General features: G+C 41.2%; 5 protein-coding genes and 1 pseudogene across 9 annotated transcripts; 3 read left to right on the top strand and 3 right to left on the bottom strand.

Moving 5' to 3' along the window:
* The first annotated feature begins 13,655 nt into the window (after nucleotides 1-13,655).
* LOC310956572 (up-regulator of cell proliferation-like) lies at nucleotides 13,656-14,930 on the top strand (annotated as a pseudogene). Its single transcript has 2 exons — nucleotides 13,656-14,666; nucleotides 14,808-14,930. The product of its transcript is annotated as an up-regulator of cell proliferation-like (transcript).
* Nucleotides 14,931-17,085: 2,155 nt separating this feature from the next.
* Nucleotides 17,086-41,364, bottom strand: cabp2a (calcium binding protein 2a; the record flags this gene model as incomplete). Of its 2 annotated transcripts, XM_083929925.1 has the most annotated exons (8): nucleotides 17,086-17,111; nucleotides 17,339-17,486; nucleotides 18,059-18,168; nucleotides 18,324-18,458; nucleotides 19,156-19,186; nucleotides 22,752-22,973; nucleotides 38,951-39,133; nucleotides 41,305-41,364. In XM_083929925.1, the coding sequence occupies 8 exons, from the start codon at nucleotides 41,362-41,364 to the stop codon at nucleotides 17,086-17,088; spliced, it is 915 nt and encodes a 304-aa protein (XP_083786051.1). The 2 variants fall into 2 exon arrangements, with proteins under 2 accessions (XP_083786051.1, XP_083786052.1); XM_083929926.1 differs by lacking the exons at nucleotides 38,951-39,133; nucleotides 41,305-41,364 and adding an exon at nucleotides 23,341-23,388.
* Nucleotides 41,365-48,072: 6,708 nt separating this feature from the next.
* Nucleotides 48,073-79,962, top strand: vwa11 (von Willebrand factor A domain containing 11). 2 transcript variants are annotated; one of them, XM_083928553.1, is made up of 18 exons: nucleotides 48,073-48,472; nucleotides 66,307-66,496; nucleotides 67,239-67,375; nucleotides 67,509-67,653; nucleotides 67,803-67,896; nucleotides 68,242-68,370; nucleotides 69,754-69,940; nucleotides 70,086-70,255; nucleotides 70,552-70,664; nucleotides 71,259-71,375; nucleotides 71,482-71,652; nucleotides 71,780-71,912; nucleotides 72,038-72,190; nucleotides 73,557-73,649; nucleotides 75,372-75,643; nucleotides 75,765-75,898; nucleotides 77,494-77,653; nucleotides 77,810-79,961. In XM_083928553.1, exons 2-18 carry the CDS (start codon nucleotides 66,314-66,316, stop codon nucleotides 78,182-78,184), a joined length of 2,766 nt encoding a protein of 921 aa, XP_083784679.1. In that variant the 5' UTR covers nucleotides 48,073-48,472; nucleotides 66,307-66,313; the 3' UTR covers nucleotides 78,185-79,961. The 2 variants fall into 2 exon arrangements, with proteins under 2 accessions (XP_083784679.1, XP_083784680.1); XM_083928554.1 differs by lacking the exon at nucleotides 48,073-48,472 and adding an exon at nucleotides 65,328-65,346 and having other exon boundaries at nucleotides 77,810-79,962.
* On the bottom strand, nucleotides 55,129-61,597 carry LOC310962657 (prostaglandin D2 receptor 2). 2 transcript variants are annotated; one of them, XM_083935171.1, is made up of 2 exons: nucleotides 61,474-61,597; nucleotides 55,129-56,777 (listed from the first exon to the last, which is right to left on the bottom strand). In XM_083935171.1, the coding sequence occupies exon 2, from the start codon at nucleotides 56,768-56,770 to the stop codon at nucleotides 55,400-55,402; it is 1,371 nt and encodes a 456-aa protein (XP_083791297.1). In that variant the 5' UTR covers nucleotides 56,771-56,777; nucleotides 61,474-61,597; the 3' UTR covers nucleotides 55,129-55,399. The 2 variants fall into 2 exon arrangements, with proteins under 2 accessions (XP_083791297.1, XP_083791296.1); XM_083935170.1 differs by having other exon boundaries at nucleotides 61,478-61,572.
* A 902-nt stretch (nucleotides 79,963-80,864) lies between the features above and the next one.
* On the bottom strand, nucleotides 80,865-94,128 carry LOC310957808 (uncharacterized protein). Its single transcript, XM_083928541.1, has 5 exons — nucleotides 93,734-94,128; nucleotides 87,027-87,190; nucleotides 86,689-86,779; nucleotides 84,117-86,554; nucleotides 80,865-83,422 (listed from the first exon to the last, which is right to left on the bottom strand). The coding sequence occupies exons 1-5, from the start codon at nucleotides 93,999-94,001 to the stop codon at nucleotides 81,338-81,340; spliced, it is 5,046 nt and encodes a 1,681-aa protein (XP_083784667.1). The 5' UTR covers nucleotides 94,002-94,128; the 3' UTR covers nucleotides 80,865-81,337.
* Nucleotides 94,129-94,449: 321 nt separating this feature from the next.
* Nucleotides 94,450-105,578, top strand: LOC310956561 (uncharacterized protein). Its single transcript, XM_083926835.1, has 8 exons — nucleotides 94,450-95,157; nucleotides 95,784-95,914; nucleotides 96,073-96,181; nucleotides 97,249-98,412; nucleotides 100,290-100,685; nucleotides 101,548-101,690; nucleotides 101,857-101,986; nucleotides 103,586-105,578. Exons 1-8 carry the CDS (start codon nucleotides 94,893-94,895, stop codon nucleotides 104,776-104,778), a joined length of 3,531 nt encoding a protein of 1,176 aa, XP_083782961.1. The 5' UTR covers nucleotides 94,450-94,892; the 3' UTR covers nucleotides 104,779-105,578.
* Nucleotides 105,579-118,574: the final 12,996 nt, after the last annotated feature.

Genomic DNA, 118,574 nt, shown 5'->3' with positions numbered 1-118,574 from the left:
TCAAGTAATCCATAATCCAGGAAACCAGGGGAGGGTCCACCTGCATCGCCGTCAGCTTCCGTCCCAGCAGGCCGGATGGTGTTGAACGCACTTGAGAAGTCCATGAACAAGATTCTCACTGTGGTCCCCGCTCTGTCCAGGTGGGCGCAGGCACGGTTGAGCAGGAAGATGATAGCATCCTCCACTCCTAGTCTCGGCTGGTAGGCAAACTGTAGAGGGTCCAGTGATGAGCTGACCAGGGGCCGAAGAAGTGAAAGAACCAGCCTCTCCAGGGACTTCATCAGGTGCGATGTCAGCGCCACCGGTCTGTAGTCTTCTGAGGTGCTGGGACGCACCTTCTTTGGTAATGGTACCAGGCAGGATGTCTTCCACAGCACAGGGACCTTCTCGAGACTCAGGCTGAGGTTGTAGATGTACTGCAGGACTCCACACAGCTGGATCGCACATGTTTTGACGACCCTCGGGCTGACACCGTCGGGACCCGCTGCCTTGCCTGGGCGGAGTCTGCACAGCTCCTTCCTCACCTGCTCTGCAGTGAAGGTCTGTCTGCTGTGTGTGTTGGTGGAGGTGGAGAGAGGTGATGGCGGGGGGGAGGGGACAGGTAGTGCAAAATCAGGAAGGAATTGAGGGGGAGGTGTCAGCAGGGTTGGAGGTTTGGAGGTTGGTGGTTGTAGAGGAGCCGTGGGAAGGTGGTCCAGAGCCCTTTCATCAAATCTGTTGAAGAACAGATTTAGCTCATTGGCACGTTCAGTACCACCTCCTACCGTCTAGCTACCAGATGGTTTGTAGCCAGTGATGCTCCTCATGCCCCTCCACACGTCCTTTAAGTTGTTCTGCTGGAGTTTGTGCTCCAGCTTCCTCCTGTAGGTGTCTTTGCCCTGTTGGATCCTCTCCTTCAGCTCCCTCTGAACCTGCCTCATCTGCTCTCTGTCCCCCTCTCTGAAGGCCCTCTTCTTCGCATTCAGCAGGACCTTGATGTCTCTGGTGACCCACGGCTTGTTATTTGGGAAACAGAGTACAGTCTCGTTAGGAACAACGCTGTCCACACAGAAATTGATGTACCCTGTTATGCAGTCCGTGAGATCATCAAGGTCCTCCCCATGTGAATTACAGAGCAAATCCCAGTCTGTGAGTTCAAAGCAACCCTGTAAAGCTTCGTCAGTCTCCTGTGACCATCTCCTCACAGTCCTGGTGGTCACAGGAAGCCGCTGGACTTGGGGCTTATACAGGGGCTGCAGATGGATGAGGTTGTGATCTGATCTTCCAAGAGGAGGAAGGGCAGTGGAGCTGTAAGCCTCCTTAACATTAGCATACAGCAGGTCCAGTGTCTTGTTTTCCCTTGTGGGACAGTCCACAAACTGCTTGAAAGTGGGCAGTGTTGCAGCCAGAGTGATGTGGTTGAAGACCCCAGATATTGCAATGAATGCGTCTGGGTGCCATGTCTGAAGTCCCGCGATGACGGTGTGGATGACGTCACTCGCGCGCGCCGCGTTTGCAGTCGGAGGAATGTAAACAACCAGAACGATCACGTGTGAAAACTCCCTCGGCAGGTAGTATGGCCGCAGACTCACGGCAAGCAGCTCAATGTCCGGGCTACACACACACTCCTTTACAGTAACGTGTCCAGGATGACACCACTTGTTGTTAATAAGAATAGCAAGTCCCCCACCTTTCCTCTTGCCACTCTCACGGTGACTCCTGTCCGCCCGAACAGTCTGAAAGCCGTCCACAGTTACGTTCGAGTCCGGGATGTCCTCGTGGAGCCACGTCTCCGTGAAACACAGCACGCTGCTCACACGATACATCCACTGAGTCTTCACCAGGCCCGCCAGCTCGTCCATCTTATTAGCCAGCGACCTCACGTTCCCCATGGTGATGGAAGGGAGAGATGGTTTATATCTCCTCTTCTTTTCCCGTTGTTTACGTCCAGCCTTACATCCCCTGTACTTTCTCCTCAGTTCTTTGGGGATTTCAGGCCTCTCCCGCATTAGCGCCGTTGTTGTTAGCAACAACAGCTGTTCACGGGTGTAAACAATGGAGCCGCTGCATTGTTGCGTCCAGACGGAGACGCGGTCGGAAAAAATAGTCCCAAGAATGAGACAAACGGACAAAAAACACGTAAGAAAGTTCACAAACATAGTTGGCTAAGGTTAGCACTACGACTTACAGGAAAAAGTACTAATAAAAAGACAGTAAAATAAGATAAAATAGCAAAAAAGTGCGGAAAGGAGAAGGAGCAACTGTTGCTGGCTGCCGCTTTACACAGCGCCGGAACCGGAAGGGGACTAAACAAGTATGACAGCATCCCTGCACACTCCAGCAACGCCATCCATCATCAAGTTTGCTGATGATACCACAGTTGTGGGGCTCATCACTGGGGGAGATGAGTCGGCTTACCGGGACGAGGTGGAGCAGCTGTCTATGTGGTGTTCAGACAATAACCTTGTCCTGAACACTTTCAAGACCAAGGAGCTGGTCAAAGACTTCAGGAGGAAAGCCAAAACAGACACTCAACCCCTATTCATCGGGGGGAAACAGGTGGAAAGGGTAACGGATTTCCGGTTTCTCGGTGTGCACATACAGGAGAACTTAACTTGGAACATTAACACCACAACCACCATCAAGAAAGCACAACAGAAACTGTACTTCCTGAGAGTTCTCAGGAATAACAATATGACTCAGAAACTTTTTAGTTTTTAGCCCTACTGTACAGCTCTCGCTGGATTCGTCCCACCCAGGCCACCAACACTTTGAATTATTGCCTTCGGACAGACGTTTCAGGTCTCTAAATGCTCAGACTAATAGACTTAAGAACAGTTGTGATCCAAAAGCTATAACAGTGCTTAACACCGCAAATACCTTTACCTATAAACCTCCATATGTGCTATTTTTTAACATATTATGGACCTGCAATGTACATGCACTCAATACCACCTTTATCTTATAATCCTCAAATGTGCACTACTGTTTCTCTCTCTGATGTTCAATGTCTGCAATATGAGCCTATCTTTGCTCAGGGTCTCTGCAATCTACTGTTTTTTGTTTTCTCTCCTTAAACTGCTACGTGTGTGTGTGTGTGTGTGAGTGTTGGTGTGTAAGCTTGTTGTCTTAAATGTGTCTTTTAAAGGTCTAGCCTATTCTTTTTTATGCTTTTAATGTTAAATTATTTCTGCACTTTAAGGGATTGTACTGTAAATTCCGTTGTACTGGTACAATGACAATAAAGACAATTGTAATTCTTCTTTCTTCTATTCTTATTGTAATGGACACTGTAGGCGAGAGGAGTAACGTTGTGGGAGAGACAAAAAGTGAGTAATAAACACCCTAAATATGTTTAGAACTACAAATTAGCTTTCTTCTGAATTATTTTTGTGGACAGTTTTTTGCAATTGTAAGTGTGCGTTAGTCTAGTGCATTACTGCTAGTGCATCTGCCCAATGCTGTCTTCTAAGAACGATGTTTAAGTGCTACTAATGGGAGCATATTTGTTCCATTTTTGCATACATATTCATTAAAACGTCCTTGTTACACTTCTTTCAAAACTTATTTTTTCTTTGCACCAAACATTTTTAAAATTGGTTATTTCCCCTGCATTGCAAACCTTATCTCTGCTAAATTCACTGTTGACCTGGGGAGGCAATGTGTCGTCTCACACATGCTCACATTTTCCGGTGCATTGAAGGGCTGCATATAACAATTACATGTAGACCTTGAAAGTATTAGTGTATATGTATAAAACATGGTAATGGTAATTTAGTTGGTCATTTTTAGGGATGAGCGAGTACAGCATTATCTGTATCTGTATTAGCCTTAGCCGTACTCGAACGTGGGCGGGCTTTAACCCGGAAGTGGGCCGGGTTGTCTTGTAATGTGCGGGGCTTTAACCAGTATGTTATTTTAAACATTCAATTGATATGCGTTGATCAGAATTGTTATATTTATTGCTGATTAGAAAATTATTTCCAGGACAGCATCAGCATTGAGCTTTAGATCAATGGTTTTTATCACGACAGCAAACAAATTATTTAAACAAGAAGTTTACAACAATGAATATAGTAAAATGTAATGAACAACGTGTGTGGCGCTTAATATGTAATATTATTTATTTATACCACTACTTCTTTAATTTTTTTAATGAAATACAGGAAGAAAGTGTCAGGCACATGAAGTAAAAAAGATGGTTAGAGCCAGCTGATGGTTACAAAAGAAAAAGAAACAAATCTCCGTCCGAAGTCTAACATCACATTGTTTGTCTGCTTTTCTTAATGTTTAATTATTCAACAAAAATGTTTCGACTTTTAATATTATTTCTTTATGTGTTTAAAGAAAGCTTTATGTTTTGTCAGTGTGAAGCAACCAACATCTACATACTCTGTTTGTGAGACAGAGAGGTCATCAAAGGACATCCCTCTTCATTTAAAAAAAGAACAGTGAATATATTCCTCATCCACGTGCATTCTGGTGTAATTCTTCTATTTTATGATAAAAAAGACAAACATTGTCGGTGCTTTGGTGACTTGTGTTCACTATTTTGATAAAATCAGTAGAAGTTATTTAATTCTAACAGCCCTGTTTGCACTGATAATCTGACACAATGGGCCTCATTTATCAATCTTGCGTGAAAACGCGCGCAGATCTGAGCGCAGAGTTGGTCGTACTACAGGACCCATGTGTGATTCATGAAACATTCGTATCTGACCAATGCCAGCATACGAATGAGCGGGCCTTGATAAATACGGCGGCTGAATTCGATCGTCTTTAACATGTTACGCCCTTAAATATTCCTGGTTCGGAGGCCTCGCCCACTGAGGTCAAACATGTAGAGCCGAAACACTTGTAAGAAAAGAAACTTTTCCGACACAGAGATCGGCATCCTGACATCCGAGATGGAGCAAAATAAAGACGCTGTATGGAAAAAAATAACGGAGGCAGTCAACCCGAAGCAGCGCTCCACTGTGACCCGAGTGTGTGTGTGCGCACTGCTGAACCTGCGCTCCTGCTCTGTAGCGGGGTTATTAGGTATTCCGTTAGAGGATAACCTTTGTCCCCTAGAAGAACCATACCAAGATGTTAATCATCTGATACCTTGTTTGATATAATGCAATTTATCGAGGGTAGCCACTAACCAAGGAGATGACTTTGGCTCTGCAGTGCGCTTTCCTTTTTATTCATTCATCTTCAACCGCTTGTCTCTGTCGGGGTCGCGGGGGGCTGGAGCCGAGCTGTTTTGAAATATAAAAGAATCGTGTGTCCCCACCTGGCCACCACGTTAAAAAGCGATAGCTTGGCATCCAAATCACCTGTACATTTATCGAGTGGTAGTTTTTGCGATTGATGAATGCGTAATCATTCATGGATGGTGCCTTCAGATGCACATGAGTACAATCAATTGCTCCAACCACAATTTTTATTTTTTTTATTCGTTTTAAGAATCCGTTTTGATCTGTTCTTAATATGTGACTGCTTATGCTTAATGACAGTTGAGGTTTGTTAATTATTTTAATTATTGCTGTGCTGCACCGCAAATCCACAGGCTGAAATTTGCGTACACGATCTCAGACCTGACGTGAGATTTGATCGTAGCTCACGTCCAAATTGATAAATGCCGAAGTTTGTGTTGAAATGGTCGTACGCACGTTTTTCTGCCGTACGTTTGTTTGATAAATGAGGGCCAATGTGTTTTCAACTCAAATGTGTTCATTTTAAATGTTACAAGAAAAACATTTTTAGATAGAGAACTAACGATGTATTTGGCAAAGCTAATACTATCTTAGTAAATGTCCAATGCTATAGACAGAGCTGCTAACACTTCTCTAACAGGACTGACTCCCCCGCAGTGGCTAAATACTACACTTTGGTCGTGCTAGTCGTGAACAGTGCTTTTTTTTTTAACATAACCTGTAACTCCACAAACAATTTAAGTCGCAGCTCCATGCACCGCTTGGAGGTGTCTAAACTAGTGATAGACCGATACATCTGCCTACCGATATAATCAGCTGATATTTGTGTTATTCAGGTGTATTGGTATCGGCTTGTGTGGGCTGCTGCGTTCGCCGAAAGTTTTTTCCCACCATTATGTACAGACAGGCGTCCGCAGCTCTGTGTTGCCTTTTTTATGTTCAATAAACGTTCCTTCTTTTAAAATTGAGACTCGCAACATTTGTTATCATCATTGTGTACATTTTAGGATGTAAGTTGAGGGAGCAAAAGTAGTATTGGCTCGAGAAAATCTTCAGTCCGTATCTGCAAAAAAATGGTATCGGCATCAGCCCTAAAAAAATCCATATTGGTCAATCCCTAGTCTAATCCAAAACTGAACAGGCCTGTCAACCCATGCCTAGTTATGGTTACAGAGGTTAAGACAGTTGCTGCTAGGTCGAGGGGTTTAGCGAAGAGTCAATTGACGTTGTTATTCTTTCAGATTGGAGAGAGCAAATTGTGACTATTTTTCCTATGCGACAGACGTGTCTTCAGAGGACAACCCTCCTCATTTTGACAACAAAGGTAAGACAGACTTCTGACTTTAATACATTGGTTTTAATTATACTCGCTCTGGGAATTTTTCTGGGAAATTTGACAAACAAAACAAACAACAACCTGAAAATGTGAACTGATGGAATACTCCTTTAATGACTATGTCATCTTTGTCCAATTACATTTTAGAAATGATTCTAAGTATAAGTGCTTTTTTTCTTTTCCATTCCTTTTAGAGAAGCAACATATGGGATCCCCCAACATTTCATTTGTCCTACAGGCCCATCCAGGTATGTTACTGCATTTAACTGGCTGATAATATGCTGTGCAGTACAGAAGCTAAGGAAGGCCATCCTTGAAATATATATTTGTTTAAAATACTGGAAGCCCAATTCCCAGTTAATTATTTGACTATCCTGAGAAAACAAGCTTTGTTATCTTGAGATAATTAATTTGTCATAATGAGAAAACAAAAGATTGTTCCTTTTATTACAGAGATCAGAAGTAAATGACTCACATGAACATGAAATTAGTGTAAGGAAACATGTTTTTTTTAAATGTGTATAGCCTATATGGAAATTAGATGATTTTTACATTTTTTTTTTACAAAAAGTATAAAATACTTTAAAAAGAAAATACAACTAAATTGTGAGGGAAATGTCTTCACTCTTAAATTTTTGGGGTTGCTGAAAAAAAAAAGAATACTTCCTGCCAATGACTGATTTTGAGTGATTCTTAGGGCGTCTCTTACTGCATACACAAAATCAAGCATTTCTACAGTTTCAATTAAGAGATATTGCAAAATAAAAGTCCCGGTACACTTTGAAATAGCTCAGAATATTCTGAATACTTGAGGTCCTTAAAAAACACTTACTTTGGAAAATCTCTTAACTGAAGCAGTAACACAGTAAATTACTCCTTGTTTCTGTCCTAACAACAGACAACCCTGGCAACCCTGCAATGCCGGCCGCTATTGGCTGGTACAATGTAAACAGAACATGACAGAATGTCATTTTCACACCTGTCAAATAATGTTTAAATATTAATTCAAATATATATTTTTTATTGGAAAGCAATACTTTCACTCTGTACCCCTCAAAATGCCCCGTGGGTGTATTAATGTTTTAAAAAATATAGCTTTTAATAAAGATCCTACATATTCAAACTTTAATGAAGACGGACTGTCACCATCGGCTCAATTTGGGTCTTTTGAAGGCATTTAACATGAACGTCAGTATATATATATTTTTTTATATATGGCCGCATTACAGTTGTAGTGTCGGCTGATTTGACCAGGGGGATGCGAGTGACGGTTGGCTTGAGTGCATGATGGCATTGCACTCCTGATCTCTGATTAACTTTATAACATTATAACGTTAACTAATAAGAGGATAACAAATGATAACAAATTTAATACTGTGTTATGTGTGTAACAATTTTCAGGTAAAAAAGTTCAATGCCCTCCATCTGCTGTGTATCCAGTACTAAGAACTGATCACAGAGCTCCTGATGACTCTATTCACAGCAGGTAACTTGTGTCATACCATTACTGTCATGCTGTTATTGAAAGAGCAGTGGATGAATCAGAGAAATATTCTGAACGTTTATTTTCTTTGTACATTTAAGCAACTATGGGGACATTTCCAAGTGCTGAGAATTGATAAGATGCCAGTTATTAAAAGTAGTGTTTTCATACAGTATAAACAATTTGTTCTCACACTTTGACAAAATACGTCACATACTGTCAGTCCACCTGGTGTTCTGGCAAACAGCACAGAGCTGAAAGAAAATTTAAAGAGTGAACAGAGGAACTTTATCAACGTATAACTCCTGTAAAAGGGAATGCAAAAATACACTTAATCAAATAAGAAACGCACATTATTTTCCTTTGAAAAGAATTAGACAATTGGATGGAATAATTAAGAGATGCATGAATTGAGTGAAATATTATATTCTATAATTATAATAATTATATAACAGTAGTATAACAGTAATATTTGTAACAAAACAAATGCTTCATTAGATTTTCAGGATGAAGCTCAAACCCTTTCCACCCCCTGGATATGTGACAGACATCTCTGTCAATTCAATGGATGCCATATACAATTCAAAAAAAGACAAACCCTAAGAAATCAGTCTATGTGTTATATTGTTAGAAATAGGTTAATTGTTTAATCTTCACGTTGTATTTTTTTACTGTTACATTCTGAATATGATTATATCCAGAGACAGAACAGAATCCACAATTTAGACACATCAGATCATACATCGGTCAAGACTTCTGGATCAAGGGATTCCCAATATGACGACGAGACAATTTTGTTTGCTGATATGGGAGATACTTTTTAAACTCATTACATTAATATACAGTTGAATGTGTACTCCAGTAATGAAGCACTGCACTTCCATAAAGACTGATCAAAGTGGAGGCAGGAGAGGTTGAGATATGTATGTATAGCACAAGCCGTTGTGGGGCATGTGTTGACAGCTGTATTGATTCAAACAGAAGTATCTGCTCTGAAATGGCTCCTCTGTAGACATTCCGTAATCACTTGTATGGGTCAAGGTCCAAAATGCACAATGGGACAATGCAACTATTATTTTTCTTTGTTGGATTGGCTGCTGAACACCCGTAACTTTTAAACTCCACCAAGTTTGTAATCACCAGGGTTATTTTCTCTGACTTTTCAAAGCTCTTCCAGAGAAACTTTCCCAGCTGTTTTACACACTGACCCATTTTCTCACAACAAAAACAAAGCTTGTATATTTTAAGAAGCCTCAGTAAAATTCAGTATACAGCCTTCTTCAGCCAATAGAAACTACTGGACCTTATTTCTCTGAAAAAGAGAGGAGGCGGTGATCTGTGACATTTGCAGCCAGGCTACAGCTGTGAAGACCGGCCTGACCTGCAACACTTCCTACTGCGAGTATGATGACCGGCAGCACTACACAGAAGAAGCCTTGTAGAGACACACACTCACAGATGTGTCTAACGAAGTGGAGGGAAAACGCTGCCTGCACTATCAAAAGTCTCTAGATTTCCTGTGCAGGACTGATCAGATGCAGCTCTGCAGCATTCGTGAAAAAGGAAATCACAGAGACCATGACATCATCTCGCAGAAGGCACATCATACCCTAAATCAGGTGAACATCAAATGTGTTAATAATGAGGGAGATACCTTATATTTTAATAGTTACATGCTGCATTTTGCTTAGAAATACTATTTTATTTCAGATTCCTGGTGGTGGAGAGCGCCAGGACCCTGGACTACCTGCGACAGGTGAGGAAATACTTCTTGGTTACAGAAAAGTGGTCCCTAGTTACAGACACAGTGATACATTTTGAAGTCTGTTTATGTCCTCTAAAATGACCTTAACTATAGTGACTTGCATCTGTGTATAATTTGTCACCCGAGAGGCATTTTTACATTCCTTTCCTGAAGGAGAAGATGTCTGTGCACTTCTGAAATTTGAGATTCAAACATATCCCAGGCAAGCTTGAGTTGTTATGTCACTAATCCGCAAACCAATCGCTGTCAGAAAACACACTGTTATCATAACTGTCAGACACTGACACTCACAAGCAGGCGCGTCACTAGCTAATGAAAGTAGCCCAGAAGTTAAGAGTTCTTTTGAGATGGGGGTTTGGGGGTTTCTCCCCAGAGAAATTTTTGGGCTGCTGAACATGCAATTGTGACGTAGTTTGGGAGGGAAAGGAAAGAACAATGGTCATGTTTGACTCCCGTCGGGGCAGGCCTACTGAGTAAACTGTTTAACGTTATGTTAGAAAAGGTTAGCACGGACACCAGCAGCCAGAATGAGACATTAGAACAGCTTATAGCCTCAGAAACACTGACATGCACCGACCCGATGTCAACTGGACCGGGTTGAATCCACTGCAGGACTCCTGAGACTGTACAAACTAGTAGCCATCACTGCTCCAATGGACATTTTCTCTCCCGACCAGGGTTTGGGTTTAACTAGTGACCCGTTTACTGGACACTTTCCACTTCAGAGTCTGCGGTTGCCATAGTGACGGCAGATGCGTAGCTGTCCTCGTGAATGCTTCTATGTTTAGTTTTTTATTATAATGTTGAACATAATGTTACCTTCCTGATCTGTCTTTATAGTTTCGTTTGAGTAAATATGTCTGTCTCGTTTAGTTGCTTGTTATTACAGTAAACAGGAAGAGAGCGAGTTCTTCCAAATAAGTTCTATCTCTAATTATTTTTATAAATTAATCATTTGTCTTTGAAACCTGCTTGTGTAAACACCTGTGTTTTAAAAAAAACATTTTTATTAAAAAAACAAATGCTAAATGCACTTAACATTGTGACACATGTGCTAGATGCTAAATGTTTGTGCACAACAGACTCCTCATCTGAGTTTCGGTTGGAACCATTAAAGCGAAAAAGAAATTAAAATATACCGTAACAAAGCAGACGAGTAAGGACATAAGGAACTGGGTGTAATATCTTTTATGAAAGACTAACTTACAGGGTTGGGCAAAGGTAAAAAACATAAAATGTGCTATGTGATGTGCTAAACCTGTTTTCAGTTGTTAACGATTCATTTTTTCTGTAAATGCATGCTAAAAACAATCAATTCCGAAATTGCTTTCATTGTGAATTATTACTAATAACACTGAAAGGTGCACAGCTTCACATCATAACTGTGTAATTGGGTCTGAAATGACTGTAAAAGTGTCAGAAAGGATTTCTTGTGCTGTCTTATGTTTGCCAGTAGTGCCCCCTCCTGGTAACATAGCGTTCTTGTCAGTGAAGCCCAATTTTGTGGTCCTGAGCTGGGGATGCCCGAAGGGACTGGAGGGGTCCAAGAGCTTCAGGGTGAAGTGGGGCACCCGTACCAATGTTGTACGTTCCCTCGTCGTCAGAGATTTACAGAAAATTGAAAATGAACAACCTTCATCTTGGACAAAAGTATTTCTTGAGGATGGCAATTTAAGTAAATGGTTCACAGCATCTGTTTTCACAGGTAATATTACAAATGCCAAGACAGTATTTACTGCAGTGTGTTCTTAGTAAAATTGTATTAATCATTTTTATTTTAAATGACTGCTCTTTTACAGCTGAGCCAGTCCCTCGACACTTAACAAAAGGACATTCAGAGGCCACGGCTTTGTCCTTGAAGTGGACCAAAGGGGACAACATGGAAAAAATTCCACATCAGTTCCTTGTAATTGTCAAAAGTCCAGGGAAAGAGCCACTAGCGATATACACCGAAGACTGCTACAAGATATTCCGTGATTTAAAGCCAGACACAGAGTATGATATCTCTGTCTCAACTGTTCTGAACTACTCCACTGTAGTTACAGGCAAACTGAAATATTAGCCGAAACACATCATAATATATGAAAAATATATTAATATGTCTCATATTATTAATTAAATAAATATTTTATATGATAACCAGGGAGAGAGAGAGAGAGAGAGAGAGAGAGAGAGAGAGAGAGAGAAAGAGAGCGAGAGAGAGACTCTTAAATGGGAATTGTGGCCACCATGAAGATTGATACATGTTATTCCTAAAACAGTTAACAAATATTAGTAAACATGAAAAACTGTCCAAATGAGTGTATATGTGAAGTATAAAGTGCATAACTGATCCATTGAACTTGGAAAGCCTGTCCATTGCAGGCTGCTGCGCCTTCAGTAAAGCCACAACGGTGGCAAACAATTCATTGTCTATGGAGCAGCTCCACACTTAATACTTGATGACATCAAAAGTTTGAGACTTCTCTGGTTTCTGTTTTTTTAAGAGAGAGATTAGGTCATGGTGACAAATATGGAATGAACTTCTTAATTTAGGTGGTGTTCCTCTTTTAAGGTGTAGATCAGTGATTCAGCTTTTAACTTCTATAAAGTCAAGCTTCAAAAATCCTGGCTCCTACCATGGCCTAGTTATGAGACAAGGGGCCCCTCAGAACAAACACCTGGAGGGGTCCCGTCCTTGCCACCAGAACACATTGTTTTGAAAAAAATTCTGCTGTCAGCTAAAACTGAAATGTATAACAAGGTTTTCTAGATCTTTGCAATGTGCAGCAGTATAAGGAAACAAAATGAATGGCCAAAGATCCTTAGAGCCACAGACAACATATTGTATAAGACATTTTACATTTTGACAGGCTGATTGTACTCTCTGTGATGTGTGAACTGCCATTTTAACTAATAGATAGAAAAGTAATATCCTGTTTTGATTCACAGAGCCATGTCTCAGGGAGGTACTGTCAAAGATTGGACTTGAAGACCAATATGACAACAAGCTCACACTCAGCACTGTTCTGGAGATTAATCAAAACGATACATCGAAGAACCAACTTGAAACTGCAGAGTCACTTCCAGAGGCCTTTTTGAAGGAACTTGGGGGTGTTGAACACAAACGCTAGAAACATCAACTGTGTGTCCAGCAATGTGGACACAAACAAGAGCAACGCCATGAATCCGTTGGATCTCTGTTCGGATGTCTTTCTTCTTCTTTCAGCAGGACATGGTTGGGAAATGGCTCTCTGCCAATTTGCTGTCCCACTCCACTCCCACTGCCCAACTATGAAACAGGAGAAATCACAATGGTGTTGTGGTCCATGCGTGAAATCGTTCAAACCGTTAGACCCTCCATCCAGGCATTCCGAAAGTTAAGCTGTAAGGAAAGAGTTGTGCTCTCTAAAATTCCCCTTGTGTCGTTTGTCAGACTGGGGAGGACCAACTCGTCCAAGTCTCAGACACTGAAAAAAATGCTCAGCAACATTCAGGAGTACCATGACATTTTTTATCATCATAACATGGTGTGTGGTGATGTCCCCGGGAGGATTTGAACGGGCTAGTCGAAATCAGCTGGTACCTACCATGTGGGAACAGGAACAAAGACAAATTCACTGAGCCACTGGCTTTTGCCAATCTCATAGGAGACTTCAGGGCGTTTGAGAGCAATTCTCATTCCTTTGCCAGGCGTCTGCAGCTGTTTACATCTTCTGTGATGAATCTGAAACTGAATTTAAGAATCTGGAAGGAAAATATGAGAACGCAAAGGTCATTTTGATTAGCAGCAAACAGGGGAAAACCTTTACGCTCAAAATGATGCCAATGAAACCAAATTTAAAGACGACCAGTCAGAAGAAAAACACTGACGCAGAGCTGATAAAAGCCCTCCAGGAATCAATCTCTATGATGTTAGAAAACTGCCCAGAAAATGTGTCATTGGCAAATTTGGCTGAGAGAGCTTGCTGGTGTGGGATCGTGGTTGATGAGGATGGTGATGAATGCCAGAGTGCGTGGAAGAATTCCAGTAAAATCACTGAACGCGTCACTAACACCTCTGAATTCAAAGGCAAACAATTGCCTCCCCAAGGATACATCTGGAAAGAGCTTTCTTACCTGGAGTGCTGGAGACTGCGAAAAGTTGGCAACCAGAACACTGAAGACTACCACAAGTCTTTGAAAACAAAAGAAACTACTCTTAGAAGGAAACAGCAAAGACTTGAGATGACTGCTACGATGTCACACTTCCTTCACGAGCTGCTCACCTCAGAAGTGCAATGCTACTATTTCCTCAAATGGCTGGAAATTGACTTGGACAATCTGTCCCAACAGCAACTGTCAGCTGTGCAGGATCAATAAAAAAAGGATCAATTTCCCCAAGAAACAGAAAAGATTGCAGGGATTGACAAGCAAATATCTGATCGTTCTTTATGCCGGAAGCACTTTTTCCGAGAATGTGGGCAGCTGTATGAATGTGCCCTTCACCTCCCAGCCGTCAGAGAAAAAACATGGAACAACTCCCTGCACTTTGTGCTCAGATGCTTCTGGATGGTTTCCCCCTTGAGCTTGTTGATGGAGATGCAGCAAACATCCCGGAGAAATGGATCACTGAGGTGCTTACTGAGCTTCACTATGCATTCCAACAGTAATCACAATAATCGGAGCTGAAAACTCAACTGGACTCTTCTCAGCAGCATGTTTGGCGTCAGGTTTGCCGTCAGCAAAGGAACATGTACCAGAGAGGCGTTCATCCAACTGATCAATGTCAACAGGGACGTCAGGAATGAACTGGGGTGTGACGGCATCATGATCATCGACACAGAGGGACTGAAACCACATCAGATGGTCCAGGATGAGCACAGCCATGAACGTGATAAGGACGTAGCTGCCCTCGCTGTGGCACTTAGTGACATCACAATCGTCAGTGTTTCCAGGGACAACTCCAGAGAGAAAGACAATTTACAGGTGGTGCTTCATGCTTTTGCAAAGTCGAAGGATGTGGGCAAGAAGCCACTCTGCCATGTTGTGCATACCCACATGTCTGACATGCTTGCTGTATAGAGGAAGAAGAGAAGTAACGAGTTGGTAGATAAACTCAATGAAATGATCTGGGAAGACACCCGGATGAAGAAGGCCAACATCACTAAGATCTCCGATGTGATGAAGTTTGATCCAGACACTTGAAGCTGGTACATTCCTCCAGTTTGGCACCGGACTCTACCAATGGCACTTTCAGTGTTGACTACAGCGAGACTGTGCATGCTTTGAAAAAGAGACTGATAGGGGACCTCAAAAAGTGCCAAAAAAGAGGAGATCTGATGAATTTTATTAGCAGTGTAGATAACTTCTGGAAGGGTGTATAATTCAAGAAATGTGAACACAGAGAAGTGGAAGCAGGATCATTTCAGAAGAGCAGGTTTCAATTTAAAGGTATCTGGTCAATAAAAACTAGTTTATTGTCACTCTTATCAACTTTTTATTTACAATGCATTTTCTTAAAGATCTGACTTGTTGAACACTGTACAAATAAAACATTAAATATGTATATAAGATTGCATAAAGAAAATGTGCTTTGAGACAGTCTGTCAATTAATTTCCAGCTGAATAGGGAAACAGGGACATGGACATAATGTGCACAGATGTGTAGTAGACTCCAGAAATCATCCTGTTAGTCAATCCAATTGATGTCAAAAAATATTTGCCACTGAAAATAACAGTGTCTGTTAATATTTGCCTGCATTGATTGAATTATATCAAAAGTGCTAAATATTATCTTATCTCATTTCACTTTTGCTATCTACAATACAATAATTTCACACAGTCACAGTCATAACAGTTGAATTCAAGTTTGAATTGAAGATGTGGTATTGAAATTATCATAATACATCCTTGTAATAATGCTACATAGAAATTCAGATTTAAGTCAGGTACTGTAAACTGCATATTTAAAGTTCAGTTCAACGGCGTTCAAAATTACACACAAAAAAAGATCTTGGAAATCTCAATGGGGCAACTGAACACCTAAATTAGGGTAAGGGTTAATCCCATAAAAATCGAATGAGAGACATTACCAATTATATTAACACAGCAGGATGGTCAGAGCGGTAACTTTTTTATGTGTACCGTTGCGTTGCGCAGTGCTGAGTGCCATTTTCTTTTGAACTACTCCAAGCAGTTCAATGTTCATTCTACTCTCATTCTATGTATGTGGTTAATCCTAATCACGGAATCCAACAGCTCACGATCTGATGTTGATTTGGTCTCTGGGGGCAAAGGACAGTATCTCAGGATTTCCTGTGTAGCCAACGGATATTGGCCATGACTTCCTATTCTGTGAGGCAAGTCCGAATAGTAACTTAAAGTGTTATTCCGGCGCAAAATCATCCCATGGTCTTTTTCGGCATTTACATACATCAAATAAGCCTGTGTACGTGTTTAAACTATTAACGGATAAATCCGGGAGAGTCGCTAACAGCTGGACATTGCTAAGACTGATTAGCTCAGGGCTTCATGGTGAAGGCATTAAAATGTCATTTTTAACCACTAACACTGCTCAAAATAACACCAAACCTCTCCAGTAGCATGAGAAGATCATTACACATAAAACAAAGCACCAACAACGTAGTTAGTGAGTTTATTAAAAGAGTGTTTTAAAAGACTTACCAACTGGCCCCGGTACCAGCTCCTTTCATAGTAAAGTCCATTCAAGTCAATTACCAAAGTCAATCCAAAAGGACGGAGCCCATTGATGCTTCCTGTTATGTGTAAGGAGTCTTATCATGCTACTGCAGAGGTTTGGGGTTTAAAAAAAGGTAAAAAGGCCGTTTTAATGTCTTCACCATAATCCCCTGAGCTAATGAGTGTTACCCACGTCCGGCTGTTGGCGACTGGATTTCACCTTTACTAGTTGTTACACGAAAGAAACTGTCTCGATGGCTTATTTGATGGATGTAAGTGCCGAAAAAGACCACGGAATTACACTTTAAGACACACAAAATGGTAGTTGGATTTGAGAGACAACGTCTCTGTAAACGGGTATCTGCATATTAATTATATATATCATGGTTACTGGACTGGGATTCTCAGTTCATATATATTCAAATTTCAATTCAATCCACTTCTTAAGAGAAGTTTTGGTTAAACCATCAATTGCTTGTTACATGTAAAATACATATTACATTTCATACAACAGTAACACACTAAAGGGATTCTCTTATACTTGAGAGATGATATAAGTAACTGAAAACTACAGACACCAATAAGTCTTTGTACATCAAGAAGAATTACGAGAAAATGAACAGTGTGTAGCCTGGTCCATGTTGTGTTTGGTGCAGTCAGGTCAGCGAGACATCATTCGCACAAACTCTGTGGACAGAAAATACATGCTGTTATTTTTGTTAAAAAAACGATAGTATCACCACTAACTTTATTTGTTTCCAACATTCTCCTCTCGCTTAATTTTTTTGACTGAAAATCCACCAATTAGCTTGACTGAAAATCACGATGCAGTTTCTGGTGCAGACACTTTCACTTCTTTGTTTCCTATTCCCCCCCCCCCCTCAGTTTCCTTACCTAATGTATCAACCACTCACCTTCAAAGTCCACCTGTCCATCCCCATTGAGGTCAACATCTCGCAGGATCTCGTCTATCTCGCGGTGGTTGAGCTGCTCCCCCATTAGCTTCTTCATGGCTTCTTTCAGCTCCCCAAGGCTGATCTGACCATCACCATCGGAGTCAAACTGGGAAACAAAAGGGATGGGGTAGAGAAAATTTTTTGAAAGCATATACAAAGTACTGATATTGAGGTATAAGTAGGGGAAAGGGGATGAACTATTCAGGGGACCCCATAGACAAAATTGGCATTTGGCTATATGCACAGACTGTATAAAAGAAAAGGATGTAGCTTCTGGTACATTTAAATAGCTGTGGACTAATGACAGTTAATTGTAACATTTTGGTCGTCTAAAAATGTGTTGTTCAGTCGTACTAAAAGACACTCTAAGGAGTCGGCTGTTCATTATCTAAAGCTTGTGTTTTGCTAGCCAAAATTAGCAACCCAATTAATATCACAGTAAACGTGAATGACAGATGCACCTAGCTGAACAAGATAGCTAGCTAGCTCTAGCATTAGCTGGTAACATACTGTTTGGTTCTCAGTAAGATCCACCCCTCACTCCTAATACAGTTACTTCTGGCTCTGGAAAAACAATATGGCGACAGTCAAAACCCCCAAACTTTAGACTTCAAAACAGTAGTTCACAGTAGTTACGGTAGTTGCAGTCTGTGGCTATAATAAAAACTGTGTTCTGACCTCTTTGAAGGCATCCCTCAACTCCTTGACTCCAATCATGTCTGCAGTCTCAGCAAGCATTTTGGGACCCATCAGTTCCACAAAGTCCTCAAAGTCCACTCTACCACCACCTAAAGAGGGAAGATAAGTATGCACAAGCAAGACATTGTTAACGGTGCGGATTTTGCCTTTAACAAGCAAGCAAATAAATAACCAGATCAATCAGTTAGTGACCAAAGTGGGCAAATGTTTATACACATGCAGGCTATATACATTCAGGACTCACAGATCTGCTGGCTAAGTTCTATCAGTTCCATCTCTGTCGGCATGTATCCCATAGTCCTCATGCACTCGCCCAGGTCCTTACAGCTGATGAAGCCATCCTTGTCTTTGTCAAACTCCCTAAATGCCTCACGCAGCTCTGTGGGAACACGTGTGAAGAACAGGGTGAATGAGTGAGAGAAAGATTACATTTCAGTTACAGTTACACAAGTGTATTCTAAGTGCCTTATGGTAGAGCCATCTTTGTGTAGAATTTTTATGTTATATCGGATATCTTTCAAATGAATCTGATAGTTAGGTTTTAAACGAAAATTAGACAATTCTGGTGATTTTTCTGTGTTTTTTAAAACTGATCTTGAGTCTGACAGTGTTGTAGGAATACAATGCTAAAATACTCTTGTACGTTTTAACTGCATTATCACCAAACAGAAAGCATAAACACTTGCCAATAGGTATTTCCACAACCTGGCAACCCTCTTAGTAAGTTCTTTATTTCATTTTTTTAATTGTATTGAGTTTCTTCATGAAAAAAAACACATTTCAGTAACTATTTATTTCAGTGTGTGAGGTAGAACTGAGGAATATGGGTGACGGGAGAGTTGAACTGTGCTTAAATTGTGAAAAATAATCTTTCTGTTTGAATAATCATCCTTCACCTTGATCTTTCGCAGTTTCACAAGTCTTCTTAAGTTGTGCTTTCAAAAGGAAAGCACAATATTTAACAGTTAAACAGAAGGTTTTGAGGTTCGAAAGGAAGGTGGCTCAGGAGGAAGAAAGGGGAACGACTGAGGGAGCGAGGATTGAGGATTTGGATGAAGCCTTTTATATCTCTGTACCTTCCATTTCTTCTGGTCGTAGATCTCTGTCCTGTGGTGGTGCGGATGGAAGATACAGAGAATGGACAGCCAGTCAGGTTAAACACACAATTTCAATCTCATTCTGTCTTATTCCTTTTCACACACACATTCATAGTGACAAAACATGTAGGACATTTTAGTACTGCAGCTTCTAGTGTTTCACTCTCTGTCAAGCATTTTTGTTCCATGTTCAATCGCCTGAGCAGATTTTATTGCTGCATTATTTTGGTTTTGATCCGACTGACCCTAATAACCTTTTGAGTCAATCTGCTACTCAAGCTTGTGTCCAATCTCATTGGACTGGTGGAGAAGCTTTGAAAGTCTGTCGTGCATATGCTCCACAACAAGCATTCAAAAAGACAAACACGCCTTATGCACACGCATGCAACAAAGCTGATGAAATGGTTTGTATGTTGATAGAATTCTGAGAAAACCCAAAAAATCCCATCCAACCTTCATTCAAAATGTCTTAGAAATCTGAAACACTTTGTAGTTTCTTTTGCTTTAGCTTGTGGTGACATGGACAAAGGAGATGCCAGGATAAGTTTGTTCACGACACGTTATGACATCAGCAGCAGGAATAATACAGGCCTGGATTAGAGGATTCAGGGGAGAGAAAACAGTGGCAGGGAGATTACAGCTGTAAATTGTATTACAAATCACCAAGGCTTATCTGTTTTTCATTTCGATGTCTGCCGCTGTCTACGGGTTTTTATCTGTATCTGTGGTTCGGCCGGGACTTGATTAACGAACATTAACACACCTGAACAGGCTAAACATGCAGCAAACAACACAGCAATTTGTCTTTTTTGATCAAATTTGTGTCAATACGTGTCAGGTTGAGCCAAGTTCAGGCACAGAGGCAGGGAAGCAAATGTTTTCCTTGTTGTTCCCATATTTTGTCATCATATAGCAAATATTTGATGCCTTTAACACAGAAGGAAAAGGATGTAAACGCAGAACAAAGGAGTTCAGTTTGGCATGTTAGAGAACAAAGGGGATTATGGGGGATTAATAACCTGAAAAGGCTATCAGTCTCACCCTATCCGTTGACTAATCTGTGTACTCTGTCAAAGAATCCCATCTCTTTCTTCTGTCCATGACTTCAACGTAGGAACGATTGATTGATTCATACCATGTCCAAGTAAGATTGGACGCACACACATACACCCATCCCTCAGCTTTCACATTAGTAACGTTGTTCTGTACACGCGTACACAGCATCATCTGCGTGACATTTGTGTATATGTCACTACAGTATGGACCTTTTCAAATATGGAAACATTCCAAAACAGTCCTAGTTTATTTCCTGTCACAGTGAATGTGAATGACATCAACAACAACAGGAAGTTAACAAAGGACCTAAGCTGTTGCCTAGATTTGTGCAAAAAAGTGCACAAATCACAAGATCCCAAGCCCATACAATAGAGTTGACCTTTGTATTATGCCTGTTTATATTTTGGAGACAATATCAAGAGCAACCCTACCGCCTGGCTTCCTTCTTTATCACCATCAAATAAGCCACCGAGACAGTTTTTTTTCGTGTAACAACTATTAACGGCAAAATCCAGTAGTTGCTAACAGCCGGACATGGCTAACACTGATTAGCTCAGGGCCTTATGGTGAAGGCATTAAAACGACTTTTTTAACCACTATGCAGATTTTGTAGGAGACCATCAGCTTTAAAGAAATGCCTTTGCAGCTCTTTGCACCTACTGCTACTCATTTAAAATAGCACTTCTGTTTCAGTACAGTTGTTTTTTTTACACCTTGTGAACCGTATCTGAGAAAACATGACCCGTACTCAAGAACACTTTTATCAAGTGGACCTGGACAAGCCTCCTAAAGCCATATCAGCTTTGTGCTGCCAATTACCACTAAACACAAAGTACAGCTGGCTGATGGGAATTCCATTATGTTTTGTATTTGATCATAAAAAGTATAATGGTAATATATTTACTCTCCTTCTGGCTCTGTTTTTTTCATATACACTAAGTCCTGAGTAAAATACCCGGCCATTTAGCTGCTACATGCTCCAATGTGTTCAAAAGCTAGATGTTAACTTCGTTAGTCTGCCCTTTAGGTTTATCAGAGCAGTTGACTTAACCAAAACAACAAAAAACAGTCAGAAAAGTTTATAAAGCCCAGTTCAGACCAAAGATTCATGATTAGATGATGATGAACTTTCAACTTTTGCAATGCGCAGGTCTGCAATGTTCTGAAACCTGTTTACACCAGTGTGATGATATGATGTATAATCTCAATAGCAACGACTCTGGTCTTCCATTCTAACTTCTGACTTTTTAGGATTTTTTTGTAGCTGGATTCAATTTGTAGCATCTTAAAAAGTAAAAATAACGTTTTATTTCTCTGTTTATGGCTTTGTTCTCATAAACTGCGCTCCCACTCCTCATTAAATCTACCTCGCTCGACTCTCTTCCTCTCTTGACCAACTGACGGTTTATAACTGACTCGACCAGCAGGCTTTGCTACAAGCTGATTGCCTTATATTCTAGAACCAGCAGCTGGCGACTTGACAAGCTGAGGAGACACCATCAGCCGGTTTGAGTCAAGATGCGATGAGCCGGTTCACACCACTCTTACTTTTCCCTGCAATGTTATAAAAATGTGTCTTCTCATCACAAATCATTGGTCTGAAGTGGGCTACGGCTTTAACTTTTTCCATTGGAATTACTTTTATCCATTCACCAAAAACACACTGAGGTCAACTACAAAATACAGTAAAATAATATAGTCTATGTAAATGAGGTGATCACTCGGTATTGCTACATTTCTCCTCTAGACTCAACCAAAGGTCGTCCAATACCTCCGAAGCCTAAAGCTCAGCACATTGTGACCAGTGACTTCACCACCATTCTAATGGCTCTTTTCAATTAGCGCTGCTAGCTGCACAGTCAGGAAATTACTGTCATTGATCTCTGCCATATCCCCAGTTTCTACATAAGACGTTAATCTGAAATAACAGGCACACATGATATCTACAGCACTGTCAGAAAGTGGATTTATGATCTAAATTACAATCTAGATAAATTGGGAGGCCAGTGACACTGTCCTTTAAGTGTAATCTGTTATATTACTTCTCTTTATGTAGCTCATGACTTCTACAGGACATCCAGTTCTCTATGTGTAAGAGATCCTTTCTCTTTTCCTTTCTATGTTTGTTCTAAGATGACATGTATTTTCATAATTGGACAAACATAATGTAAAATATGAATTTTGTTGTTATATTATATAAATATTTAATTTTACCGTTGTTAACACTGAACCATTCCAAGGTTTATTATATAGGATTATTATAAAAAAATGTTTTTTTTCAAAATAAGTCATATTCTGCAACACAGGTCCTCTTGCACAATCACAAACTATCAGTAAATATGGTGATATGGTGGAATAGTATATCAGATTGATGGGAGGTATATATCTGTGTATATCTATATTTTCACAGTGACAACACTGTAAAAATGGATGTATGAACACATTTATGATGGATTTTTGCTATGATAATTCTGTACCGTGTGTGTGTGTGTGTGTGTGTGTGTGAATGTTATACATACAAGCTGGCTCTGAGCGAAGCCCTGTCTGAGGAAGATACAAGCGGGCCCCACTAAGTTGTGCAGCATGTTGCAGTTCTGAACCAGAGCACACAGGGGCTCATCGAAGTCCCGCTCGCTCCCTCCTTCTTCCTCTTCATCTGTGTCCACCTCGCCTGCACCACCCAGGCCCCCCAGCATGGCGTCAGCCAATGGGGCGCTGCTTCGTTCTACGGCCGACTCCCCCTTAGACGAGGGGAACCAACCGAATTAGGACCCAGAATAGGTTACGATTTAAATTCCACTGAATTAAAGCCACTTAACTGGCTATTTTACACATACTTTTTTGTACCGTTACGCCAGTCATAAGTAAGTCATAATTTCAAATATACTGTTTATGTAGGCTATTGTATATTATTAACAAAACCCATGTGAATGGCTGCTGTGTCCCATAGGAAGTTGTCTACAGCTGAAATGTGCTAGGGTATTGTCACATATATGACTGTCATAAATATGGACATCCACAAAGCATTATCTCATATATCTTAATCAGATCTAACGCCTTTTGATAAATGTGTTTCTCTCAGTTGAAAGAAATTAAATCAATCCTTACCTTCTTCCTTTTACTGTTCTTTTTAGAAGACTTGTTTATGTTTCCCATCTCCCTGCCCTCTTTTTCCTGTCTTCACCTCCTCCTGTCCCCACACTTCTCCCCTGTTCCTCTTCCTCTTTTCCTCTCTGTCTCTGCTCAATGGTCACATTAAAGTCGTAAATCCAGTGCATTCCATGGGGCAACGTCTTTCACAGCCAGTGAGGCGAAAGGCAAATGTTTCCACTTGCACCAAAAACTACTGAAAGCGTCAGTGCACGTGCTACAATCCTAGATCCAATTGGTCAAGTCAGAGGCAAGGTAGGCATATGATGTCACATTAAATCCTATAGGTTATTGGAGGCTGTCATGATGAGCTTTGAGACGTGTAGTGTAATATTATGGAATAGCAGCAGGGTGCTGGAGATTGACGGGGTGGGGTAGGGTGGGGTGGGAGAGCCGGGTCATATCTGGGCTGAAACAACCTGCTCCTGCCAGATTCTGCCTCTGATTACATGACTCGACCATTTCTCCCTCTTTCAATCTCCCCCTCTCCCTAACACAAAACACACACTCCCCCCCGCATTCATCTGCCCCCCCCTCTCGCAACGAGTGATCCCTTGAATTTGGACCAATTTAATCTTAACCATCCCACCCACCTTCCTCTCTCTGCCTCCCAAACATCATGCTTATGGTCTCAAAATGACTAGTCTGGTGGAATTCGGTGTATTTTGTGTGTTTGTGTTTGTGTGTGTGTGTGTGTGTGTGTGTGTGTGTGGATGAGAAAGAGAGCAAGAGAGAGAGAGAGGGGGGGGGGGGGGTGGAATTATGGATGAAGAGCTGGCTGCCTGTTTAATCCCTGGCATTTCAGATTAGAGGGGAACAGTTATGTTGAAAGACCACAGGAGTACGGGTTTGAAGTGGGAGAATAACAAGATGAATACTTATATTACTTTAAAGTACAAAGACAGGGAGAAACAGTGGGGCAGATGCAAGTGGGAAGAGAGGAATATGGAACCTCAGGAAAGTAGGCCTACTGTAAATATTAGACATGGTTTGCAAATCGAGGGGAACACAGAAAATTACAGTGAAAGTGAAAAACATCAGATATACCGGGTTTTAGAGACACTGAAGTCATAATTTCACATTCTCAAGCATAAGCCTATCCCTACCTAAGACATTTTTTTTAATTGAATTTTTATTTATATCTAAAAAAAGAAATTCACATTTTATTTATTAGGCTCTTTAATAGCATTATATATATATATACTGTATATGATGTCAGATTTTTCAGATGGAAAATATTAAATTCTTTCATTTTACACAATTCATTTAAATGTAGCTGTTGCATTTCATTTGAATTTCTGTCCCAACCAGACTTTTTTAGTTATATCTCCTGTGTAAACATTACCTTCCTGGTCTGGTCAGGTATGTGATTATGGTAGAGAATAATGATTCATATTCATTATTTTGATTCAAATTTAATACAGTTCAGTTCTTTGTTTTAAACTATTATGTTTACTATTTAAACATAATAAAATTGGCAAAACTTCCACAGCCAATAACCTTGATGTCCTCTCTGGTCGCTACAGCGCTGGTTATTTGGCATATTTTGGGGAATCTCAGTTAGACTGGGATGCAACTGTTGTTTGAGTGGTCGGACAGTCTACCACAGTGTCAGTATTCATAATGGCACCACAGAAGGGACATTTACAAACAACACACAGGTTTCCTCTCATAAAAGTCATATCAGAAAATCTCTACTTTTTAGGAACTTTTAAAAATATATTTAGTCTTAATTTCACTCACTTTCTTTGTTCTTTATTCATTTATTCTCTACTTCATCCTTCCTCCATTATGCTTTCACCTTTGCTTTTTGCATCCTGAAATAATTTCGAAAGCATGGACATCCTTAAATTGCTACTTTTTGACACCCGAGTAGTAATAGTAATAAGAAATAGTTATGTTTTACATACTTTTACCTTTTTAAAAGCAATACTTTCTTCTTTTTAATGCAGCGTTTTTGTATTACTGTTAAGCTGCGTTGCGATCACTGCTACAAGGATAAATTAAAATTGCAGTTAGGACCAGGCTTTGGTACACATGATTATATGAACTTCTTTATATCTTCATACTTCCCTCTTATAGACATTCTGGTGCCAGTCGCGCGGTGCTGCATGTGTACCAGATATTAGCGCAGTATATTCAAGACCAACACTTAGCGTCTGCAGCCCTTATCCTCCATGGTCAATTTAGGAGAACTAACACGTTTTTGGTGTCTCTCTTTTTCTCCATATCTGTCTATAATACCTCTCATCTGTTTCCTGATTTTCACCCCTCTTTATTTGCTCTGCATATTATTTTCTACTGCAGCTTACTTTTTGATGCAGATCTCTCCTCACTCATTCTGAATCATTTGTTCTCACCTCATAAATAACTGGGCAGTTAAACTAAACTTGTAACATGACAATACATAAGGCAAATGTCTGGACACTTTTTAATACACTAGGCCCTTTTGCAGGAAACAAACATTCGTCCTTGAGTTGCTTTCGGATACTTTACACTGTCAGTGTATCACCAGAGGAGTGCAGCAAAGCTCTGCTTGTTGGTTGGGCAAACATGAGCTCAGCTCAACTGTAACACTTATGCACCACCATCAGATGTCAGTCTCATGTCTGGCTATTAAAGAATTCCATCCATTTTAGTTACAGAAACATTTGCGTGTGTGTGTGTGTGTGTGTGTGCTTTTGGGTTTTGGACAGCACACAATAATCACAAAGAGAGATGAGCAGGGTGGAGTCGGGAGATTGAGAATGGGAAAACAGGACTGATGGCACAATCAGTGAATCTTTAGCAGCTTCACAGACATGATTCTCCCCATGACTCTGCAGTCTGACCTGTCCATGGACATGGAGGAGGGAGTTAAAAAAAATTCCACGAGAACCTATTAAGTAGAGAGGACAGAGAGTGATGAGATGACTTGTGACAAAGGATTGGAAAGCAGTGTCTCGGTTATATAATAGTATGTGCCTTAGCCCACTGATCCAGCTGGACACACACCAGATTAGCAAACGAAAGCCTCAGTCGTGTAATGTTTTTTTTTGCATTGTTTCCCATTATATATTTCACAGACATAAAAAAATGCTTCACATTCATTTCATCATAGTAAAGAAATACATCAAACTCAAAATGATCATTTGTATATCAACCATTTATCCTGTGTTATCTTGAATTCCTGTGATGGCTGCATGGTGAGGCATGTCAGAAAATCAGCACCCTTGGAGTCACGTGAGACACACACATTGTTCATTGTTCAAAAGAATTCAAGGCGAGGGTGAGTAATTGATACGCCAATGATCATTTTACATGTGAATTATTCTTTAAGTGCAACTTTGTGTAGACATACAAAGGGAAACGCATGAAAGAAGGAGGCACATGCTTCCAGGAAAGCTCACAGAAAGGAAAAAGCAAAACCTTTTTTTTTTATTATTCTTTAGTGGAATAAACAAAAGTACCAACACCCCACTTCAATCAACAGCCCGGTGTGAACACAAAGCTTTTCAGCCATTAAACCCAAAACAGGGCAGCTGGGTGAGAATTCATGCTCTATCTCTCGACAACAGCAAGCACACCAGATGCCTAAAGGCCAGGATAGAAGCTATGCCAACAGAAAATCTAGTAAACAACATGATGGGTACATTCCAAAAGGCAGGATTTAACATGCCATGCTATCCTAATAGCCTTGATAGTGGTCAGGTAAAAAGATGGGATGCGTTTTTGCATGTCTACACATGCAGGTTGACACACATACACATTTATTGCAAATGATACAAGTCAGTTTTTGTGAGGCAAACAGGGTGACTTACAGGTGAAACTATGCAGACACTCTCTTCAACCACACAACACCCAAAAACTTGCTCTTGGCAGTTGTCATCATCATATTGTTTTGATGTACTAGTTACAACCTGCACAAATAGAATCTGTGTCATCCAATTGTTATAACTTGCATTTGTCACAAAGCTGGCACCATAATCCCTGTGCTTTAAAGACAGGTAATAACGCTCTTATATGTAGTGATCTACTGTATACTGACATCAGAAATATAAAGTGCTCATCCCTTCATTGAGTCTATGTCCATAAACTCTGCACCATCCAAACAAATCAAACTGCCTTCTGACCTTGAATGCACGCAGATCTCTCTGGCAAATCAATGAACACATGACATCAGATGAGGCATCTGCGAGATGAGTTGCAGGGAGGGCGATCAAGCTGAGGTGAAGTGAACTGAGCCCAGCTCCAGAGTTAAAGGTCCCATATAATGTTCTTTTTCAGGTCAATACTTAATACTTCTATTCCATTGAAGTTGGGATGTTGTGTAAAACGGTGAGAAGCATTTCATTTTAAACAGGCTTATTCCTCCCAAGCTTCACTTCCGTCGATGACGATATTAAACTGACAGGGCGCCTGGTTTTCCAAAGCGGTTATAACTGATGCATTTAAAATCGGCCCTATATATCCGGCCCTTGGCCTCAAATGGGACTCTTAGTTTTATTTTGCTGTCCGCCTGACTAACGGGGTGTAGGAGCAGCCTGTACATTTTTAACCAAATCTCAGAGGTGCTCTGCTGGATCTTCCTAAACAACACCAAAGTGCAGTGCATCATTCATTTGCTTGATGACTTCCTCTCCGATAACTCATTCTTCCCTGAATAAACTCAAACAGTGTTTCGACTTTCTCCCTCTGAGGAGAACACTGCAGGCCCCTCGACACGCCTGGAGTTTCTGGGCATCACACTGGACTCCACCGAAATGAAAGCGCCCCTACCAGCTGATAAACTGCAGTGGATTCCCAAGATTTCTAAATCTTTCTATGCTTTGGCAACATTACCAAGCAGTTTCTCTCCCTCTTAAGGCATTTAAACTTTGCCATGCGCGTCATCCCGCAAGGACGCTCTTTCATATCTCGCCTTTTGGACATGTCCTCATCGGTGCCAAACCTCCTCAACGTTTTAAGCTCGGATGAAGGGTACCATTCTGACCTGCGCTTTTGGTCCCTGCTGCTTCACAAATGGAACCATGTCTCATTTTTATATAAAAACTCCATAAATCGACATTCCATGTCTAGGTACATGGAGTCTGTGGGAGCATACATGAGAAAGGGATTAGCTTCTTCCACACTGAGATCCTGTGATTTTGCCTGGTGCACTTTTGCTTTTCCTGTTCTCATTAACACTGTGCATTTATTTGCTACTGCATGGATGTTCACCATTTTAAACCTCACTATATTTGCAGCTTAATTGCAGGTATCCAATTTAATATCAAGTGTTCTGCCCTTCTTTCCTAGTTTATCTGCTAATCCAGCTGTTAAATGAATCTTTAAAGGCATCTCTCAATCTGTTCCTTCTGTCCCAGAGAGCAGACGGCCTATCATCTTCTCAGTCTTGCACAAAATGCTGGGTGCTTTAAGGGAAGGGTTTTTTTTCTCCTTACATTGACATCATGCTTGAGTCTGTATTTTGTGCATTCCTCAGTGCGGCAAATTTACTAATCCCTCAGCCTATTTTAATCCCGAAAGAGATATTACATTTTCTGATCTAACATTTCATCCTAGCCACTATAGCCTTCATCTCAAACATTCTAAATACAGAGGTGCCTGCTCCCTAACCGTTGCTCGTACAGAATCGCAATTTTGCCCTTTCAAATCCCTTATTCATTACATGAAACTCAAACCTTGAACCAGCTCTTTCGCTCCCTTATTTATTACATCGGATCACACTCATATGACCAAGCCTTGGTTCATTCGGCATCTTGCTATAGTACTTAATAAAATAGGCTTATCCTCCCAGGAATATTCAAGGCATTCCTTTAGGATAGGTGCAGCCACTTCGGCGGCTGATCAGGGTATTTCCTCTTCCTCACTTCAACAACTTGGTGAGTGGTCCTCCTCTGCCTTCACCTCCTACATTGGCCCGGACATCAACACCAGCCTCTCTCTTCAAAAATTGCTGAAACCCTAATATCCGTGTAAGTTTTGCATATAACTGATCGCATATGATTTGCAATTGATGCAACATGCAACATTGGCATTTTATCAGCTCCTTTTATTTACATGAATTTTACGCCTTTGCATTTTTCAGCACCTTTAAATTACATGCAATAAATGGCTTTGCATTTTTGAGGACTCTTTTAAGTTCATGCAATACGGTTTTGCATTTTGAGCACCTTTTTAAGTTACATACAATAAACGGCTTTGCATTTTTGAGCACTTTTAAGTTACATGCAATAATCAGCTTTGCACTTTTGAGCACCTTTCATTTACATGCCTAACAGCTGGTATTTTTATCAGCTCCTTACATTAAAATTCTTTCAGCACCATTCATTTACATGATTTACAGATGGCATCTCATCAGCACCTTTTACTTTCATGCATAACTTGTTTTCTGCTTTCAGCCTTATTATATACAGTATATGCAACTGTTTAGCATTTATCATTTCCGCTTCCATTCAACTGCTAACCGTTGCATCTATTTGTCACTGAGATTCATCTTTATAGTCTCCCCTTCACTTAGTCACACCTCTCCCTTGCATTTGTAATCCTCTGTCCACATGTTTGCTTCACATTTTAACTCTCTTTGTACTCATTCAGAATCCATGGTGTTGCTCTGGTAAGTATTATCTTCTTCTCCAGTCTCAGTCATCTCCTCCTCGCCACCACCAGTGTCTCGACTCCATCTGGGGGTAACCTCACCCTTGGCTTCACTACCCCCATTTACACGATATCTCAATGGAGTCTAATTTCCAAAGAATAATTTTAATAATAATAATAATGATAATAATAATAATAATAGATCAATTTTATATAACGCTTTACTCAGTACTCAAAGATGCTTTACACATAAAAAAATAGACAGTCAAACAGGAAGCACGTTAAACAACACTAGAACAAAAAAACAGCACATTAAAAGAAAAACAGAGGGTGAAAGATGATGGATTTTAGTTGTTGCGATCCTGAAGAGATGGGATTTAATGATTGGAGTGTTTCTGAATTTCGCATCGCAAGGGGCAGGGAGCTCCAGAGGGTAGGGGCAGCTATGGCAAAGGCTCGGCCCCCCAGAGTGTGATATGTGGTTTTGGTGATGGGGGTGAGAAGGTTGGCGTCAGTAGAGCAGAGGTGGCGAGTGGGGGTGGCAATGGAGGAGATCACTCAGGTGTGAGGGTGCGAGCCTGTTGAGGGCTTTGTAAGCATAAGGAGGATCTTGAAGTTATACGTTGTTGTATGGAAAGCCAGTGAAGTTCACAGAGGATGGGAGTGATGTGTGCTCTGGAGGTGGAGTGAGTGAGCAGTCAGGCAGTCGAGTTTTGTACATATTGCAGTTTTTGAAGTGCAGTGGAGGGGAGGCCATAAAGGATGCTGTTGCAGTGGTCCCAAGTCTGTCTGGAGGTGATGGCGTGGATGAGTGTTTCAGCAACTGAGGAGGAAAGAGTGGGGCGAAGGCGTGCAATGTTGTGGAGTCCTGGGGTTTGAGTTTATTTACAGTGGAAAACAGAGTGCTTGAGTTTGAGGATCCAGAATAAATTAGTAGTAGGAGTAGGAGTAGTAGACAGAGCGTTCGCTGAGTGCTGAATTGTAGAGTTGCATGTGTTCTTTATAGGCGAGATGTGTACTGTGAGACCGGTTCTCTTGTGCAGTCTTTCTAATTGTCTCCGTGGTTTTTTGAGTTTGTGAAGTTCCAGGGTGAACCAGGGTGCCGAGTGAGTGAAAGTGGCAGTTTCTGTTATCAGGGGGGCCAACTGATTGAGGAAGGTGGACAGTGTGTTGATATAGATGCTGACAAGGTCCATGGGGGCTGGCTTAACAGGGAGGGTGAGGCCGGAGAGAGTGTTTGATATACAGGTGGAGAGAGAGACTGGGCAGATGGACTTAAAGTTCCAGAAAGTTATTGTGCGGTCCTGTTTGGGTTGCGGTACGGGAATGTCAATTTCGAGTGTGATGGCCCGATGGTCCGAGATGAAGAGGTCGGTGCTGAAGATGTTGTGGATGTGGAGGCCAGTGGAGAAAACCGGGTCTAAGATGTGTCCACGGTTGTGGGTGGGAAGTTGAAGGTTGTGAAGCTAAAGCAGTTGAGTAGGCCCAGAAAGCAAATAAAGCAATTATTTCTGTGTTAGACCCAGAGTGGGACCAGGAGACAGAAATAAAAGATAAAAACCATACATGAAATATTAAACTGTATATTATATATTACTTCATGAAACCTCGTCAGACCTGAAGTTGGATTAAAATCCAAAACAAAAGTTCATATGAGGACAAAGTGCTGGTTCAGTAATCAGAGGATTTCAATTGAACCTGTCATCATTTTACAGACTGCAACCACATATGGCTGTGTGGATTGTCCTACATTCCCAAAAGGAGGATAATGCCTTTTGCATCTGTCCATATTCTATTTATGCATTTTCACGTGGCCTAAAACTTAGTTTTCTCTGAGGTCCTGGAGCTACCATGGATTAGAGAGTCTCTGTAAAAATACAATAAGGGGATAGAAAGTCGTAGAAATATTGGAACTGCATGTTCTTTCTCTCCATAGGACACAACTATTGCTGCTAAGAGTGGTAATGGACCATCAACTAACCCGGTGTACATCTGTCTAATAAAGCTGTCTAGGTTTTTGCTTTGTCTACAAATACATTCACCAGTAAACATTTTGTAACGACAAGGGCTGCAAAAATTGTAATAAAATAATTAAATTTTTTGATAAAAATCTACTTATGTAGTTATAATATATAATATATGCAATAAAATGGGTGTAATCAATGATTCATAAGAGATCATTCCACCCAATTCCACCAACTCTGTTTCATGTGAATTTTGTAGATAAAACATTTTTTTATTTCATCAGACTAAAATGCATTTTGTGCCACAATATCAATTCTGTGGAGGAATTTTACAGTGTAAAATGTGACACTACCACAGCCCTGTTCATGACTGGAAAATGAATAAAATAGGCTTATCCGGCTAATTGTGGGTGGTTCACTTCTCTCTAAGCTATCACGCATCTCCTTGATGTACTCAGCCAATCAAGCCATAGCCGTCAAAAGTTTAAATATGGTCTCTTTTTCAGGTTGTCATGCCGGCAAACACCCACTTCCACCCCATTCACCTTTAAGTCCCTGCAGGATCTTCATCATCAGGACTTCTTCTCCAGTCTAAACGCCAAAGACTCTCACTCTATAAAATGTGTCATGCATTCTTAATAAATTCTTATTATTCTTACTCACATCTAAATCAGAATCATTAAGTTTTCCTGATTTAACTAAAATTAATTAAAATTAAAATGGATTAAAATGACACATTTTGATCTGGTAAAAAAAAAAACAACAATTGGTGAATGATGCCAAATTAATCAATTTTAAAGCCACAGATAGACCACAAAAGATCCAATTCTTGGAGTTAATGGTCCGTATCTTAAACTGGATTGATTTTTAGGATTAAACATATTTGCAGCATTTGCGACAATTAAAAAAACTGCCACATGCCAGTGCCTGTAGTTTTAAGACACATACCTTCTTGGCTTTATATGTACATGCTCTACTTAAGGTCATATGGCCCTTTCTCGATCACACCAATTTTCAAACTCAGCCCTCATTTTGATCTCAACTACACACCTTTAATGTTTCGTTACTACCTCTGTAGTAGTTGCCGCTACAGTAGGTGTCTCCAGGACCACATTTCACCATTTCACTATGCATAGTGCAGCTACATCATGTATATTATTAACAAAAATACTTAACCCAACCAATTTTGCCTAAACCTAACCAAACGGCAACTGTTTAATGACGTTAACTGCATGTTTAAAACTGACCTTTAACGTTGTAACGTTGTGCTGTACTAAGATTTCCATCTATTTATTTGCCTTTTAAGTTAATATTAGGGCTGGGACTTTAACGCGGTAATTACGTTTAATTTATTACAGAAAAAATAACGTGACAAAAAAACCCTCACAAATAATCGCAATTCATTTTTGCACAGTGTGGAATGTTGCTCATTGCACGAGTTCCTGTAATACTGACACACAGGACACAAGACAAGAGAAATGAAAATGATGAGAAGCGGGATGATGAATTGTTGCTGGGTTCAATGGACGGAAATTGAGTTCTAAAAAATGTCCAAGTTGAAACATGGACAAGGGCACGATTGTGTGCAAATTGTGCAAGAAAGAATTCGTCTCCCCGGAGCTCTTCAGCCTCTGCTCCACCCCAGTGCCGAACATGTTGCAGCTAACGTTAGCACAGGGAGAAAAAGCACTCTATGCTTAACTGTTTATTTTATGCCATTGATATTATTCTAAATATTTTTGCACTTTTCTGGAATATTCCGTACTAAACACTGTTTTACACCGTTGCCGCACAGGAAGGGAGTTGCAGTTCAAATCTGGGCTGGGGCCCTTCTTTGTGGAGTTTGCATGTTCTCCTCGTGTCTCTGTGGGTTCTCCAGCTTCCTCCCACAGTCCAAAGACGTGCATGTGTTAGGTTAATTGATGGCTCTGTATTGCCCGTATGTGTGAATGTGAGTGGGAATGGTTTGTCTCTATGTGTCCTGCGATGTTGTCCTGTCCAGGGTGTACCCCGCCTCATGCCCGATGACAGCTGGGATAAGCTCCAGTCCCCTCCCCCCACCCCCCCAGATTTTTTGAATCTGTCTTCTGAAAAAAATCATTAGACATAGAAGCTAAGAGAGTTAATTTATCCGTAGTTATTTTATTCACAATATAATCTACTAGCACAGAATCATGCGGTTGAGCTTTTGCTCTCACACCTCTCTTGGAAGTGGACCAAACCCCTAGGCCTTTCCATTTAATGAAAACAAGTTTGAACACAGTAAAACATGCCAGATTTAATTTCAGTACTACAAAACAGATCTGGTGTGAAAGGCTCTGACTAAGGCAGCATCAGCAAATGAAAGTGAACAAGATTCAGGACAAGTTCATGAGATGCTTTGCATCTAAAAAGCAGTCAAATTTCCTTTGTTTTTCCAAGCAGCAAACACACATTCTACATATCTGCAAGAAAGACAACAAGATGCGTCTCAGTATAAAATCAATAAGGGTCTTCTGCCACTAAAGGACCAGCAAGGCCGCCATAGTTTCTAAATCCAACTTCAGACTATAACTAGTGATGAAGCACGCACACATATACATGCAGGCTGTCCTCATCACTGTTTTTACATATAACTACAAAAAGTTATGCACAGCAGCAGTCCCTATCTTTTCTCAATAGCGTCACACATTTTTTCACATTCTTTTTCAAAAGAGTTAACACAGATATCATAGAAAGACGCAAAAGAACAAATGAACTACAAATATATGTGACGTTCTTAATATTTCAATTCTTTATTTAGTTTTGTAGATATTTTTATCCATAAGTTTTCTTTGGTGTTATTTTTTATTTTATTTACGGTATTCAGCATTTCTAAATTTTGAAAGGATGGAGAGAAGATTCTAGGCTGAAACCTTATATATGACTGTAGTGGTCCAGAAAAAAAGAATGGCATCTGATGATAAAGTACAATAAAAAATAGAGAATACAGTACAAAAGCTGTACCATAATAAATGAATTTGTCTAGTCTAGCTGTTTACTGCAGGTATTACATGGAAACAGGGTTCATTATCTTGTATAAAATAATCTTTGCAGAGAAGAATACAGTTCTGCTTGCTTGCCTTTTTTTGCCATTTATCATAACTATGTAAAGTATCAACAAACACAGGCATATAGCTCAAACTAAGGTTGATCCAGTTAATATTATAGCTGTAATTTGTTGTCCATTGTGCCATGAATGATTACAAGAATATATCTATTGTTGTTTGATGGAAATATTTGCATTTTGCAAACAAAATGTGTCATTTTATACAGAGATTTCAGTTTAGGTCTGTGTGAACTGTTCTGAAAATATTACTTCTGAGTGGACAAACGTATAAAACCAAGTGACATTTTTTCAAGTTTAAGTTCTCTGGCAAATTATATATATATATATATATATATATATATATATATATATATATATATATATATATATATATATATATATATAATTTATATTTTTGTATTATTCAAAATCTCGGATCTGGATCATAGAATTTTTCCTCTATATGTTTGGGCGTCTTTAATTTTGCTACCCTTTTCTTGTATCTTCTAAACATGTTCAATCTTGTACAGAGATATTTTACATTATATATTTAATGTATAATTATATTTAATTTCCCTGCTCGTTAGTGACTAACTTGTGTCTGTGAATAAGCAGTAATTAAACTGGTGTAGCTGGATTAGCATGCTGGTAACTGCAAGTCTTTAAAACTGTTTAAATCTGATTCTGACTGGGGCGTTAATTTACATGTGCTACATTTGTCAAACCCATTTATGTTTGTCAGGGGAAATGCATCTGGTATCTCAAGTGTGAGTGATGTTGTGTAAGTAATGTGCGTCCAACAGACTGTCTTGTCCTCTCACTCATTTAAGCTATAATCTCCCTTTATGTAGCAATCAATCTCTTCCCTTGTTTTTTATGGCATCCATCCAATCTCTCATCCCAGCCCTCCCTTACGGGAGTTTCTCATCATTCACTCCATCTGTTGCTGAGTGTATGGATGACTCATCTGAACAATGAGAAGTAGAGATGGTATGAAGAGATAAACAGAGAAAAGGGAAAAACACAGCAGACCTCCTTTTCTTCACAGTGGATGCATTTCTTGTGACCATAAACAAATGACCTAAAGGGACGTTTTTAAAACGGAAATGATCGTTATGCTAATCCTTGTACCACATATGCAGTTTACAATGATAACAAATTTACGCGATTCTAAATCATTTTTGAAACAAGGGAGTCTTGATTTCAAACAGAAGTAGACAAAAGCAGGATTCTTGAACTTGAACTTGGAAGTTCCAGATTTCTGATTACAATGAAACGAAGCGTTATCAGTTGTTTTTATTACTACATTAAATATTAGGCGGTAGGGCCCTACTCTACCTTCTAGTTTCAGAAGGCTCTTACCATACATTGTAATTAGAAACTGGATCAGCCATCAACTCAGCTGTAAAGCTTAACCAAAGCGCTGTGTGATGATGTAGCCCATGAGGAAAAAATAAAGAATCAACTGGTTGGCCTTGGTGGTTGAGTCAGACACACAGGATTTTCACACGGGAGAGCCGAGTTTACTTCCAGTGTGAGATGATGTAGTATAGATAAGTCTTTCTATGGTGCTTTAGCAATTTAATCCAAATCACATATTTTATTTCCTAAACCTAACTACATATTTTTATCGGGTCGTCCCTATGTTCCCCAAGTCCTATGTTCCACAAAAGTGTCCTATGTTCCCCGGTCGCAAAAGCTACATAGGCCTTTGCCGTGATAGTGAAAAAAAATAACTGGGGATCTAGGGAACATCAGACCGCTTTTCTTATAAAAGGATGCTCCTTGGTCATATACAAAGTGGGGAACATAGGACCAAAAGAACATAGGTACGCTCCCATTTTTATTGGGAGCATTATTGGTCACAATGTGACCCTGGCTATTAAAAGGTGATGTAGAGGGGTCCTAACGGCGACTGTTACCATGTGAATAAATGATAATAGTCTTCTGGAGCTACTGGTAGGTGTAGGTAGCAGGAATCTTCTAACCCATAACTATGAGGCAGATAACCACTGATAATGGCCAATGAATGGAGTGATAACGTCTGAAGTGGGTGCTATGGATGAGATTTACGTCTTATTTTGAAAGAATAAATAAACAGGTTGAAATAAAAATACTTAAATTATGAGCTATATAGAAGAACGTGAAATCAATATATGTAGTACATGACTTTTTAATTTAATATACGTATGCGTATGGAAAAAGATTGCTGCACCCGAAGTGTCAGTGCAATTTTATTTTTTTTGTGTACGGTTCCTGCCTGAGATTGGAGCTGCTTGAGAGTGGAGGCTGCAGCCAGACGCTTGTGTTCAATTGTGTTAATCTCAATATGTCTCATAGTGTAGTGGTTTTAATATAACCTAAAGAATCTGCTTCTACATACCAAAATGGTAATAGATCTTACCTCCATAATTCATGTTGTTGCTAAGACTGAGGTCAGGCTGCGGTGAGATTGTGAGCAGCCCAAGTGAAACGGCTGGTTTGTTTACACTATCGGTGAACGCTAGCGCTGACGCTAATCTTCCTTGCACAAATAACATGGTGTTACAGAACTATAGTAACTGATAGCATCCTGATGCTACATTATAACATGTAATACTGCGTTCTAGGATAAGGCAAACTAAAGCACCTGTCCCACAGAAACTCTGCGACCATCTCTTTTAAGCTCTGGATGAAGCTTCATTAGCCTCCGCCATCACTGAAAAGCAGAGCCGATGTTTACTCGCGTCTTGCCTCTTGACGCATTAGTTCCGTGCTATCTCTCACAGACCAATCTACTCGGAGGCATTGACAGAGGTAGGCAACTGGAAGGGACGCTGCAGCGATGACAGAAAGGAAGCTCTCCAAATCATTCTTTTCAGACTGAATAAAAAGATTTGTCAGACTTTTGTCAAAAATATATATTAGAATCAAACATTGTTTCAACACCTGGTGGATATCTTTAACATTTCAGTGTGCCATACGCTTATTAGAAGCAATTTAAGATTACAGAAGAAAAGTGTAAAAATGCCAGAAAGGTAAGAATAGTTTTAACTAAATATATATACATATCCAAATAATATAAATATCTGAAAATATTTACGTGTGTAGGGAGACACTACGGTCTATGTGGCCATCAGTGTTAGGCCTCTACATAGACGATCTATGATCATGATATAAAGTGCCTTTTTTTTTTTTTTTTACTTTTTATTTATTCAGGAACACCCTGATCACATTAACACAGTCACACATTCACACTTGAAAGCTGAAGTGGCCCAATTGTTGAAAAACGTGTGCTAAAGTGCCCTCATTGCTGCCAAAACGCGTGCTAAAGTGCCAGAAGCGCGTGCTAAAGTGCCCTCTTGGAAGCCAAAATTCCTCTTCAGTGGCGTGGATGCACTATATGTACCCTTTATTTTCCTTTTCGCCCCTGCCCTTCAAAAAGTCTGTGCACGCCACTGCATGGGAGTATTTTGGGAGTTTCTCTGAAGACGCAAGCGAGTTTCAGCTGAAACAATGAGACTTAACATGACTGATGTAAAACGAATTACAATCATATTTAGACTAAATAGTTACAAATCACTCCATCAATCAAAACTAGAAGCAACCAACGGTAGATTCATGCCACACAGCAAAACCACAGCCAGCTGGCCAACCGTAGCTTAGGTGGGCTAACGTTAGCAAGCAAGCAAGCAAGCAAGCAAGCAAGCTAAATTTTGCAAGCAAACTAGTTGCTGCCGTTCTTGGACAGCCGACAACCTTTGGTCAGTCCCAGGGACGCCACTGCAAAACGAAAAAACAGAGCATGTGTGGACTCTGTTGTGGTGCTGGTCATCTGTTGATGTTTCAAAAGGGCATTTTTAACATAGTGTACGTCAGCAAAACACACGTTAACAATGCCCCACAGACATGTCATTTTTAGAAGTGCACTTACACAAAGACATCTGGGGTACATGTAATGCACACATCAGTGTCCTACCTGTCCAAAGACTGAGTCGACGATGGGTCGCAGCTTTCTCCTGTCTCCCTCTTGCAGCCAGACGTCATCAGGGTCTCCCACAGGAGAAGATAGACTCAAGGTCTTAGCTTTAGGCTTTGGAGGCCTCTTAATGCTAGCTGAACTCCATCGCCTTAATGATTCGATTTTCTTCTTGATGGAACCCTGAGAACAATGGACCAGCAAAGAGTACAAGATAGGGGTAAGCTATTTCACAATACAAACAAGAGAAAGATAATTGAGTGAGAGTGATGACTATTCATGCAGAAGAGATTACAAATGACTGAATCAATGATTTCACTGAAACTCAAACATTAAATTCCTGGAAAGGATCATATTGGAAATATGTTGGGGTAAAGAAGCTGCAGCAGCACCACAGGTAGACTAATAGCACACACGCACTCACACACCTACTGTAGGTGAACATTCACACAAGCCCCTTTCACTTTACATTTTCGCATTGCAAACCCTGACATTATCTAGTCATTACCCTGTGGCTTTACTCCACCAGCTCCCTAACACAAAGTCAGTGTAATGTCTACGGCTGCCCCCAAATAGTCAACCAAGCACTGACCAAAAAATCATTAGCAGACAAAAATTTCATTGGTCGATTGGTTGCAGGGAAAAAAATAAAACATTTGGAGCCATTTCTTGTCGAAATTATCTATGTGGCTAAAGGCTGGAGGGCTTTTAATTTGAAGGGCCAGATAAAGGAAGTCGTGACACTCATTCACTGTCAGTATTTTTAACAAGGCTGACAGGTCACTGCAGGACATCGTGGTTAGACCGTTAATAATTAATAGCCAATCATGTTGGGAAGACTATCATTCCCAACATGATAGCCAATCATGTTGGGAAGAACAAGGACGACCCCAAGAAGGTCACATGGAAACTTTGCAAGAAAAACTTCCCCTCACTCGCCCACGACGAACATGACCTTAAACATGTTAGAAACGGTAGCCTTGCTACCGGCCTATGGTCCAACAGTCTCAGAATTAGAATCTGAAATAATTTGCCGGTGTCATTAACAGGCAGCAGACTTATAGTGAGCATCTGTGTGCACTTGTAAAATAATGGTTATTAGTTATGTTGAAATATGTTATGAGTATGAGCGAGGCTATATTGTTTTTTTGTTGTTTTTTTTTGGGGGGGGGGGGGGGGGGTTTACATGTAGAGTAGTTGACTAATCGCTCTAAATGACGACCAATGGTCGATTAAGAAAATCCTTGTTTGGGAGCAGCCCTTGTAATGTCTGAATGAGCCCATGTGTGAATGGAGCAGCTCAGGCTGTTCTCATGCAGTTTTCATACATATAACAACAAAAAGTAATCCTAAAACACAAAACTTTAAGGGGAGCGAGGTTCAATTCCCCTCCGTACTAAACTAATCCACAGCCTTTTTTCTAATCCAAACCAAGGGTTTTTCATGCCAACCCTAACCGTCACCTTTTGTTGGCTAAAATCAGTCACGTAACATTGTTTTTTGTGTGTTTTGCGTCTTTTGACCTGCAGTCCAGTCCTACGGTTCATCAGCATGTTTTTTTCGTACAAATTTGTGTACATAACTTTATATAGGATTTGCTACGAACGTGTTCATGAGAACACAATGAGCAGCTCAGTGAATGAGTGGGTGTGTTGATGATGTTTCTATCATGCGACTCGCACAAGACCAGTAGAATACAAACATCTGAGGAAAGAAGAAAAAAGGGTGATTTAACCTTTATTTAACTAGGAAGTCGAATTGGGATTTAGAATCACGTCAGACCTAAAATTTTCCACAAAGATGCCAACAAAAAATGTCAAACTGGAGAGATAAAAACGTAAGGGCCAATATCAAAATCGTCAGACAACCTTGAGGAACGGCAATGGACTCAAGTTGTTTATGACCAAATTACAGACAGCTATGTGACCGCAGTGTAAACAGCATCATGTCTTGCCTCTCCTGTTGTATGCTACATGTGTGAAAGGGCAACAATTGGACTCGTAAAAACAGCATTTACCATTTAACATAACCTTTTTGATGTACCAGCTCAGAAAAAGCTTACCATCTCAGAAAAACAATGTAATTAATGGAATGGTCAGTTTTTCTTTCTTGCACACATAGTATTGTTCTAAAATGATATTGTGTTTAATTAAATAAAAATAGAAATGATAATAATTCAGTTCGTAAACAAAATAACCAAAGCATGGACACACTGAAGTAAATAGTGTGTCAATGGCAACCAGGCCGCTGAAGACAAACACTTGGTCACCACAGTATATGTTGAGTTTGTAAGAGCACAAATGGCAGGATTCAAGACATTGCAAAGTCTTATTTTGGCCTTTGCATCCACTGACCTTCTTTGTTAACTTCCCCTCTGGCACCTCCACGGATGATACGCCTTTTGCGTCAGTCATCTTTGCAGCCCAGCTTGCATGCACAGGGATGTCCTCTTTCTCTCAGTCTCTCCTCCTGTCACGCTCTTGTCCACTCCTCCTCTTTATCAGTCTCTAGAGCATCTGACACTGGTTGATAATCTGAGGCATATCTCCCACTGTTGTTGCTCCTCCTTCTCTCATCCATCTCTCTCCCTCTTTCATCCATCCACCTTGCTCTTTTCTAGTCTTTTTCAACTTGTGGTGTTAATTAATGTGTATGCACTTGCACTTGTGTAACTTGGGTAAACTCTAACTTTTTCACTGATTGAAAAAGAAATGTTAAAAATAAATAACATTATTTTTTGGAAATGTGTCAGTTACATACACATCTTGTTTTTTTGAGCCTGAAACTATTTTCTATCCGTGTATCTCCAATAATCCCATCTTTATTTCCTCTCCCTGATCTCGTCTGCTCCGATGCTGATGTAGGCTTGTCCTCAATCCTTTGCACTTTATAGTGTTTCCCATTGTACATTACATTCACCATATGGACCTGTGCACTGCATGTTCAAGCAAACACAACACACTTACAGCATGTACAGTATGATGGCCAACAGTGTATAATACCAAGGACACCAGTCTGAGAACTTTTTGCTAGATTTGATTTAGTATAAAAGCGCATTCACTCATTGTAAAATAGGTGGAGCACGGACAGTTAGAGTTTCAGTAAAGTGCTCTGATTTGTGACTGATGTCTTCTCCATAGCAACGCTGGCCAAGGCTCATGGGTATTGCAGTACTTTGCCATGCCAAAATGATGGACAAGGGAAGTAGAAGACTTCAAGCTAGCAAATATGGATGAAAAAAATGCAGGTTTTTAACTAGTTCTCTTCCTAAGTCATGTAAAAGGCCCTTTTGTCTCAACCTCTTGCCTGGGTAGCCCAGCAAGTCAAACTGTGAAGTGACACTACGGTCGCTGTTTTAAACATGGGGAACACGTGGTTAACGTTGATAATTCAGACAAAAATGGTAAGGTTTAGGTAAAAAATGGTAAGGTTAAGGCAACAAAGACACTTGGTTAGGGTTAGGAAAAAATCATGGGTGGGGTTAAGATAAGTGCATTCGTAATGTAACTAAATGTACACATTGGACACGAACGCCTCGTAATTAGCTGCTTGCACAAACAACCTATGGGGTCACTTTTGGGACTTTCAAATTAAATGATGAATTGACAATGTCATAATAAGTAGAAAAGCAAAACTCATTTCCACACAATGATGTTGATTCCCACACACACTTATCACTAATGATTCATCAAACAATGAGAACAAGGACCTTTCTCAAGACATAAACCGAGGCATAGTGTTTAAATACATGGTTATGTTGGAGGTGTGTCCATAATCACACAGAAAAAAAAACACTTAAAGTGCCAGCAACACCTTTTAAAATCTCCCCCTAACAAAAAACAACAACAAAACAAACAAAACAAAACATTTTTTTCCAAAAACTCAAATGTTAAATAAGACATAGCTCAAATATATGGTATACATCAGTCAGTCTCATGACTTTAGATTCCGCCCTATAAATACACACACACACACACACACACGCATTTTCTGTCATTTTTGGGCTTCCAATTATGGTCCATTGAAAGGGTTGTTTTGTAACACCAGGCGAGGTCTTTTTTCAACTTATACCAAACTTCACATAAATCATATCATAAATGCAGGCAGCCTGCACATTACTCCCATAGCCTGTGTAATCTCTGCTAGAGACACGGGACACCCACTCCCATTTATCTAGTAACGTGTTCTGTTAGCCTAGCTCCCGGGCGGTGGAGCTAATGTGAGCTAATGTGGCTAATTCTGTAAACGTCACCCAGATGGACATATCTCCCTCCCCCCAACCTCACATCAATGCCCTTTTTTGGTAAGAGGAAATGAGGAGGAGTCAAAGTCTAACAAGATGGCGGCTCCCAGAGGCGAGTATGATTGGATCAAGTTGAGAGAATGGGCCCCAACAGAGAGGCTAAGTCCAGTTTTTTATACAGCCTATGGTAATAGCTAGAGATGAACTGGATTGTGTTGCTGTGTCTCGCTCTCACTCACACACACATTTAGTTTTTTTTAAATGTCAGCTGGCTCTGACCATTTTTTTACTTTTACTTCAGGCACACTTTCTTGCTGTGTTCCATAAAAATAAAGGTAGTAGTAGTGGTATAAATATTACAAATTTAGTAACCTACACACACACAAACACACACATACACACACACACACACACACACACACACACACACACACACACACACACACACACACACACACACACACACACACACACACACACACACACACAAATAAAACAAAAAAAACACATCATGTACATTTCCTGCACCTGTCACAGATGTCCAAAAAATGTAACCAGTTCAAAGGTCAAATGTTGAATGTCAACATGATATCCAAGTTGGGTCATGGTTGGACATCCAAAAAGTGGACCTAGTTTGGATGTCGAATACATGTCCAGAATTGGTCATGGGCCGACGGATGTGCCAGTCCGCTTTATTTTTTTCATGGCTAAAGTAAGTTTGTCAGCTAACTTTACTGCAGTGTGAGGGACATTGTATTTTCATTTTATAATACACAGCGCTTAACTGCATCTCACATTCATTTTCAGGTTTCCAGCTTTTAGATATTGTACACAACTTCTATGTGGCATCTTCTGTTGACCTGCTTTTCCCCGCTGAAGATCCCCTGTCCCCCAGCCTCGACATTCAAACAAAGGGGTGGCCATGTCATAATCCTTAAGATTTGAGTTACCTTTTTTGTAGCGGCTTCTTTGGCGATAAGATGTAACTGCAGGTGAGCTTGTTCTGTCAGAGCCCTCCATCACGGTCACGATCACTATATGTGTTGATTTTTTTTGCTCTTTTTTAAACTTTATTGAAACACATTCACCGCTCTACTTCCGGTCCGTATGTTACCCTCTTAGATCCATACACACACATGTTCCTATTACACTTGTGCCCTTACTACAAGCCTGACTCAGAGGTGGGAAGTTCTCAATTTCCCATTACAAGTGAACGCAGCCAACTGGCCATGAGGAGCTTCACCGGCAGACCGACCGCTGTCAGCAGCGTCACTAACATGGCGGCTTGTTTACATTTAAAGAGGGAAAGTCGCCACAGACACATAGACTGGAATACTCTACTACTGCTTTCATTAGCGGGTCATATGATCAATCACCTTTGTTTTAACTCACTTTTGATAGATAGTAACTTAACAGACAATTAAGTTGATGAAAATCTTACAGATTATATATTTAAGCAAAAGTCAAATAGCCTCTGTTTTGCGGTGTCTTGTTCCAAGATGTGTGTATCTGAATACTGACCATTTTAAAGAATCGTTCCTGATTACCGGTCAGGTGCTGAATGACTCAGTCATTTTTCATTATGTACACACCAACATGCAACTGGGAATGAACCATGAATTCACGCAGGCAGCGCTGCTGTTCACCCCTGCGTATGGGTGAGTTGTTATTGTCAGAAATCTACCGTGGCCCTGAGGGGCAAATCACAATGACAAATCCAAAACGACAACGACAAATCCAAAACGGCAACGACAAATCCCAAACGACAACGACAAATCCAAAACGGCAACGACAAATCCAAAACGACAACGACAAATCCAAAACGATAACGACAAATCCAAAACGACAACGACAAATCCAAAACGGCAACGACAAATCCAAAACGACAACGACAAATCCAAAACGGCAACGACAAATCCCCAAAACACAACGACAAATCAAAAATCACAACAACATTAACTCAAACCGGAAAGGGTAGGTCTCTCTGATCAGAGGATGGACCCTCCTGATTGGACAGACGAACTGTCTGTCGTATAACAGGAAGAGAGAGGTGGAGAACCCACTGCAGCTGTACATGGCCGTGTAATGTTAGGGCGCTCTGAATTTCCCGGTGATATGACGGGTTTAAGAGTGAGGCAGACAGCTGCTGAACCTCCTTCACTGAACAGCTCCTCCGATGCTGTCGACGCCCCGGTGGGAGGGATGGCAATGGCCGTGAAGATTCAGCTGGACGAAAACATGAACTGTGCATCATAAGCTTAATTTCTTTATGTTTGTCAGCGTCCACATAAACCAGCATAAGTGCCCAGACAGCCAACAGACAGTTAAACGGAGCTATCAGGCACGTAACGTTAACAGCGATGTTGGTGTGTTAGCGTCAGTTTCTAAGTTTAATGGAGAGACTGTCGGTAACGTTCATGTAGGGACAGATGCACCTACAGTTACAGAGCTGTTAGTGTTGTAGATTCATGTGCATTTACTCTGCTATCAAGCTTGAACTGTTGACTGTACATGTTCTGTAGTAAACAGATATAGCCACTCCACTGACATGATGCTGTGTAAAATAACACCACTGAGTATAATGCAGTCAGACACAACTCTACTAGTCCCTCTGACCTCAATGATAATATTATATGATAATCTTAATGACATAATGTGATGACCTCATCTCAGTAAAGCTGGACTTCAGGACACCTCAAATACAATTCAACTGCAGACTCATAAAAAAACAATAAAGTTAAAGCATCTCTTTAACAGTTTGAACGAACACATTATAAACGTCATGCATATTGAATTCATTGCAGGGCCCTTGTGTTTGACTACATTATTTATTTATTGTCAGTGTTTAATACAACAGTTTTATCAGAGTGGTAGTGATCCCCTAATCAGAATCAGAAAACCTTTAATATCCCGCAGACGGGGGAATTCGTTTGTCACAGCAGCAACAGAATACTACAAGCAGAAACATAATACAAAATAAGATAAAAAATACCAAAAATAAGCAATAGTTAAATTTAAAAAGGGAAGAAATAGAAGTAGACATATTTACGTATCCACATTTTTTCCAGGCTTCTCTTGGCAGTCCTGCTTTTAAACCATGATGGCAGCTGAGAGGTTGATGGACCAGTAATGGTGACGTCTGATCGCCCTATCAATGAGAAGCTGAATCCCTGAATGTGATCTAAAAGCATGTGTTTGCTTCCTCAGCCTTCACGTCGACCCTAACAGTGTCACAGAGAAGTCTTCATCACATCATCACCTCATCAAAGACCGCTGTACCAGAGAGCCTTGCTGCCTGCCCTTTCCACATTCTGCCAGAACATCACCGGGGACAGTTGGACACCCTGTCTCTCACACAACATTTGCAGTTTAACACAGGACATCAGCTTAAGATTATTATTCGTCACGAAAAAGTAAGACCAAAGTGTAAAATTCATATGAATAAAAACAATGTTTACTAAAACATTGCAAGATGTTTGTTTTTACCTTTGTCACTATTCACGTTTGCATATTTTACTACGTTGAGAAAAAAATGTTCCATATAACTCATGATTGTCTATGTGTATTTTGATCAATTAAAACATTTTTCTAATAATAAAATAGTTAATTTAGGATCGTACAAATCTAATGAGTGCTTTCTAGTTTTGAATGGATACATCTTTTTTTTTTTTTTTTTTTTACTTTTTACCATTTGGCACATCCACATTCCTATTTTAAAAAGATCCAGTCTTGTGTTTTTTAAGTTTTGATGGTGCAGTTATACTTATTTTACATTTGTATTGCAGAATGTTTCTTATTGTTTTAACTGTAGTTCCTGAATATAAAAGTACATGAATAGTTTGTATATTTTGGGTTGTTGGTAAATAGTTTCACTTCTGTATGCAGGCCTAATATTAATGCTGTAGCGGATCTTAACTGCATAAAATGTTTTTATACAGTATGACAGTATTTTTGTAGACTGTCACCTAAACGGGACATTTCATAATCTAAAGTCCTTCTCCATTTGGAAACTGTCTCCTGATGATGGACCTAGTGAAGGTAAGGGCTTTCTGTGGCGGCCACAGGCCGAGCAGACGTCCTGCATCCTAGCTGTGTAATAATAGTGCGTTGTTATATGGACACAATATCTACAGTTAATGAGAGAAACGTTTCAAAGGTAGATATAGGTAATGATGATCTCATACTTATAAAGTACAGAAAACAACCCAGATTGTTTTAAAATGGTCTTAAATTTACTGTTTTATTTATAGGATACCCTTTTTTAATATTACTATTAATCTATTTAGTCGTATTTGCAAGTTCAGAGATAAGTCAACATTTCATACAAAACATAAAATAATAAATGAGTTATCTCTCTGTCCTCACTCTCCTGCTGTTCGTTACAGCCCCATACACGTAGTGTAGCGGTAAATAATGAAAGTCACATCTGAGAGAAGCAGGGTTGTACAGAAGAAAACTATTTACATCCAGATGAGGTGAGACGTGCCGTCCTCACGGAGCTGCGTGGACCAGGACAGCTACTCGGCTATCTGCCGTTAGCAAAGGTTGCGTTTAACGCGCAGCTGGTGTTCTAGCTGAAGTACTTCCCACATAGTCCGATATACTGCATCAAAAATAATTCTTAATAATAGCGAAAGTATCTTCGGAAATACTCATGCTTTGAAAATAGGCTCTTTTCCGGGTTCTCCACCTCTCTCTTCCTGTTATACGACAGACAGTCCGTCTGTCCAATCAGGAGGGCCCATCCTCTGCCCAGAGAGACCTACCCTTTCTGGTTTGAGTTAATGTTGTTGTGATTTTTTGGGGGGATTTGTCGTTGCCGTTTTGGATTTGTCGTTGCCGTTTTGGATTTGTCGTTGTCGTTTTGGATTTGTCGTTGTCGTTTTGGATTTGTCGTTGTGATTTGCCCCTCAGGGCCACGGTAGAATCAGTTCTCAGACACAGACAACATTCAATTGTTCAGTATGATCTAGCCATTATCAACAGCAACTGCTATACTTACAGACATATAGCTATACACACAGACACACACACACACACAGACAAACACACACACACACACACACACACACACGTTTGGATCGTGGGAAATGACAAATAAAACTTGACTAGACTTGAACAGTTCACTCCCATTTCCATTTAAAGTATGTTCAAATGTCACAGCAGCAAACAAATTCACACTTGCTGGTGCAGTAAATCTGACAGTAAGCCACACCTTTGGGCTTTTCGGCAAACACTTGAAGATCAAACTAATCCTGGTCCTGCTTTGGAACGCAAAGGTGAGTACAATACAAGCATTAAGAATAAAAAGTTGATTCATCACATTTCTTAAATGATCTTATGTGAGTTTAATGTGGGTTATTGTCTGCTATCATGTATCTCTGTTTTGAATGAATGAAACTCATCATTCATACAATGTCACTATGACACATTCATTTCAAATAACTTAATATATAATCAGTGTACAATATGAATCCCCAAACCATGTTTTTCAGCTGAAGTGTTGATGATGTATTCAGGTCAACATTTTGACATTTTAGTACGAAATATTTAACATATTGTGTTAGAAATATGCATAGTGACTGTCCTCCACTGAAACCGTCTATTGCAATTTATTTTTGGTATCTTGTCTTTAAGGTTGTTCTCCGTAAGATTTTCATCTATTTAATTGTTTTTTAATTTACTATCTATCAAAGAGTGGTCGGTCTGCCAGCCTAACTTGTCACTAACGGTCATGCTGCATTCACTTGTATTTGAAAATCGGGAACATCCAATTAGAGACAGGCTTGTAGTAAGGGCAGAAGTGTAATAGGAACATGTGTGTGTATGGATTTAAGAGGGTAACATAAAGGGGATGGACCAGAACTAGAGAGGTGAATGTGTTTCAATAAAGCTTAAAAAAAGGGAGAAAAAAATTATAGTCAAAACACATAGTGACTGTGAAAGTGACAAGATGGAGGCTCTGAAAGAACAAGATCGTTACACCTTACTGCCAAAGAGGCTGCTAGAAATAACGTATCTCAGTTCTTATGGAGTTCCAACTTTAAGTCGTGACGTAACGCCCCTTCAAGCCAGTCCAAGCACAGCAGTGCCGTGTTTCCCGTTGTTTAAACAGATCTGAGGGTGTAACTTCCCTTTTGTTTGATCCCATGGGACTTTATTTCTGAAAGAATATGTGAAGTTAAACCCCCTATCTTTTTTTGATCCTGTTTAACCAAGCTGATTAATTCCATTTTGAGATAACGGGCATTGACTGATGCCAGAGCTCACAAAGCTGATTAACAAAAAATGTGGCTGCTGTAGAAAAAGTTAGCGCTCTCCTGTGTGTCTATTTTGTTACATTTTCAAAACTATGTTGTGATTTAGTCTACAAATAAACTAAAACTGACTAGACAGACACAATGGTGATAATGACAGTGTTAAATAAATGTTCAGCAACTTTGTGTCTCATTTGTTATTGTTATTAAATTGTTGTGTTTTATCTGATGCAACAACATATCTGCATTATTTAGCCTATGACCTATGGTTGCCCTGTTCTCGAAGTATAGGCATCAGCTATTGAAAAACACATTTTGGTTGACCACTAATGAATGAAGCATATAATGTTTGTAGATTTATAAGATAATTTTGCAAGTTAAGAAAGTCACAGTTGTTGTAGGTTTGTGGTAGAACCACTTATGGCAAGACTACAAGGGCTGCGTAGGCTACTTGGTGCAACATGGCTGACGCAGGATGCCAGCCGCAGAGGGTTTTTTATCCAACTGAGCTACATGGGCAACAAATCAGCTCTATTTTTACCTGGCTCAACTATTTTTCTCTCTCTGTGCACCTCTATATGGCCGCCAAAAATTTAAATTTACATAGAACTGTGAATAAAGCAAGTAAAATCTTTTTTTAAATGACTAAGATACATACCTCATTGTACCAGAGGTCAATGTGAGGCAGCACAGCTTCCAAACCTGCCGAACCAACTGCACTGTAACTCAGTGGCACACAGTGCTCAGCCTGTTCCCTTTTTATCAACCGGAGAGAAAGAAAAAGACCCATAGCTCACCGAGTAACGACACAGTCTCACTTAAGTCTTACTGTAACAGTTTCACAACAAACTGTGGCTTTCTTGACTTGGCAAGCATCATATGTGGTCTAGTTATGAGCACATTTCTGGTAAGCACAACATTTAAATTGGAAATTTTGCATGATTATTTGTAGAGAAACACGGTTTTACAGATCTGTCAATTAAATCAACTAACTGACTAAGGATTTCTTTTAACCAAGGACAGCTATAGTATAGGCTCTTCAGCCAGGTTTGGTTTATTTTTAAAGTTTCACATTGTGGAATATTTACGTCTATAAGTAACAGATATAAGCCAAGTTAATATATTAGAGCAACCAAATAAACTTAAAAAATCAGGTGCTTTTAGATCCTTTTTTATTTACATAAATGTATATGCATTATAATATACACGCACAACTGCGCTGCTGTAAGATCCCTTTGGTTGAACTTGCGTTGACTTGATACATGCCGTGCTAATTCATCTTTTTTGTGGTATGTGTGTATGAATGAGTAGGCCATACTTCAGTGCATTACTTTTGAAAGAAAATCACTTACGTGCAACACACTAATTCTCTAGTCAGCATCTGTCGGCTATAAGTGCTGTAGCTGTTTGTTAAACCCCTTTAACATCCCTCCCTCCAGCTACTCTCTCTTTCATTTTTTCTTATCCCTTATCTGAACCAACTGTTTTTCACAGTGCTTTATATAATCTCTCTAGCCCTATCGTTGTCAATGCTCTCACTGTTATCCTGCTGTTTCATTATCTTTATCCTACCCGATCCTGTCTTTTCTGTAGTCGCGTGTCAGTAAACCTCTTAACTTTACTGCATTTCAGAGTGATTCTAAGAATTACACCAAGAAATATTAGCTACTGAATATTATTCAGTTGACCTGTTTAAGTTTATAACTAGCTGCGACAGTTAGTATGGTTTCCAAGTGTGTGCCATCATGGCAAATCATGGTCCTGGACACACCTACTGCTGTGGAAACTATCACAGAGGCGGTTTTGGGTACTCGGGCCAGGTGTTTATATTTCTGTCAGTGGAAATATTTGGTGGGGCTGGACCTGAATATTTGACTATTCGGATATTAGGTATTGATTTTCAATTTTGGGATTTGGATATTAGTTTTATTATTTTCACAACCTTAGAATAACAGAATCTTTTTTTTATTTTTTTAAAAAAACCTTTAATTAGACCTGTGTGTTGCAGCACAGTCAGCTGTGTTTGCTGTCATTTACGGTCACTTTTCTCTCTGCTCCTTACGCTGAGGCTGGGTGCAAAGCAGGGAGCTGCAGGAGCGACTCAGCAGTAACTTTTGGCTCACGATGCCAAAAGCTGCTCTGCTTCAACAATGTTAGGCTTAAAAAACGTGCATGCAGGCTGAAATTCATTGCAGTGATCTGAGCAGAGGAAGTCTCCTAGCTGCATATTTATCGATTACACTAAGCACTCAGCCTAGAACCTAGACATGTCTGGCTGAGTAGTGTTATAACTGACCAGTTCGGTGTGGGTAGAGGTCTGTGTGGTTGTACTGTGGAAGTCGGGATAGCATCACAACCACATATTCTTGCCCCCTCCATCCACTCATTACACCATAATTTAAGGGCCTGTACACACATTATTGGAGCAGGAAGGAAAATTAAACTTATCTTTCACATTAAATAAAAAAAAAAAAGCAAGACCCTATTTTCATCAGATCCTGTCCTTTAGATAAAACTCCCCCCATAATATTGAAGTGATTTTTTTTAAGCTAACCTTTTTAACTGCATATTCATTAATTTTAGTTAACTATCTGAACTGTATATTCATTATTATTATTATTTATTTTTTTAAGCATCAACACATTATTTTTTAGCTTATGTTTAGACTTCTATGCTTCTTACTAACTACATTTCAAGCACTCTGAGTTGCAACACATACATTGTGTTAAAATTACAGCTGACTCACTATGTGGATTTTTTTTCTAATCAAACTGTCATTTCTATTTTCTTTTCAATTAGTTGAGCGACATCTCATCAGAGAAGGAAAGATAATCTGCTGGAACTGAACGATTAAGAGGAAAGTGGAGCATTGCATATCAGTCTGGGCCATTAGGTTTAATCCTGGTCAGTCTTCATATTCTGGATCTTTACCCTCTAATATTCTCTCTAAATTACAACTACTTCCATGGTAATCCTAAACGGCCGTGGCCTATATTACACCTCAGCCTATGAATGGGCCTGTGTGCCCAATTGAATGTGATGGACCCAGACAATTGCGACAGCAGTGACAGTCAATTAAAATAGATATTAGATATGATAAAATCCAATCACTCAGAGAGGTGGTCAGACGTTCAACTGTTCAGATTTAAAGTGCACCTAGATTACACGACCTGAAAAGCATAATCCTACTTTATGATTTCACTTTTGTAGCATGCTGTATGTAATCAGTGCTACACTGCTCTCTGGTGGCTGAAATCTGAATGGTATGAAGCCTCAGTCTGCATGCAGACCAAAGTTTTTGGCTTGTGGGCCATTGAAAGGCATTTGCGGTTAGCCTACAAACGTGTTTCATGTTGTTTCGTTTTGTGTTTCATTTGAATACAATTTGAAATATTGAAACATAATTTGGTCCAGCAGAAAGTTATTTTTTTCTTTCCTATCCCTTTATTCATCTCATGAACCCTCACATTTACCTTGTGATCCCTTGTGTATTTCTTTTACTTCTTCCTCTGTTCATGTGAGAAGATTAGATACAAAGATCAAATGATAACACTAAAAACTCAGAAGAAAGGAACCAAAATAACAAAAACCAAACCAGACCAATGACTTCTGTCTCTCCAAAATGCATTTAAATTTACTACCATAGGAAAAGAGACAATCAAAAACAATTTAGTTCAATTCAATGCTGTGAAAACTATTTTTGACAACATATAAATGTATTCAAAATGCAAGTACTGGCGTAGGTTCCTAACTTAATAATAAAACAAAAGAACTTAAACATGATCCACACAGACGCTTTGAGCTATGCAACATCAATTTCAGGCGTTCTAGAACGTGTCACCTGAAAATCACAACTCGAGCAGAAAGTACAGTACAGCAGTACACTTTCCTCTATGAATGCCACTTTTGTTTACAACTGTGGTCATGGAAACTGATTAACTCTCTAACACCCCTCTCAAGACTGACATTTGTTAACTCCACCTATATGTTAAAGCATACATTTAATATATTCACTGGGGACACGACACATGTTTGTGCCAGCTAGGTCAAACATTATCAATTGCATCCGTGTACTTGTGTGGACCATGTTTCTGCCCTTAGAGTCTATAGTCAATCTTTCAGCTCTGTGAGGGTGTACTGTGGTCCACAGCAGTAGTTTGAGCTGAATGCTAAAATACAGTTCAATTCAATTAAATTTTATTTATAGTGCCAAATCATAACAAAAGTTATCTCAGAATGCTCACATGTATATACCAAATTGCATGGCTAACCCTAACTTCCCTATCCCATCCAATAGTTGATGAGACATCTCAAGTGAAAGCACTGATGTCAACCTCATGGTGGTGCTAGAGCAGTATTTCCCAAAGTTAAGGTCGGGACCCAAAAATGATTCTTTATCTTCTTTTTATGAAATTCCATTTTTTAGTGCCTGAATACATGAATGATTCAATTGCTTCATTTTAGTCTATGTAGAGGAAGGAGGAAGTTATCAAAATGGAGAAGTTTTACTGAATCAATTTAGAGATTTTCCATACTAAAGAGTCTCTAGAAGCATATGGTTCAACTTTCCCAGTGGTTTAGTGTTAAAAAAGGCAACAAATATCACAATAAATCATACTATTGAATCACAATACTTGTAGAATTGCAACACATATCAAATTGGCTCACAAGTATCGTGATAGTATCAAATTGGGAGAAAATCTATCTATTGTCTCAGCACTACTGTTTACCCACCCTTCTCTCTCTTCTCACGAACCATGACCTGAAAAATGTATCCACCGCTCGCTCTCTGATGTTGAATTTGACTTCTATGATTCCTTCACTCTCAGTTGTGTGAATTCATGATCTATCTTCGTAAGTTTGGCTCCCAGGGAGGCATCAAATTTCTTCTTTGGTCTTGAGCTGAAAATTTTTGGAAACCCCTACGCTGATGAAAAGTCAGGGGATCACCAAGGTCAGTACCAGCTCATTCCACCCTCTGAGCAGGGTGCTTTTACCTTAATCCTAATATCACCATGCTAACATGCAGATTTTTAGCTGGTGTAATGTTTTATCTTCTCCAGTCTTAGTTTAGTTAGCATGCTAATGTTTGCTAGTTAGCACAAAACAGAATGTACAGATTAGGCCAATGGGAATGTTATTAGTTTTGAAGATCTTTGGCATGGATGTATTGTAAGAACTGGTGAACATCCACCTTTGATCTTCTGCTTGGCCCATAAATGATAGATTGTAATGACATTACAGATATAAAAACGTAAGAATTAAAAATTCTTCATAGAAAGAATCATAATTGAACTTGTTTGCAGTTCAAGAAGCCCCGTCAACAGATGTCTCTTTTACAGTGGTGATCTATGGGGAAAAGGCTTTTTGGGCCACGGGGTTTTGTTGCAACCAGTGGGCACTGAAAAAGATGGCTACAAGGCTGAGCTGTGGCACTGTATCTAAGTCTTTTAATACATCCATGGTATTTTTTTAATCATATTTTTTTGATTTTTTGCAGTGAGGGAGAATTATACATACGTACACTGATATTTATAAACACACCTTACCCCCTACATTGAATATAAAAAAATATATAAAATATGAAAATATTTCTAATAATAATAATAATAATAACAATAAAGAAATAAAATATATAAATAAATGCATATACTAACAGGAGGTACAGTATAGTACTTTATTATATGTTTGTCTTTTTATCAATTATTTTCACTCATTAGGAAGTAATTGCATAAAAGTACATCCATGGTATTTGGTCATAAACCAAAGAATTGGACAAAATTAAATGCTATGCTACAAATTCCTGTTCCACATGCTTTTTGTGGTGGCCACAGCTCTAATGTGATCAGTCAGAGGGCATACATTGAATAAGGCCTACATTAAAACATATCTGACATGATTATACAAACCCAAACCTAAAGCCAATACAGCGTCTTAACTATGTTCCACTCATCTTTCGATTCTTGACTCTGTTGAAGGCATTGGGGAGCGCCGCTGGACGTCAGGTGCTTGACAGGGTGAATGTGAACCCTTTGGTGAACCAGGCGTTGCAAGGCTCACATCTCGACTGCTCTTCCGCCTAATATGAGCCCTTAAACTCTTCCCTGGCACCATCAGTAGCCCCCCTCCTTCTTCTACCAGACCGTCAAACACTGCTCCGAGACTCTGTCGTATTCTCACACAGAAGTTTGGGCAGCTGAAGGCGTAAACTATGGGGTTTAAAACAGGATTCAAGAATGCAATGGTTGTGGCTAGGGGCAGGCCCACTTCCACTAGGTCTAGATTTTTGCGCCAGTACTGGGCTGTCACCTCGATTATGCAGAAGATGTGATAGGGAGCCCAACACAGGACAAATGCTGCAATCACAAATGTTACCATCTTGGTGAAGCTATGGGACAGCTGACTAGCCGGATTAGGGGTAGTGGGGGAGAAGGTCGTAGGTGTCAGGGATAAAGATGGGCGGCCGGCCAGAGGCTTGAGAAAGATATTAGTGCTTTTTGTGGTTGTGGGGGTATTTGCAGTTTCTGATGCCCCATCTTTGTTTGACACAACCAGTGCAGCAGTGAGCCTGCTGACACTCTGCTTCCTCTTCTTGCTCCTGTTCCTCAAGCTGAGAACAATTTGGATGTAGCTCCCTGCAATCACCACCAGGGGGAATAGGAATGCCAGAAGCAACTTGGAGATGGCTGTTGCTGCCTGCCTTACTTTGCAATTTCTCTCCAGAATGGCTTGAGAGGATGAATACAAGGCAAAATTATGATAGCACAGTTTTCTCCCATCCTGTTTCTCAGTCACTGAGCGGAACAGGAAGTAAGGTAATGTATTAATTGCTGCCCAAAGCCAACCCAACACACACACCTTCCACGCTCCTGCCACTGAGCGATGATTCTGGCTCCACACTGGCTTGGCCGCCAGAAAGCAGCGGTCGACTGAAATGGCTGCCAGCAGGAAGGCTGACACAAACATGTTTAAGAAGAAGATGGAAGCCTGTGTTTTGCAAAGTAGGCTGCCAAGCTCCCAGCTATGTGAGGAGTAAAGATAGAAGGTGAAGAGGGGTAGTGTCAGTGTTGCCAGGAAGTCAGACATGGCCAGGTTGAGCACCCAGACAGAGGCCACTGTGCGGCGCCGAAGGCGAAAGCCCACCACCCAGAGGATGAGGGCATTCTCAAAAATCCCCAGGCAGGAGACCAGACCGTGGATGCAAATCACCACCAAATTGGCCTGTGTGTTGTTGTTGAGGCGGTGCTCCCTCATCATCTGTAGCAGGGGACAGATCAGCTGTTCCCCAGATTTATCTGAGTGCGGGGTTATGTTTGACATCGGTGCTCTGAAAGAAAAACATTTTAAAGAGTCAGGGTTAAAAGGTACTGGTGAACACATGCTTGTTCTTGCTTGGAAGCTAAACTTGAGTTACGTGTTATCCTCTTCAGTAGCTGATGTTTGTCTATGCATGTTCATGGTTGTCTACAGTAGAAAAGATTTACGAGAACCATGGGGCTGATGATTATGATGATGATGATGATGATGATATGATGATGATGATATGAATAATAGACATGCCTTTGCCTGTACACAGCTGATAAATCCGCACTCCCTTTTCTCATACAGTGCACCACAGTCTCACACAATACAGTAAAACAGTGTATGGGTTTTTTTCCTTTCTTATTCCTATTCTCTATTAACCCAAATGAGAAAAAAGCATAACATTATCATCCCTTTGATACAAACATGTCAAATCTTGTTCCTGTGGTCTAACCACATGCCAGCTCTTGGGTTAGTTAAGCAATACAGTCAAGAAATGTTTGAGAAATAATCTATGTGTCTATCAATTTATTTTGCATTGAGATAACCAATGAAACTACTAGGACACATAAGTTAAGTAAAATAAATAAGGTAAGTTTGCATGTCATCTGTAGAGCTATGATTTGGCCCAAAAAAATCAGGTCTGACCCCACATGAACCTGCATAGTTTCTCTCCAAGCCCAGCCCAAACTACAGCAGTTGTTGGGCCTGAGCCTGATTGAAAACCTGAATTTCAACTCCTTCTTTATCCAGAGGATGGTGGTCACATAGAGCCCATATGTTATTTATGAAATTACACAGTATATAAGTGTCAGCATTTAAGCATTTAAAAATGGATAAAGAAAAACGAAACCTCAGGGAAATTTGCCCGTACCCGACCTGATAGTAGTATAGTAGGCAGAGCAGCCTGTAGCACTGGCTAGCACTTTGCTGTATGTCACACTTTTTTATTACTGAAAGAACTGTTAGCTGAGGAAAAACTTGGCGCTCTTGTGCTGTGACACAGCTCTGAAGAATGACAATACTCGGTTGGCTACTTAGGCTTAGTGAATAAAGGCTAAGAATGCATAGCTCATTTTACCCACTGAGAGGAAGAAGTCACTTTGTTTTTTTTTTTGTATGATTCGCATACTCCTGCTAGGGAGTGTAACATGTGGCAGGGAAAGACTTTAAACAACAGAGTTAGTTTGGTTGATAAAAGTTGAGAGTGATCTGCTTATGGTAACGTGTCAGCTGTGCTAATGTGAGCTAACATAAGCAGAGCTAATGTGGAGATGTTTTGTCTATTGTTGCATCTGGCCTAACCCAACTACACAAATGACCCCTGTTTTGTACTGTCACAGTCTGTACACTTACTGTAAAGACCAAGCTGGCAGCTTGTTTGTAAAATCTCAATTATTTGTCCAACTGCAACATATTTTCAGGTGACAGTAGTACCAACAGAGTTTTTAGTTCAGTAGATCAGTTCAGTAATGGTTATAGTTATCCACCAATACTTTATAATAAAACTCTTCAAATTAAGTGTTGTCATTCTATTTATACATACAGCCATTGTCTAATACTCACAGTTACCATTCATACCGTGCCCAAGCACGATTCACAGCTAAAGTCTAGTTTGTTCGACCAGTGTGAGTACAACTGTCCCGTGCTTAAGCACAGTACACTTCCGGACCGCAGCCCGTTTGAGAGAGGAGGGCTTTTGTAAAGCACGATTACATTTGTATGAGCACAAGCATTTACACGAGCATGAGCATTGACGGCAGTCCTAGGTCTATTTATATGCGACTGTTCCCTACAACGGGCATTTAAAAAGATGCCGTCGAAGGATATGCGGATGACTGATATAAAGGTGGAGTGTTTGCTGCAGATTTGGTCGGATGAAAATACTCAAAAACAATTAAAGAAAACAAAAACTCAGAGGGGTGATGATGTATAAGCAAGAAGCAATTGTGCTGAGGCCCAGAGTAATGTGAGCACAGGCAGGCCTGGGCACTGCGGGAGGGGGGGACAATCACACTAAAGCACGGCTCGGATCACCTGGGCCAAGTGTGAGTACACCCTTATAGCGTGATCACACTATCCTTTTGGCCGCGGCCAAAACCGGTTTTTCAGCTAAAGTCTAGTACCTTTAAGTAGTGTGAGCGCACCCGCTCCGCGCTCAACTGGGGCCAGCTGGCCGTCCACGGCCCACTTGAAAGAGGTGGGCTTTAGCGGAGCCGTTTGCACATGTACGAGCACGAGCGTGCGCACGTGTACGAGCACGAGCACGAGCCCTACGCCAGTAGCGTTATGTCCGCCTGTTCGGACATGTAAATAGAAGGACGGACCATGCGCGGATATTTAACAACAACAACAATGGTGGTGAAAGGTTCACGTTGTGTTTACTGCAGATTTGGTCGGATGAAAATATTCAAAAACAGTCGACAAGACGCACAAAAACTCCGAGGTCTATGGAAAGATTTGTAAACAAAGCCACGCACACGCGATCAATGCGTGTGACGTGTTACGGCGTGATGGCGTATGGACAGCAAGAAGCATTGGCTGTGGCCCAGGCAGTGTGAGCACAAACGGGGCTGGGGCGCGGGGGGGAGAGGGAGGGGGGACAAGTACCCTAAAGTCCGGGTCGTGGTCCGGGAGGACAGTGTGATCACGCCCTTAGTCACATATCTCCTAAACCAGGGCCCATCTTACCCATCAAGCAATATAAACAGCTTAGGGCCCACTAATGGGGCTTTTATTTTATTTTATCAAGCAAAAGACAAAACAAAATAAAAATGGAACTTACTTAACAAAAACCGACAGAATTCGGTGCCATTTTTATCAACAATAATCTCAGAGATGGGCCAAATTAAGGATTAAAAATTAACATTTAAGGAAGGCTTACCGTGCATTCACACCAAAAGCGATGGAGGCGATGAAATCGCCTGGAACGCGAGTTACGCGTTGCTTGCTCATATTTGTCACATTTTTGATCATCGCTTCATCACATCTATCGCAGGTAGCAGCCAAGGCGGCTAGCTAACTGAACAGAAATTAGCTCTCAGAGGAAGTGTGTGGCTCTTAAAAGAGCTGTTGTGTTGTAGTGAGATCAGGCTGTCAGTGATTTAACCTCCGTAGCTGTACAGGTGCTGCCCGATCACAGGTAGATCAGACCGGGATACGCTTCACTCTGCCATCCACAGATCATAGTTACTGTATATCCATTATATTATATCCATAAGAACAAGCTGGTTTCCCCCAAGGACTGCAACAATAGCGGCTTTGGTAAGCCCGCTGAGCCCCTGGATATTTCACTGAGAACTTCGATGACGCTTACCGCAATCTCAACGGTGATTGACTGTCGCGGCACAGCTTCACGCTATGTCGCTTGAAAAGTTCAAATTTTTCAACTTCAAGCGACACACTATAAGAGCGATGCGATGAAGCGATGAAGCGCCCATCGCCTCATCGCATCGCTCTTATAGCTCAGAACGCGTCGCCTGAAGCGACATCGCGTGTCATCGCGTCATTTAAATTGATTTTGAATGGCAGCTTGACGCTTTCATCGCCTCCATCGCTTTTGGTGTGAATGAAAGGTTAGTAAGAAACTTACTGTCCCCTACAAAACAAGCACTCAGGATTATGTGGTAAAACAAAAAAACATACATAGGGTTGAAGGGTAATATACTGTATTTACTGTAGTCTATTTAAATGTAGTATGGCTGCCAATAGCTCTCAGTTTAGTCTTTATTTATTTGTACATTCTGTGTGCTTAAAAAATAATATTTACAACTCACAAGTTAATTCAGTGCCATATGAACACGTTGTGAGCCCCAAACTAAATCCTGCTTAGGGCCCCAAAATGTCTAGCACTGGCCCTGCTGCATACTGTCTAGATGAGGTAAACACAGCACTGTGCCTGCACAAGAATACAGACATGTGAGTAAATGTATCCATGACACCATGCTTACGTGACTGCTTTCCCTGTAAATTGCACCTATGGTCACAAATCAGGGGGTGTGTCATCTAAAATAACAATTTTAAATTTATGAATTTCTGCTGCCTTAAAAAATGATACATTAAGAAGTCAATTGATTAACATTATGAGAAGTAGATGCTTCCTGAAAACACTCAACAAACAGTACAGAGGAATAAAAGTCAAAGTAGTCAAACTGTTGGACCTTGCGACTGACTGACAAGTTTGGGTTTCTTTCATGCTTCCTTTTTGTGATTAAATTTCCATGAACATAGATGTGTGTTATGGCTCAGTGTGTTGACTTAAGCGCCTGACAAGCTGTTGAAGTATTTGCTCTACCCTCATTGATATAAATGAGCTGGACACAATATTAAAGCGATACAATGCAACAGCACTATAATATACAGCTTCTATAATGATCATAAAGTTGAATCAACAACACTCGTTTGCAGTTCATTGTAGGGCTCGTTCGTTAGACAGCACATGTTCAGGCAGATACCAATGTTATTGTGAATTACTGGACTCCCAATGTTAGATGGATCCACAGATTACTGCTGTACAGGTTGACCCTGATAGGTGGTGATAAGAGACAGTATCTTGTATCAGAATCTATTCTTTCTACAAAGTTATACAGCAGTTTGTGTTGTTGAGCTGCATGATGAAATAAATCTCCTTAGCACATTTGAAAGTAAATAGGCACCTTAACAACAGCCATGTTAAAATGACACGATATGAAACTGAATTAAATATAATACAAAAAACATACCTACTGTGGGAGCATTAGGGCAGCATGGGAAAAAAGTAGTTCTGCAGCGCAACGTGCGTTACAAATGACAAATTCCTGTTCTGTCCTGTTCCTCTTTCGTCTTTCTGTCACAGACACTCATCCCTCCAGTTCTGTCACTTTTTACAGCTCTCATGTTATGGAGACACCCACTGAATCCCTGCACCCCCTCCCCTCCACACACACACACGCACACACGGACACCTCACTTTGCTCCACCCAGTATAATAATAATAATTATAATAATAATAATTATAAAAATAATAATAAGATATCTGATGATAGAGGGAGTGTGTGGACATGGATACCAATGTGAGTAAAATGAAAATTCAGATAGGCAAGTATGTGGGGATAGTGGTAACAGAGACTGCAACATGATATCTGTGATATGTAATTTTCTGTCCTACATGACTGATCATAATGCCAAGGCTGGACTTGTGTGAACTTGTTCCACTGACACTTTACATTCTGGGCTGATGATGACACACTGTGTCAACACACAAGTATGAATCTACTGTCTATACTGATACATCTTCAAACTGACATCATCTGTGCAGTTAATACAACAGACCTATTCTACTTTAAACTAGAACAGCATTCAAATGTAACCTATTCGGCAGCTCACAGTATCTATCAGAGCGATGAATAAAAAACTGTTTAGTTGCTTAGTGGTTACAGACTTCTCTGCTGCCTTCTAGTGGTGAACACGACTTAAAACTCCTTTTAATTTTAATGTGCCTGGTTGGTGCGCTTCTACAAAGGAAATAAAATAGGTTGAGATATCTCAGGTCATACTGTTTATTTGAGTGTGTAAAAGAACACAAACATATTTCTGTTAAATTAACATAGTGTGTGAATATGTGTAAATATACATTGTATACAGTTAAGATGCCACAGGCAGTGTTTATCAGATAGACGGTGGGGGTTAGGGGTGTATTAGTCATTTGTTACTGCATGGGAAAATCACTCATAAAAACACCCTGCACAGAGGCCAAAATATTCTCAATAGCGGGGTTTGTATGATACGTTATGAAATATCCTTTTCTTTTTAATGCTATGAAACAGCGGCAGGTGACCATGATGGTTAAGGTTAGGCACCAAAAATGTGGTTAAGATTAGAAAAAAGGTCATGGTTTGGTTAAGTACTTCTTGGAAATGAACACCAGTCCCCCAGGTGAAAGTCCTCTGCGTCCCTCCTTTTCACCTGATTTCCTTCCTTTTTTCTGTATGTCATTTCTACAGTAATAAATACACTATGAGGATGACATACCCGTTACAGTTCATTATATTTCATTGTTCATAGAGTCACACACACATTAAAAATGACTGATGACGGGATTTGATGTGTTTTTATTCCATTCATTCATCATTAGAAATGCTAATGGTTATTTTGTTATTGGTGGGACCCAAAATTAGTTTCAAGCTGCCCCAATGTAGCAAAATATCATAGGTAGTACTTCTAATCCGTAAGATTTTCATCTATGCCATTTTTTAAAATGTCATCTAGTTTATTGTCTGTTAAGTTACTTCCTATCAAAGAGTGAGATAAAACAATGGTGATCAAATGACCCACTAATGAATGCAGTGAGTATTTGTTGAACATGCCTTTTTCCCGAGTATTTCCATATGTGTGTTTGTGGTGACATTCCCTATTCCCTATTTCTATATTCAAATGCGCCACAAGGTTAGTGCCACTTTTCACGTCAGTAAGCAGTGGTTGGTCTGCCCAGGTGGAGCTGGTCACTGCAGATTAGGGTGCGTTCCATCGTACTCAGAAATGAACTTCCAACTTCGAAGTAAAAGTGCATTGAAATGTAACGTTCAAGTCTGAATTCAGTGTCAGGCTCACTCCGATGTGTCTGACTGGGGCAGTTATATTTCATTACTGCTGACTCACAATGGAGGATCAGGAGCATATGAAGGCACCACGCCATACCGAGATGAGAGCTGCCAATCTACTGACGTCATGCGGTCGACACTGTTCGGTTTCCAAAGGAATTTTGGCAGATGAGGTCCCAGAGGCTCCCCTGCAATTACATCTTACCGCCAAAGCGACCGCTAGAAACAACATATTTCAATTCTTACAGGATTACAGCTTTAAAGATGTTTTGACGTTTTGAACTAAAGTACATAGGAAGTATGTTAAAACACTTTCCAGCAACACCCAAAACTGTCTTCAAGTAGGATGTTTTAGATCATTAGTGATTAAAATGGTCAGCAATAGCCAGCTGGATTTTATTTTAGATTTAAGGATTTGTACAAAGCTGATAACTATCAGGACCTTCATGCATTTCCACATCTGTTTTTGTTTAGTCCGGCTGGACTGTACAGCGCTTCCATTTCTTCACTTTCTCTTTTAAATACATTTCTCTCCTCATTTTAGCTCCCTTCCAACCTCATATGCTTGCTTTTTTCACTCTACATGCACCTTGGACCCTAGATCTGGGAGGAGATGGGATGGTCTTCAACGCGTCGGCTGATTTCTGTACATGTCAATGGATTTCTAAGGCCGGCCACAAGGCAGGAATGTTGTATGAGCTACGCCTTTGGTGCAGCTGCAGTAAAATACCTGCCCTGTCCAGATACTTGTCTGGACTCGAGTACACTATTTATCTGTGGAGATGCAGACGAAAAAAGTGTTTACCTGAGAACAGAGAGTGCTTCCAACAATATAAATATAGAGGTATCAGTGAGTATTTCGTTTGAGAATGTAACTTGAGTCATCTAACTACTCTCAAGAACAATACTAACATATAATATATATTTTTAAACTTTCTTCAAATGTTGTGTTTCTTCTGGAATAACAAATTGTTCTTTTTTTCCACATTGTACAATGATTGGTTAGTGAGGCCGATGACAAATTTCCATTTTATACAAATCTAGTCGATCACAAAGATACCTGTATCTGTATATTGTTGAGCTGGAAGGAATATGTTTCGGGAAGTGACAGATAACTACATGCTTGAAGTCTCAACAACATTTTACAAGATTGGCAATTGTGTCTATGTGGTATTTACTATTAATATATTAATTATATTATTGTTATTGTTTCAAGCTCTGGCAGTAAAGACAGGTACAACATTGTGAGAAATGTCAAACTCTGACCTCAGAACAGTTAATACTATAATCCACCCCAGCTCCCTGACAAACTTTGACTAAATTCTGTATATCCTGGTCTGGGTACAGCTCAGTGTGACAGGAATCAAATGCAAAAATACTTTCGAATAATAACTATTCCACTGTACATGTGTGTATTCACATAAATAAACCAAATGCAAAACAGGAAAAATGTTTCCCTGGCAACTGACTTGGTGAAGCAGGTGAATACCGCATTGCTCAAACTCCTCTGGCTCCACCTTTAACTTAAAGAGGTTTAACTTAAGTCATTTCTTAACTTCCCCCACATTTGTATATCATTTTGTGAATAATAGCTTTATAATAACTTATTTTCAGGGTCACTGCACTAAGTTACAAGTGAAGTAGATCCTCAAGTGTCATCACATTTTGATGGCTTTATGATGGGAAACCCGTCCAGTAAAATCATATAATGTTGTATGACTGACTAATGATATGATAAGGGAGATAAGCATGTACACACACACCCACACCCACACCCACACCCACACATACCAACACACACACACACACACACACACACACACACACACACACACACACACACACACACACACACACACACACACACACACACACACACACACACACACCTTTTTATGATCTTTTTTATGTTAAGTCTCCACCCTCCATCACATAAGTACTATATATATTCAGGTGGTGCTGTATGCTAGACTTCTTTAAGAGTCATTGGAATCATCACATCTGCTAAACATCAAGGTATGACTGTATTTAAAAGTTTGAATTTGTTCATTTAATTACAATGACAATGATAGGACGAGTGCTATCTTTTATCAATATTAATCTTGACTAATGTATAATTGGTCTATTTCTCTGGTAAGGGAAATGATCAGCATATATATAAAATATCAATTTTTCAAGTCAATTTCTATAGTGCATTTTTACTTTTATAGTAATATGTTATATATTTTAATTTGAAATATTTCTTTGCAATTTATTTAGTTTTTAGACCTTTGCATTGTGCCATGCACCACACCAGAAAAAGTCTTATTTAATTCTAATATTTTATTTGACAAAATTCAAACATTACCTTGCCATTAACTAGTTGTAACATTTTGTCCAAATGGCTGAGAAATCTGTGTGAATAGAAAACAAAGGACAAAGCACAAAGTGCTTTGATACGTTTGGTGGGGCATGGCGCAACAGCACATTCTTCAATTGTGTACTAACATGCCTTTGCCTTCAGTACATTCGATATCTTGACTTAGTACTTCTGGGTTACAAACACCGGTCATGGGACGCGTCAAGCACCTGTCCTCCAAATGCAGTTTTTAACATTCTTATACTACGCCATATGATTTCCTCTTTTGCTCCGGACGTAATGTCTACAGTTATACATGTACAGATTATCCACCACAAATTAGAGTGCATTACTTTTTGTAGTTATAGGTACATTGAATGAGGCCAGTCTGACTTGTAACCGCTCACATACAGCTTCTCCGGGTAATGCCTAGATCATTTCAGGTTTGAAATGTGTAAAAGTGTCTTTTGTCTCAGGATTTAAATTCTCTGATTGTAATGTGTCTTCTAATATAATCTTCTGACACCATGTCAATATGAGCATCCAAGTGGTTGAATTAGTTGAATTAACACTCCCCCCTCATTTGTCATTCCATCAACCTGATGACTGATATATAATAATTTTATCTCTCCCTTTAGATTGATCATGATGCCAGTGCTGGGAATAGTTCTGATGTCTTGGGTCCTATCAGGGCCAACAGTGGCCTTTATCCCCATCGGGGGTGGGGCGTCCACTCATGTCAGCATTACAGGAACGGCTCTATTACAAAAAGTGACGGAGGCATGCCGGGGGGTGGCTGAGGCGGCTGGTCATGAGTTCAAACCCACGGTAGGATGGAAGATAACAAATGTGCATGACAGCACAAACACACAGGAACACTCAGAAATACTTTGGCAATCGTTTCAACAATAAATTCAGCTTGGATATAAAACACATGAAAAGCAAGAGAGGAACATATAGACATTGGGTAAATGTTAAAGCGGGAAACCATCAGTCCACTTTTTTTTTTTACATCCAAACAATATATAGAAGCTGAGAAAGAGGAGAGTATGGTAGTTCTTTTTTTATAGAATTGTAGTCATAGGCTCCATAGGCTGATTTTTTTTAGCCATGCCAGGTAATGTAAAGCCATGATAATGTTGGCTGCTGGACTGTTGGTGCACCACTGTGTTCCTGAAATACTGAAATATTTCAACAACTATCAGATGGATTGCCATTACATTTGGTATGGACATTCCTGGTCCCCAGAGGGTGAATCTTCCTGACTTTTCCATTAGTGCTACCATACATTTGTTTTGTTTGTTTGTTTGTTTTGTGTGTGAATTAGCTCAACTATTGAATAGATTGGTAGACATATTCATGATTTCCCATTCAAGTGAGAAACTCTCTGAGGTACTCATGTGGATGATATTAATGGTAAGAATCTTCCTCACTCACCTTGCCCTAGTGTTGTCTTTGTGCCTGGAGGAAAAAAAGATTCCTTAGCCTTGTTTTAAAGACTTGTATCCATTGTGACAAACATGACTCCACACTGGAACAGTAACCTCTAGCCTTTGACCTCTGACTACAGGGTTCCTCTCCTGAAGAGCTGGTCCAGGCCTGTCTAGGTCCCACAGCAACCGGACAAGTGTCTGGTGCCAAGTTTCACTCTGCTCTTCAAGAGATCTACACCCAGAACGGACTGGTAGACCGCGACTTTGCCAACAGGTTGGAGAAAGTTTAAAATAATAAAAATGATTAAAAAGCAATACAAGAATGGGACTGTGTATGTTATTTTAAACGTGATATCCTCTCATGCTTACCAAATTATCACTTACTTAAGTTATAAAAATTACTTCAGCGCGCCACACCACTTTGACTCAGAGGCCTTTCTGGAAGGACGTGGCCTAATCATGGAGGGTATTGTGGGCATTAAGGCTAACATTCGCAAGGAGAACTTCCCAGGTGCTCGCGAAACACTGGGCAGAATCCTTCACACACTTCAGGTGAGAGGGATGGAAAGAAACAGCAGGGTATAGAGAGGAGGGCATAGAGTGAAAATCTGGCATCTACACTGTGTATCAATACTGAATATAAAATTATAACTCTGTCTATGTGTATGTATAAAAGTGTGTGTGTTTCCATTCACTTTCAGGACTTCTACAGCCACAGTAACTGGGTGGAGCTGGGATACACAGAGCCATACATCAACCTCATACGCCAAGATCTTCCTCTGGAAGACCTGGCAGGTGTGTGTGTGTGTGTGTGTGTGTGTGTGTGTGTGTGTGTGTGTGTGTGTGTGTGTTATAAGTAGGATGACTATGCATATATTTCTGTGAGTTGGCATGAAGTAGACTATATCCATATACTATCTAATAATAAGCATATCTATAGTCCAAAGGGCAGAGGGTGTTATTTTGACTGTATATAATGGCCACAGCCAGTACTTCACCCTGATGGCTGCTGGCTGTTCATTAAATTCATATAACTATACCACTGTGACATAAAGTAGCACACCAATCACTGTTCTAACACATATCATAGAGCAGAAGTCAACCTAATAATTACTCAATGTGCATTTCATGCTTGTGTAGATGTCAAAACTCCTACCTGCAGTGACTGTGCCAGTGGAACATGTCCAAATTCCATCCTCCCCAACATCCTGAAGGAGAAGAAACTCACATCCGGCTATATGGGAATCTTCTCTGCTGCCAAACCCAAAGGTATTAGTGACAAACATGTCTCCAAACCACACTCAAATATTATACCGCTGGAGCCTGTGAATGTTTTATTTGCCCTCAATGAGGAAATGAAGAAGATTTTTCACTTTCTAACTTACTAACATAAATTTACATAATATGTAATAACATAATATTTTGCTAGAAGGTCACTTTTAGAATCAAGTCAATAGTTAATCTGCAAACAGTGGAAGGATCAGTTCAGTCCTATACCTTAAAGCTGAAGTTGGTAACTCTAAAATTTAAGTTATTTACATCAGAAACTATTACTTACTATTTTATTGAACCGTTTAGCTGTAAAGTGAGAAGGTTTCTGAACCAAACCAAGCCCTGACGACCAGCCTAAATGTTCTCATATTACAGGTAAGTGATACTGTAAGATATGTTTTTGAAAACACTTTATACAAGGAATAAACATCACAGTAACAGTTTCAAGTCCTATTTCATCAGCGCTGCCTAGTTTCACAGTTTAATCTGCGTTCAGAGCAGTTATCAACGCTGGGTCTTCGCTCTAATGGGTTGTCGGTCAGTGGTTCCAGTAGATGACATGAGGAGCAGACAGAGAGAGGTAGAGTTACAACATTAGGCCATTTCAGAGATCGACACTTAACATAGTGACAAGTTAAGGAAAAAAAACTAATATTTTTACATAAAGTTACCAACTTCACCTTAATAAAACATATTGGCATTATTGGTAGATACACTTATTTGGTTCTTGCCAAGATTATTCAGGCCAATATGTGGCAGTCACTTCACAGAGTCGTTATTTTTTCCCGTGCAATTGATTCGCATATCAATTTATATTTTTTGAACTGTTGTTTAAACTGTTATCAGTACTTTTACAGATTCTGAACTTTTTTTCTGAGCTTTCTACACCGAAAATAAAGACATCAATCATGAGGATTACAATACACAGAGGCTCCGTAGTCTGAACCAATGGCAAAGTTTACTCCTTTCAACCTTGACAACGGCAGTGCATTCTAGCTCTCTGTACCCACTGACCTTAATGTCTATCATTGGTCTCTGGTGACATTCATGTTTTCAACTGTACACAGTCCCTTTTATGTAGATTAAAAAAAAATCATCTCCTTCTATTCTTGTCTTTCACAATAAAAGCCCTAGACAGCGTAACCAACTGGTATAAATCACAGGAGAGCATATCACATTTTAATGATGTTTATTTGTCATGCCACCGTTGTATAAAGGCCCTAACTCTCAAGAAAGAAAGCAAATATTTTGTGTCAATAAATGTCAACCTTTATTTATTCAGGGTGGTCCCTCACAATGTGCCAGGCAATTCAGTCTACTCAGAAAAACACACTTGAGTACATAACAGGCCCACGTCTACTCCCTTCTCCCCTGTGCCAGGTAAATGTAGCCATGGAGGTGCAGCTGACCTGACAAGCACAGCACATCCTCGTGGAGGCATCAGCAAAGATGAGCGCCGCTCTGACAACGCAGCCTTTCATGATGCTGCTGTGAAGGCAGCCACCACCGCCAGCCTGCAGCTGCTGGAGGACATCCGGTTAGCTGCCGGAGACAATGACTTTCTGAGGTATGACCTTCAAATATGATAAATATCTCAATCTCAATTTGATCCTGAACCTCAAAGGTTTTACTTCATAATGTCACTGTCTGGACGGAGAGGGATGAATAGGTTTACCTGTCCTTTAATTCTTCACTCTTTGTCTTTCTCACAGAATGATGGGGATCGCCCGCTCATCTGTCGTGTGCTTTGTTATTGACACCACTGGCAGTATGTCAGATGACATTAAACAAGCCAGGGAGGTTGTTTACGATATCATAGACAGCAAAAAAGGAACACAGGATGAGCCGTCCGAGTACATTCTGGTGCCCTTCAATGACCCCAGTATGAAGTCTTCTACCTTACTGATCATTTTTAAGAAACCATGACTTGTGTTGGACCCCTGGTGGTGTCATAATGCTATAATATTTTATAAATGTAATGTTTGGTCATATACAGTAGTTGTAATGATAGTTATGTATAAATGTATGATCTCTATGTAAAGTAGATTTAACAAAATGTGGTGTATAGACACACAATAGGTCAGTAGGATGAAAAATAATTTTAAAAAGATAAATTTAGTCCAAAATACTTACTATTTATTCTTGGAACTAATTACATTTTCTGTGTTTTATATGTAGGTTTTGGACCTGTGTTCAGGACAACAGACCCTGATAAGATAAAAAGTGAAGTGTCTAAGCTCAGAGCAAGTGGAGGTGGCGATGCGCCTGAGATGTGCCTGTCAGGACTTCTGGTACTAAAACTAGGATATTGTCTAACTGGTGTGGTTGTATATTTTTATGGATCCCTGAAAGACTAACAAAACCCCAGAGCTTTGGTTGCCTAGCCTACTTTATATTGCAAATAGAGGGTTCCACACATACTTCTAGAACTGGAGTTACACCCAGGTAACTGCTACATATCCCTGCAAGATTTAGAAAGTAAGCAGTAACACACTGTGAACTACTCCCAGTTTAGTTTATACAGTTTTGATCCAGCTTAGTAACATTACATTCACTACCTTTACTTGAGCATAAAGGGGTGTTTGGTTTGCTGATGAAAGTTGCCCCCATATATTTCATCTGCCACCTGGTCAACCAATTGCAAAATTCAATTGATATAGTTTCAACCAGTAGAGGGCAATGTCCATGCATATCTTTAACACAATATGTGGAATTCAATACATTTTCACTAAAATGTCAAGAATTGGACCTGAAACCACCAACAACACTACTAAATACCCATACATATAGTTTTGAGATGAAAATGTGGTTTTGGGGATTAGTTACTCTTGTCTGTTGTGATTCAAAATGAATTGACTACGTGCTTTATTGTTTTGTATCTCCAGTTGGCTCTCACTGGTTCCCCTGACTCCTCCAACATCTATGTTTTCACTGATGCTATAGCCAAAGACATCTATCTTAAGGATACTGTTATTGCTCTCATCACAAGCACCAAGTCAACGGTAAATACTAATTGACACCCAATGATGCCCTATTTATTCAGTTAACTTATCGTAATTTAACTTGAAAGACTTGGGTTATAATCTTGACATTAAACTATCTCCACAGGTGTCATTCTTCATGACAAACACCTTGAGAAGGCGCCGTCGTTCCCCATCAGCCTCCTTTGACGTTTACAAGGAACTTGCTTTGGTCTCTGGAGGACAGGCCATTCAGGTGACTAAGAAGGAGTTGCCCGAGGCCACAGATATAATCCTTGACACCTCCACTTCAGCTCTGGTAAGACTGTGCAGTTCTTAAAGAACATTCTGTACTACCTGAAGCATATACCAGGCTTTCAGTGGTCAGACCAGTTTGAAAACTAAAGTGGTATATCATCATGCATTTCTTGTTCTCTCTTCCTCAGGTAACAGTTCTTCAGCGAGCAAGAAACCCTGGGAAGCAGGAGACCTTCCCCTTAATGTTGGATGAATCTATGACAAACATCACTATCTACCTCACAGGAACATCCATTAATTTCAAAATGACTAATCCTGCAGGTAACACACCATTCCAAATGAAATGAAAAACGGTTTACGACAATGAAAATGTTTGAGAGTTGTTGGCTTGCTAATAACATTATGTACATATGTAAGACTAGTGAATTCATGCTAATACATTTCAGGTGTGACCCAGAGCAACAGTGAGGCCAGTGGTAAACTGGGGACCATACAGACAGTGGGCAACCTGAGGAGAATTCGTCTCCATAATGATAACATGGCAGGAACCTGGCAGATCGACATAAACTCCAACCAACCATATACACTTAAAGTCACAGGTCAGATACTCATTACACATGCAGATTAAAGCAAAATTTCAACAGAGATTGAGATGCTTATTTGCAGAGAGTTGGATGGGACAATCAATACCATTCTGACATCTATCTGGTAAATTTAAGGCTACAACAAGCATCAGGTTAGCTTAGCTTAGCATAAAGACTGGAAATTAGGGAAACAGCTACCCTGGCTCTGTTCCAAAGTAGTCACCCTGAGGTTGCAAGGTGACCAACTGAGACTTTAGGAAGCTAGTGCTCGCTCAAGTCCAACACTGGGTAGTGACACTCCAGTCACAGTAACATAGTGAATTCAAACAAAATCTGACTTTGTTCGATTAAGCAAACCTACTTGGTTAGGTTTAGGGAAAGATAGTGCTTTGGGTTAAAATCAGTAATTTTCTAACTTTTGGAGTACTTGCTCTCAGCATGTAATATCGATGATTTTACATTAGAGCCATTTGAAAGCCTGATGTTTTCTCATACAGATGCTAAAGGGCCCTACATTTTTCCGAGCTAGATGTAAATAGGCCGCCATGTTAGTGACGCTGCTGACAGTGGTTGGTCTGCCGGACCAGATCGCCACTAACAGTTATGCCACGTTCACCTGTAATCGGAAATTACAGGTGAGCAAATAAAAAAACAACAACAATTACATCCAAGCCCCCACCACAGCGACTTCCTGGTTGATCCACTACGTAAGTGCCAAAAACAGCAGTTCTCTGAGTGTCCACTAGGAGTAGTTTGCACAATAGAGCAGTTTCTCATTGACCCTCATGTTAAACAGGTCGTTTTTTACAGCATCATTAAACCTGTTTAAGACCTTTTACTAAAAAACATTCTAGTCTAGTTAATGATTTGCTCCCATTCTAGTCCGGGAGCAAATGTAATCTCCGCTAGAGACACGGGAAATTAAAAAAAAAAAGACTCCTGTTCCCGGAAAAAAACCTCAACAATGACTCCCACTCCTGTTTTTCTAGTAACGTGTTTTCTTAGCCTACATCCCGGGCGGTGGTGCTAATATGGTTTATTCAGTATACGTCAGGTATATGTCAGCCAGATGGAGGTATCTCCCTCCCCCATACGTCAGATCAATGTCCTTTTTTGGTAAAAGGAAATGAGGAGTGGAAAATCTGACAAGATAGTAACTCCCAGAGGCGAGTATGATTGGATCAAGTTGAGAGAACGGGCCTCGACAGAGATCTATGATATCATCTCACTGCCAAAGAGGGCGCTAGGAAAAAAAAACAATTTTTAATTATGCTTCTATTGTCAAAATGATTTAACCCAAATTATTACACAGCTGTAAACTTAATTCTGTCTTTTAACTTTTGTATCTATATTTACTGCAAGTCTTTGCTTATGTTTCCAGGCCAGAGTACTATTACCTTCATCTATGACTTTGTGGAAAGCTTCAAGGGACCACACTCGGGTTATGCAGTACTCAGTGGACGTCCACAAGCAGGTACATCACATGCAATAAAACAATTTGTTGTTCCAAACTGTTCGCGGCAGTAGTAGTAGTGCCTCATCAACTGTACATTTTTGAAGTTATAACATGAAATAATCAGTCATAAACATGATGGTGTGATTAAAGCTCTCTACAGGACCTCTGGGATATTTACTAGTAGGGATTCTGTATTTTAATGTAGTTTTATTTCTAATTTTTTTCAATCATAGAGCATGTCAGTGTTTCTTAACCATAATACCATCGATACTATTGTCTGTGAAATATTGTGTGATAGCTTGGTTTGCCACAGTGTGCTTGAATAATATCATCTAGTGGTGAAAAACAATAAAGTCACCGAAGCGACTAAGTGACTTCTGCCAATGTTGGAGGAAAAGGACGACAAAAAAGAGACAAAAGAGACCACCTCTTCTTTCATAATTGTCCAGCTGCTATAATTTAATTATAATTTAGTTTATTTTTTCATATTAATAATGGATCACCTTTTTTTGTCATTTAGCTGTTAGTTTTATTTAATTAATGCAGGTTTAACTTTATTAAGTTACTTTATTTATTAATGTTAGCAACCAGAACCAGTATACAATTTGTAAATGCAAATGACAAGGTTCATACAGCTTTTTAAGAGTAAAATTCAAGCGCTTTTCAAGCTCTTTCAAGGTACCTCAACCAAAAGTTTCCAGACTTACCAAAAAAGCCATTGCGAAAAATTCCTTTGTACCCACAGCAATTGTCACTTTGTGTATTTTACCAGCAGTATTAACTTTGAATGTGTGGCCTGACAGTTTCCAAGACGGACAGAAATGTTGCTAAATAAGCCTGTTGGTCCTAATAGACCTCAATGACATTGTGTGGACATACATTTTTTTTAGGGGTTTAAGAAAAGCGGGAGACTGGAACTACTGCACAACTGGTGTCACTAGAAAATACAGGCAGGGTACTTGCTGCAGGGAGATTCTATCACAGTCCCCAATAGAAACCAATACGTGTACACACTGATCACAAACACTGCAATTTGCACTGCAAAGAAATAAACCTACAAACGAAAAGCCACCACTACCCTTTAGGCCTACTGCACTGCATGCAAAAAGGGGTGTGTATCCCATGAGTACTCCTCGCTGTTCTTCTCAAACAAAACAGTACAGTACAGTGAGACACAGTTGGTTCAAGTTCACAAATGGTTAAAAAGACATACAATGTAATTACAATTAGGCCAATATTAAATGACGGTTATAATATTGTACAGTTAGATCATTGATGAATAAGTCAAGGCAGAGCAGCAGTCTGGCACTAAATCTGCAATAAGAGAAACAAAAAGGTCACATCAACTGGCAACAATATAGCTCAGAGAGAATATCCCTCCTACATCACCATACTAGTTTAAGTTACCTAGCTCAGTATGGGATTTTGCATATAAGCGACATGTTAGGATGGCTGGCTGTTTTGTGGCTCAAACAGGAGAGTCGAAAGCTGGAAATCTTCCAAAAGAGTTGGACTATTATATATTATTAGTGCTATATCTTAAATTGAACAAAAAGAACCATATAATAGCCTTTATCTTCAGCATGGGTCTACAGACACATCAATCTGGATCAAACTACATATACTATTCCACTACCACTATCCCCAAAACTAGCCAATGTTAGCTTTCTGTTTTGCCATGAAACTGAATGTTCTTCTTGTTCTTCCTTCTACCTTACTTCTTTTCTTGGGGACACCCAGGCCAACCGGCCAGTCTGATGCTCTCAGTAATAGGTAGGAAAGGACCGTCCTCGATGAGCATAGGAGATGTTGCCCTGGTAACTGTGTTTGCTCCTGAGAATGTTAGCAGTAGCAAAACAACTGACATGGGCGAAGGAAACATCCTGGTGACTGTTGATGCAGTCCCTGAGGGGGAGTTTGTGGTTATTCTGAAAGGAACTGACAAAGTGTCAGGCAGTGAATTTCAGAGACAGTCTACAACCCAGATGTCTGTGTCCAAAGTGAATATCCAGGTTGGTCTCTTCACCTCGATTTAAAGTCAAATTAAAGAATAATAACACTTTTGTGTGTAAAACAGTATCACTCTTGTTCACCTGTCTTGTTCCCTTCTTCTTCACTCCCCTGTACCTCTAGGCTGTGGTAGACAGAAGTGTGGAGCCAGGGAAAGCTTTCACGCTCCCCTTCAGTGTCATGACCCAGGGCCCCGGTGGTGATTACTCTATCAGCGCCAGAAATGACAGAGAATTCCAAATGGACTACACCAAAAAGTGAGTTAAAAGCGATTCTTTTATTAAAAATGTCTCTAAATCTAAAGTACCTGTAAAGTACCTGGATGGAGTAACTTTGTACAGCCCCACCCACCAGCTGGTCAGGCTTTAAGTGCCAGTGTACTCATTCAGAACTGCATAGGAAACCCCCTCCCCGCACACCTTTCTGACATTGGATTAGGGGGACTGTGTCCAGCCATTTCTGTAAATATTTCTGAAACTGACGATCGGACCTTCAAACCTACTTCACTGTGATTTGTCAGCTGTGTAGAGGTTAATAGAAAGTTGTCAGACCCAGGCAGGAATGAGGACTCAGATGCGGAGGTTCGCAGACCAAACTGTTATTTATTCTTAAAAATCCAAAACGTGAGGCACAGAGCCAATAAACCATAAAACAAAAAGTCGCTCCGAACAGGAGGAAAAATAATTTTCAAAGTTATAAAACAAAGCACAAAACAAAGTCGCTCCGTCCAGGAGGAAAAATAGTCATCTAAGTTTACAAATTAAACGCAAAAACAAAGTCGCTCCGACCTGGAGGAATAACAATTATCAAAGTGAACAAACAAGACACAAAAGCAAAGTCGCTCCGACCAGGAGGAAAAAATAGGTGAGTAAGAGAGCATTAAAAAATAAGGTTAAACTTACAATGGAAATAACAGGAAATACAAACACCTGAGCGAGGATACTAAGAGCTCTATGACATGAACGAGGCTGTGGAAACGGGCTGTAAACATTCGGCATAACGGACGAAAGCGACCCTCAGCTGGCTTGAGTCGAGATAAGACGCATTAGTTCTCACCTCTGCAACTTTTCCCACAATGTTCGAAAACTGTTTTGTCCCCTCACAAATATTTGGTCCGAACTGGACTTTAGTCTTGTTAATAGATGTTGCTAGAAAGCATAGGGTGAGGGCTCTGCTGAACATATTGACTCACTGTGTGCGTTGTGGTGTAAATTCTGATATCCGATGGAGCAAATCAATGTCCTGGCAAACATTCGAAAATGCTAATGGTGTTTCTCATCATTAATTTTTCGCATTGGCAGGAGAGGACTATACTTGCCATTTTCACAAGGAACTTGATTTTAAGGTTGCCTACCGTCTACAATGTTGAGCTGTCGCTTTTTCTGCTGTGATCTCAGAATCAACCATATACTGTAGTAGGCCTAACCTCCTCAATTGTCACCATCTTTGTTTACCTAAAGCAAACCTGGAAGCTCTGTACAGTCTAAGTTTGCTAATACTATTGTATTTTGTTGTTACTATAGCAGTTAGATCATTGATGTTGTGTCACTTACCATTTGTGTCTTGCTATTTTACCAATTGTGTCTTGTCTTTGTCTTGTCTAGTCTACGCATGGGATAGTGAGAAATGCAATTTCGATTCCTTGTATGTCTTGTTCATGTGAAGAATTGACAATAAAGCTGACTTTGACTTTGAGTGTGTCCGAGGACCCATAGAACGTGTGTGAATAACTCCATTCACGATGCAGCCAAGGGTCTATGCAAATGGTTAAAGAGGGGTTAATGATTAAGTTTACCTCTGGCCTACCAGTTCCTGTAATCATAAAGAGTATTTTTCTCTTTTCTCTCGACAGGCTCAACTTGACAACGGGAAAATATAGTAATGGTACTTTGGTCATTACGCCACCTTCCGACACACCATCAGGCACTGATTGCACTCTGACTGTGGATGTCAAGTCTTCCAATGGTGTTGACTCCAATTACATCGTTTTAAGATTCTCTGTTGTTAAAAAGGTAACATCCTGAATTACACAGTTGGAAAATAGTTAACAAAAAAGTGAATTAATAAGCTTTTGAACATAGCCACAAAAACAGGTATTACAGATGCACCTCTTCAAAAGGTATATATGTATGTAATTTTCCACCTTTCTTTTCTTGTTGTTTGTCCAGATTACAGATTTTGTTCAGCCTTTGTGTAAAATAGTTAGTGTGCTGGCTGATGATTGCCCTCATGACGTGTCTCAGTGTGGACCTTTCCAGTGGGAGCTCACAGCCAACCTTACCGATGGGAACGGCACCGGGATAGAGACCGTTTCCATGCGTCGGGGCAATGGAAACCTTACAACCACCTCCCTGAGTGATCCCTTTATTGAGGCCAACTACACCGCCTCCTGCTGCTCGCAGATTGTTGAGTTTGTAGCTTTAGATAGAGTTGGAAATGTGGGCAAGTGCTATCATTCCATTGTACCTTCTGCTGGCCCTCCTGCTTTAAACGCATCGCTGTGGTTGTGCCTGCTGGTATCTGCCTTAATAACAAGGTTTTAAAGGGCTAATGTGCTCACTAGCTTAGGTCTGTACTCTGCATCAAGTATTTGATACACCTAAAAAAAATAAACTTCCTTCTGGTGATGCTAATTTCATGCTCAGACTTCCTGCTTAAATAAAATGCGAGCACTGATTAAGAGATGGATGATGAATGTATACTTAAAGTGTAATTACAGCGCAAAATCATCCCATGGTCTTTTTCGGCACTTATATACATCAAATAAACCATCAAGACAGTTTTTTTCGTGTATAAACTATTAACGGAGAAATCCAGGAGAGTCGCTAACAGCCGGACATGGCTACCACTGATTAGGTTGAGCAGCACGGTGAAGGCATTAAAACAGCTTTTTTAACCACTAATACTGTTCAAAATAACACCAAACCTCTGCAGCAGCATGACCAGGGTCCTTACACATAAAACAAAGCACCAATGGGCTCCTTCCTTTTGGATTGACTTTGCTAATCAACTTGAATGGACTTTACAATGAGAGGAGCTGGTACCTTGGCCAGTAGGTAGGTTTTCCTTCAAAACACTCTTTTAATAAACTCCAGGTTCACTAACTAAGTTGTTTGAGCAGTATTAGTGGTTAAAAAAAGCTGTTTTAATGCCTTCACCGTGCTGCCCCGAGCTAGTCAGTGTTAGCCAAATCCGGCTGTTAGCAACTCTACCGGATTTGTCTAACAGTTCATACATGATGGCTTATATGATGTAAGTGTCGAAAGCATTTAGCATAATATTTTTCTGGTGTTTGTAAAAGGGCTGTTGTGATGTATCATTACTGACCATAATTGTGACATTTAAAATGAAACCTTGATATTATGTTAATAATACCCATTTGATGATTGTATAAATGGCTCAGCACCTCTTCCTTTCCATTTCATTTTGTCTTTGGCCTTTTCACTATCGAGAATATCACATATACGTTTTTACAGTTTTTTTTCAGAACACTGCAGTCTGACTTATTTTAAATTGCCTTGGCTGTAACCACTTTAGCTTCCCAGCAAGGGCTCCGGTGCGATGAGTGCATGTTGAACGACTAATGAAACAGGATCTTTGGATCTGTGCTGTTTGGGCAACAGCCAAAATAATGAGTAGAATTTTTTTCAGTATGAATTTGACTAAGAGCATTATTTTACATTTTTTCAAAACTCCTATATATTTGGCAATAATATTTTTATCAGGAATTCTTTTGGCCACGGCATGCCTAGTTTGTAATGTGCCTGTTTTCTTGACAAAACATGTTTGGTGCTAATAATCAATCATTTACCCTAGAAAAAGGATGCATGTCCAGTAAACGGACACATTTAGCATTTTCATGATAGGAAAAAAAAATTGGTATGTGGCCCAAAGGCAACCAAAGGCTCCCTTTTCAGGAAATAAATATTTTAATGTAGTTCATAGTGCAGTTGGCATGATTTGGTGGGTTTTATCAACATTTTTCAAACAAATTTTCATAATATTCAAAAGGAAATAGACTAATGGATTTCCATAAGAGTAAAGAATGATGACAAAAACAATTTGTCATCCGGATTTGTATCAGTCTTTATAGAGACAGAATGTTCAGTAGAAGAATTTTTTTTAAATTTTATTTCTCTTTCATCAACATTCCATTCACCTTCACTGTAGAATATTGGCAGAACCTCAAGAATGTTTTGTGACTTTTGGGGAAACAATGACATTCAGGCTCTTGACTGACTTGCTGATCGCCATCCATTATCTGAAGGTATTACTAACCTTAAGTAAATGACAAAAAGTGCTTGTGTTGGTTATATATATATATATATATATATATATATATATATTTTTTTTTTTTTACTAAATTAACTTTTATCTGTCTTGAAATACAGCACAATGTTATATACAATAACAAAAATGTCCTGACTGCTAAAGCTGTGATCTAATGCCTCACTGCTAGTAGGACAGTTTTTTTTGGTTGTAGGACAGTGACACATTGTCTTCAGGTGTGTTTTGATATGAAGTAAAAAGATGTGAACGGAAATTGATTTCTTCAAGGTGATGTCAACTCACTCAAATTGTGCCTGCTCAGATTGAAAATGTATCAACTGTAACAACATGTGTGCCTATCCTCAACTGTATGATGACCGTGAGGCTACATTGGTATTGGTTGGTATTAAAAAGACTGCATAAATATTGCAGCGGTCAAATTCATTTCATGACTAAGAGTTAAACCTTGTGCCAAACCAATAAAAGAAAATGTATGACAGTAAAACTGTGACAGTTCTACATACAGCTGACTGCTCTAAAGCGCGTCCAAAAGTAAATGTCTCATACATCAGACAGGCTACTTTCGGTTAGAGTCAGATCAACCTTTCCATTTTTCAATTACGCCACAGAATCTACAACATCCTGTGGCTGTGTAGGCAGCAAAGCGTGTTTGAATAAACTGAATTCATCATTGTATCTCAAATCTTTGGAAATGGGCCATATTATAATCATTTGATCTCACAAGCCCTGTGATACCACTTGTTCAATAAAAAAATAGAAAACAATTCATACTTGAAATAAGTTATTAACCCCAAGTGTGCATTTACCATGTATAGAGAAAAAAACCTCATCAATCAGGTCTGAATCTAACTCACTCTGTGAAGAGCAAAAAGTACCCTAAAGAAAAACATTTGAAAACATTAATTTAATTGTTTAATTGATGAGTTACAACTTTCCCAGATGTGCATAAAAATATAGAACTGAAATCTTGAGATGATTAGCTTAGCTCAGATAAAGATTGGGAGAAGAATGATGAGAGAAATCCTGGCAGTCAAAAGTTAGCTTACCAGCTGGCTGCTAAATTAGTCAAATTTAACCACAAAATGTTTTCATCACGAAAAGCACATTCCTATGGCTAGATGAGTAACATTGATGCTGATCTCTTCATCCAACTCTTGACAAGAAAGCAAAAATGTATTTCCTAAAATGATAAACTATTCCTTTAAGCATTCCTAAAGTACATGAAAAATAAACCATTTCTGATAAACAAAAAAAATTGCAATTCTCCATTTGCGTTTGCAAATACATTGCATCAAAGAAGAAAATGTAACGCATCCTATGTATCCTTTCATTACAAGAGTTAATAGCTCTCATTATAATGACAAACATTCTCAGTGGAACAAGGTTTCATCTTGGATGTCAACCTCTCATGGGATTTTATGTACATTTTTCACATGCTTTTTCAGGTGGCCTGACTGCGTGAAGTTCTTGGGGCAGTGTGGGCAGGAATGTGGTTTCTCCCCTGTGTGGATATACTTGTGCCTTTTCAGGTTATTAAAGTCCAAAAATCCTTTCCCACAAAATGGGCACCAGTGTCTCTTCTCCCCATTATGCCACCTTAAATGCACATTCAGTTCCACCCTCCTTGCAAATTTTTTTTCACAGAGGTTGCAATGGAATGGTTTCTCTCCAGTGTGCATCCGTATATGGGCTTCCACATCTCGTTTTGTGAAGAATCCCCTGTTGCAGATCTGGCAGATAAAAGGTTTAATCCTGCTATGCACCATCTGAAGATGTTTGGTGAGGCCAAAACGATAGACAAATCCCTTCCCGCAGTGGCTACAGATATGGATCCTACCATTGCGGTGCACCCGGCCGTGACGTTTGAGACCTTTTGTGTCTGGGAAGCTCTTCCCACAGAGTGTGCACGAGAAAGGTCGGCGACCTTTGTGGAGACTAACATGGCTTTCCAGGGCAGCAATGCTGCTGAGGACTTGACCACACTCCCCACACTGGTTCTTGAGCAGGCGTCTACCAATGACTGATAAAGGCTGTAATGGTGATACGACAGGTGGTCCTTTGATAGGTATGGGGAAGAGAGAAACACTGGGGGGGAAAACTAATGGCTGATCCGGGGATCTCGGTGAACTTGCCTCTTTCTTTCCCCCTGTTGGAGTTTTTTTACTGACTGACACTCGGGGAGGAGTCCACACAGCTTTAGCTGTAAATTTTCTCACAGTCCCACAGCTAGCAAGATTATCTGCTACCTGGCTTATTTTGGCTCCATTTTGCAGCAATTCAGCAGATTTTTTTATTTTAGCCATCGCTTTGGCTTTTGCTGCTTTCGCCAACTTATTAGCATCGACAACTCTTACATTTTTTTGAGAACCAGGACTATCTTGAACTAATCTGGGTTTCTTAGCGGCAGTGGGATCCTCTTTATTTCTAGGAGTGACAACATCTTTAGTCAGTTTAGGCCAGCTAACACTTGGGGAAGCAGTTTCGTTCCCAGCACCATCTGCTGTTATGCTGTACCTAGGACTGAACGAATTTGACTCCCTATTAACCTGGTTACTGCTAGAACCAACATTAGTGACAGTACACTTCCTACGGCAGAAGTAAGTCAATTCACTAGTAGGCACTTTAGGGGTGGAACCATTTTTACTTAAACCAGACATCCTAGTACTAATAGTAGATTTAGTCTTTTTAGGAGTAGCACCGTCTCTACTCGAACTAGTCCCCCTAGGGCTCACAGAAATGTTTTTGGTCTTTTTAGAGTTAGCACTTTCTTTAATTGAGTTAGACCTCCTTGGGCTCACAGAAGTAGATTCAGTCTTTTTAGGGCTAGCACTTTCTTTAATTGAGCCAGACCTCCTTGGACTGACTGAAGTGGCTTTGGTCTTTTTAGAGCTAGCAAGTTCTTGAATTAAGCTAGACCTCCTAGGACAGACCAAAGTGGATTTGGACTTTCTAGATCTAGCGCTTTCTTTAACTGGGCTAGACTTCCCAGGACTCACCGAAGAGGATTTTTTAGTTTTAGAGCCTATACCTGAACTAGACCTCCTGTGACTCACGGGACTGGATTTTCTAGTAGCTTTAACCCTCATAGAACAGACAGAAGTTGCTTCACTGACATTCCTCTTGGGTCTAACACCATCTTTACGTAGTCCAGATCTCCTGGGACTAATGGGAGTGCGGCCATTAGTTGTCATTTTTGAAGATCTTACATCTTTACCTGATCCTAGGTGTTTCGGGTTAGGGGGGATAGGTTCTCTAGGTGTGTTTTTATCATTTGGACTTTCATTCTCTAATCTAGGATTTACGGGATTCGTAGGGATTACAGTGCTAGTCTCTGTTTCTGTGTGTGGTTCTGGATTTGTTACAGATCTTCTGGCTTGCAAGTGAGTTTTGAAATGACTTCGGAGTTTGGCCACAACAGATTTTTCCGGTAACATTTTCTTGTCACTGTGGCTGGAAGAAGCTGTGGCATTTCCAGGGTCATCAAACGAGGCCTATAACAGAAAGTAAAGAAAAATAAATAAATTTAGCAATAAATACATGCAGAGCAATCCCAATAGTCTTGGCACGGATTCCAGTTCAGTGTGAAAAAACAAACATGCTATTTACAAAACAAATTCTAACTATATGATATGATATACCTATATGATATGTATACCTTTGACACATTACAGACACTACTGAAAACCTAGCCAATGGGTTGTGTGTTCCCATCCAAAAGGTTAAGTAAAAACCCAATCAATACCATCACAGGCTTGGTTCATTGTTCTATCCACTGGATATTCAAATATTAGCATTTTTCGGGCTGGAGGAAACTTTTCATTGTTCTAAAAACCCCATTTTTTGTATCCTCATCACAGGAACTAGGAAAAATCATATTTTTTGGAACACCATCTTGAGGGACTTTTTTAGCTCCTACACTGGAGATCAAGATTAGTAATACTTGATTTAAAAAAAAAATGTTATTGTTCAGAATTTGATAAAATATCAGATGTCTGTCAGCAGCAGAAAGTGGGAGGGGCCGGTCGTGTGAATGCAGGAAAAATGTCCTGACAGTATGTAATTCCCTGGGAGAGCTCGCCAATGAGCAGTTACTCTCAAGGTGTCCCCAGAACGGTGTGGACCAAAAATAGCTATTATTTTATCCCCAAGGCAATCATTTTGCTAGAAGTGTAACTACTACATTACCTTTTGTAGGTCTTGTGTAACAGGTGACACTGCCAGCTTCGCCAGGAATTGGGCTTTAGTCATCTGTAAATGAGGATCAGATGTGTCCTTTGGGGTGTTGGAAGTGAGATGTGTGACTGGAGTTGATGGCTTCTCTCCTATAGGTTGGCCATTAGGTAATGAACAATCTTCATATATTTCCTCATCAGACTTCGTAGTAGGTCCACCAGCTGTACCAGACGCAGCTGGAGGCTCAGTCGTGTTGACGGCTATTGTTGAGTTGTCAAAGACTGGTGACACCTTGGATGGTGTAGATGGCTGCACATACCCACTGTCAGGTGACTCTTCCAAAATGGAGCAGTTTTCAGAGAATAATGATGCATTCTCTTGAATATCATTTGGCTCTCCTGACACCTGAGAGGTATTTACAGAAAGAGTAACAGAAGCTTCTTCTGCATCGGGACAAATGTCGGTGGCTAATAGGAGGTCTGAAGGTTGTGTTGATATGACTACAGATGATGGTTTCTCTTCTGTGGTACATTCTTTTGAAATCGTTTGGGTTTCAGAAGATCCCTCTGTAGACAATCTTGAAACAAAGACTGCTTCTTTAGCTGATACTTGAAATGGGAGCCTGGTTAATCTGACCACAGCAGAGAGTTTTTGTCTACAAGTCGGCAATACTGCTGGAGACAAAGCGGTGGGCACTGGCCCAAGGGACATATTTAAACTGGAACAGGTTTCTGTAGGTGCATTTATTGTTTCAGATTCAGAGGTAGTTTGTACTCGAGATTCCAAGTTGTCTGATGTATCATCTCTCTTTTGAAACAATTTTGTGTCCACTTTATCTAAAATGGTTTGCGTCTCCACAGAAATACCCAACTCCTGCTGTGAAGTAACAAACTGCGGTGAAAACACCTCAATAGGAACAGTTGATTTTTCTGACTCCTGCTTGGTTGTAGGGACAATTGTCTGTGACTGAGGTTTCCTTGACGCCACAGCTGACACCTGTCTTGGAATTATAATTGTTATTTTTGGGTGTGGCACAGTCCTCGACTGCGGATCGGTTGAGGTGGCAGTTGACAGTGAAGAGACAACAGGAAATGATTTCCCGGACGTAACATATATTGTTTTCTGAGGTACAGAGGAAAGGGAAGGGGTTCCAAGAGGCAAGACTGCCGTTTTTACGCCTGGATGTATACTCTTTTTCTGTGCAGCAACAACTGTTGACACAACAGCAGGAAGCTGGGCTGGAGACAGTGCTTTTATTTCATGAGGGTTTAATGAGGATACTGATCTTGGCATGACAGTTATTGGAGATACTGCCTTACTCTCCTTGCTAACTGCTACTGATGTTATCAGAGTCGCAGTAGGAGGGTGCTGCTGAAGGAACTGCACACTTGTCTGAACTGCAGCAGTTGACGAGGGCATTAAATATGTAGTAGTACTGGATGGAATGATTGTATGCTGTTGTTTTGGTTTGACAACCTTGATATGGGCCTGAGCTTCGCTCGTTGGAGCGGCACCTGCAGTAGTGGGAGCAGCACTAAGATTCTCCTTTGTGCACTGTGTTGTTTTGGACAACTCTATTACAGGCAGATTTCCTGCAGCTTTATGAGTTTCAACAGGAAACTGTAGTGCTCCCGGCTCAGCTGAGACCTCGACCACAGTTTCTAAGGTACTCGCATTTGGAGCACGCTTGGTTTGTGGTGCTGCTGCCACTTTTTGTGGAATGGAAAACTTATTTTCTACCGGTGACTGATTCATGGCTTCGACTAATAGCATTGCATCCTGAAGAGTTACAGAGGTGCAGCGTTCTCTGGACTGAGCTGTTGGAGTGTTTAGTGTTTCAACTGCAGTTGAAACGTCACTAAATGGAGTCTGAATAGCCCCTTCTTCAATTTCGGTGGAATACTGGTGAGATACAGATGGTTTTTCCTTTTCATTGTAACATCTTTTACTTAAAGATGCTACTGAAACAGCTGGAGAGCCCTTTTTTTTCACCGGCTGTTTCGGACCTTTAGCTTTCTTTGGTGGTCGTCCTCTTCTACGAGGTACTGGCAACTCAGGCTGGGAACTAGCCTCACCTTCTGCCACACCACCTTTTAATCCTTCACACTGTTGGGGAACCACTGATGGTCGCTTATTTTCAAGCAGATCAACCTCAGATTGATGCAGAGAAACCACCAATTGTTTTTCAGATGGTATGAGTTCTCCCTGTGCCTCTGATATCTTCTGACTGCCTTGAGACTCGTTTTCCATGGCATCTTTTACTTCAGCGAGTGATACAGATGATTGGTTTTGGGCTCGTTGTAAATCCCTATCCATTTCCAAACAGGGTAGATCCAGGGCCACTCGGGCCTCTCCATCTTTTTCAGGCAACGGAATTCCTCCAGGTGAACCTTCCGGATCAACGAGAGGCCCTTCATTTTCGGTTCCACAAGTAGATTCCCAGGTTGAACCTAGGAACAGAGGAAACATGAGAAGAAATAAAAAAGGGGGGGATGTTGAGTTCCAGATATTAACACATTTTGAAAAATCTTACAAATGGTCCAACTGTAGTTTGGAAAATAGAAGTCAGTTTTAATTTTCTTACCTGCTTCACTGCTATCACTCAAGACTAGCCCACAGATATCGATGGGCTCATCTTCCTCCTGCATCTGGACAGACGACTCACCATCACAGTCCTGCAGGGCGACGACAAAAACACATCCAGTTCCAGTTACACACACACACACACACACACACACACACACACACACACACACACACACACACACACACACACACACACACACACACACACACACACACACACACACACACACACACACACACACACACACACACACACACACACACACACACACACACACACACACACACACACACACACACACACACACACACACACACACACACACACACACACACCTTCTGTTTGGCCAGTGTAAAGGCCATTTGAGCAATCGGCTCTCCATAGTTGTGGTCCTGCAAACTGTACTCCATCTCCTCATAACGACATTGTTGTTCTTGCAATGATGAGGGCCTCAATTGTTTACAATGCTCCACCAACATTGTGCGAAAAGGAACCAGGTCTGTAAACATAAACACACAAACAACAAGAAAGTTGGTGATTTTAGGGAGTACAACCCTGAATCTTCAAGCGACGGATTATAATGACAAATCCCAGTTTGAAAAGAAACCTGCTTATATACAACAAGCTTGTTTGTCTGATCTCCTATGACAGCTCAAATATAAAGTTGATAGGAGCAGATGAGAAAGGCCAAGAGCCAGACTGCAGTGAGACAGTATCCATAATATCCCTCCTTCATTTGGCGTATGTGATACTAAATGTTCTAGGACTGTTTAGGTTCTATGCTTTTAAGTTCAAAGCTTTTCAACATGCAGCAACTGTTTATGAATTGACAGATAGTGGACAACAAGTGTCATGTTGATGGGATATATACACCTCTGCAATTATATGCTGCCCACCTATGAACCTGGTTGGCGCACTTCATTGTTGAGTGTCTTACTCATATCTTTCCTCAGGTCTAAACGTGCTGCTTAATTGTGCAGGATGTATTATTTTTTTATTATGTTAGTTAGTTAGTATGTAACTATTTTGATAATCGATTAGAATCTATGGATTATTAGATTAATTGATTATTCATCTGATGAAAAGAAAAAAGTATTAAGCATTCATTATCTCCTTGTTCAATGCTCTTAAAAATGTACAGCTGCAAGTGACTCAATACATTCAATGCTGTTCTAGTTAATAATGTTGATGAAAAAGGCAAATTCAAGACAAGGGCCACTGCAATGAAATCATTAATTAAATAAATGGACATTGAGCACAGGAAAGCACGTTCCTATGACTATATGAGTGACAACTTTCTTAGGCTCATTTTTTGTAAAGTCAACTAGTGTGGAATAAAACCGTGGCGGAATTAGTAAGGTAGCTAGCTGCCTGCTAGTTAGCAGCCATAAAATGAGCTTAACAGTGGGTTGGAGACCAGCAGGACACTAGGTCTACGGTCCCTCGTCTTCACTCTTTGCACGAGAGAGAGACAACTTCTCTGCAGCTGCAGTCTCCAATCCTCCCAGTGAAGTGGCATATCTGCAGTGGTGGGGAATGAATGGTTTCTCTCAGTTTTGAGCTGCTGATAACAGCTTTATCAGGGCCCAGCAACATTGATCCATGACAAAACGGAGAGAAAAGATGGAAGTCATTACATTATTATTAATTAACCTGTAATTGTGCTTCTATGAGACACTGGAGTGTGGCTAAAAACACACCATTATGCATTTATGTGCTGCTCGCTTTTTTTTTTTAAAGGCACTATTCTCAAGTCTTTGATTTCAATCAATCTTGAGAGAATATTTGGAGGATAACGGCAGAAATGTCTAAGTGGTGTAACCATCAAAATTTCGTCCATGAAATGTAACTTGCTTAAAAAGGGTGGATCCTAAAAAACTGCCATGACATGAACTTAAATTACAGGTTATTATAACCATATAAAATATCATTCAAATTTTTTTTTAGATTTATTTGAATAATCTAGGGAACCTGTCAGTCAAGCTAATCTCCTGAATTGTTAAGTGGTGTAACAAACATTCAAAGTGCCATTTTGTAAAAAAAAAAAAACCCAGCAAGAATGCCATCTGACAGGAAGCGACATCCAAGAAAAGGACCCCTAATGAGCATAACTTCTGCTTAGACATTTTAGGGTACCTTCCGGTATCCTTTGGTTAACATGTCAAATGAACGGTAGGACCCAAGGAAAACACTGAAAAACGTTTATTTTACATTGTATTCTATAGAGTCATTAAAGTTAGCCATACCTTTATCAGCTGCAACATTAAATATTTACTTTACATTAATCTATTATTATGTAATAATATAATACTCTAAAAAATGAAACTCTGCTTTTACTCTTTGTACGTCAAGTATATTTTGATGCACAACACTTTTGTACTCTTACTTAAGTAACATTTTGAATGCAGGACTTTTACTTGTAGCTAAAAGCTCTGAGTACTTATTTTAAACCACTCCTTGGGGAGGATAATATTTTAATGTTGTAGATGAACTGGTGTCTTTCCTTTGCTGTCTAATAGCTAGCTGCAGGACGGGACCTAAGCTGCTGAATGTGTTTCACTACGACTCTTTTTAGCCGCGCACACTCCTTCTCCTGCCCATGACTTTGGGTTACTTAACGTAACCTCGGTTCTTTGATAACAGAGTGAGGTGTTTCACTATGGGAATCGCCTTGGCGTGACCAACTATGGAAGCTCCAATGACACAACGTCTGTCTATGACAGACAGATCAAACTGTGCAGGGGTCACGCCCCCTCATACTACCACAGATGACCGGCCCCTCCTAAATCATTCAACACTGGTTTCTTTCTGTGTCTATGGAAGGAGGGAAATGATGGTGAAACATCTCACTCTGTTATCAAAGAACCGAGGTTACGTTAAGTAACCCAAAGTTCTTTTTCTAACTTCGTTCGGTCTTTCACTATGGGAGATACAGACGCCTCCTGGATTGCATCCAATCTCCCGAAGCCATAACAAAGCAGAGCTGGAAAGTTACTGTCACAGGGACCCTGGCGTGTTAGCCCTTAGCACCGCCTGTGCCAAAGAAGGTCCAGTGACATCCAGCCTGTAAAACTTCACAAAAGTGTGAGGCGTAGCCCAGCTCGCTGCAGCACAGATGTCCCTTACAGACACTCCCCTGAATAAGGCCCAGGAAGTGGCCACACCTCTTGTAGAGTGAGCCCTCAACCCCTGGGGTGGCTGCAAACCTTTACAACTGTAAGCCAGAGATATGGCCTCCACAATCCAGTGTGATAGCCTCTGGCGGGACAATGGCCTTCCTCTATGGGGAGTAGCCCAAGACACAAACAGCTGATCCGTTCTCCTGAACCCAGCTGACCTGTTCACATACACATGTAGGGCCCGGACAGGGCATAATGTGTTATGCCTCTTTTCCTCCCCTGAGGAAAAGGGAGGAGGATGAAAAGCCGAAAGCTCTACTGTGGGACATGTGTAGACAGACTCCACTACCGTAGGCACAAATGCTGGATTGGGCCGCATGCAGGCCCTGGTGAGTCCTGGTGCAAACTGCAGGCAGGACGAGCGGATGGAAAAAGCCTGCAAATCACTCACACGCTTTGCCGTGGTCAAAGCTAAGAGCAACACTGTTTTGAGAGAAACAAATTTAATCTCCACCGCCTCTATGGGCTCAAATGGGGGATGAGAGAGGGCATCCAACACAACTGACAGGTCCCACAAAGGAACCAGGGGCCTGGAAACTGGAAGCTTGCGGCGCGCACCCTTCATGAAGCGACCAACTAAAGGATGCTGCCCCACAGGCTTATCTCCGAAGCCCACATGACAAGCTGAGATGGCCGCTAGGTATAATTTAATTGTAGAGAAGGCCTTCCCCTTATCTACTAATTCCTGCAGGAAACACAACAGGTCAGCAACCAATCTTACTGGGAAGAGAGATGCTGGATGAAGCTGAGAGAGAGCGATGGTTAGGGTGGAGGTGATAAGCCACCGAAGGCTCCACCACGGAGGGTTCGGCCAGCCCCGGATCCCCAATTTCATGGATCTCTAGCTTAGAGTAGCCTTTGGTGGGGAGCTTACTCTTAAAAGGACTGGACCAGTACCTGCTCATTTCTTTCATGCAGGCAGGCACTGCTGGCAGGAGTTGCTTTGACGGCGGTTGGGCTGGTGGGAGCCTCTTACCATCATATAAGTCTCTCTATGCCCCCTCAGCGTCCTGGGCTGCAGGCCACTGAATCCCAAATTTGGACGCGGCCCATCTGCAGACCTCGTACAGGTTGCCGTCTACTGTGGGAACAGCATCGGATGCACTGGGGGGTCTGGACTGTTGAACAGGAAAAGTGGAGTCGTCCTCCTCTTCTTCCATTTCGTCCAAGCCGAGGATGTCAGAGTTGGCGTTGCCCTCTGCTTCCTCACCGGGGATTCAGCGTCCAACATGTCCGCCCAGCTCGTTGTGGCTCGCGGCAGATGGGAGCTGGTTGTAGCTCCTGACAGACAGGGGTCCTGGTTGTTGGACACAGCCACTCTCAGCCTCCTTTCCAATACTTTTTCTGGCATTGACGCACAGTGAGAGCATGACTGGGGGTCAGCCAAAGATGCCTGAGTGTGTTTAGCGCCCATGCAGCATATGCACATCGGGTGAGGGTCCCTCCCCGAGATAGACGCCCCGCATGACGCAGGGAACAGGCGGGATGCAGCGTCATAGTCTTCGGCTCTGACCCTTTGGCGGGGGTAGTAGCCGAAGATAGAGTGCCTGGAAAGGGGGGATATTGTATAAATATTCAGCCGTACAAGCCGCGTCGTAACACCGTAGCCTGTCGGTCAGTAGCGCTAGCTGACAGGGTTTAGCCCGAGCTAACCGCGTACTGTAAGAGCAAGCTCGTCGTAACACGTTAGCTTAACTCTCGGTAACTGGCTCAGTCAACAAGCTAATGCTAACTGAGTCCAGTAAGCTCACCGTAGCGAGTTAGCCGGCAGATATGCTATCGTTACACTGCCACAAACCGCTCCGGTAAACAAATACAAGGCAGCTAAAGGAGCAGTTCGCCTTAACACGGTCACTGCTCGAACTAACCTGTGTAACGGCAAGTACACTTCTTACGAAGTTCTTACTTAGCAAATCAAGACTTAAGCCAGGAAACTGTGTTCGACGACTCTATCCTTTACGGTTCGTGAAGTTGAACAGTTGAGCAGATAGCCAAGCTAGCCTAACTAAGCTGAGGGAGCTTACAAAGATTCTTCACTGGAAGAAAGCGAGAATGATTTAGGAGAGGCCGGTCATCTGTGGTAGTATGAGGGTGAAATATTATGAGTGACTTTGACCGTGTTCCTTATTATTTCACTCAAAATGATTGCCATACCACAATGACCGACATTAAAACCAGTTAACAATATGGATGCAGTGGGAGTTGAGTTAACTCAGCAAAAGTATTCAGATTCATTTTTTAACAGACATTGTAATACACAAATGTTAGCTGACGTGCTCAAAAGCTGACAGACAAGTTTTCCAACCATTTCCACAGGTTAGGAAAAATGTATCACAACACAGTGATGCCACGTTCAAACCGGAAGTGTGGACGCGATAGAAGCAATGCGATTACGTACAACGCGATTACATACAACGGCAATCTACTTGACTACAAAACAGGCTGTGCTTTACTCACGGTGTGAGATTGATCGATACCCATCCATTATCACAGTGTGCGGGTTTAAAATATTGAACTTTTGGCATGTTTGGCGCGGTGGTCGAAATATGATCAAGCAGCGCATTACTCACTTTTCTTGCCATTTCACTCTATACTGCCCCTATTAGTTCAGGAAGAGTCACAGCACCAAAACTTACGGTGCCTCGGTGCCTAAAGAAATAGGCATCGTCTGTGTTTTTTTTATTTTGGAATCGAAAGGTATTGAAAGTATCGGTTCTTGTGACATCCCTATTATCACTGCAAAAAGTTCTCTTCATCCACGGCAAAGAAGATGATGAAGTTATCTTGATTCTGATCAAAAGATCTGAGACATTGCACCAAAGATTTATTGATCACGACAGCTCGGGAGACTTATATGGTCTCACTCTAGTCTGTGGGAAACTAGCCTACGTCCAATTGTGCTGGCCATTTCACCTCACTGCCACCCGAAAATATAAACTCTTCGGATCTACACGATACAGGTGAATGATATATTTTGATTCAAAATGGGGAATTTTGTTGAAAAGCGACTAGTTTTCTGGTATGGACACTCACATACGATGTGGTGGATGAAATATTTAATATTTGTCAATCTTTTGTAATTACACTACTAAACATTTCTAGGTCCATTTGGTCCTTAAAAAAAGGGTGCAAATCCTGAGAATTTAGGAGGGCTCAGATGGGTCTCTTTTTTTTTTTTACATTTACACAAAATATAAATTTTAACGAAATGCAAGGATGCTATTTAAAATTTTCAAAGATTTTCAAATGTCTCATCTTGCTATCCCTTTTTTGTCATTGACCCATATAATACCGTATTAAAAACATATCTCACTTCCCAAGACTGGGTTGCCGGCTACATTGTATGATCTAGGCCCATTAGGACTATTACAAAACAATTCTTGCCATATAATTTCTTTGAAAATAAATACATTTCCGTTAGTAAAATGTAATAATTAATTCAATATATGCTATTTTAATTTACATTACATGGCTTCAATCCATTTTAAGATTAAATAGGTATCCAAGTTAAGGTTTTCAACTAAAATAAGTCATAACTGTGCCTTAATACAATGTAAAGCGAATACTGTTTCCTACGGAAATCAACCTTGATGGCACGTGTAAGCGTCGGAATGGGCTGTTACGGAGCAGTTAGCCATGGTAGCATTGTATGGTTTCCCTCCCATTTGGATCCCACGCTTTAGACGAAGCTAGGCTAAGCTACTGATACATCAATATCCAGGAGCGGCTATACGTACCCCACATAACACAAACACATATCTAATTTGGGCTAAAATATCATATAACCGTATCAGACAAGTATAGGCACTGGTTGAAATTACCAAGCGTGTGGTAGGTAACGTTTAACAGGCATCTCAACTCACCGCACTGAACAGCTCGGTCGCGTTTGTCAGAGCCGTCGCTTGGCCCTGGAAGAGGCTCCCTTTCTCTGGTGCCAACAGGTTGGTTTCTCTCAGTCTCAAATTGGCTGCATTTTGTTTTGAGGTCCTCGTTCTCCTTCTTTATTTTAGATATTTCTGCTTTTAGCTCGTCAACCATAGTTTCGAAAAGTTTCGTGGTCTCTGCGATGGCACCCTTCAGCATAACCTCCATGACGGAGGAATACTTCGTCTGGAAATCGTCCGCCGACATTGTGGTAACGTTATGGTTTACTGTTCTTCCGAGCTTCGATACAAGTGCGGTAAGCAGATTGACTGCTACGTTCTTAGAAACGGGATACGTGGAGCGGGCTCAACATGGCTGCGTCCTTCCCGGGGCCAGGCGGTTGCTGCTTGCTTTGTGTGACGCACATAGACGGAAGGGGCTGCCTTTCCGCGGGCCGCAGCCGTTACTGTCCGACGGAAGGAGGTAGTTACACAACGAGCCAGTGACCCGCTTCAGAGCTAACTTTGTGTTTTGTAAATAACTGAGTTAGTTGGGAAGGGAAACAACGAATTGGTCCATGTGTGAAAAATGATTTACCATTGACGCCTTGTTTACCATTCTTGAACAGGAAGCGTCGGAAACGATTAAGATTGTCCCAACTCCCGACCCGTACTTTAAATCTCGGAAGTGAGGTTGTTTACGGAATCAAAAGGAAATGCGAACGCTCAACGTTAATGTGTTGCGTTAGACTTCAGCCTAGATATTCTGTTACCTTTGCTTCAAAACCAACCTTGCATTAAACTATATGCATGTTTAATATGGTTATTTTACGTGTCCTTGCTCGGAATCTGTAATGTGGACTCTGAATCACAAATAGCGTAACAAGCTAACGCGAATCAGCTAACGTTGATACGCTACGGATCTTCTACAGTTATTTTGGCGTGGTGGAAGTAACCAGACGGTAAATGTGGACCGACCAACATACGTATACAACCTGTTTAACGTTACCAAGACTGAAACACGGTTTAAAGGCACCGACACATTCAGATTAAGGGAGCAACGTTAGCTGCCACTTCAGTAGAGTCTTTGAAGTGCCAGTTGAAAGTTGTCAGCTCCTGAGTTAACTGAAAGTAAAGGAGTGTTCACATCATTGGCATAATGACCGAAACCATAGAAACGTTTCAGTCCCAACTTTCTGGTGTCATGGAAACGGTCTTCAAAGCTGCCATGTATGAGATCACCCGTCTGGTGGAGGACAGTTTTTTGGAAGAGGTAACACGATGCAGGGACCAGGTCGAGTCCTTGAAGAGGCGACTCAAGTGGTCCGAGGGTCGACGTAAAGAAAGAGAGGGAGACAGGAGGGGGACATGTCTTGACTGCGGAAGAGTCGGAGCGTCCAGTGAAGAAAATCCCAGAGCGACAGGTGAGTCCGTGTCTGGTGTTACTATGCTACATTCAGGTACTATTAATCCCCAATACCAATGTCAAGTCGGTGACTTATTTTCATTACCTAACATTGCTGAGCTCTTTGAGTTAAAACATGAAGGTGATGGAGTCCTAGAAACTCATCTTTATATCTGAAAGAAAACATATATCTAGAAGCCCTCAAAGCAATTTCAGTCAAAAAAAAAAAATATATATATATATATATCTAGAAGATCAATAACTAGGCCAGAGGTGTCCAATCCTGCTCCTGGAGAGCTACTGCCCTGCATGTTTTAGGTTTCTCCCTGCTCCAACACACCTGAGTCTAATGGTTATCGAACCTGTGACAAGCTTCAGCTGCTTGATAGAGCACATCATTAGAGTCAGATGTGTTGGAGCAGGGAGAGACCTAAAACATGCAGGACAGAAGCTCTCCAGGAGCAGGGTTGGACACCCCTTAACTAGGCTATGTGTAATGTGAAAGGGTCGCTGGTGGTGTAGTGAAGTTACACGGTTGTAGTATGACCCATAACAGTTTGACCCATCTGAGCTCTCCTAAATTCTTCATTAATATATCTGTGCTCTTCAATTTTATTTATTTGAAATCCCTTTGTACTGCTACAGAGAAAGGTTTTAAACAGGAGATTGTGTTGCAAGAAGAGCTACATAGCTCCCAAGGCACTGATGGAGAGACACCTAGTCATGAAGTGGAAGAGGAAAGACCAGAGGCACACTGTGCTGTGGAGGCACCACAGGTAGAGAGCAGTTTGTTTCACTATTTTACCTTCAATACATCAGCTATATATGTTTCAAATACCAGTATGTGTTTCAAATGTGTTCACAAGCACAGTTAATGGCAATTCTGTAGAGTTAAACCTCCTGTTTTAATGTTTTCTTTCTGCTTGTCTGCCAGTCTCCATGTGTACAGGGTGAAAAGCTGGATAGACTGCTGAAGGAGGAAGCCCTTCGGATCACGCCAGAAATGAATGAGTCCCAAGAGAGATGGGGAGTCAATTTGGGTGGTCAGTCTCTTCATACATGCATACATTCAGAAAAGTTGTGTTAAAGGTCCCATATAGTAAAAAGTGAGATACCATGACTTTTTTTAATTATAAAGCAGGTGGAGGTGCTATGTAAATACTATGAAATAGTCAAGACACTCACTCTGCAGAGAAATGCACACAGCCCATGTTCAGAAATTGTGACTTTGAACGAGCCGTCAGGACATCTGTCCAGTTTAGTGTCACCACTATATTGAAAAGTGCTGTTACAGCCATTCCCCGACTGCAATGACGCTGAGAGTGCAGATTATGAAAGAAACAAAAATGCTGACCTATAGGAGCAGACTGGGCTTTTTCAGGAGGGAGTCTTAAAGAGGCGCTAAAACAGAGTGTTTCAGACAGAGGGTAAATACAGGTATATTCAGAAAGACGGTACGAGACTTGAACATTAAAGCGTGTAAACATGTTCTAGTAGGCAGTAAAAATACAAGAACAAACTTAAAATTTTGTATTTTACTGAGCCTTTAAGCATATTAATATCATGTTCATTCTCACTCACATGTAAGTATATAGTAATTTCTACAGTAATGGTTTGTAAGAAAATGATACAAGTAGATCCGACCAGGCAATCTGATTGTCAACTAGACATTTAAAACATACTTCTAATCTGCATGACAGCACATTGTGCACATCACTTAAAATTATCAAAAAATGGGGTTGTTTTTGAAACACTTTTTTCATGAAAATAATGTATAATAATGTTATAACAAGATTGCTCTAATAAGGCAGTTTTAAAATCATCTGTTGCCTTTTTATTTTGAGAGTGAATAATATGAATACATTTCAATTGTGTATTTTATTTTATTTTAACATAGTTGTTGGCATGAATGTGCTGTGGCCTGGTCTGTAAGCATCACGGCAAAGCTCAAACCTCCTGTAAAATATATACACGAGATGATTTACTTTCTCAACATTGGCTTCAAAGTAATTATTTTTAGTGTTCATATGGTTATTGTCATTGTAGTCCATGTACCAATATTTCCATAACTGTGACAGATAACAAATTGTATCCTCCTCTCATTGGTCAGAAACAGAGGCATCAGGTCTCCCGGGCCCCAGTAAACGTTTCAGTGACCAGAATATCCCAAAGTGCCATGTGAACTGGGAAGCTGGCTATAACGAGAGGCCTGAATCGGACCAAGATGGACACTCGGGTGACCCATCTGAACAACTTTTCCAGAGCAGGTATGGTCTGGAAGATTTGGGTGGCTTAGACAAGACTGGCTATGGAGACTCCAATATGATAGACATACGTACCTTGGATGGGTTACAAGGATCGCCATCCAACCCGGGTGAGGATCTGAGTTACATGGGGCATTATGAGGGGGCTGTGGAAGCACCAGAAGGAGACGAGCATCAGGTCTACCAAACCGGTGCCGCACGGAATAGAAGGGGCACGGTCAGTTCACCTGCAGGCTCTCCCTCAAGGACTAACCTTAATGTAGGTGGAGAGCTCAGCTGTTTATTGATCAATGAAGAGGGATATCTACAGGATCCTAGTATCTTGTACCCTCAACATGTGTCTGGTGAAACAGGCAGCAGGTTGAACTTCAGGGGCCATGGTATTCGCATTGACTCGTCTTTTAACAGCACAGAGGATATGTATGGGTCCTCCGATGCATACAGTCATACCTTAAACCCGGGAGAGAGGTTGCAACATCAGGCCGGAGGGAGAGGAGGGAGGAAACACACCTGTAACCTGTGCCCCATGTCCTTCCCTGATTCAGCCTCACTAAAGGCCCACAAGCAGACACACAAAGGCACCGGACAAGTGCCACCGTACTCCTGCAATCAGTGCGGGAAGACCTTCACGCAAGCCTGTAACCTCAGAGTCCACCAGAGGATTCACTCAGAGCAGGGGCTCCACCTCTGCAGCCATTGCAGGAAAGGTTTCCCTTCTTTTTCTGACCTAAAGACACACAAGTGTGGCCAAACAGGTGACAAACCTTACTGCTGCACGGTATGTGGGAACAAATTCAGCCGTCTCTGGAATCTGAAGTTGCACCGGAGAATTCACACACAGGAAAAACCTCATCAGTGCACTATGTGTGATAAGAGCTTCACACGGGCAGACATATTGAAGGTTCACCAGCGTACCCACACAGGGGAACGACCATACTGCTGCACTGTCTGTGGCCTGAGCTTCAAACGCCTGGATCATCTGAAATCACATCAACGGAAACACATGACAGATCTATAAAATGGGGATGTTTTGGGGGAGAGAGCATCAGAAAATATGTTTATTGTATAAGGAGATTTAAAAATGTATGTACTTATTTATGAGTCCTGGATCTTTGTTTTTTCTTCTCTTCAATTTCTAGTCATTTGTTTTTATTAGAATAAAAACACTTGTCGTTGTGAAAAACACAAGAATAAAATTCAAATGTTTGTGTTTGATAAAACACTTATTAGTACCCATTTATTGCTGCATATGTTATTACAAACATGACTGAAAGACTGAGAATGACTGAAAGTAAAATGGAAAAAGGTCTGAGTAACATTATGCTTGTGATTACATAACAGTTTCAAAATAAAAACTAAAAACAATGTCTATTGTTGATTTGTTGCAGATGAGTGTGACAGTAAAGACACATCAGGGTAGAATGATTGAGAGTTGGGAAGATAGGGATATCTTTGTTGGGTTCTTAGATAAATCAGTGCTTTAGATGACTTTCCAGTGGTTTCTCTTTTTCAGTGCGAGGTTGATCAGAAAGTCTCCCTTTTGCTAGAATGAGGATGGGAGGTGGTCGAGAGGAGAGACTGCAGTTTGGACAGAAGTCAGGTGGGTCTTCAGGGTGTCAGAGAGATATCGTTATATCTAACCAGCCCTCAGAAAAATTATTGATTAGATGTCAAACCCTTTTTGCTGAAAGTGGAAAAGAGGGAGATCGAGTAAGTAAGTGGAACATTTCTGTGTAAAGAAACTGAAATTAAAATAAGATAAAAGTTAAAGTAAAATGTAATTATTGATAGATCAGCAAACACAAAATTGGTCAAGAATGTTTAAAATCAATCGGAGCAACTTATGTGATATGTTTGTTGCCTCACAAAGAGGGTTCTGGGCTTGGACCTCTATAGCTGGGGTCTATCTGTGTGCATGCATTTGCATATTCTTCCCGTGGCTGTTTGAATTTTGTCCGGGTGTTCAGTTTCTACAAAATATGTAGCTGAGTGTATCAATAAAAAATAAAAGAAACAATTTAAAATGTACAATACCGAATCTGATAACTACATTATAATATAAAAAAATACATATAATACAATAAGTCAATTAAAATAGGTTAAAAACTGTCACAGCTAATAAATCAGGGGTTTGACTAGATTCCTGCATTGACCTATTGTTACCTCGCGCTTTAAAAACATTGCACATTGGAGTAAAAAAAACCTGGATAATATTATTTGATCCCCAAATCAACTATAGGCATGATATATCTTAAATGTGAGTAAATTTGAACTAGCTTTTTTTCTTTCAATTCAATTTTATTTACAGTGCCAAATCATAACAAAAGATAGATATATATGTTAGAATACACTGCTTGGCGCAGCCCATGGGTTTCACTTTTATAAAAACTCGTTATTCACAGACTTTAAGGCCACCGTACTACGTTGTGTGTGACGTCACGAGCAAAAACAAGGACCATAAGCGATTGTTGAATGCTAGCTCGGTTAAAGATTAGTACACATGAATTTGCTTAGCTAAACAGTCGTTCGCCATGTCGTCCATAAACACAAGTGTAAATAGAGGAACCCGCTAGGCTCGACTATGGTTTGTATCAATCGTAGTTGCGTGCGGTTTGTTGACGGTTTGACGCCGTTAACGTCAGATAGCATACGGAAGGTACCGTTAAGCTAAACTAAGGAGCCACATTAACGTTAGCTGGTTAAGTTTGGCGACAAATTGATGACATGAGGGCGAATCGTGTCAGTAAATAGCTCGTTGGACATTGTTAGTCCAGCCCCTCGACGTTAATTTTAATTTAATTTTAATGGATATGTTTTTATTGCGCCTTAGCTAATACCCACAACAACAAGTGGATGCATAGATAACGACTGCTCTGATATAATGTTGTACGATTTCAACAACCTATGGTAGCATTTCCCAAGAAAATAAGTCTCAAATCAGAAATATTTTTACACAAACACACGGAATTCCGTCCTTACACACAGTCCACCATGTCGGACCTGGACACCCTTATTGTAACTTTCCAGACCCAGCTTTCGGATGTGATGGAGACCGTGGTAAAGACAGCCATGTATGAAGTTACCAGGTTGGTCGAGGACGGCTTCCTGGAGGAGGTGCAGCGCAGGAGCCAGGAGGTGGAGTCCCTGAGGATGCAGCTGCAATGGGCCGAGAGGAAATTAAGTGACCAAGGAGGGAAAACTGGGAGGTGTGTCGACTGTGCCATGGATGATGTTGAACTGTCCAGTGACACTGCAGAAGAAAGGCCCGAAGAACAGCAGGATGGTAAGAACAAGAAAATACATTTTTATATAGGTAAAAAACTTTTTGTGTTATGTTATACTCCGGGCCTGAAGTTACCTTTTCTGGCCACCAGCCACATTGTTTTTTTACCAGTCAAAATTGTATTTGTGCCTTAAATAAAGGCGAACGACTCAGAAAATGCATAAGAGTGGTTCTAACCTGATGTGGCAGGCGTTTAGGATAACAATGACAAATAAAAACAGCCAATCATCTCACTAGTCACTGTTTCTTTGTCACTGTAGTGACATTAGATATCCAGGTTCGACATTTTCTTTTTTAATTTTAGATTAACAATAAACATTAAATTTATAACAAATGACATACGTTTATGTTGCTTTTCAAGATAAGACATATTTTGATTATTTTGACTTAACATTTAGATAAACAACAATAACAATCATAATTAACAGAAACCAAGCTACATTACACTGTAATGTCAATGTCAGATAATGATTGAAAAACCCTTTCACAGAGCACAGAGCATAGTCTGAGGGCTCAAAAGAGGAGGAGGAGCAGACTCTCCCCTCTGCTTCCTCCACTCTCCAAACACACGGCAATCCCCACAGTGCATCTCCTCTGTTGTGGCATCGTACACAAGCCAGTCGCAAACCTTGCCATCCCTTTACACTTTCCACTTTGTATTACAACGTTTTTTAAAAAAAAAAAAGATTTAAATTGCCTCCTCATCCTCTATTTTTTATTTTTTCTTCTTTTTCTCATTTTTTATTTCGAAAGTCCAAGAAAACGCCGCTTAGCAACAATAGGCAACACTTGCTCAGTGTTGTGTGGGTGGGTGCCAATTTCATGCCCTGGTTATACTACTTCATTACTCATTTTTTTTCAGACATTTTGGGGGGATGTGGTGTGAAAGAAGAGATTGACAGTGTGGAAAGGTGGACGATAAGTTGCACACAAGACGTCATACCAGAATCACCACAGGCAGCAGAGAATCCTACATCCACTCTCAGCCCTGAGATGAAATTACAGGTGAATCACAGTACTATTATAGAGCAGAATGACTCAAATTGATACTAGGTCAGTATTGTTATGAGAGGCTTTATGCATAGCTTCTGACAGGGCAATTCTGCACAGAACATCCCAACTAACAAATCAAAATTAATCCATATTCTCTGATGTGTTCTCTATTGTCCAGACAACAGAAGAAGAAGAAGAAGAAGAAGAAGAAGAAGAAGAAGAAGATATGTTGCCAGCGGTGGATGTGAAGGAAGAAGAAGTGAATAAGCCGTCTTGTTCTTCTGTGCATTGGGGTGGTCATCTTGATGGTGAGGAGTGCCCTGTGTGTTAGCTATGTCCATCGTTTTCTTTGAGAGACCAAAACTGTTTTTTTTGTACCAGGCTGCAAACATGTTTGTTTCATGTTGGGCATTAGAGGGGCTATATGGGGATCTGCTCTGTTTGAAGTGGCCATGAACTGCAGTTTTTGGCATTTCACATAACGTCCATTGTATTCTTTGCATGTTGAATTCGAGCATTTTTTTAAAAGATTATTTCGTGGCAGTTTTCAAGCCTTTATTCAGTAGGACAGACAGGAAATGGGGTGAGAGAGAGAGGGGGGAGACATGCAGCAAAGGGCCGCAGATCGGAGTCGAACCCCGGTTGCTTCCTCAAGGACCTTCAGCCTCTTCACATGGGGCAACTGCTCCAACCACTGTTCCACCAGCCGCCATCGTTATTGTTAAGAAATATCAAACACAATATCTTTTATATGACTACTACTATGACTGTTACAGTACTACTATAAAAATAAATGATTATGGGACTTTCCAGTGTGTAAAGGAAACTGTGGCTCAGTTTAATATTATTATTAATGAAATAATTGAGAATGTGGCTTGGTGAGCTTCCATTTGATAAAGAGCCTTTGTTGTTGTGGATTTGCTTCAAGTAATGATTACATAAACAAATCATCATATTTACTTTAAATTATTATTTTCCTGGTTTCCTCACAGCAGGGAACATAGGGCGTACAGGGACGAGGAAGTCTCATACCAAACTGAACGCTCTGTACCAAATGGCTCAGGACAAAAACACATACTGTTAATCCCCTAATTACCTTTACTAAGAGCACCATTGTGTAAATGTATGGACTTTCTTAGATAAATAGAATGAGTTAATCAATCCACTTGCACGGGCTGTCTTTAACCTCTTCCACTCCTTGTGGACAACAGGGTCTTCAGTTGTCTAGTTGTCTTTAACAGGCTGTAGTGGGCCCAAGCTCATGTGAAGATGTGTCATATGAAACTGGACGATCTAAGAAATCCATTGGTAACAACCATAGACTTTTTAAAATGATTGAAGGTGACGTGTTTCCACTGAATGAAAATAGGAGAAACAGTCTTGGAATATGCACATGTATTTATGTGTGATAATGTTAGTCCATATTGTAGCCATTTCATTGTAGTGAGACATTTTTTTTTGAGAACTCACTGTATAAAATTAGCTGTTGTGACCTCTATGATAATCACTGCCTCATGAAAATGGTTCTAACAGCATAGGAGACATTATTGAGCATGGGTATGGCCATCATATACCGCACATGCGAATTCTCTAAGCCCAGAAGCTGTACACTCTAAACTTTCAACACAGTGTTGAGCTGCATCTCAATTTATTCAGGCTCCCAGTTTTGAGATGATGTGTACATGTATCCCCTGTTCCCCCTAAAAAAGATAAAAAATGTGTCTATGGAAAAGAGGGAAGGATTGGAAGAGGTTAAGAAATTTTTTAGGACCTGAGCTGACTGTGTTAGCTTTTGCAGCAACCAACTGGCTTTTTTTCGTAACTGTCTAATTATCTATTAGTTAATCTAACTAATTGAAAAAAGGCACTTGAGGTCAATAATATAACCTGTTTCTATTTTTTTCCAGGTGAAGCCGGACCTGAATCTCACAGTGCTGCTGAGATGACTGAGGTGCGGCCAAAGCAGACTCAAGATAGTGAGGAATTATTGAAGGATGTTATTAAGCTAGACCCACAGATATCTGCTGCATATGTCTTTCCTGATCACCAGGAGGAAACATACATGGCCACAGATCCATCTTTAGAGGCAGACAGTGGTTGGGCTCACCTGACTGTCACAACAGCTGGATTGCTGCAGAATCACGGACTTGCAACAGAAAAGGACCTTGATCCAGCCAAAGGTCCTTTAAAGCAAACAGAACACAAGCTCTCCAACTCTGTCACAGCAGATGTTGGTGATCTGGTTACCCCTGGAAGAGATCCGATTTCATCCGCAGCATCCCCAAAGGCGAGACTGCAAAACAGTGATGCGTTTGGTGTGACTGTCAAGCTGGAGGATGCCGTCGATTCTGATGTGTGTGTGGAAAGCGAGCCTAAAGAAAAGAGAAGGACAAAGTCTGGGATGGCAGCTTTCTCATGTTCAGTAAAAGAGCACAGATTGAGTCCAGAAGCCCTCAAGCAGCATCGCATTTGCCACAAAGCCGCTGTGCAGGAGGTGATGAAGTTGCATTCCGAAGTGGGCACAGGTCTCAGATTGCAAGCTGCTATACAGCACCTCCACAGACCGATGAAAAAGCCCCATCACACACACTCTGATAGTCCCACCACAGCACTGTCTATACCTCACTCTCATGCTGTGGACTTAAATCCTGTCAATAGATCTCCCTCCACATCTAAAGCAGCTCCTCCTCCCCTTCTTCCTCCACTCTCTGTCCACCGAGTTCACCTGGGAGACAAACACCGAACTGGTGCCCCATGGGTCAGCATCAAAACACATCAATCTACAAACTCTCATCACACCAACCCCTTACCACATCCAGACACTCCACCTCATCCTAGCCCCAGGCACCTCCTGCGCTGCAGCCAGTGTGGGAAGTGCTTTCCGCACCCCAGCAACCTGAAGGCCCACTTGCAGACTCACACAGGGGAGCGGCCTTTCTGCTGCTCCCTCTGTGGCCGCAGCTTCACCAAGCTGAGCAACCTCAAGGCTCACCGACGGGTCCACACTGGAGAGAGACCGTACTGCTGCTTAGCTTGTGGCAAACGCTTTACCCAGAAATGTAACCTGAAACGTCACCAGAGGATTCATCTGGATGTCTGATGATGGACAGCCAGTGATAAAAAGAAAAGTTTGGTGTGTGTTTCTTTTAGGCTAAGTTCACAATACATTGCTTAATGCTCAATTCTCTTTTTTTTTTTCCACAGGCAGTTCTGTCTGCCTAGACCGTTAACATTCATGTTTGAAGTGACCCTGCCCTGACACCTCACATGCAAAATAACGTCACACACATGCGCGTTCGAGTTAACATCACATCAGGCAATTTGGAAAAGAAATAATGACATAGCGGTGCAAGTCTTGGCATGAAATACTAATCTCTATTAACAGCTATTGCTGGTAGTTCTGTGTAGAGAGAGAGGTGTTGGTGCAGGAGACTTCATGGAGGAACAGTTTTTCCAAAACCGACTACCGTCCTCCAGTTTTTTTTTCACTGTATGTAAAGGGATCTGTGCCTGCACAGTGAAGTAGGATATGGTAAAACATGACCGTTCTCCCAGCGGTCACATTGCCAGTGATCAGATATGTATTGGAGTTAGGACCATACATGAAAGTGTTCTGATTTGAGAATTTTTTAAATCCGTGCCCATGCTACTCTGTAAAAACAAACAAAACCGTCACAAGAGCAAAAAATTAAAAATTAAAAAAATCGAATTTGGGCCACATTTGCTTGTGATGTGAACATAGCCAAATGATTAAGATGCTACAGTGTTTCCTTTGCAGTGTTTGAGATTGCAAAAATGTTCCTTGTGTACTCGTCTCTTGAAGTGATTGTCCCAAGTCCTTCTTTGCATTCCAGAAAGGTTAATCTAGTAACTTGTTGTAGTGGTATTAAAGGACGGAAAGCAGTGTGTTGTGAGTCATGCACAGAGATAGGTCAATTGTCACTTGGTCAATAAATATTTATTCTGTGAATACAAATCAAACAAATTCTTCCATTGTATCATTTGCACCATGCCTGTGAGCATGTACGCAATTACTGTGTGTCAGACCGTGGTTCAAGCGCCCGTATTTATCAACCTGCTGAAAAAGAGAAATTTAGGACTGAAAGATAAAAAGTTCTTCACCCTTACTCAAACTCACAAACTCTAAATGTAAAAATTACATGAATTTTAATAGAGTTCCAGAGGTTTTTAAACTAGTTGATTTAGGGTCTATCACAGATGGCTGCAGGACGGAAACAGATGAGCACACAGACATCGTGCCTTATGATTAATAATACATTAGTGGAAGAGAATATAGTGTAGTTTTAGCCTTACTGCATTTAATTTTAGCGTTTCATAGGATGTCACTTCATTTAGTATTGTTTGTATTTGGTGTGATTATCCTTTTGTCATATTCCTATCCATGTTTTTATATGTTATAAATAAGTTATATTGTTAATTTCACATCTTTATTGCTGGTGATATTAAGGATTACATAAAAATCAAAGTAACTATTTTATTTAAAAAAATAATGTTGAGTAATCCTGGTCACTGAGTGACTGTCCCTTGTTTTCCTGAATCATATTTTCTATAATTGATTGTCCCTCAATTACCACTGCTTGGCGACTGCTGCTCTGAGCGTATGCAATGCGATTAATCTGCAACTGTAAACATTTCTCTTACTACTACTACTACTTATCGCTAAGTAGTTTGATAAATTATTCTTCACATAATATGTGCCCAGATTGCGTGACTCTATGATTCACCACAAGCCACAGAATATACCTCAAAATTAAGGTCTGTGTGTTTTTCTCACAAATTGAGTATGATTTGTTTCTTAGATGATGTGATGACATAGTTGATATTCTGACTACTGAAAATAATTGTTGACTAAATACATTTCTGTTGGCACCTCCAAAAATACCTCTGTCAAGTTTCACAATAATACAGTAGCACCTTAATTGTCCACTTGGTGTCAGCCTTTCACCTAACTTTATGCAAATATCAGGACCATAGCAGAGATTGTCAGACGATAGTAGTCCTCTTTTCTGGCTGCTAATGTATAATTGCAATAGAGGGTATAGTACTAACAATTCATGGGTACAAGTGTCTGTAGACATTGTTTTAGTCGATTTTTGTGCCTGAGCCTGTGTATGTCTGTGTGCATTACATATCTCTGGATTAAGCTTGATGTGTTGTATCTTTAGTTAGAGTCGGAGCTGCACTGTGCAGGTGGTACAACTGATAACATTTTAATCTTATTTTCAAGGTGACGAAAAAGCTAACTCTCTAATCTCTTTCTCTTTCTCTCTCTCTCTGACTGAGTGAGTGAGAGAGAGAGAGAGAGAGAGAGAGAAAATGTAGACTAAAGCAGTCCTGTTCCAGATGATATCTCTTCTTTTTGGTGTTTGAACCCACTAACAAGAGAAGTTATCTATGAAGAGCAATAGATAAATACCTAGTTAGCTGAATAGATAGATAGGCTGCGTGAGGTGGCTGTGAAAGCAGCTTGTTGGTAAATGTGTGAGTGCACAGTATATATAAACACATTCCTGTATGTTAGCCAACATACACCTTGTGCCTGTGTTTTAAACTGATGAGCTAAACATGAGCTAGTAAGTTTATCTGAATCCTTAGTTTACACTCTAATGGGACCACTGTGGTGGAAGCAATTCTTCTGAAGATGATATCTTAAAAACAAAGTAACACCCCTCAATATGCTTTCATTTCCCATTCCTCCTTTTCTCTGTAGCATCTTCATTTGGTCACATTTCCTATTATCCTTAAAGACTTACTCTTTCTGGTCCTTCAGTGAATTGTAAACCACACTATGGCTGCAGTCTTATGAGGAGTAAGAGACTGCTCTTCTGTGTAGAGGGTTGGCCAGTGTCTAAAAGCTACTTCAAACTAATGGCCTACTCACACTTCGTACCGTGCCCAAGCACAATTTACAGATAAAGTGTAGTTTGTTTGACTGGCACGATGTACAAGCACGAGCCTTGATGGCGGTCCTGAGACTTTTTATGTGCGATTGTTCCCCTTGATGGACATCTAATAAGATGTCGTCGAAGGGTTCGTGGTAGTCTGATGCGGAGGTGGAGAGTTTACTGCAGATTTGGTCAGATGAAAATATTCAAAAGCAGTTGGACAAAACAAAAACTCAGAGGGGCGATGATGTACAAGCAGGAAGCAATCGTGGCGTGGCCCGGATCTTTTGAAGTAATGTGACTGCAAGCGGGGCCCATACCGTGCCTAGGCACAGTCAAACAAACTAGACTAGCATGGCATGGATCATCTGGGCCAAATTTGAGTAGACCCTATGCTGCTCTTCTGTTGGATTTGGTTTACAAAAGAAAATGTACAGAAAATGTCCATGGATCTGGACAGCTATGGTGGTGGTGAATTAAGGTTAACATCAGCAGCAACCATGACTCTTTTGTGCTATACAGATGGCCTCAACAGACATTCTTTTTGGTTTTCTGGTGTAGCCAGAAAAGAGATTGGCTTTGTCTTTCATGTGCCGGGGTCTGATTAGCAAAATTAGATGCGAGCATGCAGTCGGAGTTGAGAGGAGTCTCAGTACATCTTCATATTAATGCAGATGAGTTGGAAAAAAAGCTTGTAAAAAGCTTAATCGTCATCAGACCAAAGGGTTCCAAGATTGCATTTCGGCTTATGTGTTCTGCTTCTTTTGCTCTCCACAAGGACTGTTTATCTGCATGCAACCAAAGGCCGCTCAAACATGATTGGTCGATACTACTTGGATTACAAAACAGAAATCAGAACGCTTCTAAAATCTTGTCCTTGTTGCCTACAGATTAATTTATCCATGAGCAGAAAAGTTCACATATGGAGGAGGTTGGGTCAACTAAACATCGCACTTTGACAAAAAAGATATTAACATTTCTGACCTACAATCGACACTGTTTTTAATAGCGTGATCACAGTGTTTCCCTAACCTCAACAAAGTACTTATATATAAATCTAACCAAGTAATTTTGTGTCTAAATAGCATTACCATTTAGTCATTGTCATTTTATAGAACTGATTTATTAAGGTTTTGAAAGGCACAAATGGCGTTGCCTGCCGATCGTTAAGTCAAATCAGAAAATGCTTCTTTGTCTGCTAAATAAGCGTTTATCACAGCCATCAAATGAGTGAAGAGGGAACAGATGACAGTGCTGTGCTCAAGGGCAGTGCAGTATTTTCACCCCAACCCATATCCTCTGCATATGGTATAAACACAATTCCTTGGCACACAAAAACATTTTGATCTAACTATATGATCTTGCTTTTTGCCCCCTGCCACACACACACGCACGCACGCACACACACACACGCACACACGCACACACACACACACTGACACACACACACACACACACACACACACACACACACACACACACACAAACACACACACACACACACACACACACATACACACACACACACACACACACACACACACACACACACACACACACACACACAAACCCCTCCCCTATAATCTCTAAATGCAGTGTCTAAGTCTCCAATATATTATTAAACCTCCAGTGTATTCTTTCACAATCAAGATTGTTTGGGCTTTGCCCTCAGATCTCCCACTGTTTTTTAATATGTTTAAAATTGTAGCGTGTTCAGCTCAGCACCGTCTAGTGGTTTTTATCCACTGCCTTTCATTACAGAAGCCGTTAACGCCTCCCTGAGCTGGGGGAGACAAAGCAAAATGAGAAAAGACGCAGACAGAAGGTGTCAAAGGATAATGCCACTTTGAATAAGAAGACAAAGAATTACAGTTTGTGGATAATTCCTATTACAAATTCCTGATATCACATGGAACTGCCTCCCTCCCCCCTTCCCTGCATATTGTTTTTTAATTCACTGATCAATCAATAGTATTAGCAGTGCATGGCTGGATTTAGAAAATAGTGTCTCTTCCTACTTGAATTATTTTAAAAGAAACTTCTTTCTTTTCTCTTCTGTGTCCAATCATTCCAATATTAAATTCAGTGCTTAACAGGCTACACAGAGTGCACTGTGGAATATTTATGCCAAATGTTGCAAGGTTAGTGTGGCTTATTCATAACACCTTTATATTTCATAAAAGCAGCTCAGGCAGAATAAATTGAACTTTGATGTGTTCTTCATTCAAACTTTTATTCCCATTTTTTGTAAGTCAACTAAATCCGAGGGGGGGGGGGGGGTTGGGTTTCAAGTTCTTGAGCTAGAGTATTTATAGAAAAAGTGCAGCTAGGAAATCTGCACTATTTCCTTGTTTCTCCCGAGATGAAAAGAACTGTATTCACAAACATTTGGACAATACTCACAGTGAGCTCCTCAATTCATTTTCTGCTTCATGAAACATTTTAATGGAGACATATATTTCACCGAGGGGGTGGAGTTGATGCTGTTACCAGGTACGATGACAAGTGATGGGAAGTCTGGCTCTTTTCAACAATTCGGCTCTTTTGGCTCCGCTCCTTTGTAAGAGTTGGCTTTTCCGACTCCCAAATGGCTATTCTTTTAGTATCACTCAGAGCCTTCTATTGTAGCCTAATTTAGCAATTATGAATAGTTTGTCTGTTAGTGAGCCTTATTTTTATGAAAAAAATACACATTTACCATTGTTTAACATTTTAATCAAACCTTTTAATGAACAACTGAACACGGAACCACAGCAAACAAATCAAATAAATAAAAACCTAAGTTTTAACATTGTGACACTTTAGATAAGTCTTTAGTGCTGGTTGGCAATCAGAAATACAAGATGCCTCAACCTGGAGCTCTGTGTATCTGGCCTATACCACTACACTTGCTGTCATTGGAGTGTCTACCCCCCCCCCCCCCCCCTTTCACAAAATGGTATGATCCTAATATGTCCTTGCATGTGGTTGGCTGCATGGTGTGCCCATCAAAATAAAGTTCTGCCTGTTTGAATGGACTCTCAGCAAAACATGAGCGGCTGAAGATTCAGCCTTCCCCTGGAGTCGGCTCTTCTCACTTGCTACAAAGAATTGGCTCTTTGAGCCGGCTCATATGCGAACGACTCATCACTAAAGATGACATCTTTAAGGTAATGCAATTGGTCAGTCAAGGCAAATTTGTTTTCAGAGAGCATTGTATCAAAGCTTTGTTCACTTGATGATCTGACCAACAATTTTTTTAAATGATTTCCTTTGTCAGCTGACAGGAAAATGTATCCTTCACAATTATATATGAACAAAATATTTAAGTAGAATGATAAATATGTAGCGACCCTGCAGTAATGTGACTTTATAATGGTTGTGTTCTAAAGTTCTGTGATTTCCGATTGTCAGTGAACGTGTTTTAGGTAGACAGGTATGTGGTTGGATGAGTGAGCAGGGGGCGGGAATGAGGTAGGAAGTGAGTGTATGACTGGATGTGATGGAGAGAGCGCTGGAGACGAGCTCAACGCTGTTACTTTTTGTTTTGGCGTAGTTACGGCCGACAGTAACTGTTCGTTCTAATAATAAAGAAAGGTGAGACCAACTCCTCCTCATTCATCTTTCGTCCGGTCGGACGTTACATTGGTGTCAGAAGTAAAAAAACCGCCGGAGTTTGACTTGCTACCATCCACCGCGGCTAGCCCCGTCACAGCTAACTCTGTGGTCAGCTTGCGGTATGGCTGCGCGGCGGGAAAAGACCGACGCTCGTCCGAGAATCAAGGAAGAGGTGGTGGATGATGCTTATGATGTGTGGTCGGGACGTGAGGCGGAGTTCGACCGTGCTTCTTCGGAGCATGTTGCTCGCCTGAGACAGACCGCCAGGAGGCTAGCTGCCGATGCCGGCTTCGGCTCGAACGCCGGAAAGAGCGCCGGCGGGAGAATGTGTGCTGGGGACATCGCGGGGCCGAATGTAAACAAAGATGGCGGTAACTTCCAAGTGAAGACGCCGAAATACTCCGGTAAGGCGGACTGGGAGGCCTTCCATGCCCAATTTGAACTCTTAGCAAAGGCGGCAGGCTGGTCAGAGGACAGTAAAGCACTCCAGCTGGCCCTGTGCCTTACAGATGAAGCTTTGACATGCTTGCTGCTGCTTAGCCCAGCTGAAAGAGATGACTATGCGGCTTTAGTTGGTGCGCTGCAGCGGCGTTTTGGACAATGCAACCAACCCAGTGTCCTACGCTCGGAGCTATCAAATAAACAGAGGCAAGCCGGGGAGCCGCTTCGTGGGTTGGCTAATGACATTGAGACAATGGTGAGGAGAGCATACGCCCACATGCCCACTGAAGTTCAATGCGAGCTGGCCAGGGACCAGTTCATCCGAGCCATAAAGCCTAGGGAACTGCGCATTCAGACACAGCTAGCGCACCCCCGCACTCTGCAGGAGGCACTGGAGCTGGCCTTGGAGAGGGAGGTCGTAGGTGAGGCTTCGGAGAGCGACCACGTCGGGGGCAGCCCTGTTGTGAGAACTGTGGTGCAGGAGGGCCCGGGCCAAGAGAAGCCAGCATGGGTGAATGAGTTGACTGAGCTCATCCGTGCTGTGTCACTGCAATCACAGCACAACAACAACCGTCCTCGCCCGGGCCCTCCTGTGTGTTGGACCTGTGGCCAGCCTGGCCATATCAGTGTGCGGTGCCCCAAGCAGGCTGGTGTCCAGGGAAACGCCCCGGGGTCTGTGTAAAAGGGACGACGCAGACCCTTGCTCCTGTGTCCCAACATGCCACGCCTCCTCTGGACGGAGCCCAGCTGTACAGACGGGGGAGCGAGGCTCCACTCCCCCCAGAAGCAGACGCCACCGCTGAATCTGCGAGAGTGGTGGGCTGGACCCACGTGGGAGGCTTTTGCCATGTTCCCATCACCCTGGCAGGCGCTCCATGCATAGCCCTTGTTGACACCGGCTCCACAGCAACGCTGATGAGACCTGACGTGGTCCCAGCAGGGATACAGTTGGAACCTACTGTGGTAAAGTTGCGAACAGTGACTGGTGAGTTAGCCCCTATGCTTGGAAGAGGGGTGGTGGCTGTGCAAATTGGGGGGCTATCAGTGAACTTTAAGGTGTGGGTTGCGGCAGTGCAGGACCCCTGCATATTAGGACTGGACTTCCTGCGGGCCGCCTGCTGTGTGTTAGACCTGGGGAGGAACACACTGGCCTTTCCACGGGGACCCACAGTTGAAATGGTGCACCCCACACAGGCCCAAAGACCACACCCACCTACCTCGCGAGCAGCAGAGGCACGTCATGGGCCAGACCCCCCACTCGAAGCTCACCCCCCTACACCCTCTCCCCCCACACGCCGCACCCCAGTTGATGTGCAGCCCCCTGCCCCCGACCAGCAACCCACGGCGAGCGGAGTCGACAGACTGGCAGCAGTACGAGAGGTGTGGAAACGCAGCTGTGGTAACTTGGATCCAAGACAGCAGGATGAGCTGTGGCGGGTAATGCTGGACTTTGAGGACATTTTCGCCCTGACGGAGGAGGAAGTGGGCCTGACACACCTGGTGCAGCACGAAATTGACACCGGCGATGCGCGGCCCATCAGGACGCGCCCCCGCCGCCTTCCCCTGGCACACCAGGCAGCTGCTGACAGCGCTATTGACGAGATGCAGAAGGCTGGCATCATTGAGCCATCTGACAGCCCATGGGCCTCGGGGGTTGTGATGGTCAATAAGAAAAAGAGTGCTAAGATGAGGTTCTGTGTCGACTACAGGCCTCTAAACAGTGTGACCAAGAAAGACTCGTACCCACTACCCCGCATCGACGAGTCTCTGGACTTGGTGACCGGCTCATCCTGGTTCTCCTCATTGGACCTGCGCAGTGGGTATTGGCAGGTGCCCCTCAGCCCCTCAGCCAGACCAAAGACCGCTTTCTGTACTGGCAGAGGATTGTGGCAGTTCCGAGTCCTCAGTTTCGGCCTATGCAACGCCCCGGCCACGTTTGAACGGCTGATGGAGAAGGTGCTGAGTGACATCCCCCGACAGGAATGTCTGGTCTACTTGGATGACATACTGGTCCATGGGGGCTCCTTCCATGCAGCCTTGGGGGCCCTGAGACGTGTCCTACAGAGGATATCGGCAGCTGGTCTGAAACTGCACCCAGATAAGTGCTGCTTCATGAGAAAGGAACTGGAGTTTCTGGGGCACAAGGTTGGAGTAGAGGGCATTAGCACATTAAAGGAAAAAGTGCAGGCAGTGAGAGACTGGCCGGTCCCCACCAACTTGCGAGAGCTGAAGAGCTTCATTGGACTAGCATCCTACTACAGGCGGTTTGTGCGCGGCTTCTCATGCATAGCTGCGCCCCTCTTCCGCCTGCAGCGAAAGGACAGTGATTTTTCCTGGACACCTGAGTGCGGGCAGGCCTTCAGCTCTTTGAAGAAAGCCTTGACAGAGTCTCCCATCCTCATTCCCCCGGACCCCAACCTGCCGTTCGTCCTGGACACGGACGCCAGCGATGTTGGGATGGGAGCGGTATTGAGCCAGGTGGGGGCGGAGGGGGAGAAAGTGGTGGCGTACTTCAGTAAAACCTTCAACAAAGCTGAACGGCGCTATTGTGTGACACGCAGAGAACTTCTGGCTATTGTGAGAGCAATAGGCCACTTCAAGTACTATCTGTGCGGTCTGCCCTTCACTGTCCGAACTGACCACTCTGCCCTCCAGTGGTTAATGTCCTTCAAAGAGCCAGAAGGACAGATTGCACGCTGGCTGGAAGAACTGGCGCCGTATGTCTTCAAAGTGGAGTACAGGGCTGGAACTCGCCATGCCAATGCTGACGCCATGTCCCGGCGCCCCTGTGCTCTCAACGGCTGTCGATACTGCGAAAAGAGGGAGGTCCGTGAGAAAGAGCTCCGTGTGGAGGAGCAAGGCCACGTGCATGAGGGAGAAGGGCCTGCCTGCAGAGAGATGCAGGTTGTTAACCCACCTGAATGGAGACTGCTGCAGGAGCAGGATGCTGATCTGCACCCAGTGCTGCAGTGGGTGGGTTCAGGACAAAAGCCACAGTGGAATGAGGTCGCTGGGTGCTCGCCTGCCACTAAAGGACTGTTTGCAAAGTTCGAGGATCTCCGGGTAAAGGATGGAGTACTCGAGAGAGCCTGGAAAAAGCCATCTACAGGAGAAGGGAGGTGGCAGGTAGTGGTACCAACGGCACTGAGAGAGACGGTGCTAAAAGCCTCTCATGGAACTACTGGGGCAGGACACTTTGGAGTCTCAAAAACCCTGCGTCGCATCCGGCAAAGTTTTTACTGGGGTCAGCTGAGGAGAGACGTTGAAGACTTTTGTCGCCGCTGTGACCTATGCACAGCACATAAAGGTCCCCAGGATCAGTCCCGCGCCCAGCTTCAGCAGCTCGCAGTGGGGGCCCCGATGGAGAGGGTGGCCGTGGACATAATGGGCCCATTTCCTCGCACAGACAGGGGCAACCGTTATGTTCTAGCCGCCATGGACTATTTCACAAAATGGCCAGAGGCGTATGCTATACCAGATCAGGAGGCAGGGACTGTTGCAGATGCTCTGGTTGAGGGCATGTTTTCCAGGTTTGGGGCTGCTGAGGTCATTCATAGCGACCAAGGAAGAAACTTTGAGTCAGGCGTGTTTTCTGCCATGTGTGAGCGGCTAGGCATGCAGAAGACCCGAACTACTCCTTTACACCCGCAGAGTGATGGGCTCGTCGAACGATTTAACAGAACCCTGGCAAAACAACTCGCCATCCTCACTGCAGAGCATCAACGGGATTGGGACATGCACCTGCCTCTCATCTTATTGGCCTACAGGTCAGCGGTGCAGGACTCCACCTCATGCACACCTGCCCTGCTCATGTTGGGACGAGAGCTGCGGACGCCAGCAGAAATGGCTTTTGGCAGACCCCCAGACTCGCCGGCGGTGCCCCCGGGACCAGAATACACCAGAAGGCTCCAGGACCGAATGGAGTCAGCTCATGCCTTCGCTCGTGACCAGTTGCAGAAAGCGGGCATGAGACAGAAAAGGAACTATGACATGAGGGCTAAAGGGAGAGACTTTACCGCTGGAGATCTTGTGTGGGTGTACAGTCCAAGGAGAAAGAAGGGCCGGTGCCCAAAACTGGACAGTCACTGGGTAGGGCCTTGTGAGGTATTGGAGAAGCTGGGTGAGGTGGTATACAGGCTGCAGCTGCCACCTAGGGGAAGACGAGTGGCCCTCCACAGGGACAGACTGGCCCCTTACAGAGGTGATGCACGTCCACCTCAGCGCCCAGGACCCCCACCACCTTCCCAGAGGACCCAGACAGCCGCACCCCCAGGTTTATTGTCTGTTTCCCCTGTCAACCCCCCACATTCTCCCACGCCCCTAAACTCACCTCCTGCTCATCAGCAGGTTGCTCCAGGACTGCAGGCGCAGCCGCTTTTGTTCACTCCAAAGCGGCCTCGGAGGAAGATACGGCCCCCAGGCCACCTCAGGGACTTTTTATGTGAACCCTCGGGGCGAGGGTCTTTGTAAGGGGGGGGCAATGTAGCGACCCTGCAGTAATGTGACTTTATAATGGTTGTGTTCTAAAGTTCTGTGATTTCCGATTGTCAGTGAACGTGTTTTAGGTAGACAGGTATGTGGTTGGATGAGTGAGCAGGGGGCGGGAATGAGGTAGGAAGTGAGTGTATGACTGGATGTGATGGAGAGAGCGCTGGAGACGAGCTCAACGCTGTTACTTTTTGTTTTGGCGTAGTTACGGCCGACAGTAACTGTTCGTTCTAATAATAAAGAAAGGTGAGACCAACTCCTCCTCATTCATCTTTCGTCCGGTCGGACGTTACAGTATCCTTCACAATTATATATGAACAAAATATTTAAGTAGAATGATAAATTGACGCGACACATGATACTTGCGCTTAAATTTGCACGCATATGACCACTTCTCCTATTGATTTTCTTATATTCTCTAACACATATGTCACATTCCTTCCTTGCATCCATATGGCTCCGTTGTCCGCATATAGCGCTGATTCGATGCAGCCACATAAGTTTGAAAAAAAGTAATTTATCATAATGTTGGACAGTAAAGGGTTGATTGCACTTCCCTGGGGAATACCATTGTCTGCATCTACTGTAAATCCATAGATACCTCTGATCCCCCTTTACTCTATTTTTTCTGCCTGTTAAAAAGTCCATTACCCAATTATACATCCTTTTTCAAAAACCCATTCTACTTAGTTTAATTAGCAGCCCTACCTTCCACATGGTATCATATGCCTTTTTGATGCCAAAATATACTGTTAATATACTTTCAATGCCTTTTACACCTCATTACTTACTCTAACTAGAGCATCTGTTGTGGTGCGTCCTTTTCGAAATCCACTTTGTATATCAGTCTGTAATCCACTCTGTTTCAGTACATGCGATATCCTGCAAACTAATATTTCCTCCATCCTCCAGCACCTTGAGTAGTCAGAAGGCTAGAAAGGCGCTAAATAAGTACATTTACCATAATTGATCTTTTCCTGGAGCTGGATATCCAGTGCAACCATCCAACATCCACTTTCAACGATATGTTGAGTTGACCATGCAAAATCCACATCCAAAGTTGATATACCTTCCTCCCTCTTTAACACATCCTTATTCTCTCTGAGTGCATGGTCTTTCTGCTGCCTATGGATATCCTTTGGATATCAGTAAGATGCTCACCAAATGCCCTACCGTAACACCTCTACTACCAGCTGCTCCATCAATCAGTGCTGGGATTTTAACGACTTTCTTTCCCCACTCATTCTCTTGAACATGGACCATATATCCCCTAACTCTACTCCTCTGCCTATGGTGGAACAGAACTCTCTCCAGATTTTCTTTTTGGTATATTTAACTGTCCTATGCGCCACTGCCCTTTTTGGCTTCCCTTTGTTCTTCTTTTTGGAATACTCACAGTTGCAGCAATTTTAATGTGTTCTGTAATTTGCTTTGTGCATTCCCCTATGTTTTCTTCCAATGTAACCAGGCTTGCTGATTCCTCACAACACATCTAAATTTGTCTGCTTTCTCAAAGCACCATCTGTAAATTGTGCTTCCTTCTTGTATCCATATGTTTGTATTTATGTTTTTATTGTATTATTGTATACTATAGAACTGGAAAGTGGTCCATCCCTATGGTAGATTCACTCTTTACATACCATTCACATGCATTCATCAAATGATCCGATACTAATGTGAGAGCCAAGCATGATGCATTACCCCTATTCACATCTATTCTTGTAGCCCACCCTGTCCATTTTTAAGGCAGGCCAATGATCTTTCTTACATAATTTCTTCAACCATATTCCCATTATTGTCTGGGTAATTGCTATCCCATAAGCTCTTGTGTGCATTAAAATCTCCAAACCATATTTCCTTTCTGTATACAGTCCCTGCCATTTCATTACATTTGTCAATATTAAAATTTTCCGCATGCATTATAGAAATGGGAAAGCCTGGAATAAAACGTTTTTTTTCTCTGTAATTAAGTGTTTTCTAAGTAAATAGTGTTATAACATAAATTAGAAATTAGCTGAATACATTGGTTGAGAGACTGAATTATGTAGTTCAAAATATAGTGGAGGTTCTCTGAGGGCCCTCTCTGGTTTAGTCCACCCATCATGACTCAGCATGAGAATCTGTCTGTACTGACCAGTGTGAGTTTGTAATGTTTGAGAAAGAAAGTAAAGTGTGTCCCAGATGAGAAAAGAAAGAGAGAAAAAACACAATACTAAGGGAAAACAAGTGTTAATCAATTTCTTTCAGAAGAAAAGTGAGCTAGGAGTTTTCAAAAGAAAGGTGGATAGCTATTAGCAAAGTCCTACTACGTCAGCTAGCTAGCAGCTACCTAGCTGGGATCAGGGTCATCCCTGTGTGCCTGCTTGGGGAACAACACCTATGTTCCCCAGTCGCATAAGCGTATGCCTTCGCTGATTTAATTCAGCATTTTATTAGGGTCAAAGGTTACCTTTAGGGTCAGGGT

Source organism: Echiichthys vipera, assembly GCF_963691815.1.
Source record: "Echiichthys vipera genome assembly, chromosome: 2".
NCBI classification, from domain to species: Eukaryota; Metazoa; Chordata; class Actinopteri; order Perciformes; family Trachinidae; genus Echiichthys; species Echiichthys vipera.
Note: the sequence above shows the minus strand (reverse complement) of the source record. Positions and strands in the feature narration are given on the sequence as shown.

Excerpts from the sequence above, each read along its gene's own strand:
- LOC310956561 (XM_083926835.1), top strand. The coding sequence starts at position 94,893 with ATGACCGAAACCATAGAAACGTTTCAGTCCCAACTTTCTGGTGTCATG. Across the intron at positions 95,158-95,783 it reads AGAAAATCCCAGAGCGACAG|AGAAAGGTTTTAAACAGGAG; the intron begins GTGAGTCCGTGT and ends GTACTGCTACAG. Across the intron at positions 96,182-97,248 it reads ATGGGGAGTCAATTTGGGTG|AAACAGAGGCATCAGGTCTC; the intron begins GTCAGTCTCTTC and ends CTCATTGGTCAG.
- vwa11 (XM_083928554.1), top strand. The coding sequence starts at position 66,314 with ATGATGCCAGTGCTGGGAATAGTTCTGATGTCTTGGGTCCTATCAGGG. Across the intron at positions 66,497-67,238 it reads GTCATGAGTTCAAACCCACG|GGTTCCTCTCCTGAAGAGCT; the intron begins GTAGGATGGAAG and ends CTCTGACTACAG. Across the intron at positions 75,899-77,493 it reads CAAATGGACTACACCAAAAA|GCTCAACTTGACAACGGGAA; the intron begins GTGAGTTAAAAG and ends TTCTCTCGACAG.
- LOC310957808 (XM_083928541.1), bottom strand. The coding sequence starts at position 94,001 with ATGTCGGCGGACGATTTCCAGACGAAGTATTCCTCCGTCATGGAGGTT. Across the intron at positions 86,780-87,026 it reads TTACACTGGCCAAACAGAAG|GACTGTGATGGTGAGTCGTC; the intron begins GTGTGTGTGTGT and ends GTCGCCCTGCAG. Across the intron at positions 86,555-86,688 it reads GAGTGATAGCAGTGAAGCAG|GTTCAACCTGGGAATCTACT; the intron begins GTAAGAAAATTA and ends CTCTGTTCCTAG.